This window comes from Chlamydotis macqueenii, chromosome 4 (genome assembly GCF_036417535.1).
Source record: "Chlamydotis macqueenii isolate bChlMac1 chromosome 4, bChlMac1.mat, whole genome shotgun sequence".
In the NCBI taxonomy this organism is placed as follows: domain Eukaryota; kingdom Metazoa; phylum Chordata; class Aves; order Otidiformes; family Otididae; genus Chlamydotis; species Chlamydotis macqueenii.
The window spans coordinates 18650809-18777219 of record NC_141559.1 but is presented as its reverse complement, the minus strand read 5'-3'; the positions used below and the strand labels follow the sequence as shown (position 1 = coordinate 18777219).

The following is a 126411-nucleotide window of genomic DNA, read 5'->3' as shown; positions in this document are numbered from 1 at the left end:
GAACCAAATCAATTCTTTTCCAAATTAGCATAAAGCAAAGCCTGAGATATAGAGCTGTAACTCAGATCTTAGAATTGCTAACAGTACTTAAGGCTGTTTTGTTGTACTGTTGAACTCTGAGAACAGAAAGAATTTTCCTACATACATTTTCCATTATCTTTCTGGCTCCTTTTCCAGGAGCTTGAAGGCTCCTAGGAATTTGATACAGGATTCCCTCTTTCCACAGAAACTTTTCTGACATAGAGTTTCAGTGTAGCAATCAAATGTAAAAAAAAAAAATTGTTCAGCTAGCAGGTGATTAGAGCAATTGAGCTGCATGAATTGGCTCTCATAAAAAAATCATCTGATACATTTCAGTGTAGAAGTGAGTAAATTATTTCCTTGATTTGTTCAGAAAATTATAGGAATTCTTTGACTTGATGATTTTTACCTTATCAGTGATGTGTTCATTTTAAATTTTTTTAGATTAATTTTGTATATTTGACTGACATTATTTAATACTGCATTCACAATCTGATGGGGTTACTCAGGAAGGTGTGCAGAAGCCTTTTCTCATATTAAGTCTTTCAAGAATTAGTTGTACTTGAAGGAAATGTAAAGAAACAATGAATCATATAGACCTGCTCAAAGTTGGGCTGTTGTGGTGTTTTACTGGCTACAGAATTACAGTGATGTTTTGTTTTTCTTATCCTATTAACAAAGAATTTATATATGAAGTTCCTGTTGCAAAGGGCCCAGTCCAGTAGTTAGCCTGTCTAGATTGGTAAACACAGCCTCCTCGCATTTCCATGAGTGCATGGGCCCACACAAAATGTGCAAGTTACATCATTTAATTTCTTGCTGCTTTTCTTTTTTCATGTAATCCCTCTGAGACCGCAGTTTTTAAGGGTTCCTTAAATGGCTTTTTATCAGCTTCTAGGCAGGGGATTGTGAGGTTCTGTCATGCAGGTTGGTGCTGTATTACTGCTTTAGTGATATGGCTTTGTCCTGGTGTTCAAAAGTGCAAGTTTCCCCCACCTTCAGCTGGGTTTGTGGACTGGCCCAGCCTTGCCAACCTGTCCCTGGGTTGCTGGCCACACGGGGCAGCCTCACACAGCTTGGTGCTGCACCAGCAATGCCTTTATGACATCAGGGTTCCGGTACATGGGAATGTAGCACCAGTTCCTTCAGGCACAGCTAGAAGGTATGTATGGCAGTATGTCTCTGATCAGGTCTTTTCTCTACTTTTTTTTTTTTAAGCATTCCTTATCTGGAAAGCCTATTTGTGCATCAGAGAATAGGGACTCCAAGGAAAGTGTCTGCTTATATGAAAGGGTGGGGGGGAAGGGCAGATGCTTGAGTCTTCTCTCCCTTCCATCGATGTAGACCGACAGGGACCCAGAAGATAGCTGTGCAGCCAGGCAGCACCTGCAAGTTCAAAGTCAGGTGCTATATCATGGACAATCTGGTATGAACCTTCAGAAAAGACCATCCACAGCTGTCCATTAGCATTACCATTGGCTTGAATTATCAGAGGGTTAATTGCTGTGGGCAGCATAGTGGATATGACACCAAAGCATACATCAGCAGCTGCTGCAGCCTGCAGGGTTGAAAGCTAGCAAGGCTAGCGAAGGAACTTGGATTTCTTGGTTTCCGTTCTTGTAGGGAATACAGAAAAGGAAGAAATTTTATGTCATAAGAAGTGGAAAGGATCAGGTGAGTGAGGAATACAAGGGCTTGAAAAGGCTTAATTACCTTATTGTGCTGTGTGAAGCACTGCTTTATCAGTACCCCCCTTAAAAGTCATGCCATTATCCACCTGCCTGTCAGAATAGTGCAGCTCACTTGAAAATTAAGAGCGCAAAACCAGTCACAAATGCTGAGTTTGGTGTATTTGCCTACTTAAATTTTGTGTTGTGTTTCTTAGAAATATAGTTAAATTGTGACCTCTCCCCAGAACAGTTCAGCATTAAGTTCTGGAAGATTTCAGAAGCTGTAAACATAACATCCACAAGTTCAGCTCTATCCATCCTCTTGAATATTCCTTTTACAGGCGGCTTGGGAAATGCTCATAGGCTTAGCTTTGCAGTAGCATCCCTTAGTTGCCATTCACAGAAAACCTAGACAGTATCTTTGACCTGGATCTCTGTGCATACAATAGAGAGGATAAGAGACACTAAACCTGGTGACTCCTTGCTGTTCTTCTGGCAGTCTTGGATTTCTCTTATTTCCTTTTTAGGAGAGAAAATTGCTACTGCAGCTTTAACTCCGGATTCTTACTGCTTTGGTCTGCAAACTGGATGCTGTTAATTGTTTTCTCTGTAAGAAGTCATCTCACCATGCAAACTGCGGGTAAGGCCATTTTTACAAATTTTTTTAAAATTATTATTATTATTTAACAGCCTGCAGTGCATCAAATTAATTTCAAGTGGAGAGGGTAAGGTTCCAGGAAAGCTTGCTGCTGATTCAGCTTTAACCATTTCTCTTTGAGGAGTAGGATAGCTGTGTAATCCCTCTTGTTTAAGTGCTCTGTAGTGATCATTTTGTGCTGTAATCCTAGGTCTCTGTCATGCAGTGAGTAGCCTGGCCAAGCACAAATCCTGTGTCACCTGCATGATATTTCTCTGTTAGGGCGAGTGTAGGCAAAAAAAGATTTCCAGAAGTGTGACTTTTGGCAGCAGGAACACCATAAAACTGCCCCTTTAATTTGGATTGCCAGCTTGGAAGCATCTTTCCCTGTAGAGTTGTCTGGGTAGTGTGAGCAAGGTCAGCCAAATTCAACGCCCAGCAGAGCAGAAGTGTATAAAAGCAGAGACCAAGGGCTAGCGCATGGTTAGGAAGCAGTGCTACCACTGGGGCAGTTGTAGATTCTAAAAATAGGTTTTTGAGGATTTCTTGAAGCTTTTTCTGAATTAGCTGCCCTTAGCAAGCAATTAAAACAAGATCAAACAGAGGATTGGCATGAGCTGATGCAGCAGTTGCAATGTAACAGGCATACAGATATTGCGCACGCCATTTACCACGTTTCTGTAAAACTCTTAGAAACAGAAGTAATTTCAAAGTCTTACAATGTGGAGAGCATCTGTCCTTTTCTCCTTCTTACTTCAAGCCTGAGAGTTAGGACAATTGAAATGTATTCCCAAAATTATGTGCCTGTCTAACAGTCCTGTCTGCTGACACTTCAAATTTGAACTTCAAATGAAGAAAGGAGTCTTATACAATCAATATTTAAATAAAGCTGGAAAAAGCAGCTTTGAGACACTGACCAGCATTAAATTCACATTTTAACTCCAATGAGTCTGAATTTAGACTTACAATGCCCTAGGATACACAGATGTTACTAAATGAATTCCTTATTTTCCTGCTCTTCCATACATTCTGAACTAATAGCTGCCACTAAAATAGTTGCTGTTGCTGGGAAATAATTTCTGCTAGAGAAATATTTCTCTACCGAAAAGAAGGTTGTTTTAGGTGCTGTCTTCCTAACTGTAAGACCTCATGATGGTGTTTTGCTGTTGTATTTCCTGAAAGTTGCTATTTACTTGTAATTACTTGACTGTAGGAGCCAAGTGCCTAGGCACTGGTCAATGCCTTCATCTTGTGTTTTCCAGCCTGAGGTAGGTTTACTGCAGGCTCTGTGATGAAATAAATTTCACATACTGTTTAGTTACTGGCTTGACCTGTTCAGTAAATCAAGAGGGCCTACAGGAAGCTGTGAGTGTTGTGGAAGTGGTTTCTCTGGTGAGGTTTCTCTCCTGCGTGCAGGAAGTGTGTACCTCCGAAGATCAATCTGCAGGATCTGTCACAGCTTTTATGAACATCTCTCAGCCTGCTTGTGTGTGTGTTGAGGGAGATCTCTTGTAGTCTAGTATGAGTCATGTGGTAAAAATGTTTCTTTGCTTGTTAAGAAAAAAAGGAAGACGGCAAGAGAATATTTATGGCCAAGAGGCTTCTCTGTCAGTCTGATCTCCCGGTGAGTCTCTGTATTGCTACTGTTTTGCTTCCTACGCTAATGAACTCCTTAGGAACGCACAACGTATTTGAAGATAAGATCCTGTTTGCTCCAGATGTTTGCTTCTGGAGTTTGAACAGAAATTAAAAACAAGTACTTACAAGTCTTGCACACATACTTGTGTGATGATAGGAAAGCACATATTTGATAAAGTAACTTCATTGCATCTTACTTGGTGTATGAAAATTTACTAGCTAATTGGAAAGAGCTCATTTAGGTAAGGTTGGCACGCCTCAACCTTTAATTGGTTGAGGTCCTTGAGGCAGAGGAGGATCCAGCAGCTCTTGCACCCCACAGCAGCCCCTGTTGCCTTGACCCTACAGTGACATGAAAAAGCAATAATGCCTAGGGGCTTTTTATTTCCCTCCCTCCAAGTACACCTCTCTTCCCAGGGAGGACAGCGTGTTCTCCCCTTCCCTCTTGGCTTATTTCTTAGCTAGGTAACATGTTTCTGAGCTATATTTTTTCTTTCATAGCCCATTAATAGTGTAGTAAAGGCAGACGATACTTACAGCGCAAAGCACACTTGCTTCTGGTCTTTGCGCAGCCAAAAGGTCACACTGCTGAAAAAGAGATGGTTGAGAGAAGATGATTGATCGGATCTGTGAAAAGAGCAACTCTTTGAACTCTCTTCTGTGATGAGACCTACAGCAGCTCCTCTTTGCTTTTACTAAGCAATGAATGCTCTTAAGCAGGAATCATCAACTTCAGTGGGCTGGAAACTGATGAGGAGTCCTGGTAAAGTGCAGAGCTCCCTGTGAGTTGAGTGAAACTGGCAATGCCTGAGAGTTCAGCCTGCAAAGGTGCTATGTGAGATACTGTGGGTTGCATTGCTCTAGGATAGAAAAATCAGCCTGCACCCTTTTCCCTTCAGAAAATAAACATATTTAGAAAATAAACATGCAATCCCAGGCACAAATACAAGCTGGGCAAAGAATGGATTGAGAGCACGCCAGAGGGAAAGAACTTGGGGGTGCTGGTTGAGGAGAAGCTCAACGTGAGCCGGCAGTGTGTGCTTGCAGCTCAGAAGACCAACTCTATCCTGGGCTGCATCAAAAGAAGCATGGCCAGCAGGTTGACGGAGGTGATTCTGCCCCTCTACTCTGCCCTGGTGAGACCCCACCTGGAGTACTGTGTCCGGTTCTGGAGCCCCCAACAGAAGGACATGGACCAGTTGGAGAGGATCCAGAGGAGGGCCACAAAAATGATCAGAGGGCTGGAGCACCTCTGCTATGAGGACAGACTGACGGAGCTGGGGCCGCTCAGCCTGGGGAGGAGACGGCTCCGGGGAGACCTTATAGTGGCCTTCCAATACTTAAAGGGGGCCTACAGGAAAGATGGAGAGAAACATTTTTAGCAGGGCCTGTTGTGATAGGACAAAGGGTAATGGCTTTAAACTAAAAAATGGTAGACTTAGACTAGATATAAGGAAGAAATTTTTTACAATAAGAGTGGTAAAACACTGGAACAGGTTGCCCAGAGAGGTGGTGGATGCCCCATCCCTGGAAACATTCAAGGCCAGGTTGGATGAGGCTCTGAGCAACCTGATCTAGTTGGGGATGTCCCTGCTCCTTGCAGGGGTGTTGGACTAGATGACCTTTGAAGGTCCTTTCCAACCCTAACCATTCTATGATTCTATGAATTTATTTTTGTGTTAACTTTTTAAATTAATGCAATTTTGCACTGATTTGTCAAATCAGAAACATTGATTCATGGTGTGAAGGAAAAAGTAAGGTTATTAGTTCTGGCAGAAGCGAGGTTTCCTGCTATTGGGCTGCTCTTGCCTTTTTCTGGAGCAGCAAGTCTTTTCGATTCATCCAGACGTCACAAAGCGCAACCCGGGGGGGAGGTAAGGCAGACCCAAAGCGCTCGCTCTGGTGCCAGACGCGCGCCGACTGCCGCCGCGTTCGGTTGCTTCCGGAACCCTCCGAGCGCGTCCGGAACCCCTCGGCGGGGCGGGGCGGCTCGGCGTCTCTCACCTTGCAACCTTGCAGCCTTCGCGACGACAGGGGGCGCCCCCGCGCAACAGGTGGCTGAGGCGGAGCGGCCGTGGCGACAGCGACAGGGACGGGAGTACGGACCGGGACGGCTCCCGCGGAACCCGTTCGGCAGCGGTGCGGCGGAGGTGAGCTGAGCTGAGGCGGACCGGGAGGCGGTGGCGGCTGCCGCGACCAGGGGCTCCCCGCAGAGCAGGAGCGGCCGGAGGCGGTGGCGGCTGCCGCGACCAGGGGCTCCCCGCAGAACAGGAGCGGCCGGAGGCGGTGGCGGCTGCCGCGACCAGGGGCTCCCCGCAGAGCAGGAGCGGCCGGGGGCGGTGGCGGTGGGGCGCCCCGGTGAGCTGCAATCGGTGCCCCCCGCCGCCGTTTGTGGCTGGGGCCGCGGGGCGGGCGGGGTCTGGGCGCGGGAGTTCGGAGCTGTTTCCAACCGCCAGCGCGAGCGCCTGCGGCGGCGGCGGCGTCGCGAGCGTTGCAGTGGCAGGGCGCAGCGTGCGGCTGCGGAAAGTTGCAGCGACGCGGAAAGACAGCGAGGCCGGGCGCTGGCCGACGGGGTGACAACCCGAAGCCCGGCTTGTTTGGCAGGAGGGTGTTTTATTTGTAGCCGAGCTGCCCGGCAGTTTTCCTTGTCTTCCTGCACGGCCTTTTCCATCCGTTCGCTCCCCCGCTGCATAAGTGGGATCCGAAGAGCTTGGGATCTGCTCGGGCAAGTAGCTTATCCTGGGTATTTTTACTCAGGTGAGTAATACCGCTGTTCTCGCTCGGGCGTGGGTATCGGTCGGTCTGATAGTTGAGCTGTAGGGCTCTGTGGCTCTGGAGGAAATGGCAAAGCCATGGCAAGGGCCACTTGGGTGCCTGCTTTCATCTTCATGCTGTGGCTGTCTGTGACAGTAGCTTTGTAAAAATGAGAAACAGTGATACTGAAGAGTTTAGGTTCCTTACCACCAACTAACCTTGCACTTATTTTGGGGGTAAATGTGAAGTAGAAATGGAGAATTGGCAGCAATAGGAAACTGACAGCTACAAATAGCCTAAGTGCAGGTAAAGCCAGTGAAACAAATGACTCCTACTACCCCTCACAACAGTGCTTGTTGCCATTCCTGGGATACAGTCAGAGCTTTTCAGACTCAACTCTAGCAGTTTTTGTTGTTCGTGGGTACTAATTGCAGTGTTCAAATCTATTTTAGGTGATAAGGCAGGTACATGAGCAGCTCACCTGGCTTTTCATTGTTAGTACATTTTAAGCCATGGTGCTATATGTATATAGTTTTATATGCTTCCAGACAGTTTGATGAGAAATATAAAGTATCATTAAATCTGGATGCATTTTCTGGTAGATTGGTAGAAAATTACTTGTTGGTGGCAAACTTAATCCAATATTCAGCTAAGAGGTCCATCTGCATCCAAAAGCTTTGCAATGCATTCATAAATTTTGCAGCTTGCAGAACTAGGTTGCCTTCCTTTCATAAAAGTCTGAGCTCCTGTAGAGTCAGTTTATAGCATTTCTGTCACCTCTCAATACATAAAATTACCTTCCACAGCTAAATCCTTGAATCCATGTCTTTCTTACCTGTTGAAGATGCACCAGGTAGTCTCCCTGCTGGATTGTGTCTTTAACTGAGGCAGCCCATACTGACGTGTTTTTTGTTAAAAAAGTGGGGTTTAGTGCTGATGATCTAGCCAGTCACAAAGCAGTTTTACATCTTGGTCAGGTTATGAAGAGGAATCTAGAAGCTTCTGAATATCTTATTTTTTCATGTGTTCTGGAGAGTCTTTGGAACAGAAACAGCTTGGTCTTGGGTTTCTGATGGCTATTTTGCTGTGGTATGCAGCTCAGGTGTTGGCTTTTGAGTAATTTTGAGGGCCCCCAATTGCCCTCAGCCCCATGGCTTAGGAGGCAGAGGGGCAAATGTGCACAGTTTCTTCCCCCAGCAGCTCTCCACTTCCTCAGCTTTAGCTAATGTCTTGATTAACTGATACCCAAATGTGTAAAACTGCTTGGTGCACTGTGGTGCAGCGCAGGTGGATTATGAGCTGCACCTCATGGTCAGGAGGCAGCGCCCTGTCTTCTCGTACAATGTGGCCGCAGAGGCAGGGTTATTTTGTTTCATCCTTCAGGTGCCATCAGGGATTTATTTATAGTATTTTTGCATATGCTGTATAATGCTAATTTTTCTCTTTCCTCTTTCTCACTTAAGAGTTACAATGTATACTTAGTAGTATTAGAATTGATGTTTCTAAGACTTCAGTAAAGCAAACAGTGAAAATGTGACCTTTTCCCATACAGCAAACTCAGTCTGTCTCCTTTTGCATTGTCTCAGTTTTGGAGGACAAGTTAGCAGCTTATATAAATGCTCACAGGCACTAATTTCTGTTTTCAATCTGAGATTCTTGATGAATGAAACAAACAAAAACCATTAAAGAAACAAGCTTTACAAAAATGTAAAGAAACAAGCTTTACATTTTTCATACTGAAAAAGCGGTTTCTAGTTGAAGGTATCCCTGCTCCTTGCGGGGGTTTGGACTAGATGACCTTTAAAGGTCCCTTCCAACCCAAACCATTCTATGATTCTATGATTTCTACCAGTCTTTTGCAAGGGTGCTTCCTGACTGACTCGAAAAGGAAACCTTGGCATCTTAGATTCCCTGAAGCATCAGGAAGATGTGTGGGGGGCTGCAGGGCAAGAATCAACACATATAACTGAAAATTAGTGAAGGAAGAAACTATTCTAAGCTTTTTGAGCAAAAAGCACTGTTAATAACGGAAGAGTTTATTTTAGAATAGGAAAAGGCATCCTAACTAAATTAGACAGCTAGGCTAATTGACAGAGGAAACTTGTGTTTATAAACATAGCTTCATTGCAGAAAATAAAAGCATTTGTAACTTGTTGAAATATGTCAGATTAATAGTATCCATGCTGTATAAGTATGGTTGAAAACCTGGCCCTGTCAAAAGCATTTGCAAAACTTGTAGATTGTTTAGTGAAATCTAGATTTTACTGCTGGATGCTCACATGCTTTATAGCTGTGCTAAGGATAAGTTGGCAACAGAGCTGGCTTCTCCACCACCCTGGTTAGTCAAATGTGTGTATGCATCTCTGTCTGCCCATGTTATTACAATGTGAGGTGCATGCATTGGCTGGGGAAACTCCTCTGAACATTTGAAGACAGAAATGTAGAATTAAATAAACAAAAGTTGAAAGAAAGTTGGAATGACTTCTTCCAGTACATGCTTCCTACTTCTCCCACCTTTGTTTATTTTAAAATTCAAGTGGGCACCTTGTTCTTTTAAGGCTGTTTATTTACCAGCAAAGGTTATGGTTTTCATGTTTCTTAGGAGGGAACAAATATTAAGGGTTTGTTTGCTTTCAGATCTGTACTCTAAGCTTAGCACATGTGTCTCTTACTTAGCCTTCCTAGGTGCAGGTTGAGGTGGGCATCTGACAGAATTCCCATCTTTAGCGGCCTGTGTCTTTCTGTGGCTTGCAGAATGGTTATCTAATGGTATCTTACCTGGGATTAAAACCATGACCTAAAGGTCAGCTGCTTCATCTAATCATCCAAGCATCTGTGCTGCTGTTTAATATCAGTTGCTCTAAGTGGGTTCACAGGGCTTCACATAATGCTACTGTAGCCTGCTCACCAACCATAAATCATTTTGCTCTCTGAGGAGTGTGGGATGCTGCAAATGAATGTCACAAGTTGAAATGTAAACATTTTCAGTCATTTCTTCTGGTTGGAGATCTTTTGCTTCTGCTGAGTTGATCTTGCACTTTAATTAATCTAGGCTTGCTTGCTCTGTCTTTGTGTTTCTTCAAGTCCTTGTAGACTACATGTTAGCTCCACAGGGCACCCATGCAGCAGGCATCATGAAAACTATTTTGATGCACATGCTTTGCTTTGTCTGCACTGCTGTGAACTGAAAACAAGTTTGGGGCAGACAGGGGATGGTGAGAAATAGATGTAGGACATAGAGTGAGCTTTGTGTGAGAGTACGCTCCGAGTTCATCTCTCTTGTGTGGACGTAAGCAAGGGGAATTTTTTTTTAATTTATTTTTTTTCAGTGTTCAGCCAAAATGGTGCTAGTTACATAGTGGCTGAAACTTAGCTGTCTCTGAGGGGCCTGCTAGGTGGATCTGCTGTTACAGTAACATAAGGGGCTCTCTCTCTTGCAGCAATTGCTGCAACATCCTTCCCCTTCTGTTTCCTCCTTGCTTCCTGAATGCTGCTGCTCTGAATTTTTATCCAGTGTTACCTTTTAATCTATAGCTGTATTTTTAAAGCTTATTGTTTCTGTTCTTTCCTTACCCTTTACACAAATGTTTCCACTCATCAGAGGGCTATTTGGTTGTCTGGAGGGAGTGCCCTAATGGCATATTTGTTCTTAAAATTGAAACAAGTATCCTGGAGCCTGTAGCACTAGCTTGTTTTGTCATGCTCTTTGCCAAACCTGTAGTTCTCTTTATGAGCCGACCTGAAATGCAGCGTCACTGCTGGGGGAAGAGGAAAATTAATGTCTTAGTTCTCCCATTCTTACCTACATATGATCCGTGTGTTTGGATTTTATGTTTAGGAGCACTGCAATGAGTGCAAGTGGGACATCCCAGGATCTGTGCATAGCATGTCCCTGGAGATTTCAACCCAGTTTCCCTGCTTTAGGCAGGGGCTCATCCAGCTGCAGTTTAGCTCCCTGTTTTGAATGATGAAGAGCTCAGCAGAGATTGGCACAGATGCTGGCTTAGGTAGATGCTAGTCTGTTGGAAAAAGCTGCCATGAGAGCCAGTGTCACATGGCAGCTCCTGCTGCCTTGCTGTTCCAGACAGATGATTACTAAATGGATTTTGTTGTTCCTAGACAGTTAAGGCCAATTTCTGGAAACGCTCATTAGGATATAGTAATGAGTATTTGTGGCTCTAACAGGTCTCTGAAACCAACAGAAGTGTTTACAGAAGTATTTACAAGTTTTTCCAGAACTCAGTTTATTCTTCAGCCTATCAGTATTGAGGATTGTGGAGAAAGCTGTCAACCTAGCAAACAGCAAAAATTAAAATTATTTGCTGCCTTGGGTAAGCAATCTATTCTTTAGGTTACATCTCACCTTCCTGTTGTGTAGTATTGCACACCATCATCCTGAATGTAACTGAAAGAATATTTAGACTGTTAGAAAGAATTGAGGGATTCACACAACTCTGAAAATGTCCATGGGAGAGTATTGGGAGTGAGTATTGTGTATCTTTTAATTTTGCAGTGCCAAATGATGTTGGAGAGTTAATTTAAAATGGAGATTTCAGATGTAATGCACATACAAACCTAAATGCAGAGTGCACACATAGACAAAGGAAATAAACATTTAGAGATTATTTTTTTTTGTTTGCTGTAACAAACATTCTACGCATCACTATACTGTAATGACTTGCTACTTTGGAAACTGAGGATTTTTCGTGTTTGCTTGTTTGGCTTTCCCTCTTTTCCCCTCTGCTGACTCTGAGGAAGGATGTTCCTGGATTGGTCTTTGTGACTGTTGAAGCAAAGATTGGGTGGCATCTACTGAGTACAATGTGCAGTTCTTTTGTAAAAGAGGTGTCGAATGAGAAATTTTATGAGATTTTTTTTCTCTTTCAGATGAGTTAACTGAAATGGAAATATAATGGAACCTGGAGACCACCAGAGCATCGACAATGGGTAGGAATTAATTTGATGTAATCCTGGCTTCCCAGGTGCTGTCATGAATTTTGAGATGGTTTTAAAAAAATAATCCCTCTCTCAATGCAAGAATTGTAATGACTAAGTGGGAGACATGAAGTTTCAAATCTGAGATGCTGTCTTCTACGAAAGAATTTATGCCATTTGTAACTTGAATCTGTTGTGAAATGAACAGTGTTTGACACTGGATCTCAATGGGCCCTCACATAGACATGGTGCTTAGAGACATGAATTAGTGGTGGACTTGGTAGTGTTAGGTTAATGGTGGAACTTCAGGATCTTAAGGGTCTTTTCCAACTTAAATGACTCTCAGTGATGAGAGTGGTCCCGTGTCCCACAGAAACTCTACTCACATAGAGTTGAGATGTTTGCTTACGGCATGTCATGCCTTGAGGTGTAGTGCTCTAGCACTATTACTTCATATCCTGTCCTGTTTGAAGCCTCAGTGTAGTGGGGGCAACAACGCCATCCCAGTGATCTGCATGAGGCAACTCAGCCCTTAAAACAAGCATTTTTGCACTGTTAATGCATTTGAATTGAGAAAGGCAATCCTGACCTGACTCAGGGGTTGGAGTCTTGCAGGTGCACATCTTTGGAAGTTTGCACAATGAGGGGTTTACACTTAGACACCTAACTTGCAAATTTGATTTCTTCCCTCCCCTACCCCCGGAGGTGGTTGTTTTTCTGCAGTTCCCATTTCTTTTTCATTTAGCTCTTTACAACTGCCAGTGTGCTTTATCCTTGTACCACAGGTCAGTGTTCCTTTTCCCTGTTATACGTGCCATCGTGAAGCATGAAAGGACAGTGGTCACTGCACAGTCACGTTAAGGAGGGAGGCGTGGGTGGTATCTCTATACTGCAAAGACATCCAAACTCTCTACTGCACCTCCTCTTCTGTCACTCTCCAAAGTACATCTAACTTCATAATTTTTTTTTTTGGCAGTACATCTGCAAGGAATGGACCTTAAAAAAAAAAAAAAAAAAAAAAAAACCAAAACAAAAAAAAAAAACCAAAAAACCTGTTTTCTGGATGGCTTCTGGTTGGAATACCATGTATAGCAGCCTGATCAAAAAGCAAACCAAAATCACAGGCACTTACTTGCTCAGTGTCCTACATACCTCTCTGCCTCATCTAGGGATTGGATATCACCACAAAATGAATCTGACAGCTGTAGTGAATCTGAAGGGTACATTGTGTTCTGTACATAGATGTTATCTTGATTCAATTGGAATATAAATCAGGATATTTAACAGTCTTCACAGCATGGTTTCTGACAGCTCCAGTGCCAAAGCCAACAAGGACTATAAAAGTCTTTCTGTTGTTTTTAACTGTTTGTGAAAATTCATACTGGTTACAGAACATTTTACAGCATTCAGGGTGATAAGTGAGTAATGCCAAGGAAGATGATGGAAATTGCTCCTGATGGCTGCCAAAAGCTAGTAGGGTGCAGTCGCTAGTGCAGTCTGGTTCCTGGGAGAAGGTGGTTTCTTTTTTAATTGTTTCCTTCAATTTAATATTGAAGGACGAAGGGTTGTTTTCCTCTCCTTTCTCAGAAATATTTGATTCCTAACATCTGTAGAGCAATTTCTTTCATAACAGGCTGCATCCAACTTAGTCTTCTGTTGTTAAAGTCAAAGTAGTCGTCTTGGTTATATTCTTCCCTGCCCTTTTTTTTTTTTTTTTCCCAGTGTTGTACTCAGCTCAGTTTCTTTCCTTTGCCCTGCTGCTCCTCTAGCCTCACTGTAGCTATGCTGTGTGGGTTAGAACCAGTGAAATCCAAGTGCTTTTCATTATTTGCCCAGCAAGGATGTGCTGCTGGCAGTCAGCTTTGCTTCTGGAATGTGCTAAGTTTAAGATGGTGCTATAAAGCAAGCCTATGGAGAAGTGCTTTGCTGAATCATGGTCAACAGTGTTTTGCTGCCTCAGCCTTCTTCAAACTTGCCATTGCTTACAGCGCACAGCTTCATTTACCTTGTTAAACTGGTTTTTGTGTATGCTTACATGTCTGGGTTTCTGAATTTCGCTTGCTTTCCAGCTGTACTTTGGAGGTAGGAGTTTGGGGATATGATTAGAGATCTCCTTTCTTCCAAATATGCGGAACCCTTGAAATTCTATGTTTTATGGTTGCTGCCTGTCCTTTACAGTAGGAATGTATGTATTTATTGTGTGCCTAGTTCCTCAATTACTGGTGGAGAGAGACCCAAGAGTATCAAGACCTTGACAGGTTTGTGTAGGGTTTGGGATTGCCAGAACATAAGCAACTCTTTAAGGATTAACTTCTCTGCAGGCGTGTGGCCTCTGGTTTTCTGTAGAGATAGCAAGGACGTGCAAGGAAGAAGGGTGCTGACAGCCAGGGAGGCTTGTGGGGCTGAGAGGTTAGGAATTGTCCTGCTCATCTGGGGAAGCAGAGACTTTATGGAGTACCATCCTTGCCTTCTGACCTGGTGCAGAAGTCCCCTTTGCAAATGAAAAGGCTACCCATGGCTGCTTCAGGCCAGGAATCACAGTATCCATTTGACCCTTTTCACCTCCAAATGCGAAGGACTCATCAGTGGCAATAAATGGCAGTGGTAAGATGGATTTCTTGTCAACAGAGCTGGGAGAACACATTTTAATTAAAGGACAGCAGTGACTCTTGAAGACTGCAAGGGTGTGTGTCTGTTTAAAAAACCTGATGCGGTACAGTGCAATGAGATGTTTTGAAAAGCTTGGTAAGGGCATAAATTTGACCTATTTTCTCGGTATAAACAAATACATGTTTTACTTTACAGCAAGTATGTTTCAGGAAAGCTTACTGGCCGTGTATTTAATCTAATGATTTTAAAACAGCTTGGTATCTATTCCTTCTTCACTGGTACTCTGTGCTTAATTAATTGTTTCACAATATTGTAAGCTTCTGGGGTTTGTCCCACAAATTTAATGGATTATTATACACTTATTAGTATAAAGTCATATTGCATTTTTTCCTGAGTTAAGGGATGTTGTATTCCCCTTTGAACAGTCCCTGATTCAGATTTGTTGGAATCTTGCAACAAATGCTAGGTACCAATTGCTGCTGTTAACCAACAACAACAACAAAAAAAGTTATTTTATTTAACACTTCTTGAAAACAAAGATGTGCAAAGATTTCTTTAGTAACACCACACAGGAGCACCCAACCCCGTGAATAGCATTATAACAGCAAAGGCCCAGGAGCAACTAAATTTCATAGCAGGTGAAAAACTGCTAACTTAAAGAACAGCTTTCTCAAGCTCTGTGGAGATGTGGAAGACTTTCAGATGCTTCAGGAGTAACAGATGAACAAAGCTGGAGATTAAAAAAAAAAAAAAGTGATTACTTTGAAAAATCCATGAGTGTGTGAACTGAGTAGTACTGAACCAACACTCAGGTATGGCAGGCGTTGTTAGCAGTGAGCAAAGAGATATCAATCTTCCTTCTGTAGGAGTGACAGACCCTATTGCAGATGCTGTAGGTAGTTTTTGGCAATGTATCAGCATCTGCACCTTGTCTGAAAATGTTGTAACTTTATGCTTGAAACTTCTGAGTCTTTTTTTCCTTGTAAATCTCAGCTTCCTTTTGGTGTGTCCAGATATGTGTAGCTGTATGGCCAGACGAGATGGTGCTGTGTACATAAAATGCACATAGTGTACCCATATCTTGTGCTTTACCACTGATCTCTGAGGTCAGTAGTCTGGCATTTTCAGGAATTCAAAATTAAGAAACAATGGCATCCAGGTTGCCTGCACACCTTCGTTTGTTTTGGTTTTTATTTTTTAATTGGATTTACATTTCTATGCAGTGTTTAAATCACAAGCTTCATCTCTTGGCAACTCCATTCTCATTCAACACGTAGGTAGATAAGAATGGATCTTCTAAAATTAAAATGCTCATAAATAGCTTAAATACATTTGGAATTATGATCACCTGTAGGCAGCTTTTCTGTGAGGTTTTTAGGAAGTGTTACTTTGGTAATCCTCTTCACCTCAGGAGTGTGTTTCTGAGCTTATGATGCGCTGAAGAGCATGAAAAGCTTATTTTATTGATTCATTTTGTTTGCATTTTACTTATCAAGAGACAGTTTCCTTAACTTGCATTACATCTTTCAGAGACAAGGATCTGAAAAATGGGAAACTTGTATCCTTGATTGGTGAATAAAAAAAAAACAGGTGGGAAAAGCTGCAGCCTGCCAATCTTGAAAACAGATGTAGGAGAGGAGTCTACAGCTGACAGGATATATTCTGACAGAAAGCTTTCTTTGGGGAAACACTGATTTGGACTTGAAATGTTCCACAAGAACTTATCCATTTTCATTAAATCTTCCAACAAAAATGGTATAATTTTGTTTTTAGGGCAGCTGGTGAGCCAGAAAGTAAGGAATGTGAGGCTTCTCAGCCATTCCCTTGGTTGCGTGTCTGAAACTTTTTAAAAAAGCACCAGAATGGCATTTGCTTCACGTGAAACATTTGTGGTATAGGATTTCTGAGGCTTTATTCTGAGTGGGATGTTCAATGCTCTGCCTTGCCTCTCCTTCCTTAAAAATGGAAAGTGGCTGCCAGCACAGCTCAGGAATTATTTATCTCTGTTAGGAGAAAGCAGGCATTTACCTACCTTGGCTCTTTGGAAAACCCCAGTAAGTAACTAGGATTGTTGGGATGTTTTACAAAATCTGGAAGTAATACAGTGTTGTTGTTCAGTTCGTTGTCTTTCTTGTTAAAGTTTTGACAGAGAGAATGATCAGTTTTATTTTATTTTAAAATTCCTTTATAACTTCAGCAAACTTGAGATGCTGTTTTTCACACATGACACTTCCAGTGTTCTTTGCCTTTTCTTTTCCTGAAGGTATCTTGCTAGGAAAAGAGAACAAAAACAGCCCTGCAATTCAGCAGTAATATGTTTTGGGGTGTTTTTTTTTTTTTTTTATTACTGTGAGTGGTACTAGGGGAAGTTTACTCCAGGCATCCTCGTCTCCCAGTCCTTTCCTGCTTCGATTCCTGATGCTGTCTTTCCTCTCTTCCAGTAGTTGGCAGGATCTTGATATTCTCCACTAGTGCTGTGTGAGTTTTTGGTTGTTGTTGTTTTTGTTTTTGTTTTTTGTTAAGGTTTCAAACAATTTGAGTATTGATTTTACTTATAAGCTCTTTTCAAGGGGATACTTGTAGCATATCGTGGTGACTTTGTTCACCTTTTTTAACAGTTGATATAAATCCACTTTTTATTCGAATTCACTGTTAAACCAAACTCAGCATGACACAAATTTCGGGAAAAAGAGATCATTAGATAAATAATAACTTATGTCAAGATTTAAATGATTTCAGTAAGGTTCAGGTAACAATTCAGTGACAAAGGTAGGATTTCCCAGGGTACTTGCTTTTACGCATCCCTTGGTTTCTCTACCAGCTTTGCCACCAAATGCTGCTCTGTAAATACAGCAGGGTCCATAGAAGTCAAGAGTTCACACACAGATTTGGAGATGAGCAGAAGGTAATGACTTCTGCTGTATTCGTTGCTCGGATACTGCCTTATGAAATTGCCTTTCTGGCAGGTACAGCCCCAGATATCAGCGTCACCGCTGCATGGGCCACTCGGACCAGCACTGTGCTTTTCATGGCACTGACCCTCTGGGAAGGCTGTGTCTAAGACCCACTGGGATAGCAGTGGTACTGCTGCAAGAGTAGAGGCTTGAAGAATAAGGCCCAAAGAGCTTGTTATGACCATAACTCCCTTTCTTCTGTAAGCAGGTGTTTCACTCCCAGGATAGGTTTGTGCTGAGGACTAAGAGTGGTTTATAGGTGATTCATGGTCATGCCTTAAAAGACTGTATCATCATTAACATTTCTTGATTTTTGAGTGCTTGCCTTTGCAGAAGTAATAGCATCCTTTTCATTGCACTGTATCGTTGTTTAAGGAGTATATTGAAAAAAAAAAAAAAAAGCCAGCAGCTACTTCTGTGCTGCAGTTTTGTTTGGTCATCCTTTAGATTTACCTGCAGGTTTGCAATCTATTCAGAGCCTTAGCAGAGGTCTCTGCTGTGTGCTTTGAAGAAATTCATGGTAGGCAGTCCTCACCTGGCAGTGCGAAGCGGGGTTAGATTTTCTTTTACTGTCTCAGAGGGTTTCATAGGCATTTGTGAGATAATCACTGAAATACAGAAGTTGAATAATGACATGGAGGTTTGTCTTCTTTTGCCTCATTTCCTCACAGTCCTTGTTCTCTTGGAAAGCCTCTGTCCTTCCAGTGCGAGTGCCTCGTCTTGGCACAGGATGTATACTCTGGGTCAACACAGAAGGCCTTGCCATAAAGCCAACACTCTGTAAACATCAATCCCTTTTCACAATACTGGAATCACAAAGCACTTGAACAAGTGCTTTTCAAGGAGGGAGAGTGGAAAACTGCTAGAAACTTTTGATGCAGATAAAGGGTCAAAAGTCACAGAAATAGCTGCTGGCTTTTTTTTTTTTTTTTTTTTACATACCCCTTAAACACAGATACACTGTGATGAAAAGGATGCTACTATTTTTGCAAAAGCAAGCACTCAAAAATTAAGAAGTGTTAAGTTCTTGACATTTTTTTTTCCTGGAGAAAGCTTGACTGTTGTGGCGAGTCTATATATATATATATTTTTTTTTTTTTTTTTTACTTTGTCTATTGTTCTGCCCAAAAGAGCTGAGATTAATTTTATTTAATCTTCAGTGAGATAGCTCAGATTGAAGATTTCCATACAGGTTATCTGGATTAAGAAAACTTATATAATCAGCTGGAGAGGGTTTTAAAACAGGAAGCAGCTCAGCCTGTTGCTTGTTTATCCATTTTCCGTGGCCTTTTTTGACAGCAGATGAGAACAATATCAACGTGTTAGAATCATAGAATAGTTAGAGTTGGAAGGGACCTTCAAAGGTCATCTAGTCCAACCCCCCTGCAAGGAGCAGGGACATCCCCAACTAGATCAGGTTGCTCAGAGCCTCATCCGGCCTGGCCTTGTTAGTGTTAGTACATATGGAGACAAGTGGAGTTACACTTGTAGCTGGTGTCATCTTAGGCACTACTGGACTATAATATATAACAGAAATCAAGCTAGCGATAGGTCAGATTAATTATTTAAGAAAAGAAAAATGCATTTTGTTGTCAGAAGTGACTGAATACCTTAAAGTGATGGAAGAGATGGGAGGACATAAGGAAGGGAAGTAAGTGGTGTTTTCTGATCTTGTCTCACCTTTGTTTCCACCTTGCAAATTCTTTTCAACAGTGAAAATGACCTAGAGAACCTTCTCCTGCCCAATTTAAGGACTCCTAAAACAGAATAAAACCTACATAGGTTGCATAAGTATATCCACATATGTTAGAGGTTTCTTGATATGTTCTCCCCTTCTCACATCCTAGGGAAGAGGTAGGAGTGATCTCTTACTGCTTATTGATCCTGAAACTATCAAATAAAAATTTAATTGCATTCAGTATCATATTCAAAATGCTGGCTTCTCCTGTGACTGTATGATTGTGTAAGCAGTGAATTATCTTCTTAAAGCTTTGAGTCTTTACGAGAATGTGTGTTTAAACCTCAGAGCACATAGCAAATGGAAGACAGCTCCATACATCAAGTCTGTAGATGTATATAAAGGTGGCTTATTGTGTTTCACTGCATAAACTTTTAAATGCCCTGTTATTAGATGGTGTATGTATGTCCACATCTAGCAATGGAACCTGCTACCAGCCAGAAGATGACAAGTCACGTTCCTTAAAATTTCTGCAGTGTACAGACAAAAGCTTTGTTTACTGTTGGAGATAAGGTAGAAGTCTAGAAGTGTATATAGTATATAATTTTTAAAGCTTTTTCAAATAGAGAAAACTGGTTAAGTGCAGACAAAGGGCTGAAGATATCCCATACTGCTCTGTTAGTCTCTTCGTACTGGGCTGAAGCATCCAGGCTTGTCTTCAGAAAGTTTGAAACTGATCTCATAGAAAGGAAACCCAACTCTTATTCATTATTTTTCCAGATGTGTAGCATCTGGAAATGTAATCTGGATTGCAAGCCCTGATCCAAATTAATTTCTAGTCAAGCAGAGGATTTGACATGTGGTCAAAGTCTTGATATTTACCTAAGTGCTTTGAGAGTCTAGAGTACTTAGCATTCCCTTCACCCATGGAGGTGGGGTTAAACTAGTTGGAGTGTAGGTCTTGGAGAGAGAAATGCTGAATATCATCTGTCACAGGATTTCTGCAGGGTAGACATGAAGTAATTTGCCTGCTTTCTGCATACACTTACCCATTTGAACAATAGGCATATTTTGCCATGTTTAGCAATATTTTGTGGCAGCTCTGTTTCAAGTGCAAAATCTCTTTTAACAGGTAGAAAATAGTTACAGCCTCCTGTGTGTTTGAGTAGCTGTGGAAAACACAAGTCAGTAGTTCTCGGGAGATGTGGATTCCACAGGTCTTAGCAAGATGGAGGAACTGTGGGGTAGCCAAAAGTGTTATTCCCCATGTTGATATCCTGCATTTGCAGCACTGGATGTGCACAGTGTTCAGCTTAGTATAGTAATACATATTTATTTCTTTGCTTAAACAGCAGAATGGCATGTTGGAAGAACCTTAAATTCGCTAGCTTGGTAGAGCTTTCTTCCTATCAGTAGCTTCCAAATCTTCAAAAGTACTGTAATGATCTAGCTAGGTAGAGGGGAAAAAAACAACCCCAAACTTGATAATGAAATTTTGAGATAGAGGCATAGATTTCAACTCGTTTCCTTTCTTTGTACAGTATCCCTCCTTTCAAAAAGGAGACTTTTATTATTGCTTGCATGAAAGATATACATTAAGAAGATTCAATGAATTCTTAATTACTTTACTAAAAAAAAAAGTAGATAGTCTTAAATAATTAAATGCCTCCCTTTCCTTTTTCCCTGTTTTCTAATCTCTTCAGCTGGAGTTGCAGAAGATAATTACATATACAGCTCTCCAGGGCAAATAGGATCTTTGATTTTGTTTAGAAAACCCCTCCGAAATGTTGGCTGGATATGCAGTTTTAGTCCTGGTATTAGTATGTTTAATTATCAGTGCTTTTGGTTATACTTAGTAAGAACTTTCTAGCAGCAGTTAAATATATTCTCTTCTCTGAAGCTGTCGGACTCTCAGCATTATTTTCCACGGCTTTTCATAGGGAGAAGAATCAAGTTATTTGGAGTGACGCGTGAGCTTGAGACAGGATGTCTCTCATGACATGAGTCATGATTTAAAATGCTATCATTAGGCCCTAAGAAGAAAAAAAGCACACATTTTGAAAGCTGCACTTACTCTTGTTTTCTTTTTGGTAACATACATTGCACTAAATCCCAGACTGCTATGTGAGGCAGATTGGGTGTCCCGGTGGACAAGATGAACAGGGATCATCAGTGCGCCTTGTAACAAACCATTGCCTGGCTGTGTTAACAGAAGAGTGGCTGGCAGGACAAGGGAAGGGATACCTCTCCTCTGTCCCATGCTGGGGAGAGGAAAGACACTGAGATGCTACAGGAAATGCAGTGCAGAGCTACTGGGACAACCGGGCTGGAGTGCACAAAGTGCAGGAGAGGCTGAGAGCTCTGGATTAGTTTTCCTGGGCAAGAGAAGGACAAGAGGGTGTTTATTCCTGTCTGTTGGTATCTCGTGGGGGTAGAGAGCGGGCAGGAGCAGACTTCTCTCAGACATGAACAGTGAAAGGATGAGAGGCAGCAGATAGTAAGAGCAGAGACCCAGAGAAGGTTGTAGGATCTCCAGCCTCAGTACAGCTAGTTGTGCTTTGAGGGCAGAAGTTGGATTAACTGATGTCTGGATATTCCAGGCACCTAAATTATTCTAATAATTATAAATTATTATTAAAATTCCTAAATTATTATTAAAAATGGAAAAAAACCTGAACCAACAAACTTTTAAAGATCTGTTGTCAATTATGTTTTGTTTAAATTAAACCTTTCAAAATATTTATTTAAGAAACTTTAGTTTCCTTTACCCCTCGATGACAGGCTGGCTATCCTCAATCTCTTCCTTCCCTTATCGCTATCTGATAACTTGTCAAAATGTGACAGCTGATTAGGAGAGACCAGCAATGGTCCAAGGACTGGAGTACTCATCTGGGATCGAAATTTTTTTTTTTTTTTTTTAAGGCTGGGGAGGAGGGAGATATTTCACCTGAGAAGAGTTAGTCACTTGTGAATCCCACTCCAGCAGTGATAGTCCCCACAGCAGTGTTTTTTTTTTCTGCCTGTAAAGTGCTGAAACACTTAAGCTGCTCTCCTAGTGACAAAGGCTTGCACGTCGTGTATCTGCATAGCATTCCTGCCTCGCTATTGCTTGCTTTGTTCATTTGGCCCTTTCCTGGCAGAAAAGGGGCTTGAGGGTAGGGTGTGTTTTCTTGGGGTTGTGTCTTATCTGAAAATTGTAAATATCCTCTGATTAGAAAATCAATGAGTTCAGCTTCAACAAAATAAAAACACTTAAAAGAAGCAAAAAGCCCCCTGCAGGTTATGACATAGTTGAAAGCAACAGTGAGGGGATATATACAGGGATTTTCTAGCTTGTTTTTCTGTAGTGCCTTGCAGAAGAGTTTTAATTTATACAACACAGTGAATGGCAGAATGGTGAACTCTAGACCTGGAGCTGAGATGATTGGAGCCTTTCTTCGGATAAAGCCAAGGGGGGAAAACAAAAAAAAAAAACAAAACTGTGCTTTCTACTGTGTTCAGTAAACTACATATTACAAACCTGACTGAAAGGTCTTGTGGTCATGGATATCAAGTTATCAGAGTTAAGAGCCTGAATTAGGCTTCTAGGGAAAGGATAGATGCTCTGTTTCCTTCTTCATGGAGCTCTAATATTTCTAAAGTGCTTTGAATTTATAAAATGCGGCAAAATAAGAAGTGTTATCTATACTGGAATACTGGTAGTTATCTTGCCTCTTTGAAGACCCTCACTGCAGAGATGCTTGTCTTCACTTCCAGGCTTTGCTGTTGGCTACCTGGGTGATGCTGGGCAAGTCATGGCACTCATCTTCCGTACCCTGCTCGTAACCTGATGAGATGGGTCTCTTTGGAGATGCCCTTATTAAAAAGCGTTGTGTGAGGTTTCACGTTAATCTCGTTACCTGCACACCACAGGGTATACACAGCAATCATCTCTTGCTGCCTTCTGTACTAACTCATTTACATACCAAATTTGCACTAAGTAGCTACTTCTGCAAGCTTAGTTTTAAGTTAAAAACTGAGTATGCAAGTGAGTGTTTGTGTGAAATGTATACTTTGATGGGAGTCCGGGGTTTTGTGTTACAGTTACTGTTTCCAGTGATGAGTGTCTTCTGCTTGGATAACTTGTTATTTTATGATGTTGTCCAGCTCTCCTGGTTTTCTTCAGAGACGATAGTTGTTTTACCGGCACTTTTAGGACTTCAGTTTCAGAAAATGCTGTGTGTGTGTGTGTGTGTGTTCGGATTATTTTTTGAGTGTGTTTTGGGAGAGTTCATAATAGATCACCATTACCAAGGTGACACCTCAAATCCCCGGTCACTTATGAGCAGTTGAGTCTGTGATTAGCTGATATAACAATGGTATTATCTGCTTACTTTATAATCAGAGTCACTTGTTCTTTTTTGGTTTTTCTATTTACAATCTTTCCTTTTTGGATAAAGACAAGGAATGGGGAAAAAAACCCCAAACATTTTCTGATCGTTTTCATATTTTTAAACTATGTACTTGAAACTGCATGCTTTCAGAAGCTTTATATAAATGGCTTTTAAAAATGATAATTTATTATTTGCTGGGAATGGGTATAAACTCTTCTGGTATCTGCTGAGTACTTTGACATGAGTTGTGCTTTAAAACAGAAAATAAGGTGGACTATAATGTTGCAATGTTGGTAGAAATCTTAGCTATGTGTAGTCTGCTGAGAAAAGTTGAAGGGATCTTGGATAAATGTTTTTGCCTGCTGAATGTTTGGTTAATTACTGGCTGAAAGGCGTTGCAGGAGTAGTTTGTTTTTATAATTGTGCCAAGGAATGCCCAGAGCGAAGGACAGGTACTGCTGCTTTCTGAATGAGTCTACAAACCACCATCTCTACAGCCCGGAAGAAACGGCATCACAATTTTTTTTTTTCTTTTCAGTTTCTTAGGCTGCAATTGCAAGCATGGGCACCTGCAAGTGTAGTTGTATACTCAGGTTTTCATTCGCTGCATCTGTGCGGCCGGATGGGATTAACGTTCACATCTGCGTTCTGTATTTGCTTGGAAAATTTTGAAAGCGGAGAGCGCCAATTCCCCCCAGCCCAGGGATACGGCAGGGCGCTGGTACCGGGGGGTGTCCTCCGCAGCCAGCGCACCTCCCGGTTTCTCGGCCGCGCTCCGTGTCTCCCCTGCCGTTCCCGCCCCTCACTCCCGGGGCCCCGGCAGACAGGGGCAGCCGCCTGGGCGGGCCGGGGCACGCGCCCGCGGGCGGGGCGGGGCACACCCCGCCGCTCCCCCATAGGCTGCGGCGGCAGCGCCCGTCCGCCTCTCGCCCAATCCCTCAGTTTTCCTGCGTTGGCAGAACAACATCTCCTTTTAAGGAGGTTGGGTCGTACCACGAAAACCTGGCTAAAAAGGGGTCTCTTTGCACGGGGCGGGCACCGGGGTTGAGCGAGCTGCCGAAGGCCCGCTGGCCAAAAAGCAGCCGAGGAATAAAAAGAGCAGGGGGCCCCGGGGGCGTGCGGCGCTGACGCTCGCAAGGTGCCAGCCAGCCCTTGGCTTTTCAGCGGAGTCGCGTGGTTTACTACACACACATACACACCCCCTTTCCCCGCTTCCCCCCGCCCCCCCCCAGCTGAAAGTGAGAGGGCCCCGTCGCCCTCCCCTCGGGCCGGGAATGCGTCGAGCCGGGGGAGGGCCCGGGTGCCCGGATGTCGATCAACATGAGCGTAGTCCAGCCCTGCGCCAGCCGGGCCGGGCTCGGGGAGCTGTGGCGCAGGGAGCCCGGGGCTCGGTGACGCTTTAGAGGGGCACATCCACGGGAACCGGGCAGAAGGGCAGCCGGCAAATGGAAGAGAAGATTTTGGCAGGGGGGTAGAGCCTGGACAGCTGGGGAAGGAGCTCATGGAGAGAGGACGCTTGGCGGTGTAAACTTCGCGATGGCTGCCCAGTCGAGGTACGGCACGAAACAACTTCTGCCGCTGCTGGCGGATCTCACCAAGGGCTTTTCGTGGCCCGGCGGTGCTAATGATGCCCCCACTCCTTTTCAGGCACAGTTTGCTCGTGATTCTTACACCGAAATGTGTCTGGAGACGCGTCCGGGATAGGGCTTGTTCATGGATTTTATTCACCGAAGTGCCCACCGCCTCCTCTCAGCGTAAACTTTTAACAGGAAAACTGGTCTTAATTGCTCCCTGTCAAATCCCTCCCTGTCCGACAAGTTAATAGCTCTTTGAAACTGATTTTCTCCTTCCTTGTGGACTTGTCTATTATTGTTTAGTTTTTTTTTTTTCTCTGTAACCAGCCTAGTATAAACAGGTTTCTGTGAGTGCTTTCAGCAATATTTTAAAAGGTAAATGGTTTATGTTTGGTTGGATTGGAGAGCTGTCTGTATAAAACGGAAGCAGGTTGTGTCTGCTTGTGTGCCAATCTGCTGGATAGGTGGGAGGGTGGAAAATGGTTGTAGAGAAGAGTATGAAAAAGAATGATCCAGTGCAGTTGTTGTCAGGGAGCAAAATTCAAGCAAATATACCAATCTTGGTTAGATACTTTGCAACTAACTTTGTTTTTAAAGAAACAACTTCTTGGCTGCTCTCGAGGCGGGGGCATCCTGTCTAAAGTAAATTTCACACTCCGCATGGGGGAGGCAGATTTTCTTAAGTCCTAGTAATTGATGAAGCAGTGCCATTTAAGGTACCTGTTAAATGCCTTTTACCTTTTACGATGCTTTAATGGGCTTTTCAGAAGTGCCGAAAGGAGAAAAGCCCTTTTTGCTCTTTAGTCCCCTACCAAATAGCCACCCTGCTCCTCTATCCTCTAGGTGGGGGCGGGGGGAATAAAAAAAAAAAGGTAGCATATCCTCCACAGAAGTTTGGCACTTGCAGTGTATTTTCACAGTGGTGCCTTTCTGCGGATTTGAAGCCAAGAGCTGGCTTTAAATTACAAACTGCAAAATGACAGAGCCCTGAGGTTTGGGGAGGAAGGACGGGAAGATTGATTGCTTCGTTAACAGCTGAACTCTTCTCTGGCTCCAACTGCCTCCCCTGCGTGTGAGGGGACTGGGAGTACTTAACAAAGAGGCAAAGGTTTAATTTTTCAGCATCTTTTTCCCTTTTGCATGATCACTTACTCGCATGATTTATTGGCCTGCATTATCAGCACGTTGCTTTAATAAGCCCACATGCTAAGAGAAGATACAGCATAAATCTTAGTGCTGCTGGCTGGCCTTGAAGCTTGGCTTGACTCCAAGGCCGGGGACACACTTAGTGTCTCAGAGGTTGCACAGCCATTTTCTTGGGTGGCAGGAGTGTACATGGGAGCTGGGTCCCAGCAGTAGCCTCCAGTGTCAGCAAACTGGTTGAGAAAGGGCAAGGCTAGCTCTGGGGTCAGCAAACCACATCACAGACCTGTAAGCTGGATGGCACAGAGAATGAAGTTTTAGACGTTGAGTGGTTCCAACTGAAAGTAAAGAAAATGGACCAAGGACTGTGTCCGTGGGGCTGAGTACTGCGGGGTGGGTGAAAGGACTGTGCCCCACACCTACCATTTGAGACAGGCATGGAGACGAGATGTGCACCTGCCATTCGGTACCCTTTCTTTTCCGTCATGTGCATTGGCTTTTGCTTTTTCAGGATGCTGTGAGATGCTCAAACTGTAAAACCGTGTCAGAGCATTTCAGCATAGTGAGTAAGATGGTAACTTCTGTATGCTTCAATATCAGTGTTAAAGTCTCTGATTATTGCTTATTTTAAGACACTTAAGAGAGTAGGAGTGAAATCAAGTAGCAGAAATGAATCTGTTGCAGGAGAGAGGTTACATTTGCCAGAAAGTCTGGTGCTTGTGGTATTTCTGTTTCGATGGCACAGATAGGCAGGGGTATCCATCTCAGTCCAAGAGATCTGTACTTTGTGGATGCGTGGAAGCTTTTATTCAACAGTGAAGGATGAATTCATATTCACAATAAATAATTTGAGTTATACTGCCTGGGGCTGAGAGGCCACATGTCTCCAGAATTCATTTCCCAAAACGTGTCAGAGGGTTTACTCTGCTAGGTAGCTGACAAACAATGTGGATGAGCTTTTTGTGTTAATTTCTCCTTTATAAAAAATACAAACAATTTCTGCAAGCTCAGTAAATTACTAATGAGGTTGTATGATACAGAGCACCATAGCATTTTGGGTATCATTCTGTATGAGGCCTTCAGGCCCTCCTCCGTCTGCTTGGGTTTGCTGTTTCTCACATGCTGTGTATTTGAGGTAGTGAAATGGATGTGACATTGGGAATGATGCTTGTTTCGGAACAAGAAAGTCTTGCATCCTTTCTTTAGCTTCAGTGCTGTGATCCTGGGCAGCTCACCTAGCATTTAGGTTTCATTGTTTTGAAGGGTGGAAGGGTAAGGAAAACAAGGTGTTAAAACATGCCTGTTACCACTCTTCAGCATTTTAAAAACTGTAGTGGTGATGACTGAGAAACTGATGTGCTAACAGAAGCTGTAACATTTTCTAAAATAGTAAATCTTAAGGAATGATTACGTGGTGAGTTGGGTATGTTTTTGTTTCAGCTGTTTGAGAAAAATCAGCTTCTGCCAATAACTGCTGTAAATAGCTTCTATCTAGAGCCATTAGGTGGAGAAACTATCCTCTGTTTAGCATTGTTTGTGTATAATGTAGATTTATTTTTTTTTTAAGTTGCTAACTGAGCCATAGGTTTGCAGCTCTAGCTTTCTGTTCACTCGCTTCTGGAACGTGCGGATGATCTGATGCCTGTAGTGTCCCTGGGCAACAGGGCTTGTGTCAGTTTTTTATGGTATATTCAGGAACGTGTGAGCAGAAGCAGAATCAATCTGAATGAGGACAACTTTCTTGTTAAATGTCGTGTGATAGTCTTCACGTGCCGTTCAGCTGCTCTGGGATATGGCAGGACCCCTAGGAGGTGCGTAGGACAGACTGGCACCTGCACTCACTACCAGCTACTGCCAGCGATCAGTGAAGCATGATAGTATGGCCCCTTAACGGAGTGATGGAGCCCATCTCTCTTCTGCTTACTTCGTCATTAAAATGTGTGCTCCACTGCAGCAATCGCAAGCTGAGGATCTGAAGATGAATAGCTGCTTTTGTGAAGATTTAGGCTTCTTTTCTCAGACTGGTTGGGATCATTTTAAATTATCTGCTGACCCTGTTGGTTACACTTATTTAAAATTGGTGGGTAAGTAAATACTGTGTTGTTATGGATGCTAAGAATTTCCAGTTGTCACATAACTTGCCTTTCAAAGTGCTCATGATTAGTATGATTGCAGGTATGCAGAATAAATACAATTTCCTAACCTTTGTACATAGGTGAATACGGTAGCACAGTCAGAGCAACATGAAATCCGAGTGTTGTGCTGTCATCCCTGGTGGGCTCACCTTGCTCTTTCTCCTGAGTCAGCCCTCCAGGGAAGCGTAATGATGGACAGCAGTCTCTGCTTCCACCTGCTAAAGCCAAGTTGTATCAGCAAAACCCAGACGAGTCTTGAAATGAGGCTGTACCACTAATTTCAATAGAAAAGGTGATGCTGCGCAGAAATAAAATGTGGCTATATCTGCATTTAAAACGTGGTAAATGCAGAAAAACAGTTTCTTCTGAAGGGAACGACACTGAGGCTTTTCCCAGAGAAGCTACGTTGAATGATGCAGCTTGATTTTGTTCCATGTCGTTTCACAGCTTTCCAGGCCAGATCTAAAGACATGTTTCATAACTTGTTTGTTTCGTGGGTCCTGTTGATACAGGCAAATGCCAGTATTGGTGATGCTGCATTCCAGTCAGCTGACATAGGTGAAGAACGGCTGAAATGATGTCTTGTTGGAGTTTACCTGTCTGTTGAAAGCTAAAACATCCTGTGAACCAGTTGATTTCGCTTGTACACTGCTACTAGCCCTAGCAGTAGAAATACAATCCTATTTTCTCCAGAACAAAATGCCTACCTGATCCACAGCATGTTTTGTGGGCTGCTGGGGATTTTTAGTTCACAGTTCCTTATTGCCTGGAGTCAATTGCTTTGGGGCAGGCCTGCAGCTGAAGCTCCCTCGTAGAGAAGAGATGCTCACAGTGGTGTGGATTTTTCAAGTATATTTGTTGGATTTTGGTTTTGTTTTTGTGTGGGGTTGGTTTGTTTTTTAGGGTTTTTTTGTTTGTTTCCACCCCTCCCACACACACACACACCCCCCCACCTCCCCCCACCCCGCCAGTGGAGGTTACAAATGTAATAGGCCCTTGAAAACTTTGAAAGACTTTGTCATGGTATACCTGAGCTGGTATAGAAGGGAATGTTTCCTTAGATCACATAATTTTCCCGAGTCTGAACCTGTATTGCAAAGAGAGGCATCTTCTCACTGCTTTTTATGAGAAAATAATTTGCGAGTTCAACTGCAAGATGCAGCACTAATACCAGGAAACAAATTTTTGATGAGCTGCATAAATTCTCAGCGCTTTCCTTCTGAACATAGTCATAGTGAATGACAGCATGAAGCTTTTAGATGCCTTTAAAATATAATAGAAAAGCTATCTCGGTAAAATACATATGAATGCTACGAGGACGTTGTTCTTCGTGAGGTGGACTGCAGTGGAGCGAGGAAGAGTTCTTCACCGAGCATGGAGTGTCTTCCTAAGACCTGCCTCAGTTGTAGGGTGGTTGGGAGCGCAGAAACAGGTTTGCTGCCTCACTTGCTTGCAACATGATGAAAGAGTTCCTTTAATATAGAGATGCCTGAGCCTGAAAAACATGAGAAAATACTCATCCTGTTCAGGCTTGAACACAGCATGGAGAGTTTCTTCCTGTGGTATGTTATAGTGAAAAGGTGATGGCTATGTTATGTTTTACAGTTTTGGCTGCTGCAGTTCATCTGTGTCCATGATAAAAACTAGAAGGCACACGTAGTGCTGGCTGGGGTGGAGGAACTGACTGGGGCAGATACTGTTCCAAAATGCAGTGCTATCATAGGTGGATTAATGCAGGGCTGCGTTGCTCTGGCAGAGTGCTTTTATGGGGAACAGACAAGATCTACTGCGTGTGCTATAAGCAGATTTGCCACGGTTGCATATTCACAGCCAATTCAGGGAAGAGAAGTTGCATTCTAGATCTGTACAGAATCCAGCGACTGTGGAAAGCGGTGAGAGGCAGAATCCTTCCCGGCAGTCTTTCCTCTCGGCTGTGATGGCTGCTTTGTGCAGAGCTAGCCCCCAGCTCTATCGTACACTACTGAGGTGCAAAAATTGTTGTTCATCTTATTTTACTGCACTGGTTTTAAAAAGTGCATTTTTTTCACTACCTTATTCTTGTAGGGGAATGGAGAGGTGGCAGGGAGAAAAAGCAGGTGTTTGGGCATGAAACTGTATTTGAGGAGGTGCTTTGCGAATTTTAATACTGTTTTCAGCATTGTCAAACTGAGGTGTCTAGGCAGGTTTGAATAGGCAACCTTCATCACAGCTGTCATATGTGTATCTTCTGGATTAGTTTAGGCTTAGATATTGTTTAGTGTGTAGTTGTCATTTTGAGTTGTACTGAATGTTTATTGTACCAGTGCCTTAAAGTTTTCATTTAGTGTTGTTTCTGCAATGCTACCTGTCAGATTAAGAGAAAATATGACCCTGCTTTAATTTTTAGAGAAAGTTCAACAAGCAAATTGTTAATCTTTAATCTCAGAGACAACAGTAAAACTCACTCTCAGAACGGTAAAAAAATGTAGGCTTCATTTTCATACTTGTTAAAAAAGAAAAAAAAAAGCAATAAAGAACAAGAAACAACAAAAATGCCCGTATCCCAATTCACCAAAATCTAAGCAAGAAGAGCACAGCAGAAGCCCTTGTTAAAAAGGAACAAAAGAGAAAACTCACAAGTCTATGGTAGTATTTTTATTCTCCAAAGTTTTTACTTAGAGTACCATATACTGTGTAATCTATAAGCAGCAAATGATGTATTCATCGATGCATGAGCAGCTCCTTCACGGCACAGTAGTGTTTAGCAGCTGATGTGAGTATGTGAGGTACGCAAGAGAGCATGAGTGCATGTGCCTCTTCCCTGAGCTGAGTTACAGGCGTTACAGTTTGAAATATGGGTATCTGCTAGCATCTGAAATTGAAAGGAATTTTTAAAATGTATAGCAGTAAAGGAATATTTACACCTTTTGGAAAGCTGTAAAGATATGATAAGAAATAGCTGTCAGTATTCTTGTGCTTCTGCTGTTTGTTAGATTGTGCTTAAAAAGATATTATCAAGATAATTCATCTTTGCAAGCACAGCTTAGAACCTCTCCTTCATAAGTGGTCTGCAGCTATTTCTCAAAAATCCTCTCCTCCCAGTAGACTGTTTTGGAAAAATCATTCACATTTGAAGACAGGGAATATGCTGGCAGTTTAGAAGTGCTTTGGTGAAATACTTCTCTCTTTTCCCTGTTCCCACAGCCCTCGGCAGAACAAGCTGTTCTAGTAAAAGTTGTTTTCCTGGTGCCAGTAAGCTTGTGGTTCTGCTGAGAACAGGCTGTCAACCTCTGGACCTATTTCTTCATACCTTTGCTAGAATAACCTTGCTAACAGAAAGATAGCATGGGCTAGCCGTGCTGTGGAGCAGGGAGGTTTGCTTGTTTTTTGCTTGTTTTTTCAAAGACACTCTTAACATTGCCATTACCTAGAAGCCTCCGTCCCCAATGGCTGCCATGTCTCTCTGTCTCTCTGTCACTGCAACTTTGAGGCCTTGTTTACTGTGAAAAGTTTTGCTGCCATAGCTGAAAGTACATGCAACAAACAGACTGCAGAGATGAGGTAACTGTTGGCCAAAGCTTAGTGCAAACTCCATGAACAAGGCTGCTTTTTCTGGCATATGGCTTCTGGGCAGATGGGTATGGGATGGTGGCTGTAAGCTGTGTTGGTTAAAGAGCTCTTCTGGACCACTGTGTCTCCCTTCTTTGCTGAGATCCTGCAGACCACTTGTAGCAGGATTGTCTGCTTTGTCCAACACTTAGCTCTTAACTGGTGAAAGAAAACACCCATATCTGTCTAGTGGGACCAGGATATTTCCTGTAGTCCAGCCTGAAAGTCTCTTCAATTTTACTGAAATGTTACACTCACCTTTTAATGTTTTTAAAGTTATTTCTATAATTGTCTATCTATATAAATTGAAAAAAAATCACTAAACCCTCTGTGGTTTATATAGATAGGAAAATGAAGATGCCTCATGCATAAATCACTGAGTTCATAGTACGTGCCTCTTCTGGAGAAATTAGTTTTTTCCATTAGTAGTGCAGTGTAGTCTGGCATGAGGAATGCAGTTACTTCTCTGTTCCTGCTGGGTGCCCTTTGGCAAAAATAATTTGTACAGCTGCTCTTCCTTTTTTTAAGCCATTATGTTGTGTCTTTAGTGTGTCTCTATGTGAGGTGGTTGTGTTTGGTTCTGGTACTTGTTTTGGAGGAAAGTGGGGAAAATGGAAAGCAGTCACTAGAAATAAGGTGATGATACTTGAAATTTTGTACCATGTTGTCTCTTGTGATTCTTGTGCTAAACTGTGATTGCCGCCTGAGTTAGCACATGAGAATAAAACTCATTGCCCCTCTCGGAGAAGGCTGTGCTGGGGTCTGCCAGTGCGATACCTGGTTGTGGTTGGTCTGTTTGCCATTTTCTGACTTGTGCCTCTCCTTAGCATTTGCTACCGGAAAGCAAAGCCCGCTTGCAAACTCTGCAGTTGCAGCCTGGCTTGCAGTTAATTCTGTGCTACATGGTGGTCTTGGCTGATGGATGATTTTCAACTTGTTTAGATGTTCTGTGTCTCAGAAATGTTTCAATATGTGAAGTTTTGAGTTTGATTTTTGGGTTTCTGATTTAACACATGATATTCTATAAATTTCATTCTGGAAACAAGATGAATAAGTCTCTGAATATTTAAAGGGAATGTGATCACTTTACTGATGTTTTGGGACAGTGCTAACAATCTTTATCCGTTTACAAATCCCTGTCCATATTACATGGATTGGCTTCAGCAAACTGATTATAAGCTTTCTTTGCTTAGCTGCTGTTTGTGACCCTCCTAAGAGGAAGTGTTTGGTTCTGTGTAATGAACTACAGGAGTAAAAATCTACTAGTCTGGGGGTTAAGAACATTCTGTGTAACTGCCAAAATCAGAGAGAGACAGAAAATAGGTAGAATTGTGTTCTGTTCTTTGAGAAAGTCTAATCTGCTTTTAGAAACACTGTAATAATGAGATGTGGTATTCAGAGACATGGGGGGATTTTTCCCATTGCATTCTGCATGAAAAGCAGCTGACTCATACACAGAGGCATTAAAAATAATAGGCCAAAAAAACTTCCCAAATTGACTAACTTGGAAAAATTCAGTAACTCAGTGTTTCACCTCTGAAAAAAGACTTTTGGTCATTTAGTGAATGAAGTGCCACAAAGCTTTCCCCTGCAGTTCTCTATTTGTAACAAAAATGGCACCAGCACTCCGCGCCTTTTCTGTTAAAAGCATAAGCTGATAAAGGAATACTTGTATGGCTTTTGTTCCTATAGATGTAGGGAATTTTTTAATGTCATGAAGCTATCATGATAAAAATAATTTGATATATGAAGGAGCTGACAGGAATTCTTCCCTGCTGGGAAAACCCAGAATTTGTAAGTTAGATGATTCACTGTAATCAAGAAATAGCAAGTAAGCTGTAAGAGAACATGGATAACAATAATAATGCTGCAAATATGTGCCATCTAGTTGTAACAGATTAGCATCTGTTACCTATGGAAAAAACCCTTATTTTTAGCATATCATACAGCAAGTTTCATTTGAGGGGGAAAAAAGCTTTACTTTCTTAGCAGGATACTACTGTTTGTATTGAGCAGTTTTGTAGCTTACTAGGGAACTATTAATAACAACAACTGAAGAGAAAATTAGTAGCTTAAATTCATCTCTCACAAAAATTAGTATCTCTGAGTACAAAGATGTGCTTAAGGTTTGGTTGTGAATAGCTATACATTTTATCTACAGACTGCAACCTTTTGTGCAAGAATAAACCACACTGGAAACTTTTTTATCAAAGACTTTCTGTGCAGATACATGGAATTGTACCTGCAAGGCAGCCTAGCTGGTTTGGGATGAAGACTTTAAGTTGGGAAAGGAGAAGAAAAAACGTTAACAGCTTTTTTTTTTTTTTTTCCCCACAAAGCCTAGATTTTCCCTCTGAAGGTGCCCTTAACTTTTTGTTGATGTTGTTCCCTCCTCCTTCCAGACCAGCTTCAAACTCTTGGTGAGTAAGTGGGATGACTTCAACCTTGGTTCTGAGTGAGCCAAAATGAGACAGCCCCAACTGGAATTTCTGTACCTACCTTAGGGTGTCAGTGAGCATAGCATGGTACTGTTACTCAGTGGTGCAGTGCATGAACGATACAACTCTGTGTGAGTAGGACCACAGCAGTTTAAAGTGGATGGATGAAATTGTCAGTCTGCAGAAATGATAACATTAAAACTTGGCTCCCAAGCTGGTTCTTCCGTTACTTAAATATGTGAATAAGTCTGGTTCATAATGATTTGGAAAGTGTGTTTTCTTTCCAAGTCAGTTAAGTAAACTGAATGAACTGACCTACAGTAGATAGGTTTCTCTCATTGCACATCTCTTTTTTTTCATACGTTTTTGGAGGGACGGAATGAATTTACATGCCGGGAGCCTGTTGCTGTTCCTTTCTCTTACAATGTAGACAGCTGATGTAGTCTAGCACTGCATTTCACAGCCAGAACCTTCTTTCTGTAATTCTTAAATAAATGAAAGCAGTTTGTAATTACAATATAATCTGATAATTGCAACCAAAAGCTTCTCAGGCTCTGTTTTGACAGCTGTATTGATGTGTGTTGATGTTGTTTTGCTATTTGAACAACTTGTGAGATAATTTGTCATGAAAACTTAGGAACTGTGCTATTTAAGAACAAAACAAAGCACCCCAAAACAAAGAAAGAGAGAACCACACACAGCTCTCCCCCCCCCGCCCCCCCATCCTATAATGCTTACAAAGTCATATGTGATCTCAGTTAATTTTAGAATCTAATGAACATTTGGTTGACGTTCCATCCTTTGGGCTGAACCTTATGTTGTTTTGTGGCCAAATACAGTTGTTTCAGTCCTTACCCTAAGAACTGACTTGGTATCTGTGCTGTACTTAGATAGAGAGATGTGCGTGGAGGATGTGGTATCTCCATCAAGGATCTTGCATTCAGTACTGTTTCCACTCAACTCCCTTGAGAGTGCTTATTCCTCTAGCTTTCTGATTTGGCATTAATCATTGGTGCTAGCCAAAACAATGGGGAGAGGGAGAAAATGTCCTTTTTTTCAGCTGTACTAAAAAGCTGACTTTTTGAGCAAAACTCAGAAGTCATGTTTAAAAATGTTCCCTTTTTTGAAAGTCTGGTAGAAATGCCATATAAAAGAAAGTATTGTGAGAAAACTATTTTCTTTTCGTGTCCAACCCCATCTCTTGCTTTTCTTTTGATGGATTTCTGTATTACTGGTACTTTCTTTTTTTTTTCCTGCAGTCCATTGCTTTCTATCTGTTAATTTGGTGGGCAAGGGTTGTCATGCATGGGGCAGATGAAAAGTGTGCAACTTATGGACAGGGGAAATACTGCGAAAATTACTTCTTTATTTCCCTGTTCCTTTATACATTGATTAAATATCAAGTTAATAGTTTCCTTTTAAAAAAATTGCTTCCTTAATAATGGACCATCCTCCTCCCTCTCAGGCTAATGACGGAAATGTGCAGATGATATTGATATAAGCTATGTTTACTTGAGTGTAACAACTTTAAAGACCGTTTATGTACAGTAATCTGCCAAGCAAATAATGATTTGGTTTTGTTTGTTCAATATTTCTTTCCTTTCCCCTAGAGAAGTCCCTGAACACACAAGAACCAAAGTGTGAGGGCTGAAAAACCAGTAGCAGTCACTGGGGTTAATATAATGTGTTTAAAAGGTCTTTAATTAAAGTCATGCAGTTTTCTTAGAAAGTCCTTGAACTGTTCTTTAACCTCTTCCTCTTCTCTTTCCCTTTGGTGAGTAAGTGCAAATAAGATGGAGTACAGATGAGGTGCAGGCACTGATGCGCAGCGAAGTCTCGATGGAAAGTTGGAAACCAGAAGAGGGTTGAAATGGTTTGTGTAAGTTTGGCCTGCCAAGGGTGTGCTGGAAACAGAGGTGGTGGCAAGAAGCAACGTGTCAGGACTCAGCAGGGTGTACGTGCAAGGTGTTGTTGCAGCTGCTGCTCTGAATTTCATGGGTTTCTCCGGGTTTTTCTACGTTGGTCTCATTTGGGGACAAATTGTAGCCCTCAGCATTATGTTTGGTTCCAGCTGATCTGTTCCATCCACATCTTTTCAGAAGCTTAGACTGTGTATTGTAAGGCAGTTAACTACTTCAGTGAAAGGAGGAATTTAGACAAGTATCTGATTTTCTAGTTTCCTTTGGCTTTAAGCTTTCAAGTCTGATTCAGGAAAACATTCCTGTTAGAGCCATGCTTGAGCTTGTGCTAAAAATGAATTATTGACCTGGAGCTTTTACACGGTGGATGGTTTTTTTGCATGTGTATGAGCAGGCGGTCAAATGGGTTCCTGATTCACAGCTTGAAACTGAGGAATGACTTCTACATGTGTACATGACAGAGAGAGATGTGGGAGAGGGGGAGGGATAGTAACCTCTCTGTTTCCTTTGTTGTTTCTCTGTTGTGTGTCTTGCTACAAGCATTGTATTTCTAAGCAGGGCTGTGTTAAGTGAAAAAATGTGGGGCTAAGGCACGATATACTGGCCAGGACGGATTTGAAGAGTTGTTCTGAGGATGGATAAAAGGAAAGTTTCAGGTGGAATAGGAAAATGCAGAAATAGTGACTCTCTCTGTTCTTTCCTTCCTCCCATTTTTCTAGTGGCTTCCAAAAATACTTATGCATAACAAGTTTGTTGTATAAAATGTCTACTCTTTTGTGGTTGCGTGTTTAGTAACACTGACAGCTAAGCAATTGAGTAAAATGGAGAACATACAGAATGTATTAGAAAGTATGTGCTGAGATTTTAGGGAGACTTAATTATCCTGTGGGTTAAAAAAAAAGTTATTCAAAATCCCTATGATCAGCTTGTGTTTTCTTGAAAATATCTAGCTTTCTACAGATGACTTGACTGGATGTTACTTGAGTTATTTGGGGTGTTAGCTGGTGTTGGATTTGTTATTCATCATGTTTGTGGACGCTTCATTAATGAATCTCTAAGGCAGCGAGAGACTGCAGAGAGATGAAGCAATCCAGAGGAAGTGCATCCCTGTGATGACGCAGGAAGCTGTCTGGTTGGATGCAGGTTGTTCAAGAGGCTTATCATGCTTGACACTGGCTGTAGCTTTAGACAGAGTCAGGGGGTGAGGGAAAATGCAGCAGCCTAAACAGAGGAGTTTAAAACCTTTTTAGAAGTTTGATGCAATGGTTACTGTAGGCCATCTGCCTGATCCCTTGGAGAGCAAAGCACAGGTCTCCTGCCTTGTGCTCTGGGTGATGAATAAGTGTCACTGGGGACATGTGTGGGCGGGCAGGGGAGGAGGAATGCCAGGGAGAGGCAGTGCTGATTCATTCTCCTCCCAAACTGTCTGTTGCCACCATGGCATTGAGGACAAGGACTCAAAGAGGCCATTGGCTTTTACCATTAAAATATTTGTAAGGCCAGAGTCTCTGATGGATTTTATCAGAGAAGGTAGTGTGTCCCTGGAAGACATCCTGAGTCATCGCTGAGTGGACAAAATGCTGCATATGCCTTGGTGAAACTTCTCCTGTGTATTCCTGCAGCACTTTGATGTAATTTTCCAGCTTTGGTCGCAAGCTTGGCACGAAATCACCACCATTATTGCTTGGGCGGATGTGATTGACTTTGAGAGTGGTGGTTTCCCCAGACAAAAGAGCAGCTGGTTAAGAACAGTCTTGGAAAGATACCAATCCCTTAGAAGGTTAAAACTGGAAACAAAATGATAGAGTCTGGAAACCAATGAGATAGAAGAGCTATAATGCGATTAACAAGTAGTTTGACTAGTTGCCTTTTACCAGTTGACTGTCAGCTTTTTGCTTCTTGAAGAAGGAAAGAAAAGTTGCACTGATGTGGCTGTATGTTCTAATAGCTGAGACAGGCGTATTTTTAATATGACTAAAGTTGAGCTTCCTCTCTAATTTCCATTTGAAGGAGTTTCATCTGATGTTTGTTCACACCATGTGCTTCCTGCCAAGGTCCGAGGAAGAGCATCTTCCTCATTTGTGACAGCCTTTTTACTTTGCAAGGGTTTCACTGGTACTGACCGTTTGCAGGGGCTGAAGCTTCGCACACGTGATGAAGAGAGGAGCTTTCACCAGTAACCTCCGGTTCTCATTGGCTTCATATGGGTCAGGCAGAAGACAAGGACTTGGGAAAGAACAGCAGAGCTATGCTGCAGAAAAAAAAGGCAGGGGAAAAACACCCCGGATCAAAGAACAAACTGTAAAATGGAGGATGACGGAAACCACCCACAGAAACATAAAACGTGTTTCATTGTCCAGTGTTTTTGATGGTAAACATATTGACTGAGGTGGCACTAACACTGGAAATGTTTGAAATACTTGAATCCCTGGGCCCTGAATGGATACTGAAACATAAGGGACAGGAGTGGTCACTTTTTACAGAAGTAACACTTTCTTGACATTTTTACTCTGCTCTTAGAGGCACAAGCAACAATGCTGTGTTCACTGAGGAACTCGTGCCACATATAGGTGTCTAGCCAGTGACTCTTCCCCAGTTTCACCCAAACTCCTGGCAGGCAGTCAGCTCCTCTGTTGCTGACTCCACATTGGCCCACCTGTAGTCGTGCTACCTGCCCTCTCCCTGGTTTTGGGACCCTGCATGAGAGGAGGATGTCTCTGTCGACCCGTGAGCGCTGCCTGCCCTCCTGGGCTGCTTCACAGGGGCTCTGCCTGACAGTCATCTTCTCGTGAGACTCCTGTGGTTGTGTTTGGTTTGTTACTCAATTGGTTAACAAAGTGCTTTTAATGGAAATGTAAAACCAGATAGAAATACAAAGCCTAATGGAATAATCTCTTAATTGCAGTGCTGTAAATGACTGTCAGCACATGATTACGGTACTTGCAAGGGGGACAGTGGGGAGGGAAGAAAATTGAATGAAAGACACTAAACACTTTAGCTGCTAAGAACGATGATTTATTGCCAATCTGAGCATTAAGCTAAGCAAGGCAAATAAATTGACAATAGTAAGTGCTTTTGGAGGTAGAAATTGCCTCATTCAGGGTATTCATTGTATGTGACACGTAAATTCTACCAGGATAAATGGACAAAGAGTGATTAATTAATAGTGGCGCGATACTCATGCATGCACTGTCCTTAGGCAACCCAGAAAAAGTATTAATCAGCACATTGCCCAATTATTGGCAGATAACTCCTGGCATGTAGTAGTCTGCCATTTCAGCTAGAAAATGCATTGTCCCTCTGCCTCCCTGTAAAAATCATGGCTTTTGATGTGTTTATGTGGTTCACAAAAAATACCTCATGTTTTTAAGCGGTAAAGGAGATGTGCTCAAAGGCACATTATCATTTTTTGGTACTGCTGCAAGCCTTTCAAGACACATTAGTCCTTACAGAAGCTGTGTCTGCCTTTCAGGTATCTCACCTGAGTTAGGCAGCAGCAGATGAAAAAAAAGATTAGCTTGGTATTGAGCTGTCAGTTTGTTTGTTGTACAGCTGTGTGCTCTCCAGAACAGAGTGTGGTTATCAGGGAATACATGCTCCAAGAGCACATGCTGCTCAGAGAGGCAAGGTAAATGTTTTGGAAGTGGCCTTGCTGGTTTCCACCAGCAGTCCCTTTTCCCACAGCTTACTGTGTAGTTTCCCCATGCTGCTTAAGAACAAGGACACCTGACTTTACCTGCTTGCAGAAGCCCCTCTGTGGCTCAAGCCTTTCTTTGCATGTTTGGGACACCCCACGTACCCGTTGGACTCTCTCAGACACAGACCAAGCACCATGCCTGCACCAAGCAAGTTGGAGAGATTTCCAGTGTTTGGAGTGGGTCTTGGCACTGCCAAACCCACACTGCTGTCCCGTGGGAACAGGAGCTAGCTGTTACTTTTGATCTGAGCCAGTGTGATGTTCCCACTGCTTGCATGCAAGTGTTGCTAACAATGGTAACGCTGAGCAGTTTGCTGTTTCTCATCTGGCTTCCAATATCGAGAGAAAGATAGGAGCTTTTCAAATAGAGGTTCAGATGATGTGAGGAAAATGATGGTGTTTTCTTCTTCTTCTTTTTTTTTTTTTTTTTAAATTGGAAGGTTAGAAAGATGTTGAATAAATGTGTTCAGAATTGAAAGAAAAAGTATTTGTAGCTTTTTAAATTATTATTTTCTTAAAGGATGTTGTAGTTCAGCCCCGATCGGGACCGGCCTATGCAGGAGTAGTTTTTTTATAGTTGCTAAATGTAATAGCTTGTGTAAAATGAACTGCATGTAAATATTTTTAAAAAGCAGGATAAGGAAAGATAAGATACTTCAGAGTGTACTTTGGAGCGGCATATGCTTTGCAACGTGCATTAGGCATGCATCGGTACCTGCCTAATGCACCCTGTCATGGATTATTGCTCTTGCATAGTTTGAACATTTTCCAAGTCCTTTTGAATGACAATGAGATGCTTTGTTATATAGACATCAGGCTAATGATTCGAATGCGGTTTGAGACTCCAGCATAGAGACGTACTCAGATAAGGAGCATGTGCGCCTCTTAATAAAATTGAACAACAGTTACAAACCATAGGAAAGTTAGCAGGCATTTGTGTGTGTAGAAGAAAAAAAATTACAAAATACTTCTGGAGTAATTGTAGTCTGGCAGAGACTGCAGGAAATATTTTTAAATAGGCTTTTCAGCATATAAACAGATCTTTTCTACAAACATTGCTAATCTCTTTCTGTTCCTACTTAGTCCTTGCTATGCAGATAAGACTTGTAGAACCTGTTACTCGGTACATGCTGTTTGTTATGTAAGTGGAAAACTCAAAAGAATAGGAAGTCTTTTCCTTTCTGCATGATCTCTTTGCTGCTAATTCCTATGAATTAGGAATTTTTAAAAAATACTTATTTATTTCTTAATCTCAAATTAGTTACAGTACTGTCCTGTTCCTATTCTTAGTACTTAGTCAATTGTTTGGGGAGGATTTTACACAGACACTATGTTTCACAAAAAATATTATAGATTTGCTTATGTGCTTAATAGGTTGCAGAGGGCTAAACATTCAGGATGCAGAATTTAACGTATCCAAGTTTCTAAGACAGTTTCAAATGCTCCTATTTGTAGGTTTTGCTTTTGTTATGCTTCATAGCAAATGAAAACACTGATAGGATTTGATGTGTAGTTTGTTCTTTAAACAACTTCAGGTTTGCAGTCACAGGAGCAAATGCGAAGTCTGATGTTACATTCCTTTTTACTTTGGGCATTATTTGCGTTAAGCTGTAGGACTTCAGGAGGACACCTTAGCCCACAGCTGGGATGGCAGCAGAGGGTAGGAAGGAGGACCCTTCCAACTGCGCAAGAAATAGGAGTGAAAGGCTCTTAGGCTCTGCAGCAGTCTCCCTGCCAGCTTTGGAAACTATCTGACAACATTTAGGAAAAGCTGGGTGAAATCACGTCTTTGAAAAACATAAGGGTTTTTGGGAAGTGTTTAAAGGAGCAGGCTTACATGCTTTACAGTGGTACTGATGGCTCTATTGCCTCGAGAGGAGAATTGACGAAAGATAAGTTGTGATGTATGCATGTGTGTTTGTCTCATGGAAAGCAAGACGAAGTAATGCTGAAACTGGTGCGCCACTCACATGGCATGGTGTGAGGAGTGTGCAGGGGCTCTTTGTGGAGAAATGGTGCTGAAGTTGAGCCGCGTGTGAAATTAGGGTGTGTATGCATGATGTGGCACCTGTGGACCGCATAGCAGTGCGGCTAAGGGACTTATGGGCTGCTTGGTGGAGCATGGACAAGGTCAGCTGACAGCAGACTCCTGTGAAAAAACAGGGACGTATTCACTCGGCTAGATATACAGGGTTGTTAGCTGTGTGAGGAGTATTATGTGAGAAGAGATATAAAATGCACATGAAGCAGCTGCTCACTAAACATTTCAGTTTCTTTTTTACTTACTATGTATCTTGTTAAAATTCTTCTTTGGTGTAGTGGAGAGCAATAATGTGGGGTTGTTTTTGTTTGTTTTTTTTTTTTTTAATAGTATTTAGGAAGCCCGTTCCGTAAAATCAGTGAACAAAAGGCATGTCTGCTTGAATAATTTTAATGTAGTCTTAAAGTAGAAAATTTATTGCATTTGACTTCTTACACCTGCAGTAAGCATTTGTGTATACTCAAAGAACTGAGGACTGAGGTAGAGAAATAAATTGTAAGACTTGAATCCTTGATTTAACTAGCAAAATGATTTCATGTGGAAAATTAAACGGTGGGGTTTTTATTATGAGTTACATGTAGATAATCAAGAGGGAGAAACATTGTGGGAGGGGATAATGCTGCAGGGCAGTCGGTTCCTGAGTGGAGAGAGTCATTCTGGGTGCTGTAATCCTGGTGGAGAGCAGAAGGTGTCGAGCTGGATCTCTAATGGGTATATTCTTAATTTTTCTTACTGCCCTCACACTGTCTGAATGTGGCCGTATCCAAACAAACTGTCACTGTGCTGCTCTAACGGGGCCAAGTTTGAGTTCATGGATACATTCTAAATTCATGGCACTTGCGAAGTGCTCTATGTCTGTTTTCATCAAGGGAAAAGAAAAAAAACCAACACCTTGCAGTGAGCTCCAGGTGATGAGAGGCAGTTTAAGTACTACTGAAACAGTTACTTAAGCAGCAGCTGAAGCACAGTAGCTTGTAACCCTGCTGCCAGCATGCCTGCACTTGCCCCATGGCAAGTTAGGAATAATACAAGTTTGCCCTTTGTTGATGGGAGACTGTATGACTGCCTTTGACTTTTAAATAAAAAAAAAAAAAGGGAAAAAGTCACCTCTGAGAAGAAGTAGATCTTGATCTTGTGTTCAGGATGCATATACATGTGAAACAGCTTTTTTAAAAGCTGAACACTGGCTACAGGAAGATTTATCTTAACTGCAGTAAGTTTTTTAACAAAATCAGACTCTAGGTAGCACACTCAAGTAGAAGACTGGTTACTTTTCCAGAAGGCTATATACTATGACAACAGTTCTTTTGCAACCCTGGGTTACTATGGTACATCTGTGGTTACTTAAACATGCACTTTCCCTAGTGAGACTTGATCCTAGGTCACTTCCTTTTCAAGTTACTTTGCATCTGTGTAGTATTGTAATGTTTAGACTGGATGGAGCAAGATCAGCCCTAATCAGCCCTGGAAAGTGACAGCACCTTATGTGAATGTGTTTTTTAGTCTTCCTCCTCCTTGTCTGAGGAAATCAAAATGAGAGTATGTCAGCAGAGATAATTTCTTCCTTGCCCATGACACTTTTTTCTTTTTTAATGGATTTCTCAATGTCTGGCATTTTGCTGGAAGAAGAAACCTGGAGAAAATTCTGTGACTGATGTCTCCCTGTCTTTTTTCTCTCGTGTTTCCTTATTATTTCCTCATATCATTTTTGTATTAGTTCTATAGAGGCAGTGTGACACTTGGTGAGGCCTTTGTGACAATTTTTTTTTCATGTGTAATATTCAGTAGAAGTCTGGGCTTTGATCTGGAAATGTGTCACAGTTCTTGCTTGGGGAGCTCTGCTGGCTTTAGGAAGGCAGGTAAAAATATGTTCATCTTCCTGGGTACAGGTGCTAGTAAGGTTGCTATCCTAGTGTATGTGGCACTTGGTAGGTAAAAACATGAAAAAGGAATAGCTGTTTTTTTTCTGTTGTAAAGGTGACTCATAGCCTTTTAGGGATCTCTTTCCACAGCTATTGATAATCTGTTGTTTGTAACTGGAGAAAGCTTGGTGCTGAGGCGTAGCTTTATGTGAGATGTCATCATCTGTGGAAATTAAGTGTTTGATTAGAAATTACCCTCTATAGACAGTATTTTAAATGCAAAATTGACTGCACCTTCTGTACAAAGTCCTTTTTCTGCACTCATTTTTCATAGAACTCTCTTGAAGGAAAAAAAAAAAATAAATTCTTGTGTTGATTGTCGTACTGTGCTCTACTGAAAAAAGATATTGCTTTGTTTTGTGTTTGTTATCTTAGAATAATAGATGCATGTTACAGTTTCTGTAAAAAAAAAAGACAATGTCAACTCAGGAAACATCCTTTTCAGGATAGGAGAAGGGAAAGGAGAAGAATAGAAGGATATAAAGTGATCCACTAATTATATGTTCCTCTGTAAACTAAACAAACCTGTTTAGCGATGTCTTTTACCTACTTGTCCATTTAATGTCAGGATCTGCCTGTTTCTGGCTGTTTCTTAGGCAATATAGATTAATTTCTAAGCAACATAGTATATGCAAAGAGTGGTAAGTTACTACAGTAAGTCTGTGCGTAGCAATTTCCAAGATGTTTACAGCCATCAGGTATGTCAGTGAAAAATTCTGTTCTGCTTGTGTGAAGAGTTCTGTGGCCTTGAACCAACAATGTTTCCTAACTCAGCTGCCCTTAGCTTGATTCAACCAGGCAGCTCATATCTTTTGGTCATTTGGTGGACCTGCTGGGGCTCAGAAAGAAGATGAAATGTTCCTAATGCTTGCTCTGTCATGTAGAGGCACTCGAGGCGGTCGTATGAAGGCAGATGCTCTGGGCCGTGTTATGCAACATGGCCGTTCTCCTTGGAAAATAAGCTAGCACAGAAGGAGTTTGCCTCCGCACAGACGAACCATCAGCAAGATAACATCCAAGGCTTGTCAGAATGGGGCCTAAGCTAATGCAAGATGTTGCTGAGAAAAATTCAAAAGGAAGACAAATGATAGATGAAAACTTGAATGTGATCTTACAGTCGCTGTGGTGATAGATCGTGCGTAATGAAGGCTACTCTAGGAGTCTTCTAAGAAGTCCTTTGTAAATAGCTTATGAACTTGCATGCTGAAGCAGGTTGGGGCAGAGGGGCAGGAAGTGCTTAGAAATTGTTTGAGTGTGGGACCACTTGAAAGAAGACAAGTAGAACAGGGTGGGATAAGAATGTGAATTAGCTGTATGACTGCAGTGAGGGCAGCAAGAGGAACAGAGTGACTGGCCTTTGAAATCTATTTTTCCTGTGCTTTGACGATAGATGTTTTCTCTCTGAGCTAAACTTCCAAGCAGACCCAAAGTTTACATTCTGGTAGAAAGGCTACACCCCATATGTTTGTTGATAGTGCCAAGGCCTTGTATTTACTTCCAACAGCCTTTGATCTAGGAAGGCATGATGTAAGTACCTTTGAAGGGTAGATGTCTTTTCTGTTTGTGTGATCATTTCCTCAGGCCTTTTTGCAGACAGGTTTTGGGGTGATCATGGGTGACTCAAGAGTCCACTCCCTGTTAGAGAAGGATCTGCTCAGCAGGGAATGCTGTTTCTCCAAACAGACAGATTCTCAAACAAAACCAGGATGTAACACGCTGTCAGAGGAACCTGGGTGTGCATTTCTCAAAGTACCAGCTGAGCCTAGCCAGATTGGTCTTGAGTCTGAGAGCGTGTTGTGGGAGCACCTCTGGAGGCACTTGGGTCTATGTGGAAATGTTTGCTCAGCTGTGCAACAGACAAGCATAACTGTTTTAGTGTCAGACTCAAGTCTCCCATTTTGATACAGAGAGTAAGGTTTAGAGTAACTCATTCTTTACTGTCACCACTGCAAAATAATCCCAGTCATTTGGGCATGTGTCTATGTCCTGACCAGGCTGTCTTTTTGATCCTTGTTGATTAAGTGAGGAGGGACATGAATGGGCTCCTCTTGCCTGAAGAAGCTGCTCATATATAAGCTCAGTCTTGTGGCAGTTTGGTCATCACAACCAAAGCTGTTGGTGTGCAGCTGTGAGGGAGCTCTCAGAGCCTGGGCAGTAGTCCTGCACTCAGGTCCCATCCTAGGCTGCACATCTAGAGCTGTTCCATCAGTGCTGCAGCCAAGGCATCGGTAACTTTGAATCTTCCTGTGCATGCTCCATTACTGAAATGGCACTCAAGTTGCAGATTCTTACCTGCCCAAAAAGACATACGTGCCTTCCAGGCTCAAAGGCAGTCAGGTCATGTACTTGACTTGGGGAAATCCTGAGATGTGTGCCTGATGATTTAGGCTGCTGTATACAAAACATCTTGTCTCTAGGAGGTGAAGTGGTCAGGATTTTTCATGGCACGTACCTGGTGATTTAAATTTTTCACATTTCCTCCTTTGCCTGCCACATCCAGGTCAAACAAAGCCTTAAATTCATCATTGTTCCAACACCTTGTCTGCTCTTCTTGTAATTACAGTTCACACATCCACACCTTCTTAGAAGCCCTCCTAGTCTTATTTGCATTTAGATGGAGAATGACAACTTTCATGTTCCCTGTGTAACTTATAATTAACACCTTTTCTGACAGCATTCTATTAACATCAGCATACTTTTGGTGAGGTTGAAAGTCTAGGTTTCTTCAGAGACTTCATTTCTGCAGCATCAGGAGTGGAGAGAGCGCCTCTTGGTTTGTTCAAGTGTTTCAACTATGGCAACATAGTTAAGTGCTGTTATTGAAGACGACTAAGTGAAGATTGTATCAAATGAAGTAATTGTAACGTTTTTCCAGGTTTCTTAAGTTGCTGCTGTATGCGGCTGTTAAGTGAGGCTGGCCCTCAGCGTGAGCTCCTGCTTTTTGTTGGGAGCATCGTTCTGCTAAGAGGTTCTGAATGTTTGCATGCTGTATTCTGGCCTTTCGGAGGGTTCACCAGTTTGGGAGAGGGTTGTTTATTTGCGTTATGTATTCATCGTGAGGCTTTCTGGCCTCTTGAGAAGTGGTTGACTTGGGTGTGAGAGCTCCTGTCACTGTGGACTGGAGGTGGAATAGGATGCCCTGCTGCGTAGGGGAGCACCACAGCTTGGAGCACTCGTATTGGAAGCATTTTCAGCTGGAGAGTGCCATGCTGTTTTTGAAAGTATACAAGGCCTGTCTAGTGTAACATTGCTATAACGGCTTTCATTTACAACAAAATACAAGTTAGATTTTAAACATTTGAGTGCATGAGGGAAAATCCAAATCATAAACCTTTAATTTGTTTGCCTTTTTTTTTTTTGTTACTGACAATTATTTGCATCTTTTCACGAATCTTCTTTTTCCTCTTCTGAGCCTTCAGTGGTTTGTAAACTGAGAAATACTGCTCTCAATTCTGGGGTATGTTTTTCAGCGCATAGCCTTTTGAGGATTTGGGCATTTTAGGCTCAGTTACGTGAAGATTTTGTCGTGTTTGAAGAACATCTGAGAGTTCCCAATTCCTGCCAAAGTCACTGGGCGCTACAGGGGCTCAGCTCTTCTCAGGAAATGTTCAGGCTTACTCCTGGGAACTGCTTGACGAAGAAAGGCCTATTGATGCCGAAAGGAAGCAAAAACCTTTTAATGGCTGAGTAATGAATATATTTTTAAACTTGGCAACAGCAATAGAAAACAAATAAGTAAGAATTTGAACTCAGAGATTACTGTGGAAGAAGCAGAGTGAAAAGATGGTTAATGTTGTATAGGTAGAACTGATTGGGTTTTTTTTCTGGCAAAAGCCAACTTAGCTTCTACTTAAGCAACTTGCAATTCCCTGCTGCCTATTGTACTACCCCAGCCATTCTCCCCTTCAATTTTTGGTGTAATCTAGAGGGCTGTGTATTTAAAACATAGGAAGAAGTCTATTTAGCATCATTTTTCCATATGGTTTGAAGGAAAGCTCGCAGCAGTAATGAATTTTTTTGAACATTATTTTTGTTCAAAACTATTTGCCAGGAGGTTTCTTACAGCCATCGTGGAAGCACGGATGGGCTGTGAGACCTTGATCAGCAGTCTAATGCTGCTGTCGTACAGTCAGTAAACAGGGCTGGATAGATATGTTGAGTTGAAGGAGCCAGAGGATGCAAAAACTTGAAAAACAAGTTTCAACTCACATTTCTCCAGTGCAAAGATATGTATTTTTGGAAAGCATGTACTGAAGCTGGTTGATGATGATGCAGAAAATAATTGACTAACTGTACCATCTGTTGTGCTTCTGCCATATGTTTTCCTCTTATAATTTGTTTCTGTTCAAACTGTGTATGTTCTGTGAAATAGTGTTTGATGTGAAACATAACTTAAAAATATCCAGCAAGTCACAACTTGACAATGTTTCCATAAAGAAAAGGAAGTAAAAGTTGGGACGAGGCATTTTTGATGCTGTTTGGTATTAACTTTATTGTTGTCTTTTCATCTACTTGTCTTAGAGTCACTGTCAGGCAAGCTGCTTAGGTGATACAGTGTGAGAGCTGAGCACATCCGTGATGCTTGGGAACTTTCTGTGTCATATGTTTATCCATGTTTCTTTTCAAGCTGATGAATGAAACTTCATATTTAATCTTTGTAGTTCTGATCCTGGTTGTATAAATCAGTGGCGATTCTTCTACAAAGACTTTTAGAGCAGCCGAGCCAGAGTTCTGCAGTGAGACTGTTACAGTGCATCCTTGTGATTTTGCTTTAATCTTTTTTGGGCATGATGTGTCTTGCCTTGTAATTAAACAAGAATATGTCTCTCAATCTTGAGAAATGTTGATCAGCAGCTTCTCATGATAAATAAGAGTCCATTTTAATGACAAAACAGCTTCAATAAATTTGTGATTTCCTGCAGTTGTAGTAAAAGGAAATGTTCTCTCTTAATGTTTCGGAGGAAGAGGTTCTGCACATTCAGACGGAAGTGAGCGTCATTTGTGTGTTTGCTTTTTAGCCTTTCTCCACCCCCTTTCCTGCTACTGGAATAATTCCTTTTGGGAGCCAGCGACAGATCTTATTACAATTAAAGCTAAAGCAGATTTTTATTTTCATTTCATTTTCATTTGGAGAACACGCAGTACAGGAGGAGAGGCTGAATTTCTTCCTGCACCTATCTTGTCTTTTGAAAATATTGTCGTGATCTGGATTTTCACGTATCAGCATTTAAAGCTCTGTAGTAAACATTGTCATGTCGCTGAGAGTGGCTTCTGAGCATGTTGTTATTTTCATGGTTTCTGCTACAAACCCAAGCTTAGATGATGTTGTGGGTCCGGGTGTATGCTTTGCTGAATGTTCTGAAGCAAATCTCTCATTACTGGAGCCAGTGGACTACCTTCTCCAGCATGGGCTGCTTTGAACCTCATAGTAGTTTACTGTTTCAGTGTGTAGCATAAGCATGATTTGGGTTTTTTGTGGGGTGAGGTGGGGGGAATTTGTGCATATGTGAACTTGTGGAGCATGTTTGAAGATCATCAAGACTGAACTAATGTTTCAGGGCAGACATTCAGTCTGATCTGCCTGCTTGAACATATGGGATATTTGGGTTTTTCTGGTGATATGTCAAGTGTAGCCCAGCTGCAGGGTGCAACACTATTTTTAACTCTCAAATTTTGGACTGTTTCTCCTCTGGAGATGGACAGAGTGGGAATGGGGAGTCCCCTAGCTCCCATGTGCTTTGGCTTGCTGGTGCTAAGCCTAGAGGTCCAGTTTCCCAAAGCATTTCCACAAATCAGTAAGGAAGAGCTTGAGGGTGGTTTTGAGGTTTTTTGAGTTCCCATTCTAGGAAAATCTAAATATCACAGCTGTTAATCTGGAGATGTTCCTGAAGAAGAGGAGCTGGGGCTTGCCTTGCACCTTTGGCAATAGCGAAACTAGGACTCTGTCCATGCGTGTGTGAGGGACGGCTTGCTGGAGCCCGGCAGGCAACTTCGCTCCATGAGTTTCCTCTGATGGCGCCTGGCAGGCCGTGGAGACCTCCTCTCCTCTTGGCACAGGTCCATGCAGGGCCTGAGCTGACTGTGGTCTCTGATGTTTTCTGTCTGGCTTCCTAACGCTGACTTTAGGGAAACTGTGCAGTGATACAAGTTGCAGCATAGCCCAGGTTTTCAAAAGCTTTAGAGTGTGTGGACATATATATCCTAAATGGTCAGGTTAATGGTGGACAGAAACAGTGTCTCCACTGATGTTGGTACTAGGATAACTACAGGCTTATGTTTTAAAAGTGGACGTTTCAGTAGACAGCAAATGCTGCTGCTCGGAATTAGGAATGCCACCTACTGCAGTACAACTTAATTGTTTGTTAAACACTCCTCAGTACACGATGAGGCAGCGTGTGGGGAAACTTGACACCTCCATGATAAAATATACTAATTACAGTGAGTTTGAGCTGTTATCTTCAGGTAGTTTAAGGGTTTGTAACTTAGGGAAGGGAGGGCTGGTACTCTCAACTGCATGACCAATTAAGTAGCTACTCAGTGTTTTTTTTTTTTTTTTTTTCCTTTATCTTCTGCTTTTGAAACTGTAGCCCCTTCTGTGCACTGAGGTTGGAGGAAAACTCTGGATGAAAATAGATTTGATCCGTTTCAGAACGAGAGGCAGAGGGTCGATGGCCATCCTGAACAGCAAAACAGGGGAATGACCCCTTGCCTGGCTGAATGGGTGGGCAGCTGTGCTCGGCCAGCAGCCTGGCCCACTAGTCACTGTGACAGCACGGAGAGGTCTGCAGTAGTAACAACGCGTGACTAACCTCACTGAGCAGTGCCCGGTATTCTTGTACGTGTGAGAGATCCCGTGTCCGCAGGGCTGCCTGGAGCAGGCACGTTCGTCGTCTTTTGAACCTGCAGGAACTGGCATTATGGCAAAAAAAGCGGAGTCCCTTCCCCTCCCCTCTGCCCCTCCTCTCTTTTTCTTCACACACTCTTTAAAAAGAATTTATTGCTGGGAAGAGAGCTTGGGGTCAAGGAAGGTTCAGGGAAAGAAAAGGCTTTTGGAGGTATTACAGCTGCTGTTTTTGCAGCAAGCGGCATCTAAGATGTTTTCTGTTCACTGTTGGGATACATATAGCAAGGATAGCTACTTCTCATTGTAAATATTATTGTTCCAATGGACACAAGTTACAGTTCTTTAGGATTTTCCTTTTGTTTGAATGTAATCAGAACCTCTGAGCAAAAGGGCTTGATTACTCTGAATTTGGATGCTTGCCAGCCTAGAAAAAGAAGGATATCCGTAATCCACATGAATGTAGCACAGTGTTTCAGTAGAAAACAATTTACAGCGTCTTAGTATGTGTCTTGGGAATTTTGTTTTTAATTTTAAAATATATAACTTTTTATTGGTACTGTTAGTTTTTAAACTACTTGCAAGTTATTAAATTCTCTTGTTCTAAGTTGAAATCTAGTGAGATATTTACAGCAAGGCACATGTAGAACAAGAACCCTGATCGGCTAGCACTGACAGCGGATTTTATCTTGGGAGAGCAAATTAAAATAGTCCATGAGGTTTTCCCCAGTTCTTCCAACATGTCAGACTGATGTTCTGCTTGCCTCCTGTCCAGTAAATTTTTGCTTCTGCATGTATGTGCACATAATGTGTTCTGTTTTATCTTAATAATTAAGGCTTGATGTTATTGTTAAGAGAGTTTGTGGTGAAGAGGATGAAATATCTGAGGAGTAACATTGTGCTAATGCATTGGTTTGTGATTAACGTTTATGAACTCAAATAAACTTTTTATATTTGAGGGGAGGAGGGTGTGTTTGGTTTGGTTTGTTTTTTTTGAAAGGTGCAGAAGCTGAACCTTGTGAGCTGATGTATAGTGTCCAAATGATGGCTTCCCTTCATTTTGCTGGAGGTTTGCTCATGTGTGCCCAAGGTCAGGCCTGTTTTGCATGACTGAAGAATGTGCTCTCATTGCCCAACACAAAGTCCGTTGAAACCAGTAAGAATTTTTTTTTGCCTGTTTCAGTGGGCTTTGGCTCACTCTCCTGCTCTGCAAGTTAAAACAACTGAACAAACCACAAAACCTCTCGGTCAGAATTTCCACTTGTTCGTTTTGCAGCAGTCTCACTGTGGAATGATTCAGCCTTTCAGTGCTCTTCCAGCCAGGATGAATCGTGCGTGGTTATGCTGATATCTCTGGATCATCACTATTGCTTTTCAATCTTGGTTTACTGCTGATAGGGGCATGCTGTTTTCTGTTTTCCTGCAAGAATAGTAGTCTGAGTAGTTCATGGCTCCTGCCCTTTTTACCAAGCAACTATAGGAAAAAAACCTGTTAATACCGGATCATGTTCTGTATAGGTTTATCATACAAAGGGAGAACATGGGTGAACATGTGGATCCCCACTGACTTCCCACGTCAGCTGTCTGGCATGTGGAAATTATATCCAGCTTGTTAACGGGATCCATCTAAAGTATTACTTGTATTTTTTTTGTTTGTTTAAGAAAGTTGATCTACATTATCTCCTTGCTAATAAATCTTGTGTGAAGAAGTTGATCAGGGGAGACAATTTTAGATTACTGTTGAAAGCTAGACAAGCAAGACAATGGAGTCATTACAAAATAGGATGCTTGACTCTGGTAGTGTGTGGAGGCTGTTACTCAAAGTGCTTAGTGCATTATAGGAATGGCCGCTACTACAGTAGTGCACCTTGGAAGATCTCAAGACACATGCAGTAGTATTTGAATACTTACCAAATAATAATGCAAACTATACAGTGATGTCCTATGCTCTAGTAGTGACATTAGAGTTTTTGAAAGGTAGCTGGGGTTGTTAGGGAATTTGGGAATGGGTCCATTAGAAGAGAAGTTACTCTTTTAGTCTTGACACTGTTCCCCAAGAGTCTTGGGAAGTCAGCATCATGGCTGTTATGTTGTTCTCTGTCCCCTCTGAAAGAGGCAAACAATCTCTTACTGGGAAGATAAAATGAGATTGGCTTATTTTAAAGGAATCTGTTTTAAAAAGAGATGGACTGGCTGTGGCTTTTGTCCTTATGTATGGTTTAGATAAGCATTTAAAACCGTTTTCACTTCTTACCATCTTGGGTGTCAGCAGAGAGCTATGCCAGCTCAACAGTTTCTCTCTGGGAGGCCTGGATCTCAAGTGTGCCACAACAATCTGTGAATTGCAGTAGCAAAATCTATTTTGGGGAGAACTAGTACAATATCTGTGTGTGCTCTGTACTCCAGCCAACACCATGAGTAATTTAATAAGTACTAGGGAGAAAACAAACAAAAACAAGTATGTGTATTTAATGTTGCAGTTGTATTAGAAAGCACTGTGTAGGTCTGAGTGCTTGGCATTCATCGTGTGGATCAAGACCGAAATAGTAACAGTGCGGGTTGAGATGTCAGCAGCGTTGTGCAGACCAAATGTGTACATGTATCAAAAGACACAAAACAGGAGAAGGAGCTTTGATTTCTTTAACACAGTTGTCACACTTGTAAAAAATAGATCCCCTTTGTGTCTTTTAATTTCCTGTATCTCCCTCTGTCAAATGATGAAAACTATGGCTGAAGAACTGACAGGAGAAAACATGACTGGGAAAACAGCTGATGCTCAAGGAAGAAGAGTTAAAACTAACTTAAAATTGTCCTTTTGCACCTTCAGCATTGCACTGAATGCTGTCATTAGGCTCAAAAACATACTTGGTTGTAACTTCAAAAGGAAAAAGTCAAGGTGAGTGGGGGAGAGCTGCAGCTGAGCACCTAGGTGCAGTAGGAGTCTTGAGTAGCCCGAACACATCAGAAGAGCTCCTTGCAAGACAGTTGTATCATTTCTTAAGGGAAAATACTGACTGCAAGGCAAAGAGCCTGTGAAATGGCAAGAAGCAAGGACTGCCACCAAGAGCAGCGGTTTTGTTCCTTTGGCCTCCTCACTGTGTTGGCTTTGGTTGCTTGTGCAGCCGCAGGAGAAATGGACTCGGGCCTGGTGGGGGATGAGGAGCTGATTGATCCAGGTTAAATAGTGCCCATCAAAAAAAAAAAAAAAATGTTCTACAATTGGTATCAGTGTTGCTGACGCTGGACCGTGGTGTCACAGATCAGTGAAGAGGAGATTTTGGAGACTGTCTTCGTACTAAACACTAGCTTTTAGCTCTTAAAACCACCTTTTATGGTTTTTTCAGTCTTTCTATTAAGGGAATTTGTTTGAAGTTTATATAAAGGATATTTACAGAATCATTTTTTACTTCCTGGAATGTTTGGAAAATAGTGTTTCATTCAGTAAAAATTTTCCAGATAACTTGAACAGATATGTTTAAAAAATGCTGTCAACTTAAAATGTACTCACTTAAAAGATCATTCGCACACATACAGTTTCAAGTAGTAGATGTAGCCAGCATTGCTTCTGGTTTGCCTTATAATTCCTCCTAATTTTTTGTCTTCTGCAGTTGGTATCTCCCATATCTGGCTGCACAAAGCTTTCCCGCCACACACAGGGCAACTGACCAATGGGCTGATTATAGATATGAAATTGCTCACATGCAAAATGATATCAGATGCACAGAGGAAATGCTTCTGTTATATATTGTTTGTAACAGAAGGATTGTTTATATTTACTGAATCTGTGATCTGTAATTCCCTTTTTTTTTTTTTTATTTATTTATTAAAATTGTTTGTATCATTTGCAGAAGTGGGGTACATAGGAAATTTCTATTTTGTTATGTTTGGAAACAATTCAGCACTAACAAAAAATAGTTGGAAACTATTTTAAATGTGAACAGTCTAACCCCTGAATGTGTTTTTCTGTCTTAGCAGCACAAGTACGTCCTTGCTGCAGTTCCATATATGGAAATTTGCCATCAGACAGCATCGTTTTCCAGAGCTCACATTGAGTCAGGAAACTGCCTCTGCAGTATTCAGACTTTTTGGTTAACTGTTACAGCAAAGCAAATCCTTTACTTCTCCTTTAGGGATGATTAAACTTTCAGTAGATTATTATTGGCGTGGTATTTGAGAAAATGTCACTGATGGGGAGGATAAGGCTTTTTCCTTCCAAAATGGTGCTCTTGAGAGGTTGAGTGTACTAAGAAGAATATAGGAATTGTATGTATGCAGTAGAATCTGCAGTAGAGTAGAAATAGAAGTGCCTGAATCCACATACTATGCCTGCATGCTTTTTCTTCCCAAATGTCCATAAATATTAGAGCAATAGATTCCCTTATTTGCAGTAGTGTTTCACAGAGGAGGTGTAGTTTAAAGGATCTGCTTTTCCGTGAAGTCATCCTGCTGTGCATGTGACACAGCTTTATTGCCATTTTGATGTGGGGCTGGTGGAATTGAGTGCACCAGTATGTGATTTGAGGAGGAACAGGGGGATTCGACCTGATGTTTGTGAAATTTCTGAGACCTTGCTTTGAATGCAACTACATAATTTGCCAGGTAAGCAGCTTTCCAAATGCCTATTTAAAGTAGAAAGTATGTTTTCAAGCCTGTTCATACAGTAGGCAAAGTTCGATCTCTGAAAGTGGCAACACCTCCAAAATAGTGAATTCTTTTTTACTCTCAGGTGAAGAGTTGAAGCAGAGGTCTGGAGAAGAATGGTAGTTTTCGCATTGATCATTACAACTGGATTTACTAGCTCATGCTCTTGCCACTCACACTGACTTCTCAATTTATGTTTCACAATTAAGTGGATGGGTAGTTTTTCCCTTCCCATCCTTCATGATGTATAGTATCAGGAACAGAAATCACTGTGAAGGTTGTATGCTGTACCTTGTATGTTACGTTACTATGTGGTACGGCAAATACTTGACGTAACCGATTTGCCAGCTATAACTGCCCTTTGGATTTCAAAATTACTTTCACGTTGGACTTATACCATTGTCTGAAAACCATGGTTTCTGCATAAAGTTGTTCTCTCTTTTTTAAAGCTTGTACAATGAGGACAGAAACTTGCTGCGTATTCGAGAGAAAGAAAGGCGGAATCAGGAGGCTCTACAGGAGAAAGACAGGTTCCTTCAGAAGACTCCCCTCTTTGCAGAACCGTACAAGGTAATGGCAGGGGGCATGTGGTGGAGGGAAAGGAGGAGAGAGGGTTGGGGTAGAAGAGGAGAGCTCTGTGGCCTCTGCATATGGTGTAGTAGACTTGAGCATGATATGTGCAAACACAGTATCTTCCCATCTGCTTAACTCAAATTCATCAGAATATGTGCTTAAAGCTCTGTAGATGGTGCAAGCGCAGTACAAACTTTGGATTAGGCAGATTCATTTGGGCACTTCCTGTATTCTATGAGTTTGAGAGAGTGTGCACGAGAGCACCTTGGCTGCCTGTCTGTTTGTAGCTGTGGTTGAAACAAACTGGTCTGATGTTAGTATTCCTGAAGACTGCAGGCACACCTGCAATCTTGACTCAGAAGAACTAATGCTGACTAGAGCAATCCCACTTGCTTTAGAGAAACTGCATGCAGGATCAAGATGAGCTTGCATAACTTCACTCATGGTGATTAAAATAAGATCCTGAAGAATGTCTCTTCTTGAGCTGCATCTTTTGGGGTAGAGGGTCTGTGCTTTTTAATTTTCACCCCCTCTCTGTTCTTCTGTTGCAGACTAATAAAGAAGATGAGTTGTCAAGCCGAATTCAGAACATGCTGGGCAATTATGAGGAGGTTAAGGAGTTCATGAGCAACAAGTCTCAAAAGAGTTTCATAGGAATTCCAAAAAATGTTGCTCCTCTGATCCAACACAGAAAGCCTCATCACCCATACTTCCCTGAAAAGACTAGCCATACGTTACCATCTTCATTCCACCACACAACCCACCATCCATCCATGGGACCTATGGTTGTAGCTCCTCACCCTCCAAGCCACTCCATTCACTACCAAAAGGCACAATCAAGAACAGAACCAGTTTCAGGTTTGCACACCAAGAGTCATAGCTTATCCAACAGTCGGAGCCAAGGTCAAGAACACAATCGTGGTGGCCAGGAGAGTCACGCAGGTTTTCACCACAAGAGAAATGACAGACATGCAGTTGGTGAAGGTCGTGCTAATGAACTGCAGACCTCCCTTTTGGCGCTTTCTCCATTACTACCATCTTTGTCTTCTCCAGTGGCACCCCTGTCACCTCTACATTCCAGCCAGCATATCAATTCCAGGTCACAGAACAGCAGCAAAAGTCATGGGCTGACCTACAGTCAAACAAGATCATCTCAGGACCTCGTGACAGGATCACAGGAGAAGGAGAGTCAGGACAGCTCAGCTATTAACCTGACCAGCACCACTCAGCCTTCCTCTCAGACTTTTCCCCCGCCTTTGCCATCAAAAACCAGTGCAATGCAGCAGAAACCAACTGCCTATGTCAGACCAATGGATGGCCAAGATCAGGTACCAGTTCAATCACCAAAGCTCAAACCTCTCCTGGAGGAATACTGTGGAGAACCCTATGAAAAAATCTCAGATGTGAAGGCAAATGCCAAAGCCAAACTATCCAAACTGGAAATCCCTTCTGAGCCCACAGAGGTCAGTGCAATTGTTGGGGGAGCTCTGTTGCTGGCAGAGTAAGTTTAACTATAGGAGAAAAGATCAGTGAAGGGCAGAGATTACTGGAAGCAGTGATGACTGTCCACTCATTAGGATGTTTAGAAGGTGCATGTTGAGGTTGGCTTTTGCTGATCTGCGTGAGGTATCTGTTTGGATGGTGAAAATGCAGTGCTTGCTGTGACTTCTGAGCAAGAAAGGTTTTACAGCAGGTTTTGTGGTTAGAGAGACTACTTTTCTTGCTATGATTTTTGTTTTGCCTGTAAAGATTGTTGAAAAGGAGAAGAGGGAAATTATATGCTGAGAAGGTCAAGTGGTGATGCACCTGCAGTTAGTACATGCAGAGTGTCAGTACTCAGTCTGAGTGCTGATGGGTGCCCCAAATTCTCACTGAATATTGGGACAGCTGACTGGACAGTGAGTTCTGTGGTCACCTGGTAGGTTGGAAGCTTTAAGGGTTTGTGGTAAGTGACTGCGAACACTGTAGGTTTCTCCTAAGTAAACTTGTAAGAGCTCACTGTAGATCCTCCGGAAAGTATTAATGTGAACAAAAAACATCTTGTAGATTTCTACTAGATGGATTTAGCCTGGCTTCCTCTAGAAGCAGGACACCGTTCTGTCTCCAGTTTCATCAAAAGTCTTTTGAGCAAATTCTGTAGGTTTAAGTAGATTTAGTACAGAGGTGGAATTCTCAATTTTAAGCAAGATCCTAAAAGTTCTGTAAAATTTTGTGTTTGAACAAAGAAGATAAACTTTTTCTTGTCCCAAGGATGAGCAAAATGAGCAGAACTCTGCTATGTGTGTGTTCTTGTTAGCAGAAGGCAGCCTGGGCAGCAAACTCGAGCATGCCTTCATTCTGCTAGTCACTACGTGTGCCCTTTATCTGCCAAGGACTCAGAGGGGTGTTGCAGAATGTGGGATGGGAAGCTCCCGTTGTTGCAGTGAAGAGGTGGCAGTTGGGCCAAAGACCAAAACGTGTTGCGTGTAAACCTTTGGTTATTCCTCATCTGAGAACAACTTCTTCCTGATATGTGTTATTTTCTTGAGAGTGAAACACTAGCTTCTTCATTTGTGCCCCCCCCCCATTTAAAAATGAATAATGTTTGATGGCTTAGATTTCAGTCTTCAGTTAGAATCTGTGGTTTCAATCTGCAATTAGATTTCTATCTTCAGATGCTCTTTAGTCTTTCATTCTGCTCTTTTGGTCATTTTCATGGATTGCTCTTTTCCAGTTCGAGACATTTCAGCTGGTTGCAGCGAGGTTGAGTGCAGGGTATGGCAGATTAACAGGTGCAATTCAGAACATAACACTGTTGCTCTTGTTTAGGAGATTGTTAGGACACTTTAGGGGAAGAGGATGGCTGGAATTACAATTGTTTCTTAACTAGGCAGTTACAGAGTGTAATTATTTTGATACAGCAAGATTTCTTGCTTTACTCCATCTGTTTTTGCTGACCAGTAGGCCACCTATCTGATGAAGGCAGAAGCCTTGGATTTCTTAGACATACACTGTAGATTAAAGTAACTTGAACCTCACACGGGTAGAGCAGTGGGAGAGGAGGAGCAATGTTGTATGTGTATTGTTCAGCAAATGCATGCTCTTTTTCATTACGCCCTTCAAAGCTCACTATTTCAGCTTTGCTAAGGGACCAGCACACTGATTCAGCCTGCCTTGTGGCTCAGCCTCCCATGAGCTCAAAGGTGCTTAGGTATGCTTGGCAGTTTTACCATGCTCATCCTTCAGCACAGTAAATATTGCTATGCCCTATGGGATGTAGGATCCCACAGTGCTGACCTAAAGCAGCTGGGTGAGGAGAGCTATGGAGATAGTTTTCAAATTGTACTTTGCCTTTGTAATGTGGGTGTATGTGTAAAATGGGTGCAGTCTGCTTTTATGGGAAAGGGTGTTGATCAGCTGCAAATTTCTCTAGGCTGTTTCTTGTGGAAAATGAGAGGAAACGGGCAAAATGACATTGTTGAGAAGTTCTGAAAATACTTTTGTGCTGAGACTTCTTTTGCTTCAAAGTAGGTCTTGCATTGCACATCATACCTCAAAATAGGCAGTGCACTATGGTCTGCATTTCATTATTTGCTTGACCAGATATTTTACTTCTGGGGGAGAAGTAGTGCAGGGCCTTACTTTCTGCTCTACCTGTTCTTCATTATCCGTTGCCAAAAATAAAAAGGGCATTTCTGGATTTAAAACTGCAATTTCTTTTTTCTTTTTTTTTCTTTCTTTCTTTTTTTTTTTGAGAAGGCATACTTATTTTTCAGAAATGAGACTTCCCTGTTCTCTCCCGACTCTCCTAGTCCTACTTCTATTTTCATCTTATCTCTTTTCCTATCTCTGCACTTTTTATGTCATCTCGTGTATCTCTGATTTAATATGATTTTAGATATGACAGCCTTATCTATGGTGCTGTATGCTAAATGAAACTTCTTTCTCAATTTCCATTGAGCACATGACTCTGAATCCAAATGCCCATAAAAATCCTACAGCTGCCAGAGCGCGAGTAGCGTTACCCATGCTGGTGCAGGAGATCTGTGACAGAGTAAGAACATAATAAAAAGGGGATTGAAGATGATTAAATAAATTATTGTGCCCAAACCAAAACCCTGGTTTTAATTACATGCTTAGTCCATTTTGAAGCTGATCGATGAAACCTTTTGTGAATATGCTGAATGATCCTCATTTGAGGTAGGTATCTTTAGGTGTTGACCCCTGACTGCTTTCTATGCATAGGTGTTTTGGATAATAACTCTGTAAGCTCTAGTGAAAAAATCCGTTACTTCATTTTCTACTTGTTTCAGACTTGTCATTATCTTATTTACTTACTTCTGTTTGGTTTCAATGATTAACATATATTCGATGATACACTCTTTCAGTGCTAAAGGTTGGAGAGTGAAGAGGAAGAAACAGTGTGGTTGCACACATGAATATATTCCCTGTGTGCTGCATGTACAGTACACGAGAGGTGATTGGGGAACAGGGCTGGGCTGGTTGCTTTTAGGAAACATCCAGTGAGGTATGTTGCATGCAGGTGAAAGATTCATCCAAAGAAAGGACCTTGGAAAAGCTAATCAGGGGGTCCTTCAGCTGAAAGGTGACCCTCCCTCTTTCTTTTTTTTTTGTGAAACAGGAGCTGTGGGGAGGCTCCTGCCCTCTCATGACCCTGATGGTGATTAGGTCTAGACTAGCAGAAGCTCTGCTGTTTTTCCCTCTTCCTCCCGGCAACTAGGAGCATGGTTTTACAAATTTCATTTAAACTGTTCATCTCCGGTTATACTGAACAGCCATGTGCCAAACACAGTTTTTCCCATGATCTCCCTTGACATCATTTAGGAAAGCCATTTTTTTCTAACACATGGTTTTTGGCTAATTGAATTTCTAAGGCGTGTGTCACCTGCAGCTGTGAATTCATTATTGACAGCTTCTGTTCATGGCAACACTGACAAGTTAAGCCTTCCAGTCTGAATAGACAAGCAGATTCACTGTAGAGTGAATTAATCCACAGTGGATAACTGTGCAGTGACTCACTTTGCATTCACATAAAGAAACTGAACAGCTCTTTCCCCTCTTCCCCAAATAAAAATCTTCGCTTTCAAACATCATCCCTGTCTTTTTGAGGCATCTTTCCAAATTTATTGTGAGAAGACTTAAAAATATAGCATACATGAAGCTTAGCTGCATCCCTTCTCTTAATGTGCCAGGTTTTACCTCTTCCCTCATCATCTAAACAATGATGTTTTTAAAGCCATTCTCCCTTTTCAAGTCTTTAGGAGAGCTGCAGCACCAACAGAGACCCTTGTATTACCACTGCTGACAAAGTGTCACGTCCTAAAAGGAATTGGCTTGACAGGGAATGGGCTTGACGGCAAGGCTGAGAAGCAGTGAGGCTGGTTTGAGAGAGTGTATTTACAAATCCTCAAGCATTATTAAGGCGATAATGTCTAGAGGAATGTATAGCACTTGATGCTCACTGAAGATTTGGCTTTGTTTTCCTGTCGGTTTCGTAAACGTTAAGGTGTATCTCCTTTTATGTCATGTAATGACACCTCATCCGACTCTCCTCTTTCACCTACAAACTGGGAAGCAATCAATTTTAAAAAATAATGACAACAAATAGTGAAGGAGCCTAGATGTGTTAAGTCTTTTTGGTAACACTGTATTATTCTTGAAGCACAGGGTACATGCAAAGATCTCTGTTCGAAGTGAGAATGCTGTCATCGAGCTCTCTTCACCTCAGGAAAAAATTATGTATGGTAACCAGTTAGAATGTGGTCATCGCATAGTATATACAAATGATTAAATACCTAGAAAGAAGTTTGGATGACAAAAATAAGTCATCTTTTCTAGATAAATAATTTTTCACTGACTTCTTTCCATGGCGACTGAGCTTTTCTACTGGCAGGAGTGATCGGACAGGTGAACCCTGTAAACTAGAAATAAATATATTACTTTAAACCTGCATCCTTTAAAAATGAGAATATTTAAAAATATATATAGTGCTGTCATTTGGTCTTACCTAATGAATAGAGAGTATTTAGCATTAAGCTACTATTGTTGTATTTCTACCAACCATTTATTTATTTATATTAGAAGGGAGATTGGGCTTTTTTTTCCCCTCTCTCCCCTTAGTGTTCCTTTTTTAATTCCTTTTTTTCAATTGCTTTGCACCAAGAGAGGTAACAAGGTTTTACTTCTGTGTCTCCTCTACTGCTCTCTTTATAGTCAGAAGTGCCTTGTGTGACTGGAAGAGAGTTTCCTTGCTTCACCACAAGCATTGTGTACATTTGTCTTTTTGTTGGTGTGTAACTGCTAAAGAAGCAGATGAAACATGAATGACAGTTGTTACTACTAGATTTTTAATGTTTGCTTACAGTCTCTGGAACAAAGAGTGCTCTGGAAGGGCAGGAAAGTGAGGGCATGTGGAGCAAAGAGCAGGTGGTTGATTCAAAAGTTAAAAGGCTATCTTGTATTGTTACTTCAGTTTAACCAGACTGATGTTGAAAGTTTGTGTGTCAGACTGCAGAAGTCATAAATTAGAAGTAGTCTTGTTCATCTTTGCTTAGAGAAGGCGTACTTGGGTCCAATGTTCAACTACCAACTCTCAGCTGCAGGGCTTTTCGAGTTTGAGATCCTTGCTTATTCTCTTGACTTTTATGCAGAATACCAAATAACAGGGGAATTGTTCGAGGGGCATAGTGCTGCATTCAGCCAGCAGGCCACCAGAAATGGATAGTGTTTGTTCTTGCTGCTTGGAAGCCCAACTAGGGAACATCAGTGTGAAGAAAGGATCAGGGATCCTGCATGTGGTAAGGAAGGGAAGGAGGAGATGCTGAGAAACAGAACAGTGTTTCTGAGAGAGCAGTTGAGTCCTTGCCAGCTTCTCCCATCAGGTATGGATGGATTTAGCTCTTTGGCTTAGAGCAAACCTGGCTTCTCTCCATAGAGTCTCTGGGTACCGTTGCGGAACACTTGTCCGAATTTGGTTGCTAAATCACTTTGCAAAGCAATGGGAGACTGAGAAAGAGTAGTTAGATGGGGTTTTGCGATAGATAAGGTCAGGCAAGAATTTCTGTGAATTGCGTTGCATCTTTCCAGATGACTCAGAAGTCAGTGTCTTGTCCAGGCTGCTGTGAGAGACTCAGGCTTAAATGAGCTGCCGTAGCATGTTAATCACTGGAAAGATTTTTGGTTGAGATTTTTTAGATTGTTGTTCTTCCTATGAAGGGCTTGTAATCAGCCATCTTTACTGGGAGTAGTTATGATTCCAGCACAGCATTTAGGTCATTGTCTTTCTCATTGGTAACTGTAGAGTACTGTATTTCAAAAGGAGGGATGAAAAAACCCAACCTACGATGAAAGAAAACCTGTGGTCCTATGCAGTTTGCAAAATCAGGAGCCAACAAGCTGAATTTGAGATCTTAAGAGCACTTCAGTTGTTAGTTACGATGGCTGTGTAGAACAAAATCAGCGCTTGTTAAATGTTATGTATGTAAATGACTACTTTTTTCTGTAGTAACCCAATTTGTATCAGTGGTTGTATGTTAATGAGTAAAATGAATGTCCTGCAATTGTAGGTATGAGTAATTTTCCAAACCTGCATCTGTACAATAGGGGTTAACACACAGAAGTTTGATGAAGATAAGTGAATAAACGTGTGTAGAAGCATTCAGATGCAGTAATACTGAGAAGGTATCAAAATGAAATTGATGACCTTGTCTTCAAAGCGTGGTGTTAGTAGTGAGCTCTGGTAAGTCAAGCGAGAAGGAATAGTTTGGAAGGGAGGGGAAAACTGGCAAGTACTGTAAGCTGTTCTGTAAAGCTTCATCTAACACAGCAAATGTAGGAACGTCTGTATGACACAACTTCTCTCGTTTTTCCTGAGCGCTTGACGTTTGTCAGGTTAATATTCTTGAAATGCAGGGCAGCAGGAATGAGCGGCTGGCTTGTGAGCAAGTATGGAAAATGTCAGTGAGAGTTTTTCTAGATCTCTCAGGTTTCCTAACTTTTACAAGCCATGTTTGTCTAGTGCCAGCTGTGTGAGTCTGTACACGCTAGAGAGAGTGAGGGGAGGGTAGCGTGTGCCCCTGGGGCTGCAGTTACATTAGGGCAGCTGCTGTTTCAGGGACAGCATGTGGTTCGTGGCTTTGGTGCTGCTCATGAGTCCTGGGGAAGGAAGGAAGGAAGCATCTTCTGAAGGCAGCTGAAAAGAGATTATTTAAGTCTGCTCTGTCTTGCAGGAGTTTCATATGAGGATGCTTTCCTTGTGCTATGATTGCTAAACAAAACCCAAACTTCTAGATCTTGTCTGCAAGCTGTGCTTAGTTTGATGTTTGTGGTTTCTATTTTAGTCCTCCAGAAAAGCTTGTGCACCTGAACACCTGACTTCTTTTTTTCTACTAAAGCACTTTATCAATAAGTAGTAGTATCTCTTTCTGGGAAGCTGGAATCACGTGTCTTGAGAAATATCGTTGCTTCAGCTTCACTGATTGTAATGGTTATTGACAGAACCCAAAAGAGGACTAAAAGCGTAATGCTGTGAGTTGCCTGCTGGGTATTTTCCTTCCTCTAATTTTTTTTTTTTTTAATTTTCTGGGGTCTCTTCCAGAAGACTCCTGTCTTCTACTTTGAAGACTTAGCCATTGCTGTCATTACTTAAGCCTGTGCTGCCCCCCCGCCCTCAGCGATGATGGTAAAGCCCTTTGCCAGAGCTGCATAGTGAAAGTTAAATTTCTGCAGAAGGACCCAACCTGGAGACCAGCATGAGTTATCTGACCCTGAACAGTACTCTGAATTTGAAGCCAAGCATCAAACTGCACCTCGCAGGTGGTTGCATTATAGCCAGCTTTACTTAATTCTGAACAGCCAGGATTCTAATTTTAGTTGGGTGAATGACAATATTACTGCTTCTCCAGAACTAGCTTAGAAGAATTGGGAACTATTATTTCTAACTTTTTTTAACTAATAAAGTTTTCTGCACAAATTTTTAAATGCAGAGGCAACCTGTGCTTTTGCAGACAAAGCTTAGCTGCTTTGATAGCAACTTAAGGCAAGCAAAATTCAGTGAAGGGAACAGACTGCAGAACAATATTTTGAAAAGGAAAAAAGAAAAAAAAAAGTAATTTGGGAATGAAAGCAGCATTCCCTGACAGGTGTGCACTGCAGTTGCATCAGTGTTATTGGTCTGTGAAGCCACTCGTTTGGGATAATATGCTTGCAAGGGAGGAAATGAACTACCAGCTGCTGGAGTAGCATATCAGGGAGGGATTGGTTGGTTGGTTTTAACTGTTTAGTTAAGCTGAAGCAGTTGTTTTCAAACCTTGTGTGGATAGTAGGAGTTTGTAGTAATTGCCTGATGTTCCTGCTAAAAATCTGTGTGGAAAAAAGAAAATTTTGTGTCAGCCTTATCTTTGATTATTGTTCATATGGATCTCCAGTGGTAGCGGCTGGTAAGTGAAACTGTTTTCTGAGCAGACACGTTCAGACAATGTATACTCATGTGGTGTCATCTCAAAGAGGAATTGTGGGGAAGAAACAGCAAGTGAAAATAAAACCTGGGTTCCTGGCTTGTGGGTGCACATCGTGAACAAAATTAAAGGAAGTTGTGATTAACAGCAGAAATGTTACAGGAGGCATTTCATACTGCCCAATATTATGACTAATAAACAAAGAGAGTGATCTGGAAAGCCTGAGGAGAATGCTAAGAACAGATGACAGCCAAACCTTCCAACAAGGCAACTTCAAAGCAAGCACTGAAGGCAGGGAGAGGTGGCAGGCGACATGCATGTTAATGAGCTCAAAGCAAAACACAGCTACTGACAGGTTATCGGTGCCAGTTTCAAAAGTAAAGCCAGACATTTGTCTCAGAGGAGGAGGAGGTGACTCTTGTGGCATCAATTGTTTCTCTGCCTGGCCTTCAGACTCCATCATCCTGCAGTTGTAAAGTCTTTGTAAAAGGTATGGAAAGTTTTTGGGTTTGATTTTATTTTTTAATTTTTTTTTTAATATATAATTCTGGGAAAAATAAAACAATACCCCAAACCCACAGTGTTCTGAAAATCTGTGTTGCCCTTGAGGTTAGGCAGCACTGACAGACAATTTTCTTTTAGCCTGGGATGAGATCTTGATAATATGAAAAGCTGAGGAGTAGCTTTATTTCCCACCTGGTATTTGTTTAAATGGGAGATAAGTGTAAGGTTTCTTTAAAAATGATTTATGATTTATTTAAGAATTCCTTTCAAGTTTGAAGTAGAAAATTTTTCAGTCCTGGACATGTCTCACTTAATCTGTCAGTCTTCTGCAACCCAGACTGCATTGGTGGCATGTTTTGGAAACCTTTACGGAAAACTGCGTGCTTCAATGGAGCCCTGAAGCTGCAGTATCTTACCCTCTGTTAAAGTGAAATGAAACAGGCAAAAAAAGGATAAACAGCTCGTTTATCAATCGCAATTCCTTCATCTCTTTCCCTCCTCTGCTCCTCCATTATGTTGCATTGGGTTTTCCCAGTGTTTTCTCTCCTACCTGCTTTCCTTCTGTGCCAAGCCAGGGGACAGTGGGAAGGGTGCACTGTGCAAGGTGAGGGGAGTTGAACATGGTGGCAGCTCCTGAGGTTATTTTTCTGTAGATTAAAGTATACATCAGCTTTTCACATTATATGGTTAGCTAGCCATTCATCAGCCTTCCCATTGTAAGCATCTCTTAATAACCAAGATGGAGTTTGTCCCTGGGGTTTTTATTGTGGTATAAAATGCCTAGATCTGGCATAGCACTCACTCTTAAATATGACACAAGTTATTTGCTTAGAAGAAACTGAACTTCGATTCCACCACTGTCCTCTTACTGGGCATAATGCTTGTCACCTTGGAAGGCATTAGAGGTGTTTGCCCACATCTTCCTAAGAGGATGGATTGTATGTGTTTCTGGGAAGATTGAGGGTTTTAATTACTCTTTAAAATCACTTGACAAAACTGTTTATAGTTTCTTCACATGTCTTTGTAATGACACTTTAATACTTAGGCTTGTTGTAATAGCACTTAGTCTGATTAAATCCATTTTATTTTTCTGACTCTGTTTTGTATAAGAATTTAAAAAAAACCAAAACCCTCAACTACACTATAAGGACTGAAACCAAGCTACATCATTCCCAGTAAATATCCCTAATAACTTGCGTGTAAATATCTGAAGCTGTGTGGTCCAAGGCCTTTCTCATAACCCTTGGGCGTTGTGGTAAGTGTGAGCTGGAATGATTTGCAGCCAGAGAAAGGTTAACTACAGGCTTCTCTGCTGCTTGTTGTAGCACCAAGTGCCCAAAGATGAATCCTGTTACTCAAGCCTTCTCCATGGCCCTTTTTGGCTCTCAGAAGTGAAAACAGTTGGTACCTTTTATGGTTTTAAATTCATTTCATTTCCTTTTCCCCTCATTTGCTGTAGTAGCTGTATTGCAGGTACATCTAGAGGCACTGACCCTGTTCACTGCTCCTCAGGGTGATTTCATAGGCATAAGTATTTTGCGAGTTTGACAGAATGCTACTGGTTATGAGATCAGGATTGCTTGCAGCTTTTGCATTTTTAAATACGTAAATAAATTTTGGATTCACTTGTTTTCTCTTAGTTGATGTGTATGCATTATCTTAGCAGAAATCAAAGTCAATCCCAGCGGACTGAGGAGAATTATATGGCAGTGCTGTGTTTTGTTGTGTTTTGGTTTTTGGGTTGTTTTGGTTTTTTTTTCTTTCTAAACCAAGCCATAGCATGCAGGTGTAATTATGTAAACAGAAAAACGACTTCTTGTATTTGATTTAATAGGTGAGTCCCACTGGATGTGAAAGACTTTTTTCCCTTGTGTGCCTCTCCTTTGGAAGAAGCCACACATTTTATCCAGACTGGAAATAAACCAGTAATAAAATGCCAAAGCAGCTCTAGCTCACGCGAAACGTCCTCCACCAACCTGTTTGTAGATTTTTTTTTTAAAGTCTCCACACCATTTCTTGCACAAGTGGAAAATGCCAAGGGGACAGACGTTGCCAATTTGAACCGTACGGGGGGAAGGCAAATATTGCTAAGCAACCGTGTGCTTGAGAGAGCGTTTTTCGGAGAGGAGCCAAGGGAGTTGTGCCTGGGAGCGCTCACAGCTTCTCATGGCTCAGTGCGAGGGAAGAGATTAAAAGTTCTTTCCTGTCAGGACTGACGCCACCAGCATAAAAGACACCATAACCTATTGACACTGATTAGGGCTGACAAGGGAATGTATGAAAACAGGAAATCTCCCCTGCCATGTAGGAAGGCAGTAAGACATGTTCACGGAGGTAAGTGCACCACACAGACGTGGCTCGGCACTAAACCGCCTCTGCCAGGACAATGTCAGGCATTGGCTTCAGCGGGAGGAGGTGAAACCCAGGCAGGCGGCTGAGACCTGTGAAGTCTGGGGGGCCTTGCCTGGGTCCGGCTTTCGCGTCTGGCTGGGAGCAGGTTGATGAAGGATGGGCTGGTGGGGAGAGGGGGCTATTTTCAGCGAATCTTGTAATTGCAGGCTGCCTCATGTAAATCGAGTTAACTTCTCTAGTTACTGGAGGATGAAAGAGCTTAGAAAACAAGGCAAGTCTTTAAAACACCTGTGTATAGTTACTCTTCTCCCTGGCCAAGCAGCACTTCATAGCGAAGTGCATAGCCAGGCTGGGGGTCGTTCTTTTGGTGGTCCTGAATGCCACTGTAGATGCTTCTTTAGAGTGAATTTGCCCGTTTCAAGCCTCTGAATTATTTTGGCAATACACCTCCGGTGTCTTGTCCAAGAGATGTGTTTTCAGGAATAAAACACAAATAAAACTTCCTACAATGAGGATCACATTAATACTCTCCTAATGCTATTTTGAGCACCTTTTGGTCTTTGATCTAATTCTTTGCATTGTTTGAGTGAAGGGAAATGGTTAGCACACACTGTGCATTTTATTTCTTACTTCATGGGATTTTTACTGGGTACCAGTGAACCATAGTGGAAGTGGCATTTTGCAGCTTAAGAGTGCTCTGTAGGCATCTTCAGCATCAGCACAGTGAGGCACGTTATGATGACTCTGGTGGTACTGCCCTTGCTTCCTGGACTCTGTTGTGATTGCAGTGCTCTTGCCCCATGCAGTGCTACAGCAAGAAGTTGCTACACTGAAGTATTGGTCAGCGCTCTTGTTTTCAGTGAGCATGAATATTAAGGGAAGAAAAGTTTTCCTGCTGTTTTGATGATGATTAACTTGAGAGGGCAGCTGGTATAGCAGAAGTGATTCCCGGTGTTACCTTGGTAGGGCATGAGATTGCCAGAGCTCACCGAAGAAGGCAGCGTGTAACCACTGCTGCCTTAGGGGCAGTGATATAGGCTAGAGCACAGCTTTAGCATTCTTGGCAGGGATGGGCTCAGAGAGGGAGGGTCCAGCTCTCTGCAAGCAGCTCTGTGTGCGGGGACCTGACCTCTGCAGTCTCCAGCACTGGCAGCTTCTGAAGCTGATGGCTGGTGCTAAATCAGTGTTGCACCGATCCTGGATTTCAACATCTCTGGCTGACGTGCTGTGCCATTTCCAAAGCTTGACTGTACCAATATGTTAATTTTTGAAATGACATTTAGAAAGTAGTGGTGTTCTTGCCCTGACATACCACTCAGTGTAGTCTGTTTTCTATCAGTTATGCTTTTGTTATTTGTTTCCTTGTGTGGTTATTCTGTACTTCGAAGTTTCAGGTCTCATTTTTCATTTTCACTGGTGTCTAATGTTGTCACTGTCTGAATTATCTTCAGTATCCCCCTCCCTCTCAAGCTTTAGCTGCCAGTTTTCATCATCAGAATGGTGAGCGTTTATTACTTAGACAATAAATTAGTAGCACTTAATTGTTTTAAGCAACAGAATATTTTAATTCCCAATTGGAAAAGGTAATATTCCTACCTTTTTGATCTGCTTTTCAACACACTGGTTTCTCTTTCTAAACTGCATTAGCAGTGTTACATTTTCTTCCAAATTATTTGATTGGTCAAACGATTCATAAATGTCATTAGATATTGAGGTGCTCTTTTTGCATGCAGTCAGGTGTAGCAAATAGCGTGAGACATGATCTTGGCAGTCCATCCTGCTCCGAGCAAAAGGTCTGGGTGCATTTCCCAGAGAAGCTCTGCTGTCAGCCCAGCTGCCTTTGCGTATACCCAGCCACATGGAAAACAATCTGCAGCTGCCTATGGACATGACTTAGCGTTTGTTTCAGACCCGGCAAGGGCTTGATGCTGGAAAGTGTCCTCTGCCCCCTCCCTTCCCCACAGCCATCTTCATCTTATAAAAGGCATTACTGCTTTCTATGAGTCCTTCTTCTTCAGGATACTGAATTTAATCACTTTGGCCTTTCTGCCTATCCTTAACTAAGATGGAGCTTTTATTGAATCAAAGGAGGAGGGAACAAGTGTGATGTTTGCCTTGGCTGCTAAGGAAATAGAGTTCAATAGTACTGGACTCGTGAACTAATTTTTAACCAGTTATTCACGTTCAATATTAGGAAAAAAATAAGACTTCACCTAAACTCCCATTACTTACACAAACTCCAGTTTGTGTAACTTGTCCAGATGTGCGCTTTCCTTTTGAAATAAATAGTAACTGTTGCTGTTCAGTACATTGCTGACAGCTTAGATTATGCCACAGTCAGAAATGTTATCTTGGCTGCCTTATCAAGCGTCATTAAGTCAAGAGAGAAATGGGTCCATCAAAAAAAACCAAAGTTTTCAGATCTCTTTTCCTCTTTCATTGCTTGAATTTAGAGAGAACAGCGAGAACATAGCAGTACTTACTTTTTCCTTTTCTTGAAAGATGTAGAGAAAATTAAGTTTCTGTATTAGCAGAATTTTGAGAGAACTTGTTCTTCTCTGATCAGACCCTGAATTAAGTGTTTATTTTAATGCACTATTGAATTCAATAAACAAAGCATGCCCAAAAGGAGACATTCCTAAAGTTTAGGGATTAAACCCACAGAAATGCAGAAAATTTTGAGTGAGCACTTCCCCATGATTTTTAAGGCTAACTGCTGTATATATTTACAATTATTTTTCTGTGTCTCTAGAATGAACATGCTGGCAGGGTGACTGCGCATTTTAAAAGTCTATTGTAAAATAAACAATGTGTGGAACGATTCCTTACTAGTGCTGTGATATATATTTCTTCTAAAGCTTGTCATATATTTTTTTTTTAACATGGCATAAGAACACTAGCTTTTTAAAATATGCCTTATGAACATTGCATTTTGAATAGCAGTGGCTTGTGAAGAATGCTACAGGTTTTGGAAGATGGAGGGTGAAGTCATGTAACAGGAGATAAAGTCATGTCAGATTTGGATCAAACCCACTCCTCCTTATACAAGGAATATTTTGGTTTCTTTCATCAGCCTGTCAGCTCATTGCTGTTCAGACTGAGTTGTAATTCAGACTTGGTTGGATGCCATCTGTTTGCTAAAGGTGAAAGGTGCAGTATTTTAAGCCTGAATGTTTTCATTCGAAGCAAACGTTTTACTAAAGGTGCTCTTGCCTGTCATGTTGCTTGTCTATTTGCAGTTTTGCTGTGTTAATCCTTGGCTGGATGTGCTGAAAGAATACCATCTGTGCTTTACTGAGGCAAGTACAGCAAACCTTCTTGGTTTGCTGTACTTGCCGAGCAGGATTAGCCCCATTTCTTCCCCTCTCTGCTAATGCAGCATTCATCTTAGCACAGTAATACTACGCGTGTTTCCATAATGAAAGCAAGAAGAGAAGCAGAGTGGTATTTATTTTTCTGTTTGCTATGGTAGCAGTAACCCCTTGGGTATGTCCTACCCTTTCCTTAGACATTTCCTCAGAGTCCTATAGCCCACAGGCTTCTGAGGTGCACATGTAGGGACACACTGGTTGTCCAGCTTGCAGGAAGTGGTTCAGGATAGTTTCACGTACAGTAGCCAATGTAGAGACTTTCCCTGAGAGGACATAAAGAACAAATTGCAGTGCACAAAGGTGTTGAGCCTAATCCATCGTATGACTGCAAATTATTAACCTGCCTGCTCACATCCCTGAAGTGTTTCACATAGCTTGGGTAAGTTGCCACTGGTTCAGGGGAACTTTTCACACAAATATTGCCATCATATGAGCAATTATATGTATGAAGGAAAGTATAGGTAGTGAAACAGTAATACAGAAAATCTGGAAATGAGCACAGTGGATGAGAGCCACAAGTAATTATGTCTTCTCCAGTTTGCTGTCCCCAAAAGCTGCTTCAGGGCAAGATGCAGAAAGTTTTCCCTTAGGCAGGGATTGACTGGTTCTTGGTAATTCTTGTAACTATCTCCCCTTGGTTGGATTTTAATTATAAGCCATTCAGATGGAATGTTAAGTAAGCAAAAAAGCCACTTCTTCCCTCCAGATTAGACAGACAAGGAAAGAAACAGTGAACTGACCCTCTCCTGTCCTCTCAGCATCGTTTTGTTTTCTGAAGCTATGTGAGCCTAGGAGGCTGATGGCCCATAGCCTTCCTAATACACCTGACTTAAAGGGATCACTTCTCAAATGCCAGCCAGGTACGTAAGCTCAGCACCTCCCGCTTCACTTAGCTGTGGATAAAAATTGTATGTGACAGCTCTGCAGTGCATAAGCCTGGCTGTAAAGAATTTCTGGAACTTGGGGAATGCTATCTGCAGTCTTTAATGCAGAGTTTAGGGGATGATAAAAATGTCTTTTAAGGAAGCTTATATGTTGAATCATAAGAGGCAAGTATCTTCTACATACGGATTTTAAATATTAATTGTAGACTGGTTGTTCTAGGCACAGCACAACCAGTGCAGGTCCTGGAAGGCTGTGTCCAGCCCTGGCCTCTGTACCCACCTGACAAGCAAGCTGGCTTTACACTGCAGGCTTTACACTGAGTGCTCAAAGCTGTTTGCTGAGGAGAGGATGGAGGTGTGTGTGTGCGTATTCAGTCAAGTAATAACAATCATCTCCTAGGAGCAAGCCTTGTCAACCTTCAACACTGCTTTTACAGCTTAAAGTTTAAGTTAATCTACTTCAACAGATAGTTTTGTATACTGGAAATGGTGACCGGGTAACTGGTGGACAGGACTTGCTGTGGCTTCTAGTCTTCCATGGCAAGATAGAGGAGCTTTCTGAGAGACTTCTCCAATGCTCATCTTGGGGAGGATAGTTTTCATCTACGTATGCATGACAATAATATCAATAATAATAACACACTTTGCTGTCCCTACTCCAAAACATCAAATCTAGAAATATTCTATTTGTATTTAGGTCAGTTGTAAAACAATGGCGAAAGTTGCCTTTACAAGTAAAAGGATATCCTGCTATTTTTTTTTCCCACAGGTTAAGTTCCTTGGTCTGGAAGCATTTAAAAATATTTCTTAAATTTCCATTAAGGTTTAAAAATAGCAGCTAGGCTCTTTCTCAGTTAAGAACTTTACTTTCTTAAGGAGAGAGATAAAACTCCTGTCTTCTCTACACACGTTTTCTTTTTTTTTCCTTTGGGAATACTATCCTTGGACCCACTAACAAACATCCCTTTATTCACTTCCCTACTGCTTGCCTTCTCTCTTGATGCATCAGTGCTGGTGGCTGATGTCTTCGAGCTCCCCTCCAAGTTGTGTGGTCTGTCCCAGGCAACAGCACAGAGCTGTGCCGGGTGCTGACCTGGGACTGATGATGCTGCTCCTGGCTCCAGTCTGCCTCTTCAATTCCTTTGTTTTCCAGATCTTTATTTGCAATGATGGCAACGCAGAGAGATGACATGAGGTACTGCTCTTAAAAACAGACAGACAAATAAAAGGTCTTGGTTCAGAAAAGTAGTTCTGTTAAGTACTAAAACAGCGCAAGAGCCTGCATCTCCAACTCTTGTTTACTGAGTCATTAAGGGGAAGTGCAAGAAGTGTCACTGCTGCCATCATAAATCTAACTTGGCTGGTTTTCCAAGGGGAAGGTGGTGTTTGGAAAGGGAAAAAACTTCTGAGAGATAGCCGAAGTTAATTACCTGAGGTGATCCCCAGAACCACAGGACACTTCTCGCCACTAAAAGCCCCAATTTCCTCGATGGCCTTAACAAATGTGGTTACTGTTCTTTTAATTGAACTCAAATGAAGATCAGGATTTACCATCGAATAATTTCTCATTCACATTAGAGGATTTGGAAATGAAGTATACTAGCTGTAATAAAATAATGCTTACTACATTATTGATTCCATGGAAGGGAAACCATGCCAAAGTTATGGTTGATATCAGAAGTCAGCCTGCTTGAAGACTGTTGTTCCTGTGTGATTTGAAGTTACTTCCAGTATGAATACTCAGGGTTTTGTGATGATGGTGCCGAGCGTCCATAAGATACACAGTAGTGGTCAAGAATGGGATGGGAAAGAGTGGAAGTTTGGGAAGCATGTGTATGTTTTAAAGTGTTGCTAGATTTTTTTGGTTAAAGCAGTTAACTTGAGAACCGAAGTTCATCCTTTATACTCACTCATACTGTTAACAAGTATCTTAAGGCACAGATTTTTTAATTTTTTTTTTAAGAAGGAAAGAACCAAAAAGTAGCTATGCTCAACTCAGGTCTAAGTGAATAGAATTTATTTACAAAATGTCATTTGTTTTTAAGAGCCTATTTTCCTGCTGACCTCTAGCACAACGTGGACCCTTAAATAGTTAAATCAATTTAGGAAGTAAAGTTAGCGCTGAGAAACTTGAAACCTTTGAAATATATACCCCGGCATTTGAATTTCCTAACTTGTGCTGCATATTTATTTAATTATGGCACTTTGTGGTTTTTTAATAGCTTTGCTCTAATTGATGTATCACTTACATATACATATATGAGCCTTGATAGAACATTTCTACTAATGATTATGAATTAAATTTTGCATGTAACATTGATGCACCCTATTGCATGATTTCATGCTATTTTTCTTCAGAAAAACGTTAAAAATCATGGTCTTTCAACTAGATCTGAGCTGTTTTCCCCTCCAGCTCCCAGAATAATAATACCAAAGCTGTGATTTCTCCTCCTACCCTGCTCCTTTCCTGTGACGATTTTATATTAGCAAAAATTCATATGTAAATTTAGTTAGGTCAACAGAGTACAGATTTATATTATTTATTCTTCTGACAGATATTATCAACAAAAATCTCCTGTGACATGAGTTCTTTTTAGTTCTGCTACTTGTACAGTTTTATCTGTATCAGCTTCAGTGATCAATTTTTTTCTGGAGTAGGCTAGGAGTCAGGCTACTCAAAATACTGGAAAAAATATATCTAATAGTGTAAATTGCGATGAGATGGTATTGGAAAAGCGAAAATATCTGAAATCATGGCTTGTTGCTCTTACTCAAATGCTTTTCGTATGTTCAGCACTTACATTGAAAGACACTGTTTGTTCTGAAGGGAACAAAAGGACAAAGACTCAGCCTGTTATGCACACAATACTTACAGATTTGTGTTAAGCAGTATTAAAATTATTTACTGGAGAGACTTTAAGGGGACAGTAGGTAAGGAAGTTTTGCAGGATCAAGGGGTCAAAATTAGATTATTGAGAGGTCCTATAAAGATGGTAGTTACGAGGAGGTGCTTTCGTGCAAAAGTTCTTTGTGTAGAGCAATTTACTAGTGAAATAATCAGTCTTGCTCATCTGTGTGGCTGTATGCAGGTGATGCTGCACTTAATTTTTGTATTTAGTTTGGTTCGGTTTCAATTATGCTGTTATTAGATGAAGGCTGACAAGGGATGCATTAATTGCTTTCAGCAACTCAAGATTTTTAAAGAATCCTTTCCTAAAACATATCAACAGTCGGTTCCCCCAGAACACAAAGCCCTTTGCTCCTTCAGACAAAGGAAGACAAAGTAGTGGTGTTTTTTTTTTTTTTTCTCTTATACTGTTTGAACACAAGAAGGAGGCCCATGCATTTATTTTTAGATTGAGCGAAATAATCCATCTCAGAGTTAGAAAAGCGTGTAAAATCTTTAAAGAATGTTTTATTTCCTCCAGGCGCCCACGCAGGAACACGACAGTGCAACCATTGTTTACTGAGCATTTTGATGTAAAATGCTTAAATTGCCAGGATCATTCAGTGTCAGCTGAAAAAAGCAAGAGTAGAAGTTCATGGAAATGGTTTGATTTGTTTTCAAACCTGCGATGAGGGCAGTGGCAGGCTGGAGCTGCTGCCTTCTCTTGTGCGTTGGGCTGCCGGGTTGACATTGGGGCAGAAGCAGGAGAGTGCCTGGTGGTGTGGCATTGTTTCGATGGAATAACTTTGGCGTTGCCTTGGAAAGGAGAGGAGTGGACTCAAATGGGTTAAGTGCGCATGTAAAACCATCCACAGGGGATTTGGCTACATGCAAACTGCTGGTTAGATGCTGGTGCCCACAGAGGACCTGAAATAGCACCCAGAGAAATTATTTTAAGAAGGCTCCCGTGGAGTTTGAGACTGGTGGGTTGGATTTGCAGTCTATGATGAAGTCTTGTGTGTCAAAAACAAGCAACCAGCATAAACACAAATGTGAAAACAAATGCATTTATAATGTAATTTTGAAGATTTTGTCTAACTGGATGAGGCAGAGCCCTTCTGTATGCATTCTCTGATGCCTTAGTGTTGTTTTTGTGTGCATAAAGCAAAAAGTATAACATGGTTTTTGTTTTTAATGAAATATAGAAGTGAAACTTAATGCTGCAAGCAGTGGCAAGCAGATCTACTTTAGCTTTGCTTTGATTTGCTGGAATTATGCCAGTCTTGCTCTGTTATGTTCAATACTTAAGTTGGTGAGGGGGAGATACAGAATGCATTGCTTGTTTCTGCTCATCCTGTGTCGTTAAACCCACCCAGGTGGCTGCCTGAAGCTGGAATAAAACTCTAACAAGTGCATCCCCACACACGCGTTTTTTTACAGCTGCTGTGGTGTGCGGTGCCTTATTAGTACTGCACTACAAGTTTCTTCTCTTTCCACAAAGATACTCTGATAACAAGGTTTTTATAAAATTGGGGTTTTTTTATTTCAGGTTTTTTTTGTGTGTGTGTGTTTCATTTCCTCTTTTTGTCCCTCTGTCTTTTGCCTTCCTGTGTCTTTTTTTTTGTGGTTGTCATGTTTTTGTGGAAATGAGGTGAGCTTTCTTCTTCTATGCTAAAAATGATGTGTCTTGCGGTAATATTTAACCTCCTGTGAAAATTAATTCTAGTTTTAGGCAACCTGCTGAGAAAATTGCCTTCCCTTCTCACGGGTTTGTCCTTCTCTGACAGCAGTTTCCTGAATTTCCTAGAGCAGCTCAAGCTGCTCATACAGGCACTCTGCTGCCAAATGTTATCTGTACATTGTTTTACAGTAATAATGAAACCTCAGGCAATATTCTGCATAACAAAATGGCGTTTAAAATCTGAAACTATAATTTATGAAGCCTGTCATTAAGGACATATTTAGGTCTATACAATTTGAGATTTCAAACATATTATATCAAAAAAGATTTTGTTACTGGATGATAAAAGTCCCTTTTTATTTTAAGTTTCTGAAATAGACATTTTTGAGCTTAATACAAAAAGAGCACCAAGGAAAACAGAAATGTATGCAAGTATTCCCACACTGAAGTCAGAGAGGGAATCGTCTCATCCTTAAACTAGAGCTTATTTCGAGGTTCTTTGCAGACTCTTTTGCCTGATTTGTAAGTGACTTCATCCAAAGCTCATAGGCAACAGTGCAAAGACTTTTAGCTCAAATTCCAAACTTTCCCCTTTAGCAATCCTAATACTTTTTTTTTGTATGAACTTTAAAAAAGAAACAAGCAAAAAAACCAAACCCTACAGTTCTTGAACCCAAAAGAAATCAGAAGAAAATCTTGTATTAACAAACTGTCTGCACCTCTCTTATGTGCTGCTTTTGTTTGTTTTTCATCAGTGTTGCTGTTTCCCCTGTGTAGTCATTTATCCTGTGGTTTGTAGGGGTGGTCTTTACTGCAGCAGCTGTGATAGTGGTGTTTTTCCTTTTCTTGCAAAAAGACACATGTTTAAAAATGCAGCTGGCGTATCTGAATCATTTTGTCTTTTTGCGTGTTTTGGGTTAACCATGTGCCCTTTGAGTCAGCTTCTCCGGCTGCTCCCGCATCCCCGCAGAATCTATGCAGCATTGCAGAAGGTGCAGGAACTCCTCTGCCGTGCTGAGCGCTGGCTGTGCCGTCCCTGCAGACCGCTTTCCGCCCTCTCGGCAGAGCTGCTTGCTGTGGAGCCGGGATGCTGGTGCTCTGAGCTGCGGTTAGTGCAGCCCTGCAGAGCGCTTGGGGCTTGTTTTGTACCCTTCCCACTGCTGTGGGCTCTGCAGCCCTGCAGCACTGTGAAGAGGAGCCAGTTGGCTTAAAAATCTCTACTCCTTCTGTGTGTGCTCTGTACTGATCTCCATCCTCCAGCACTGATGTTGGTACAAGATTTGCTCTTGATTTCATTTTGCCCTCGCAAGCTGAGGAACCCACCTGCGAGCAGGGAAGGTTAGCGTGGTAGCAAATGATACCTGTTTGCTTTCTTCCCTCAGTAGGTGAAATCAGGTTCACCTGGGTGGTTGGTGGTGCCGAATCTGACCAAGTTGCGTTACGTTAGAAGGGGTGGGTGCTGATAAAACCTGTGGGTTGGAAATGAAAATGTGGTTTTATGCCCCAGAGAGCTGTTGAGGTTACTAAGTTTCACCACCATGTCTTGGACTTCAAAACCAAATTATCACTTTCTTCTGTTTCCAGTCTGTTTAGCTGCAAGCAATTAAAACAGCCCTGGTTCAGAGTACTGAGACAAAAACAGTGCCTTGGACTAGGTTAGTGCATGTGAGAAAATGGAGCATCATGACACCTATTTGCGTGCTTTCTGGGAAAAGGAAATTTGCTGGTAGCAAATCATACATTGATTGCATGGGAGGTTTTCTTTGTGCCTTTTTGAAAAAATCTAAAATAATCAGTTCCTAAAATTTTAAAAATTATTATTGTTGATTTATACCAGTATCAGATGCAATGTAAGAGACACTTCAGATTTGTAAAATGCTAAGAATTGTAACACTTTTTCCACTGCAGTCTGTGGGAGTTTAACCACTGTAGGAGCAGGGTTAAGCTGTGAACTGTGTGCTTCTGAAGATAATTTTGACCGTAGGTGACTGGCTCTGGCTCCAAAGGGTTTACCAAACATTGGAAGCTGAGTAAAACTAAGACCTTTGCTCCCTCCAGGTGTGCTGAGCATTTGTGGGCATGCACTCTCCTTCCCCCTCAGCTGCACCACTTCTGGCGTTCATCTGGCACTGTGGCCAGGTGATCAGAGGAGCTGAATTGACAGAAAGGGAACGACTGTCCAGGGTTGAGTCCTGGACTGTCCCAGTCCAGGCTCAGGCCAGTGCCAGGGGAAGGGAAGTGCGGCAGAGGGGTGGGTGCACGTGGCCAGGGACCTCACAGTCACTTGCCCTGGCAAGTGCCAAGGGCTGCTTTGCTGACCCTGAGCCATCAAACCTCATTCTTGAGCCTCGGAGCTGTTTCTGCTTCAAAATTATTTTGCTTCGTCTTCCCTTCTCCTCTCTGCCTCCCACTCGAGGCAAAAAGCTCAAAAACAGAGTCCTGCTTTCAGTGACTGCTGGCGGCTGACTTGCTCCCCTGCCCCAAAGACTCACAAGGCTGGTATTTTGCCTCAAGGCTACTATTTTAGGTGGGATTACTTTGTAGCACTTCCTTTTCTGTCTTCTATCTGAAATTCATTACTGCTAAACACATATTGTTTACTGAAAGGTTAATGTTTAATGCTGGCTGAGATCATACAAGAGGAATCAAAATGTAAAGCTCACAGGCATGATAATGTTGTTAGCATTGCTGTCTAATTAGTCTTGCGTTTCTGTTCCCCCCCACCACTTGCCTCCACTTTTTTCCTCCCTAGCATATCTTAACAATTGTTGTTCATGGTAACAAAATTTTGTCGAATTGAATGGATACTGTTTGAAGGATTGTTAGGAACCTGTCTATCTGCAAAATAAACCTTTAGCTGGTTGAGTTAGAAAAACTTTTTGTTTGCCCTTTTAAGAAAGGGTTCCCCACACATCAGACACTTTTGAGAATCAGTGAGTGAGTGAAAGAAAGTTGTGTTGAACAAGTGCACTGTGTCTGCAGCAAAATATAAACGTCTTTTAAAAACATGCTAAGTGACCACCCTGCTGTTAGTTTGCTCACAGGATGGTGCCTGTCTTGCTAGAAATTGTTCACAAATGTGTTCACACAGTCTTCATATTTGTTCTGATAAATGCTCTGCTGAATAGATAATTAGGAATTGTTGCTTCAGCTTTCCCTGAAAGCAGCTTTTTTCACTACATCCTCTTACAAAGGTGGATGGAGTAAGCCAGGTTTCAGGTCATTGGACCTATCTTTGTATCATACATGTATTTCAGTCTTTTTTTTTGTGATACAGAACATTTAAACATCCTTGATAGAGAATCTGCTTGGTGTCTGGTGTTCCTCAAGACAGCATGCAAAAACTGCTATGAATTTGGGTGTTTATGCACTTGTTTGATCGACAAGGTAATTCAAGCTTCAAGTTTTGGCAGCCTTTTTCAATACATGGCGGAACAGTATTTCAGTCATAATGAAGATTAGTGGAGGCCTGCTTAAAATACTTACTGACTCTTTTGTTGGCTGGGTTATTTTGGAAACGTGCTGGGTGTGTGTGTACATCTCTGATCTATCTATAGCACAAAGAGGGTGGATTTTTAACTACACAAAAATGCGAGTGGAAGGTTGCTTTGAAGAGTAAATTAGCATGCTGTCCCTAGTGTGTCTTGTGTGCGAGTAGGAGAGTCCATGTAATATGCAAGATCTCCTGCTCTGAATTGGTTAAGCATGTATGAGTGAAGTGAGAACAGAAGGGTCTGTTTGGTCTGATTTTGTCCTGCGTGTTTTCAAACTAGCCCTTCATGCATATGAAGTTTTGTGGTCTTCATTGCATTCAAGTGGCAAAAACCTATGCAGTTGACATGAAAAAATAAATTGAAAGCTAAGTATTTATATTAAAATATAGTATTAAATGGGAAGCAGCTGTAAATGTGAATTTTTTTTTTTTTTTTTTTTTTAGCGTGAACAGGTGACCTTCTGTGGTGATAGTTGCAGTGGCAAAGCTTTCATTAGGAAACAAAGAAAACCGACAACACAATGAAGGGCACGGAACTCATAATTGGCTTTTCTCTTCCTTGCTGCACTGCTCGCTTGGGTTTTCTCAGCGCTGATAATTTAGCCTGAAATCAGGGGAAGACAATAGCTGGCATACTTGAGCTACACACACACATTGTAAATCTGTTTCGATTAGGAGGAGGTAACAGGCAGCATATGAAACGCACATACTGTAGCTGTTCTTCATCTATGTTGCCTGGGTATCTACAGGCACCAGTTTCACCTGAGATGAAGGAGACTGAGAAGCAGGGGGCTTGTTTGTGTGCGGGCTGTCACAGAGGCAGCCCTAAATAGGCTGTGACAGCAGAGGCATGCAAATAAGCAGAAATAAGCAGTCGGGTGGAAATTACTGAGATGAGAAGGAACAGAAAGGTCTGCAACACCTTAATGCTTGCCTGAAAGGCAACCCATATCCGTTCCAGTTAATATCTGCTTCCAGATCTCCTGTCCTCATCTTTGCACAATCTATATGCTGTTACTGCCGCCAGCCTTGTTTGAGCCCACGCATCTCAGCGGTGCTGCTCGGTGACTTCTGAAATAATGCATTGCCAACTCTCTTTTGGAGACGATTTTTTTGACAGCTTGTTTGAAACTATTCTGCCGGAGCCTCCTGATGAGGCAGGCTATTTGAAAAAACTAAGGAGGAGGCTTCAGTCCCCCACTTCCATGCAGGAGAGACGTATGGTCCTTCAGCTCCATTTGGCACATGTGGCAGAGTGGGATAAAAATGTGTGCTATAATTTTTAATGGAATATCTTAAAAGATTTTTTTTTAAAAAAAGAAGCAATTTTAGAAGCTCTTCAACCCCGTCTTCATTGCCAAAAAAAAAGGACTGCTTATTTCTTGTACTATCTATGACAAAATCTTATTTTTAAAAAGGTGCAGAATTTTTTAGTTTCCCAGCTTTGGCCAGTCTTGACTGCATTATGCTAGAGAGGAGAACGCCGGGCTTTTGCAAGTATCCTTTCAACGTCTCTCTCATTCTCCCCTTCGCCCTCTAACTGTGATGCTGAGACCGAGGAGCAGGCTGCTGGTCCCTCCCGCTGTGACAGTCCAGCGGGTGTAGCTGTGTCAGCGGGAGAGGAACGCAGCGCCGGGAGGGCTGGTGCCGTCCCTTTCTTAAGTCCCTGGTTGGGGCACTGCACCGCTTCTGGTTGCCAGTTGGGTGTCTGGCCCACACATCTCATTTGTGTACCAGCTGGTTTTTCAAGCAGTTTAGTCTGTTTTGGGGTGATTCTTACTATCCCGATTTCCTCGTTCATCTCTCTTTAGCATGTCCAACAGAGCTGTGCAAGGCTCAGGGCATGAGCAGAGCTCTGTGCTCATGAAAGTGCATGATTTTTTTGAATTGCTTATGAAGAGAGGACTTTATTTCTGAGAGCTTCGTCACACAGTTGCTATGCAGCTTGAATTGGGTGCCTGTGCAGATTTTAAATTGTTTGCTAAATTAAGAGCTCCATCTCTTCTTTTGTGGGTATGTGCACCTGTGCATTTTTGCAAGCCTGTTGTAGTAAGGCAGACTAGTTCCTCATTATAACTTCTAGGGCTTCTTATGTTTGTGTAAATGCTTGAAATTATATTGGCCCCAGTCCTGAAGTCCTTTTCAGCTCAGAATCAAAGTAATACTGAATCCCTCCGTGGTTGACTCAGTAGTCAAATCATCAGATTGTGTGCTACCCTAGTACGTATGAGAAGGGGATCACACAACATCTTTCACAGCCAAATTTCTAACAGATGCCTTAACTGTTAATTCTGCTTCTTTTCGCCTCCTTTAGCATAAGGAAAGCTACTTTTCATGTGATTGAATGCATTATGGTACAGGAGACAAACATTTAACTTCCTCAGGGGAAGCACGATGCTATAGAGCAAAGCAAAACACGCTTTATCTGGTTACCTGCAGTAGGTTATCATGTAGGTGGTAACTCTTGCAAATCTCTAGCCTTTGAGTTGTCTATGCTCTGATAAAGTGAAAGCATTAATGCCTTTATTACTCTGGTAAAGAAAATGCATAAAAATTATCACGGAGGCATGTAGTATTTATGTACATTTTTGCTTTCTGTAACCATACATTGGCTTTCTGGATACAGTATTATGTTGTGCTGTGGGCATGTGAGTGAACAGAAAGGGAGTTGCTGGAATCTGTAGGATTTAATTAATCTCTGTGAAGTAACTTCCTCAACTGCATTTTCCCACAAGGAGAACAAGTATAGCAGTGCTGTCTGGAATGCCTCTGAATTGTATGTCCTTCCCCACATCATTATCTGGGCATCTATCGGAGATTTCCAAAGTGTTGTACCTACAGTAAATGCTAAATGAAAGTGCACAACTTCTCTGTCAAAAAAAAACCTGAATCAAAACAAAACACTTCCCCTGCAAAAACCCTGAAAATACATGATACCTCATTTTTAAATTTTATTTCAACTTCAATGGGTATCCACATATGTTTTTTTTTTGTTGGCTGTGGTCATTAGAGAGGAAAAAGGAAGTGGATGATTTTGTGCAGCCTCCAAGGGGAGAAAGTGAATGTGGGATTTAGGTCATGCTGGTCTGAGCTATTATATTGAAGTTATGTTGAACCAAATGGTTTGAGTGAAGTCCTTTTCAGACAACTTCAGCTGTACTTAACAGTGCTTCAGGTATATTGCTTTGTAGCACTGTATTGTGTTAACCTTGGGTGATACATCTTTACAAAACATTACTTGGCCTTCATCAGCCAGTGGTGCAGGTTGGTGAATTGGAAAAATGTATATATTGCAAAAATTATAACAAGGAGAGAAGGAGGCAGTGTCCCACCATTTTGATAGCATGTTGCTTGTTTTTTGGTAACCGAGAGAGGCTTAAAAGTCTCATTAATGGTAGTCTCTGCATTTTTCTGTAGTCAAAATTTATTTAATGGCTTTAGCTTTATTTTGTTCCAAAAACCTTAAAACCAAACTTGTCTTTGACATTGTGAAATGTCTGTTATGCCCATTAAGTCTGTGAATCCTCATCAAAGAGATACTTTATTTTGTCTTAATTACCTTTTTAAACCTTTGTCTTGCTTTTTAAGCTTTCAAGTAAGGGAGTCATCTATTAAATTAGCTTTCGAAAACTTATTATGGAAATTTGTCAGTCCAGATTCTGCTTCTGTCATATGTTATCATATGAGTATAATTTTAAATTTATCCCTTAAATTATCAGTCACATAATGGACATGAACCATGTTACACAGTCTGTGTCTGGCTGTTCCTTGGGATTTTGTGGATAAGCACTGTAAATTACAGAGGTGGCAGTTTCTTCTCCCTGCTGTCTTAAAGTAATTTTCTGTCTCTCTGAAAAAGATTTCCTTCCAAGTTACACCCTTTTATTTAACCTCTACAGAATCTGTGGGCCTGCAGTGGTAGAGGAACTGGGTTAGAGTCTTGGGTCAGATGTGAGTACCTGCTTGTGGCTGGATGTGCGTGTCTGGCTCTGGCCATGCCTTCTGCTGGGGAAAATGGTAACTGGAGAAGCAGAGCTTTTTTGAGACTGCGAGATCACTGGGAGTGGGGCCTTCACTTGAGCAAAACCAGACTTTTTGGAACATAAATTAGTATTATTGCTGAGGGGGGTGGCTGTTGTTGAAGTGTAGTGTCAGTTTGGATGGGAACGTTGGCAATTAAAAAGCAAAACAGAAAAAAAAACCAAAACCTCCAGCAACGCAACAGTTCTGGATGTCCTGTGAATTGTGTTCGACCTTGGCCATCAAAATGTTTTGTGAGTGGCACACTCAGGGGCATCTGTGTTGTTCCCAAACTGACAGTGAGTATCAATGTGGCATGAGGGAATCCTAGCTAGAGATTGTGCAGATGTCAGTGTTGGCCAGCAAATACATGCAGGGCTTAAATGGAGTTGTCTGTGGGGAGTAGGTTACAGTGTTCCCTGTAAAGGCTGTAAAACTGCTAGCGGGGATAGTCAGGCAACATGTAGTATTGTCTTCTACACCCACAGTCCGCAGCAGAGCTGATCTCATTTCAGTGATTTCTTTGGCTTTGTGGTTTTTAAACTCTTCTTCAAGCAACACTGTGTTTCTCCTTTTCCCTAAACTCTTCCCTTAAAACTGGCAAGGACAGCCCATGCTGCTGGGTGGTAGTTGTGGTTTAATGGTAGTTTACAAGCTGAACACAGCAGAGATGGGACTTGAAGGGGAAAAGGAAAAAAAAGGGCAAAAAGTTACTCAGCATGCAGAGGAGCCCAGCTTCTTCAGGCATTGGATGCATAGCTTTTTAAAACATGAGGAGTCCTCGGCCACTGCGGCTGGGATGGAGTGAAAGGGGGTGTGCCCGCACTCTCCAGGGTCAGCGGGTTTGGGGCACAGGGACTGTGACGGGCTGCAGACTTGTGGTAAGGGCAGTCGCAGTCCTACCTGAGAGACAGGAGAGTTCCCTGGTGTAGTCAAATGGCCCTGACCAGTTTTGTTATGGTTTTGGCGCTGAAAGCAAATTTTCTGTACATATCCTGAACAGTCTGTGACTTCAATCTCCAAAACAAACCTTTTATTGTGTATTTGATATAGGTGTTGCAGGTCCATTTGTTGGCAGCAGTTTTATTTGTCTGTTGCACATTGTACTGCTGGTCAAAGTGTCGTACGGTTTTTCAGTCTTAGGGTGCAGCAGGATAGCAGAACAGCAGTTAAAGATGCCTGAAAACGCATGGTCTTCAGTGAGAGTCTCCTGCAGGGACATGGGCTTCCTAGTGTGTCCTGACTTAGTGGCTCTGGGAGTAAACTGCTGGCTAAAGACAAAAGCAATTCTGAGCATCTCTGATACCTTACGTTCTGTATCTCCAGAGCTGCACATATTTTGGGGACATACACTTAAACCTTATGTCGTAAAAAAAGCAAAAATAGAGGTCCTTGTGCTGCCAGTGCAGGCTTCTGCAGTACTTATTCAGTGTCATGTCTTTGCTTTCCTTTAAATTTTGTGCCACAAAGAAGAAAGTGTTTTCTGTTAAACCACCGGACTTATGAAGAACAGCAGTCACTAAACAGTGCCCTTCGGGGTTACAATAAATCCTCCTGACAATTGCACTATAAATACTCATTATATGTAAACCTATATCAATTTCAAAGCCTCTTCAAGCTTATCTGAAAGAACTTCAGGCAGGGGTGTGAGCTGTTTGGCAAGGATAAGAGAGGTCCAAACTGGCTGTTGTAGATATTCTCTGATTCCCAGGTTAACTGAATTCCACGTTTGTCATCACTTACTACCTCATAAAACTTAAGTTTCTGGAAGGGGAGAAGCAAACTGATTTTGATTTGTTGCAATCGATTCATTGTAGAGAGAGATTTTGAACACTTCATTCAGGTGGGATCTGTTTTGTGGGAAGGGTTTTTACTATGGTGCTCTTATGGGGGATATCTCAGGAGCCTTCTGAAGCAATCTACTAGTTGAACACTGTTTTTCTGTGCAGCAAGATGCAAGTTTCTGTGTCTGCTGTTCACCACTTATTAAATTAAGTAACTTAGGTGGTTGAGCTACCAGCTTCAGCTTGTTGGGAAGGAGGAGGGATCCCTTTTTGGCACTGTGACTTATGAAGCATCCCGATCTCTTGCCACATGGTAGAAGCTCCATGCTGTTTGCTCTCCCTCTCCCCTCCTCCTGCCTGCTGTGGGGCTCTTCTGCAAGCCTTGCTAGATCCCAGCCCTTGCTTTTATTCGTATGAGTCATCTGGCTGTGCCGCAGCTTCTGTTTGCTCAGGGTGAGTAAAGTCAGAAGCAGCTATCCGTGCATGATTTTCTGAAGAAAAGTCAAATCTTTGTCAAATGAGCGCTGCCTTGATGAGAGCTTTATGTAGATGCAGACAAATGAGGTTGCAGGGAAGAGATTCCTCATCTCCTCTTCTGCCTCCAGTGTAAATAATGCAGCATATGGGAAACAGATGAGTGACCTTTCTGTGAGAATGCTAAGGATGACGCTTTTTGACTTTATAAAAGTGTTTGCTTGCTTTTCTGTTTACCTTGTTCTGGGGAAGATCCTTCTTATGGGCAGTATAGCTCACTGCCTCCTTTAACACAAGGAATGTCTTCCTGGCCTTTCCCTTTCAGCAGTTACACTGATCACTGTGCATTTGCATTGAATCTCTTGTTTATAGGCAAGAAGCCGGTCTTGGATGCACTTTGCTCATTATAACTATTCAGCTCTGTTGTTTTTGTTTGTTTGTTTGTTTTAATTTCAATTTTCTGTAATTATAGCAGTTAGGAGAGGATGTGTGAATGACAGGTACTTTCAAAACACATGCCTTAGTAGTAGATGAGAAGCGGATCTGTTGAAGTGAAGTGATATTCCTCATGGCTGGGTAGTGGGTCAGTGTGTAGAAACTGCACCTAGTGCTGCTGGTGGCGCCGGAAGGAGGAGGACACTGCTGCCACATCCTCCCTCTCCTGCCGCACAGAGCTGGGGCATGGGGCAGGTGGGTGCTCTCAGGGGACGCTGTCACTTGCCCTGGCTGTGCAGTTACCCTTGTCTTCACACGCCTGGGGAGCAGGAGAAGTTTGCTGTGCTTGTCCCAGCCCCTGCCTTGCCCAGCAGCACCTAGGCTGCCAATGCGTGGTGTCACATGTGCAGAGGGGTGTCCTGCCAGGAGCCGCTAAGTGGTTTTGCTGATACATTAAAAGCAGATTTATGTGTTTGCACAAGCTGCAGTGTCTGCTGTTCGTTATATAACTGGCAATTATTTGCATTACTTTTGCTTTGTATTCCTCCTGAGAGCTTTGTCATGCCTCAGCTCATGAGCCTGGTTGAAGGCAGCTGCAGGCACTGCCGTGGCTGTTTGCTGATCCCCTTCAGGTGGCATTGGTGAAGTGCCAGGGCATCACCAGGGACCTGGCCTCCCTTTAGAGGTCCTCACCACTCTTGAGTTGGGGAGCCCTGGCCCCAGCCAGGCAGGTGTGTGGTGGTCAGTGCCTGGGCTCCAGCAAAACAAATGGGGAAGGTACAGGTGCAGTCCCTCGATCCAGAGCCAGGTCACCTGCAGGCTTTTCCAGAAATCACCATGTTGCTCCTGCCTGGTGGTACGTTCAAGATTTTATTCTGAGCTCCGCAAGTTAAATTCCTTTTCTATTTTTTGACGGCAGTTGATGTTCTCATGAGTCCAAGAGCTGGCATGCAAGGGCCTGGTGCCTGATTCCTCCACTTAAAACCACCTCTGCTTTGACTTCTTGAAGCTTAGGGCTTTGTACTGGCTTCTTTTTCTGCTGAGTGCATATGGATGCATAGAAGAATGCAAGTCCTGAAACAAGGGGAATCCTGTCAGCTGAATGAGCATCATTGTCTAATAAGCTCTGTTTCACTTTCCTTGTCTTTCATCATTCTTAGAATGTATCTTCTACTAAAGACTTTAAAACAACAGTCTTTGTAGAAGTGCAGTATTAACTGCTCTTCTGATGGGACTTTTAATTCTTACTAGCATTTTATTGTTAATGGATTCCTGTGAAATTTATAGAACCATTGGTAAGCAGATGTTTGAGTGCATCTGTTTGTCGCATGTCAGTTGGTAAAATCAAAACAAACTCATGACTCTTCTCTTTTTTTCCTTTTTTTTTTTTTTTTTCTTTTTTTTTCTGTAGCAAACCTTCTCCAGTGATGTCCACTCCATTGAAGAAATTTTGAGGGTAAGTGCTTTTAAATAATCTCTGTTTGCTTATGTTTTGCACACATTAAAGTAGTGTGTTGGGGAAAAAAATACTGCTCTGGTTCTGTTCTGTCAGTGGATGTTGCAATCACTAAAAGTGTTTCAGAGTACACTCTGGAGAAGTAAAGATAAAAGTTAGCCTTGGATACAGCTGGAGCTGTAAGACCAGTCTTTCTGTCAGTATTTAAGTGTAATACAGTCTGGTGCAGTCCAAGAGCAAGACTGACAAGTCATCCGAAACAGCCAGAGCTGCTCCTTTGTCAAGTCAGGTATTGCCATTACTGAGCACGCTTCCTCCGAAGGTGCTGCACATGTTGCCTCCTGTCCATGCTACCAGTCCCAGCAGCGTGGTCCTGAATGGGAGCACGCAGCTGCATCCTTCCCACCTGCCTGTGTGCAGCACTGCTGCTGGGCTGCTTCTTCACTGTAACTTGAGTCCATTCGTGCAAAGCTAAGCCAACTGTGATGCAAAACTGTCTCTGTAGCCTTCTGTCAGAGCTGGCTCTGTGACCCGTGCACAGGCTCCCAGTAGCTGTTTCTGAGTATGTGTCACCCATTCACTATGCATGGCGTGGAAACGCACTGTGATCTGCAAGCCGGTCATGCTGATACAGCAAAGGCAGTTCCTTGATGTCAAATACTATTCTGAGACACCGAAGTCCTAACGGAGATGTTTGGTTTCTGTGATTCACTTCCCTCACTGCTGTTTCAGTTTGCAAAATCCTGGTGCTTTTATTGCTCTCAAGAAGCTGTTGTTGGGTCTGTGTTTTATCTGAAAGGTGGTTGTATACGTGTGCTCCCTAGCTGCTGTGTGCTGGTTGGTTTTGCAGCACGAGTACTCTGCCTAGAAGTACTGCACCCTTCCGTGTTTCACGAGACATCCTGTTTTCTTGCCTGTTAGTAATGTGTAACCCTATTTTTATAGCAACCACGGGGAAACAAATAGATGAAGAGGTGTAGTGCAATATATTGAGTATTTTATCGTCTATGAAAGATTGCACAGCTAGTGATTGAAGTGAGCAATGAACTGAACAGTGGGAGGGGAGAAAGGAGAAGGCAGGGTGGTAACAATGCGATCAAATAGTTAGCCAGGTTAGTTGTAGGCTACTTCTAGTTCTTGCACAGAAACCACTGTAGATGGCTCTGATTCCTGTTTATAGAGCCAAAGTCGCACTGAGGTTTCGTTCCCTGTAAATATTTGCATTTCATGTTATTCCTAATAGATAAGGAAACTAGTGATACTTGTGAACTTTCATTTTTGTGCCTTGGTGAAAAAAAATGGCACTTTTAATTTACAAAACAGCAGCAATTTTCACACTTCAGTCTGGTGCCAAAAGTATAAAAATGTGCTTTGCACTGACATGTTCCTCATTAATATTTTTTTTTAAGCCCTTGAGCAAACTTCATGTGGTGCATGCTCATTGTGAGATGCATTCAGCATGAACATCATTCCTGACTTCCTGAGCTGAGCAAAGTGCCAGTATTGTGTTACTCTCCATGCTGCTTTCTTCGGGAAGCTGGCAGGGAATGGTTGTGATGACAGCCAGTCTGGATGTGGATGGTGTGTGCACACCTTGAGTACAGAGGAGATGTTGGGTGGGGGACAAATCCTGAGATAACTGTTTTTAGAAAGACAGTGACAGTGACAGGCCATATGAATTCACTTACTACTTAGAGTGACTGTTACACTCTTCAGGATTTAAAACTTGAGAATCAGGAGCCAAGAAAATTCTGTCTTGTGTGATTTCAACAAGGTGGTTCTGACTTCAAGCCTCAGCTTCCCCAAAGGCCTCATATAGAATAACTTCCATTGAAGTATTTTAGCGTATGTTCAAGACATACTTCAAGACATTCTTGTCTGTGCTAGGCTTTTCATGTGTGTTCGTTGCAGTTCAAGCCAAAGCTGTAGCACGCTCGTCTGGGCCCCGCTGTGGTGTCAGAGGAGGCAGGTTGGAGGCTGATCTTGCCTGCTTAGCCCTATCCCGTGGCTGTGGTGTTTCTGCTCTGCTTTCATCTGGGCCATGAGCCCAAGAGGCCAGTACTTGGTAGTGATGGTGAGTGAGAGTAAGGGCAGGGGAACAGGGGAAAAGATTCCTAAAGATATAGCACATTGAGTGGTCTCTTTCTTTGGTTTGAAACCACGTCCTGGAGCTCTGCGTCAAAGACGTCTTGGTCGGTCAGAGCAAAAACCAGTGTTTCAGGCAGAATAGCATGGGGAACAGCTGGCAGTCAGAGCTCTCTGGCTGACCTGAAGTTATGAAAAGCCTTTAGGAGTGTTGGTGCTTTAAGGGGTTGTAAGAACTTCCGTAATAGGAAAGTGCTGCGCTTTGAAAAACCCCAGAACTACTTATATACAGGTTTTATTTACTTTTCCCTTTATTAACTGTGATAGCTGAGGCCTAATCCTGCAAACACAGTAAGTACTTAACTCTCCACTGAGATTGCTGTTACTTGGGCAATGCAAGTATGCTTACAGGAAAGGAGCAAGTCCTCACCATGGTCTGACTGCCACGCTCAAAGGAGGGCTTCTTGCTGCGATACCATCTCTTGAGTTTACAATCAGGTCAGCTAGGACTCTTTTGGTAGATCTGTATGAATCTCTTAAGCATAAAACTTCACCTGTGTGTATCAGCAAAAATACTGTACACTGCTTCTATCAATCTCTTTCCAGGAAATGACCCACTCATGGCCACCTCCCTTGACAGCTATTCATACACCTAGTACAGCTGAGCCTTCAAAATTTCCATTCCCAACAAAGGTAAAACGTTCTCTTCTTGCCAGGGCTTTAGATAAATTAGAGCTTTCTGGCTCTTGTATATGTTTTCATCTGGTTTTGTCCCCCTTTCATAGATAAAGGCTATTAGGAGAGATTATCTTTAGAAGAAGTCAGACAAATTAAAGCATCATTTTACTGAGAATTAGATCAGATTGTGCTTCTGAGTAATTGTTTTTTGAGTGGGCTATATGGTAGCATAATTATCTTTTATCTTTTTTTTTTTTTTTTTAAGCAAGCTTTGTCTTTTTAGAGTTGTAAGAAGTTTGAGCCGGAAGGGTGATGGATGAATAATGTTTCAATAACTTACACATTTGTTATAATCATAGGCTTCAAATGTGACTGCTTTTCAGAGACATTTTAGGCATCTCAGCTCTGCTGCATCGTAAAAAAAAAAAATTATCTTTATTTTCCACAAAAATATTTGCTGCCTGCTTTATGCAGAAGTGTTTGGTAGATCTTATAATTTTTTATATTTCTCCAAAAATGCACATACCACTAATGTGCTAGTAACAAATTTTTGGTGGCGGTAGCGCATCTCATTTCTGTCAATGCTAAGCTATGTCACGCCAACTTTGACTTTTGGGTACTTCAAAGTCATACTTTGACAAGTTAGTCAAAGTGTTTATTATAGTAAGTAATCCATGGGAAACAAATCATTGATACGCTACTATTAAGAGAGAGATGATTTATTTTGTTCTCAATTTGCACTTTGTCCTTTCTCTCTAGGAATCACAGCATGTTGGATCTGTAGAACAGAATCAGAGTAAGTAGAAGTCCAAAGAAAACACACAGTTATGTGTGTGTTGACATAGTTTTGTGGGTTATGTGTTACATATTGAGGAGAACATCAAATGTTTACATTGATTAAGGAGCACGATTTCCTGTGCTTTGTTGAACAATGATGAATTTAGAAATGCTTAAGAGATTGGATACATTCATTACCTAGAAATTAAGGCAGCAGATCAGCAGAGAACAAACAGTATTACGTTAGGAAACCCCATTTGGAGTGATGAATTATCTCAATGGCAAACAATTACGTCCTGGAAGAAAGTGACTTTCTAATCTGATGCTTAGAGACCATAGGGTAAAATACGCTACAAGTGAGGCAAGTAAAACCAACTGATTCATTTTTGATTTACAGAACAGTATGATGCACCTTCAAAAACGTTGCCTATTTCTCAGCCAAGAACATCGTAAGTAACCAGGTTCAGTTCCCCTCTGTACTGTGCAGTTACTTAAAAGAAGCTGGAATGAATTAAGATTTGTTTTACTTGATGATTCTGAAGATTTATCAGTCTGATTTTTTTTTTTTTTTTTTTTTCAGAAAATTTCAATGCAGGGAATTTTCACCAGCAGAAACATTACTGTTTCATTATTATAATGACTCTTAAAAACAAAACAAAACTGAAGAAAAAACAAAAAACCTCCAACTATTAATATATCAGATTGAAGGTTTTTTTTTCTCTTTGTGACTATGTAATATCTTGTCACAGTTAGTGCTATTCAAACTACTAATAATGTAATCAACTGACATAAATTATAAGGGATACAAACTGAATCTGATCTATTCTCCATATTGTTTTGAAGCCTGTGAGGGCTAGTAAAGCTACACCTATGAAAACTGTGAAAACTAAGGGTGAAACTTTAAAGCAATTGTATGGTATAACTTTCTGCAATTGCCCAAGGGAAAGTTTTCTAAGAAGTGTTATCTTAATTTTATTGTTATTTAAATGAACAAACAAACAAAACTTTCTTGTGGACTTTCTAAAAATCTTAGCTAGTTCTAAAGTGGAGTGAAGATGAAAGTTCTATAGCTTTTAAAATAGTATTTATATATTTATACCTTTCTTCATATATTTGTTCTTTTGCCTATCACGTTATGTTTTCTCTCAGAAGAAGGCCTCTTAAAATTTGAGTCTCAGTGTAAGCGTTTATGTGTAATCGCTACAAAAGTTTTACAAGGCTAGAAAGGAGTGCCAACTAATAAATGAATTGCTCCAATAGAGAATTTTAAGTTAATGGATAAAATAATTTGGTACTGTCCTTGTAGGTGAAAGTGGTTATCTATTAAGTAGGTTAATTACAGAAATTGCTTGAAAGTAATTTTGTGTGGGCTGATGTTAGTGTTTCAGGATTAACCTGGGCAGATGGCAGCATTGATAGGTTCTGAGCCCCGAGTAACAAATAGAAATCTTTCTATGTCTGAAAGGCTGAGGGGTTCATGTGATGTATAAACATCTCATGTTACTCCATGATATGTTGTTCCATGGAAGGCTGCAAACTACAGACTACAAAGCTTACTCCACTTGTTTTCCTTTTCCTTATCACGAACAACTTAATTAAAATTATAAAAAAAAAAAACCAAAACAAAAACAAACCCAAAAAAACCTCAACCAACCATCCAAAGCTAGACTAGTCGCAAGGAAGAGGAAGCATTTCTCCATCTTGGTTGACATTGTAGAATTTTGCACTCAAGCTCTGCAAGATCTGTAAAAATAACATTTTTCATGCTGTTCCAGCATCATGCAGAGGAGCCCTCGCTGGCTAGGAGTGTGGAATAGTGTCTTGCTGAGCAGTCAGCTACTCTGTTAATCCATTCTTTATTTTGTTCCTCCTTCTTCCACCACAGCTTGCTGCTCCTGAACAATTTCTGGAAATTTTCAATGCACTATTAAAAATACTGGTTTCAACTGGTCCAGGCTCTGCCTTCCTCCTCAGCTACCCTACAACCATCATCTTTATTTCAACTCTTCTCAGCTGCTTATAAAAATCCCTCTGTGGCTTTAGTAAATTTTCCAGGCAGCAGAGAGAAGATGCTTTTATTGTAGACAAGAATCTGAAAATACTCTTTTCTTAGCCCAAAGGTCCAGAATTGTAAATTTGGCATGGTACGTAGCTCTGTCCTTTGCCAACATCCCCTGTCTGCTCAGCGTCCTTGCAGGCACTTCAAAGGCAGTGCGCATCTGCTAGGAACATGTGGACGCGCAGTCGATGAAGGCAGTTGAAGCAGAAGGAAGAGGGTGGCTTAGGTGTATGTCCAAAGCGGAGTCAAGCAAGATTTGCCCAGGACTACTTCTACATCTTTCCCTTGAACTAATGCATCCCTGCTTTTTTGTTTTCATTTGCACAACAGGGCTTGCTTTCTTTGCCATTCAAAGTGCACGTGACTGTCTGAAAATTCAGCTGCCTAGAGTGGCTCGCGTTACAAAGTGTAGCTGGCAGAAAACAAACAGCGTTTGTGCTGGTTAATTAGAAGTTGAAATCCCAGCGCATCTGTGTGCCGAAATTAAGCATTCAGCTTTACAGAGCATGCAAGGGTTTCCCAGATGGCTTTCTTGAATACAGCCCCAAAGTTAGCACCTGGCTGCGCTGGAATGGAAGTAGCCCTTCTTTTAAAAGGGGAGATGCCAAGCTCATTCTTGGTGATGCATCTTTAAGCCGGCTGGCAGAGAGGGACCAGCCTGTGCTTTCAGTGGGATTGTTTGGCAAGTGATATTAATTTTAGTTGTGCTTCTCTCACTAAAAGAGCTCTTTTTAAATAGATTTACAGGAAGATTGATAGTGTGTGTATATAAGGAGCAAATGAACAAACAGGTCCTGCAAATGAAAGCTTGACAGCTATTAACTCCTGAGCTAATGAAAGCATTAAAATTATTAAAGCAGATTTATTTTCTTTAGCTAGGCTGTTTAACAATTTGTTGAAACCTTGTTTTGGGGAAACTGGCTTTGTCTATCTTTGCAGAAGTATAGTTCAATTAAAGTTTTAGTGTTCCTTCTTGATCCTAGATTGAACTTAAATAGTTGCAATATTCTTTTATGCTGATGCATTTTATTTACGAGCATCTCAGGTGAAAATGGCAGTCCTTTCTATAACAAACAGTTATATCAGATTTAAAAGATCTAGGTAGTCTTTCCTTGTGTTATCCTCTTACCTCTAAAGGAAATGCATCTGTAGTCCACAACTCTAAAAGCAAAACAAAAAAAAAAATGAAAACACTTTCAGAACTTCTTAGCATCCCTGAAGTTTTTTTTCACTATCACCTTTGAACGACTACTTCCCCTAACGGATTGGGAAAAAAAAAAAATAATTCATCGAGATGCCAGTAGACATTTGGCCAAACTGCCCAGAAGTGTGGAGAGTGGCTGTATTGTTGCTATTCTTCTCTTTTCCTTTTTATGTCTCAGTGGACTGGCAGTGAGCTTTGGCTCTAGCCCACATGCAAAGTTGACACATATAGGATTGCTGCAGACTGCGTGCTGTTTGCCTTTTTTTAGGAAATTCAGGGGCCTTGTTTTCCAAGGTGATGTCTCTTAGTGCTTCCCTTCAGTGTTTACTCTAAAAGAAGAGGCGAGAGGTGATTTCCACCGAGGTGATATGTGAGGAAATGAAGCAGTGGAAGCTGGGAGATAGAGGAAGATAGTCACAGGGGAATGCCTAAACAAAGAAGGCATGAAGGTCTTTGCAAGTGTGATCAGACAGAGCCCTTGTGGCACTGAGACCCTATTCTGCATCAGTGAGGGAGACTGTGGGGTCAGTAGCTTTGCAGGAGGCATCACCTGTGCAGAAGGGGTTGGCTCTGTACTAGTAGACACAGGAGATCTTTGGGATTTCTTCGTGCTGTCCTGCTCTGTGGACAGGAGCAGATTTGTCACTTCTCGTTTGTGGAATTGTTGTTCATTGTGAGACTGTGGCCAGCTTCAGCAGTAAACATAGTCCTGTTTCAATGAAAGTATCTCCATGCATGTCAGCTGCTCTGGTGTGAGTGTAAAATAATTTGTCTAGTTAGTGGGGATAGTGTTTAAGTAAGGGAATCACTTTTAAATTAAACGTTTTTACTCCTCTGTTGTCATGGAATCATAAATGCAGACTGCTCAGGGTCATTAGAGGTGACCTACAGATTTACACCGTAGATCTTTTTCACTTAGTTTATAATTTGACATGAAGACTTGAAAGAGTGTGAAAGTTTGTGTAGTTTTCCTTTTCCTAACAAGCATCAGGAACGCTAACTCTCTCCCCATTTTTCCAAGCTGATGTGGTTCACTGGGGATCTTCCGTATTTGTTTTCTTGCTATAAAATGTGTTGTTGTGAGGCGTTGAAAGCTTATTTTTCTTATTTGGGCATAAGAAAAAATTCTCACAGAGAGCCCTTAGTTTGGAATGAGGTTGAAATAAACAGAGTTTTGACCTGATTGATTAAAATCCCTTTCTCAGTTCCTAAGCTTTTTATCCCATTTTTGGAATGACGTTTGTGAAATTCTCTGGGTAGAGGAGTTGGTCGCTGGCTAGTTTTAAGTTTGGAATCACTATAGTTTTCAATAGCAGGAGTTTTTCCTGTCTGTTTTCCAACTCCTTTTGGGATGCCTGCGTGATTACCAAAGAGAGGCATTACAATTTGGGAGAACTTTGGATCCCTCCCCACAAATCCTTTCCTTCTAGTCTTTTTGAGGACCTTGGTGATACATTGAAATTGCAAGCAGTAGTTACCACCTGCAGGCAGAGGACTAAATTATACTTCTGGAAACATTGGCAGGCAGCCTGCTCTCTACTCTAGTAATAGTAAAACAGAGTTCATGCCTCCTCACTTGTAAACTGCTTTGAGTATCTGATCTGCTCGATGGGGTTACCACTGAGATGTGTGGGAGCATGAAGTTCATTGTGTAGAGAAGGAATGGGAGATAGGCTTGACCTTGGCATTTACTTACGTATGTGTGATAGGAGACTTCAGCAGCAAAAAGAGAACCCCTGTGACAGAAGAAATATTTGTAGCCACTGAGAGCGGAGAGCGTGAACATGCACAGCTTCTGGTGCAAAGATGATGCTTTCTGTCCCTTGGGGAGCTAGGGCAAGCTAATAACTTGCTGGTCTCTTGCTGTACAAAGATCAGACTTCTTCCACCCCACTCTGCTGCTGTTAGTGAGCTGGATAACCTTTGTTGGCTGGGCCAGTTAACCTCTGTTGAGGAGCATTCCCTCACAGAACTTCTGTCTTTGTTGTCCATAGATGGCAGCCAGTGATACTGACCTCCATTGCAAAATGTCTTGAGATCAGTTGGAAAGCATAGGAAAATGCCTAGGTTGTGTGTTACTATTTTATAATTAATTCAGTTTATGACAGGGTTTAGTAGATTGACCATACCCAATGTTCAAAAAGGATGTGAGAGGTTGGTTTGTTTTGGCAAGCGCAAAGCAAGTCTTTATCAGTGTCTGCTGCTTGAAAATGTATCTACCTTGGCTGATATTTATCTTCTGGTTGTCTTTCAGAATGCTCCAGGACGACCTGCAGCTCAGTGATAGTGAAGAGAGTGGTGACGACCAAGTCAGTTTTAGATGTTTTATATACTAGGCACACAGACATCCCTTTAAATCATCATGACTTGTTGCGTTGTTCTGAGTTCCTTAAGCTAACCTTTCCTCCCTCTCCTCTTTGTTTTTGTGAACAAAACCAGGTTGTCGAAAAGCCACCTTCTTCACTTGCTCCTCCAAGGTACAGGTTTGTTCCCAAACTACTAGCTAAACCAAATAAGGAGGAAAAGTAAAACTACTTTTTATATATGGGGTAGATGGGCATGGGTTCCTGGTTTCTCTTATAGATCCAGGCTTTGGTTTCTAGCTGCCTGAAGTTACAGTTGAAAATTGGCTTTAGTTGTGTGAGGTTTTACAGAAAGCTCCAATTATAAAAGAATAATCCAGGCATGCTGGATTTTGCCTGCAAATCAGAGTTGTATTTCCCCAGCTGTTCCCTTCTTTTCTCTTCTTCCCCTCCACCAGTGTATATGTAGATCACACTGGAGCTAGTAGGTTTTTCAGTTGTAGTCATGGTGAGTGCGATGCGAGTCCAGTTTTAGTTCAGAAGGAAGCCCAAAACAGCCAAGCAAGTGAAGAATAGAAAAAGGTTAGGTAGGTTAACTCATTCAGACTGTGTCAGCTCCTCCTGAGAAGCAGCTGATTGTAAGCAGTTCCTGACATGTATTTTTAGTCAGAAGCAATATTCGGGGTAGACTGAACAGCTGCATGCCAGCATTAGAGGAAGAAAGATGGAGAAGCCCAGAATTTTTCCTATAGACAGCACTGACGTACATTTTTTACTTGATGTCTATATTCTTCAAGCACAGGAAAATGACCTACAAAGTCAGACTTGCAGAAGGGCACGCCAGTTCTTGGCATGATCTGCATCTCTGCAAGCTCTTGAAATAGAATGTTCTTACTATATCAGTCTAGATCAGCAAGGAGCTTGCCTCCAAATCATACAAATGTGTTGATACTAATGTGGGAAACAGTTTTCAAAGGAAAAAAAAATTTCAACATTTTGATTTTGTAAGCCTATTTCGGAACAGAATGAAGCTATGCATGAAAGTCATGGCTCTCCCTCAATTCCGTCCACTCCCGTTGTCAGTGCTGGAGGAAAACACTTTTGAGTAGGAGAGGATGTTGCAAGAAGTGCTGCTACTTGACATGGCTGTTAATGAAATGGTTACAGCACCTTGACCAAGTAACACAGATGAAGAAGTGAAAACTTAACGGGGAGAATACAAAAAAGAGAAACCATCCTGGAATGTCTATTTTTGTCTAGTTAGCCTTTATTGGAATTTCCTTCTTTTGAAGGTTGGGGCTTTCAGAAAAGCACTTGTCAGTTTCAGTTGTTTTTTAACTTTGGTTCGCAGCTTCATATTGTAGCAGTGACACCCTGCTTATGTGTTTGTCTGACTGGGTTGGAGTTGAAGGTTTTATTATTTCCAGAGGTTTTTTATTCTGGTGCTTTATCTTTTTGAGTATGGCAATGTATTCCTTTGGCCTTCTCCTGTCTCTTCTCAGTGCCAAAACAGAGGGTTTCAGTTTTATTTTTGAATCCTGCCATATATAATAAGTAAGTAACCTTCACCCATGCTGCTTTCTAATTTCATCTCATGGTGGCCTTGCAGTGCCCTACAGTCCCAGCCCAAGAGTGTGGCATCAGCACATTCCAACAGCCCGGAGTCAGGGAGCACCAGTGACTCAGACAGCTCTTCAGACTCAGAGACGGAGAGCAACTCGAGTGACAGTGAAGCAAAGGACCCTCCAAGAGCATCAGTGCCTGAGGTGAATGCAAATAAATTGTAGAGGCTGCTTAATACAGCCTCTCATCTTAGACACTCTGCTGCCTGAATGCAATCAGGGCAGGAGACCTGAAATACTGCCATCATTCAGGTGTCCCCTTGACGTCTTTGCTGCATCATCAGACTTTTCTTGCCCTTTGCTTCCTTTCTAGAGTTTGTCAATTCAATAATCCTTAGTAACAGCGTAATTAGACTTTTATGTGCCTAACCTTGAAGTGTTCCCCTTCTCGTTTGGCATAATTGTCTAGCACTCCTGGAGGAATTAGTGCCTTTGCTGGTGAGAGACAAGCAGGGTGGAGATGAGAAGTATGGCTTTTCTGGGGTGTTTGGGGTAGTTTTCTGGGTGCTGAAGCTATGGGTTGCTTCAGGGTGAGACCAGTTTCCTGATGAGTTAAGAGGAGCTGCTGCCTCCTTGCAGCTCCTGTGCTTGAGTGACAGATTCAGCTTCTCGCAGATTGCAACTGAAGTGATCAGATATGCAGGAAGGGCTGGAATGTGCTTAGACTTGCTTCTGTTGAATTTGGCTCAGATAGTGCTACAGTGGCATTTCTGAGGCTTTTATTGGGAAAAGCAGACAAAGAGAACTTGGTGCCTTAAAGTTTTATAATTGAGACCATGCGTTTTTAAAAAATACACTTCAGAAGTGCTCATGTCCCATGATTTCAAACAGTTCCTTCAACTTGCATTGTGTTCTCAGGCTAGTGGGAAGTGCATGTTTGTATCCTATGGACCACAGCTGATGTAAACCAGTCCGCTGACAGTTTTGAGGTACTCTCACAAAGCCCAGAAACCTTGTAATTTATTTCTCTACCCCTCACCTGGCTCTAGCTTTCCTTTCTTTTACCTTAGAAGCACATGAACAGGGAGAATTTTATGTGCGGAAAACAAGATTTGAGAATGTGTATCTTTTCATCTCACATCTGATACACTTTACCCTCCAGCAGTTCAGTTACAGACTTTGCCCTCTGCAATGTGGGTGTCTTTGGAAGGAAACAGATGTTAATACTTCTCCTCTTCTTTTACCAAATCCTGCCTGATTTGTCCAGAAAATACTAGATTGTAAGATCCTCCTCACTCTAACGAAGTCCTAGCTATTTGCCATTGACCATCTTATCCTTTTTTATTCAGCAAACTGTTCAGCTGTGGTGCTCAAGAAGCAAGTTAGTGCCCACACACTATCCGTCGTGTTTGGAAAACCTAATGAAAACCTTTATGATGGTGTAGATGACAAACAAGATAACCAGTGGTAGAAGAGCTAGAAAAGGATCAGAGTATGCCATTGTCTGATAGTTACCTACATTATAAACCAAAGTTTACTAAGTTTTTTGGCCATGTTTTTATAGTGTTTGACCAAAAAAAAAAATGCTGCTAGGTGGCTAATAATTTAAAATTCTAATGAAAATGAAGCGAATTTGTGTTATCTGAAAAGTGTAATGGAATTCATAGAATCATAGAATAGTTTGGGTTGGAAGGGACCTTTAAAGATCATCTAGTCCAACCTCTCTGCAAGGAGCAGGGACATCTTCAGATTCTGAGCAACCTGATCTAGTTGCTGTTTAATTCTACTTATAAACCCATGGTAGAACCAAACTGTTTTTTAAACCAAGTTTCTAGATTGACTCACTCAGACACAGTTGAACATGTCTTGTTTATCCATATGTTCTACATCAAGTTGACTGGATAGAGAAGCAAGTCAAGGCAGAAGGGAAACCTTTCAGTGCTAGGCTTTCTCTTTTCAGGGAAGAGCTGTTGCTCTTCTCAGGAGAAAGAATTGTGACTGGGGAGAATCGGTGAGGATGGGAGTGTAGCTGTCTGTCTGTGCTCTGGTGCCCAGATAATAAGCTATGCATTTGAGTGGTGCTGACACACATACATGGTATTTTCAGAACGGGCCCCAGAGAATCATGCCCCTGATTCGCAGCTTCTGTTGTTTGTTTTAGGGTTAGTTGAATTTGCTTTTTGTAATTTGTCAAACTACTGTTACATTAGCTAGGGCTTGTAGCAACCGTATTATGTTACCTGACTGACTCCAAAGGCCTTCACATCTCAGTCGTTGCTCATGCCTTGCATGACCTGGAGGGAAATAAGTGTTGGGTTGTGAAGGCAGAGGATTTGGAAGAGGCTGAGCTTGACATGCTATCCATACAATTTCTTTTGGTAAATGGTTTTCTTTTAGTTAAACCACAGGGGCCTGACAACCGACCTGTCAGACTTCAATGAGCAATGAGCTCCTCATCCATTTTGAAAGCAGTGCTCTGTGCAAATGACTTTCCAGAAATGTTGCAAGGACATCACCTAATCTGTTTTTACAATTGCTGCTTTTTAATATGTTCTCTGATTCTGCAACAATGTTGGTGAGTGGTAAACCAAGATGAAACTTTTATATAGACTGGTCTCTTACTGAGTGACAGGTAGAGCTAGTAGAGATCCAGCAGCGTAACACATTTGACTGATCTGTGCAAAAATGAGGTCTGTATTTCTGAAGTAAGTGTTGATGTGCACATGCTAGAGCATCCCCACTGTCTCATGGCCTTTCACTTTCAAGCTCTTTTAACAGTAAGGGGAAATTTTACTGGGTTCTGGCAAGCTGTGCTAGAATGGAAATGGCCCATAAAGGCATCAGTCTTGCATCCTTCCTTTCTCTTCTTGTCTGCAGCCTGACCCACCAACTTCTAATAAGTGGCAGCTTGACAACTGGCTAACCAAGGTGAACCCACCAGCAGTGTCAACAGAGAGTCTCAGTGAAATCACTAATGAGGATGGATGTGAGGAGGGCAAGGAGCAGGGGCAGGATGTCAGCAGCAATTCCTCCCACCAGCACGCCAAACTGACGGAGCCTCATCACAAGAGCTCCAGCCGAGTGTCCAAGGCTCCTCAGGACACTCATCTTCTGACCAAACACAACTGCCAGAAGTCTCCTGTGCTTGCCGAGGAGCCCTCACCCAGGCAGACTGTGGGCATCAAAAAGCCTAGCAAGGCCCTGGTGCACGAGGGGCCCAAGGGAGGCCTGAAAGTGGAGAGTGAGCCTGGTCCTTTTGAGGTCAGAGACCAGTCTTCCAGAGACAAGCCAAAAGTCAAGACAAAAGGGAAGCAAAAATCCAGTGACAGAAAAGACCTTAAGTCAACACTGCAAGAGGCCCCTGAGAAGAGAAAGCACAAGAGCTCCCACCAGGCCAACACCAAACCCTCCTTGGACCCCAAGCTCATAAGAGATGTTTTGTTTGGCAGTGACCAGGAGCGTGTCGCTCTTAGTCCCCTTCCTCAAGGCCAGGGCACAACCCCCACAAGGACTAGCAGGCACAAGCCTGCTGACATGACCAGAGAGAATTTTCACAAGGAGAAACTTCCCTTGCCTGTCAGGGAGAAGTTGCCCTCACCAGTGAGGGACTCCGCTGCTCCTCAGTCCCTCATGGTAAAAATAGATCTCCCTCTCCTGTCAAGAGTCCCCCAGCCCCCTGGGAAAGGCAGTCACCAGAAGAGAGCAGAGGCCAAGGAACTCCCTGGTGCAAGGAAGGAGGACTTGGAGAAGAAAACCACAGATGCTCCTGAGAAGTCCCTTCAAAAGAGGAAGGTGAGAAGTGGAGGTGGGCTTGTACAAGGACCAAGGTGATGTTTGAAAAACCCATGCAGAGAGTTCATTTCTGCTTCATAGGATGGGAGTGGGACCCATTATGCACCTCCTGTAAAGGCGTTATCAAATTTCTAAAGGGGATGTGTATCAAAACTGTCCACAGATGTTTCTTGTTGGTCACAAGTCCCCTGCTGAGCAAATGAAAAGCCCTATAATCTGTCCAACAAATGCTTTGGTATTTTAAAACATTTTTTGATGTGATTTTTGAAGTACTAGTTTTCTCAGACAACAAAACCCTAGCCCTCCTATGTCGGAGGAGCTTTCAGCAGCAGGCTGTGTCAGCATGTGGCTGGCCAGCCCCCTGGTGTAGTATTTGTGGGTTTCTCTGGCTTTCAGCCCAAGCAGAGCTCTGTAGGGCTGCGGTGCCTCCTCCCTCTGCAACCCCTTTAAAAGCAGCATGCTATCCAAAGCACCTCCCAGACTGTGCAGTCATTTGTGCTATCCATTTAATGTCTGTTGTGGGAGGGGACCTTGCCTGCAGTTTGTGGGGGTGCCCAGAGGGAGAACTGACCCCGGCCACCCCAATCTGTGGCTTTCTGTTTTGTCCACGTATGTGCCTTCTGCTGCCTTTAGCCATGCAACCTCAGTCTGAGTAGTGTAGTCTTTTCCTGTATGGAGTCATTTATTTCAGTGAAACAGTTGTGATTGCTTGCTTATGCAAAGAGGGATAAATTCTGCAGGTGTGAACTGTGTTTATTACTAGGGGTGATGGCAGCAGCCCTGTGCCTTTTGCTTTTCTATAGATGCAGACTTTTAACTGAACCAGGTTCACTGACAGTAACAACCATCACTAAACTCTGCTTTGGATCTCAGCATTTGGATAGATACGTAGAAAACTTGTTTGGTTTTCGCTGGAGCTGCTGTGGCGCTAGCAGCGATACTAATGCTTAAAGATGTGTCCAGTAAGGGGCTTCCCAGAGACCCCCTTGCAGAGTCCTTCAGCTATATTAGTTGCTTTCCCTTGCATTACAGGATAGCCCTTTCTGCCACTGAGGTAGCAGTTGCTCGCACAGGTTTTTGGGAAAGCTAACTCCCAAAGGGGACAGTGAATATGCTTCCAGCCAGCTGGTTCAGCTGCACAAAATGTTGGCTGCAGGCCTTATAGTAAGCAGGTGTTCACTGTGGGTATTTTAGTGCCTGTACACCTTTTTGGTCCTCCTCACAGAGCGGGTGGCTTAGCATGTGTGGCTGAATAACCTTTCCCGCATGGGTTTCATTTAGTCTTGTCATTTTCTGAACTTCCCATAGTTGTTAGGGAGAATTGAGAAGAGCAGGGTAATGATGAAGAAACTTGAGAGACCCTGACAGTCCCCCTCTTGCAGAGTAGTGGGAGAAAGGTAAACAGGCATTAAATCTGTCATTTCTCCTGTTGTCTCAAAGACCCAAAAGAGGAGCTGTTTAGTGTTGAGACATGTCCTCTCTTGCAATCTGAGTGTCTGATTGCAGGAAAGCCCACCTCGGAGCCTTGCCGTCTGTATTATGTCGCCGTGTATCAATGTCCTTGGAGGCTCAGGCTTCATTGAAGCCAGCTAGGTCAGGTACAGCTGTCAGATATCTTTTGTGGCAGTGTGGAGCTCAATCTGAGTAGTTTAAGGACATGATCTAGATGCTGGAGCGTTGCCCTGAGCACACTGCCAGAGGTAGACTCTGTGCCGACCACAACCCACTGAGCTCCATCACAGTGACGTAAACCTGGATGTACTCTTGGGAGAGGCAAAGTTCTGCAATGTTTTTGGCTATTACCAAGCGCTATGGGTAGCGCTGACTGATAAGTGCAGTTTTTTTCACATTTTTTGTCTTGTAGCAAATTATTCTGAAGGTTTTCATTCAGATGAGCTGATGATTTGCACACTTTGTATTTTAAGATCTATGGAGTGCAATTAAAAGGTACTATTTATTACCTCTCTGCCTTAACGGTTTCTGTTCTTCTGGAAGACAACGGCCAGCAATTTAAACTGACTGTTTAAATCTTCACCTATATCAGATTGTGGTTAATAAAACCAAAACCTCCCGCACATCTCGGGAACGTGAGTGATCTAACTCTCCTGTGAATACAGTTTTTTCCTTCCCTTTGATAAAGCATATCACAAAACACAATTGCTTGTTGTTCATGACTCTGCCAGGAGGAATCTGAATATATTTCTGTACAATTCATACAGAGTCAGAGAAAAAAAGCCCATCCAGAACAGATGAAAAGCTTATTTTCAGCAATGGAAGTGCCTTGTTTTTGATTACTATTAGTGACAAGAGGTTTAACAGTTCCATCCTTGCCACTACAGAATAATTAATCTATCCAAGCAAAAGTAGATAAAATGTCATTTTAGGATACTTGTCAGTGAGCCTGAAATCTGTCCACTGTGCTCTGGGTTTCCACTTTGTTGTTTCCAATATCGTTTTTTTTCTGGCTGGAATCAATCAAACTTAGCTGTGTTGGTCTGTACTTTACAAGAACCTTGAAAACCTGAGTGATTTTTTTTTTTTTCCCCTTCCTATTAGAGGGAAGAAGAGAAGGAGATTGATAGGAAGAAAATGAAAACAGAAAAAGAAACAAAACCATTGCAATCTTCAGCTAGTAAAGAGTCCAATAAGTTGAAGTAAGTATACAGTGGTGGGACAGCAAAAGGATGCATAAAACCGTGTCTTAAAAAGGTTAATGCAGGGAACTATATTTCCTCTGCTTATACTTGTGAGTTTGCTTATAATGTGCCTTCTGAAACTTAATCTGGTACAGATTTGTCTTTGCACTCTGGAACCAACCACGTGGCTATGGGAATGTAATTTATTTGGCTTTTTATTTGTTGCAGATGTGAAGTGATACTTGGGTGTCATCTGTCTTCTTCTCCATTCTTAATGCTGAGGATTATGGTTCTAATAATTCAAGCATAAGCTGATGTTTCAGTGGCTGGTTGTTCTCCCATACTTGGTTTATACTGCTGCAAGAGTGTTGGATGTTGTGGCATTTGTCCTAATTTTTAACCCCAGTTTAATCCCAATTGAGATGGGAATGAAGACTTGATTATTTTAAATATGAACTTGTCCATCCTGCAGCTTATGTTGCTGCATGCTCTGATCTTTATATTACACATAGCTCAAAAAAATCTGTTCATGCTGCAAGAAATGTAATTGCCAGTTGTGCCTGTACTACTTTTCCTTCTAAGCTGGTAGGCAACCATTTGTATTGCTGTCTTTCAGACCAGATGCAGGAAACCAATTTGTGCAAAAAAAAAAATTAGATGTTGTTTCAGTTGCAAACAGTGTGGTAGACTGCTTACCTGCTGCAATGCAGGAATCATTTCCCCTTCTCCAAACTACAGTGGTGGTAATCTGCCAGTGGATGGTTGCCCTAGATGATCTGGGAGGTGGCAGCTGTTCTGTGGGGGTAGTGTATGCTTGTTCTCCATGATAGTTTAGGGGTTTCATGGGACGGCAAGAGACCTTACCATCTAGTTGAAGATGTCCCTGCAGGGGGGTCAGGCTAGATGACCTTTAAAGGTCTCTTCCAACCCAAAATATTTTATTATTCAATTCTATGATTCTAGGTGAGTAAGACTTGAGAGTTCAAGTATCAATTATTTCTGCTTTCATGAGAAATGGAACTAGGCTTAAAATGCTTTTAAAAATGGGGTTGGACTAGATGATCTTTAAAGGTCTTTTTCAACCCAAACCATTGTATGATTCTATGAACTTCTTTTTCTTTGCCCATGTCTTCCACATTCTGGGTTCCGCTGTCATACTACTTTTGGAGAAGTTTGTGTTCTCACTGCATGGAAAGCAGCAGAAAGCTTTTTATGAATCATGATACTCACATGCATTTAAAGTTCTTAGTCTTTGTAAGGTAGGAAGATGATGTGAACACATTTTGCACATGAAGAAACTGAGGTGCAGACAAATTGAGTTACTTGCTCAGACTCCCACTGCAAACAGGTGAAGTAGCTGAAAGTGTGGCCCGGAAGTTGTGACTCTCATTCCCGTGACTGAGCAGTCATGTCCACAGCAGAGAGTTCTGGTAGCCTCTTGGGAAAGGATATTGTGCTAAGTGTAACTGTATGTCCTTAAATTTTGACTTGGTGATCATTGCTGTTTTCTTAATTGGACAGGTCCTGATGAAAGGGAAAAGTCAGATGGTAACGCTGATACTCTCTACACCTGGATATGCAGCTCCCCCTTTCTCTAACCAAACCAAGATGCCTCAGTGCCAATAAGCTTTTCACTGTGACTAGCCCAGATTTGTATAGAGGTGAAATATGCAAAGCCAAGTCCATAAAACAGATTTGTATGTATTAGTGGGTAGGGAGCATTTCACTTCTCCACTAAAATAAACTTTTTGTCTTTGTCTTTTTTGTATGCGACTGGACAGATGCCCAACGAGCGTACCTTTTGAATCATGACTCTCTGGAATTTCAGGTGGCCTTTATGGCCAGGAATTTCTCATTTATTCCAGCATAGCACTTGAAATGCTTCTGGTAGATCTGCTGAAACTTAGCCCATAATTTGCATACCAGAGTACTGTCAGCATTTTGGCTAGCTCTTTGCTAGAGCGAGTGCTTCCAAGAGATGTCTTCAAATGGGCAGTGTTCTTGGGAGGGGATACTGCATTCAATTCCTGCTTGCTTGTAGCTTGGATTTGAGATATTGACTTGGATTGGTATGTAGCATTGAGGTTTGTGTCCTGACAATGTGAGTAAACTGCTTTTCTGCAGAGAAAACATTGGCATACTCTTAAAGCACTGAGACGTTGGGGCTAACGTTTAGTTGGGGGAAGGGATATTTCAACTGTGGTAATAATAGAAGGGCTTTAATTCTGGGGTTAATTCCTCCCTTTTTCTTGGTGAAAATGAGTGCCCCTTTTAGCCATGTTGTGGCTTTTGGAGTGGGAAGGTTAGGATGCACTTCTGGAGAGAGAGGGCTCAGGATCAGGTCAGGGGATGTGCTGTGCTCTGTGTTAAAATAGTCCTCTCTGGAGCGTCAGCTGTACTAAGGTAGTGACGGTGGGGAGCATGTGTGCAGTGAATTGGGACTGACTGTACTGTGGGAAAAGTGGGTTGTGGAAGAGGGGAGAGGACTGTCCCACACACAGCAGAATGAAGCAAAATGTGCAGTTTCACACTTCAGTTGTCTTACTGGATTTAACTTAATTTCCTCCTTTTCTGATGTAGTCCGTGAGTTGGAATTCACTGCTCAGTGTTTTCTGGGGAACTTTGAGAAGCTGAATAAAAATTATGTAAATGAACAGTAGTGAAAAAAGGTTTAGAGCTATTTGGTGCTGCTTAGAGCTGCCAGAGTTCCCTGGTAATCCTAACTTCAGATGATCAGAAATCTGATATGCCACCATATTATTAAATGTCTCTGCCATTTATAAGCACAGCATTTTAAATCTCTCCCTTGAATCCTCTCAACTTTATAAGTGTTGTCTAGTTGAGCTGGCAAGTCTTAAAGGAACAACTCAGTTTAATTCTGTCAAAGCACGTACAGGATCAAGTGTCAGGATGAGTATCTCTGACCATAGAAGATATATTCTACCATAATGGGGAGAGAGAAGCAGTGCTGCAGTTCCTTTGCCTTGTTGGGTCATTAGTCCCAGGGATTTTACTTGCTGTGATTACCTCTCTCCCTCTTTCAGTGAAAAGGGGCTGTGTTGGAGGGATGCTTTTTTTTTCAACATCCTCATAATCTGTTGCAAGTCTTTACTCCAGGGACAAGTCCTGAGGCTTATTCCTACTTGAAAAGCAACTTCCTTGTATGTTGTTGGCAGCTGAAGATGTGGTATCTAATGCATGATTAAGCCTCTGAAGTTTCATTTTGCTTTTGTTGGATTCTTTAGTCATCTCACACTTCCAGAGCAATTTAAACAGAATTGATACATAATGTAACTAAGTTTTTAAAAAAATCCTTATGTTACATATACATCATATTCATCTCAATTACGAAGTCGCTTCTCATCTCCAGAGTGTCAAAAGCTTCGTCTGAAACCCGGAAGAAAGATCTGCTACCCCCACCACTGCCACCCATGTCGCCTGCACATGCTGCACCAAAGTCAACCAAGGTGGCCCAAAAGGGACCTAGAACTGAGAGCAACGAGTTGCCTGCCATGGATAACACTGCCAGGAACAAGAGCAACCACAAGGATCCCTTGGTTTCCAAGCACAAGAAAGCGGAGAGAAATCACACTGAACTGTCAAAGGGCGTCAAAGTAGGTATCCGTTATAACAGGTGGAATGTTTCCTGCAATTCATGGGTGCTGTGTGATTCTCTTTAGAAACACGCTTTGAGGATATGAAAAAGGAAGCAAAGATAAACTGGCCACCAGAGAAAGCTCTTTGAAGCATTTTTGCCCCTTTAAAGGCTATCTGTGACTGTGTGTTGCTAGCCTGAAAGTCTGCTTTGTAACTTCTCTGTGGACTTTGCAACATCTGTTTTCATGTCACCAGTGAAACACAGTGAGAAGGGGTAAAAACCAAAAGCTAGAGAATCATGTTTATGGTAGTAATCAATTCTGACTGTAGGCAACTGCAAGTGCAGTATGGGTATAAAAATGTATTTACAAAAAGAAGTGTATTGCTTAAAAATAAGAAACAAGCAACCTGTGTTTTTGACTGCAACCTGAGTATAAGGTTTTATAGCTTGCTTACAAAATTGTTAATGATCCTTGCAGCTGGATCTGTGCATTTTGGGGTTATAAAATTCAATTATATTGCTGTTTACTGTTGGCTGGATGTGTGTGTTCTAGGGTGTTGTCATATGTGTATCTAAACTAGATATAAGGAAGAAAGTTTTTACAATGAGGGTGGTGAAACACGGGAACAGGTTTCCCAGAGAGGTGGTAGATGCCCCATCCTTGGAAACGTTCAAGGCCAGGTTGGATGAGGCTCTCAGCAACCTGATCTGGTTGGAGATGCTCCTGCTCCTTGCAGGGGGGTTGGACTAGATGACCTTTAAAGTCCCTTCCAACCCAAACTATTCTATGATTCTCTCTGTGTATTAAGCTAGACTGTACACACTGTATTAGCTGGCTTGTAACTGCTTACTTTTTCCTGATAATTTAGTTAGTATGGAGAATCAGCAATTGTATGTTGTTAAACTGGAAATAAGTGTGAGTGGATATTACCTGTTCCTGCCTTGGCTAGTGGCCATGAAAAATATGCTGCTTGCAGCCTTACTGCTATCTTAGCCATTGTGCAAGGAAATCTGCTATTTAATTTCTCCAAGCTTGGGAAAAGTCTAAGTGGTATTAAGCCTTACTAGCAGTTAGGTAAGAAGCCAAGTTTCCATGTCCATTATTGGAGTGGGTGCTGGGGGAGAAGGTAAGAAGAAAAGGAAGGCCTGGAAAATAGACTATGCTTGTGACAAACAAACATCTTCTCTTGAGATTTAGGAAAGGCAGGCTTTGGAATTGCTTTAGACATCTCTAACGAGCTTTATCTCCACTCTGTGGTTTTTCAGGGATCTGCAGGGGATGCCACAAATTCTTTCCCAGTGCCTTCTTTGCCAAATGGTACCTCCAAGCCAAGGAGACCTCAACTCAAGTTTGAAGAGTAAGTTTTTGTTTTACACCTCTTGTCTGTACATTCTGAAGACACTAGGCAAGGCTGACCCTGCAGCCACCCTGGCTTATGCTTCTTAATGAGCACTTATTTTGGGAGAAAAGAGGGAGGGAGGGAGGGACATCTAAGACTTGCCCTGTACTGCCTTCTTGTGTCTGACACTTACCCCACCCCCCACAAAGGAAAGGTCTCACTACCACAGTTCTTGGTTTGAGGGAAGCTACTTTAGACATTAGGTGCTTTTTAAGTCTTGAGAGATGACATTTCTTGTGCCTGCCTACAAGTGATGGGGTTTGATTTGTCTGGTTCTTGACAAGTAACACTCCTCTGTGACAAGGTACTGGGCAGGCTGGCTTTTTGTGAGAGGGCATGGCTCTTTACTTGCTCATTTTGTAGTGCACAGGTGTCTGTGTGCCATTTGCACACTGAATAGATTATCCCAGTGCACAGAAATGTCTGTGGTGCAACTTTAGCATCACTGATGTGTTGACTGAGACCAAGACCAGTAGAAGCCTTGGTGACCGTATCGTTTGTAAGCAGAAAACCTGAATGCAAACTCTCTTGGCCTGAGATGAGTGTGTGGTACTGAAAAGCTTACTGTATGTTTCAATCAAAATGTATTTGTGGTATTGTACTTGAGGAATGGTGGGAGATCAGATAACCATTGTCTTTCCATGGGAGCAAAGTAGTAAATTTGGCCTCATAGTAGCCTAATCTTCGGAGAGTTTTATTTTGAAATATAAGTATTCAGTGTTACTCTAACAGACATTTAAGAAATCAATTCATTTTATCTGTGCATTCCGCTGCTGTGTGTTTCCAAACGTGCAGACAACATTCATTTAGTGACTGTCATAATTGTAACATGCGTTTGATAAGGCTGTAACGGGCTTACCAAAACAAGATATTTGGACTCATAGCGTCCTCTAGATATGAAAGTAAAATTGGTAATTATCTTACTCTTTTTCTGTTTTCTGTTTTTCTTCTCTCTGTCCCAAAATTCAGGCAGCATCCAATAGAATACTACATGGAAGAGGCCAAGAAGCTGAAGCACAAAGCTGATGCAATGGTAAGTCTTGGTCCAGTGCTAGAAATGTTAACCAGCTCTTGCATTCAGACCTGATAACCTGTGTGCAAGTGAATAAGATTTCGCTGACTAACGTTCCTTCCATACTCCATACTTGGAGTATGTTCAGGTCACATGTGGGGAGGCTGTCTTTATTTGCCAGATGTTCAGACATTTCCCTTTGTTATAAACACATCTAGAGAATATGTCTAGAGAAGAGGATTCAGACCTGATGTTGTTTGAGGTTAGCAGCCTTGTTTGCTTGCAGAGCTATCACAGAGTTCTTGGAAGATAGATGGAACAGTTAGTTTCAAGACAGTTCACTCTGAAAGGTCAAGATCCTGATGGCAATCGTGTTGCTGGTGAACAAGACTTGGAAGTGCCCTTTGCAGATGTAACTGGCTCTCTCCACTATGTGCAGTTAAACAGCTTGCATGAGTGAACGTGTTTTTTTGCTAATTGTGGCTCAGTCAGATGATGTACATTTGTTACTTGCCATTTACTTGTGAAAATGAAGTGAGGGAACACTGCAGTGGGAAAGCCCCATCTGCCTCTCACAAAGCAGGCCTCCAAGACCACCAGACAATCATTTAAAAAAAAAAAAAGTGAACATAATAAATTACTCAAGGAAAGCGTTAGGCAAAAGGAAGAGATACAAATACCCAGAGCGTACAAAGCTGATTTCTGGGAACATATTAGGGATTCTGCTGAGAACCCTTTAATTATCATCCAGAAACCTGACTTGCATCTTTTTCTTTCTTCAAGTCCTGGCTAAGAGGAGAAAAAAGGAATTTAGGTACGCTTGAGAGAAGTAGTTTTTGTCTTAGTCTAAAAATGAGAATTTTCTTCCCAATAGACCGACAAGACTGGAAAGGCCTTTCAGTACCTAGATGCTGCCCTTTCCTTCATTGAATATGGCATTGCCTTGGAATCGGATACACAAGCACCAAAATCAGCTTACAGCATCTTCAGTGACACCATAGATCTCATCAAGTAAGCAATTTTTAAAGCGTGATTGTTAGGCAGCGTGTTTGAAGGGGAAGGGTTAGTTGCATTGCTTGTTTGCAACTGTGGCAGCTCTGGATTTCCACCATGGAGCAGAGTTCAAGTTGCTGTACAAGCACGAGACAGACCGACCATCCAGAGGCACAAGAGACAAATCCTTTGAAATGTTTCAGCATTGCTTATCAGAAGAAGGAGGCACCATGTCCTCCTCAGCATTTGAGCCTTGCACCTGAGGTACACCAGGAGACACTGATTATGACAATGGGGGACATGGAGGAGTTTTTACTTTAGCCAGATCTGAAGTTGCTTTTGCATGTGAGCTCAGTAGTAATTCAGTTTAAAAAAAGCGAAGGAACAGTGTAGGGTTTTGAAGAACAGTTTGTGCCACAAAGATCTTGCAGCTTGATTGAAGGCAGATTTTTCTGGTTTCTCCCGTGTGTCTTTCTACCACTACACTTTATTGGAGTTCCTTTTAGCAACCTTCCCTGTTTAGTTTCACAGCCATGGTAGATGTATGTAGATGGTAGATAGTATGACATATATAGGCAGCGTGACCCAAGGAACCGTGTATTGGGTAGGAGAGAGACACAGGTATCAGTTTATTCATATTGAAATTACAGGTCATGCGAGTGTTTTCAAGAGCTGATTTGACTTCTTGCCTTAAAGCTGAAATTGCTCTCAGGTATTTTTTTGCGGTAGACTTCAGATTTTTTAAATTACATTGTTTGCTTTCTGGCCTTGATGGGCTGTATTTCCAAGATGCTGTTGTTGCACATGTGTTCCCGCTGAGTGGAAAACAAGGCATTTTGAGACGCAGTCCTCTGCTCAGGATGATACAAAGCATTCAGTGCCAGGCCTAAGAACTCAGGGCATGTTTCCTGACTTTTGGACTGGTGTTTGAGATAACAGCATGCACTGTTTTTTTCATAAACAGTGGGATTTTGGGGACTGATGGCTGGTAAAACTCTGTTTATTTTATTTCTTTAGATTCGTCATGACATTGAAATCCTTTACAGACTCCTCAGCATCTTCACATGAAAAAATCTTTGCTGTGTTATGGTACGTAACTGTTTTTGTGTGCCTTCATATTCTATTTTTAGACTTTATAGAGTGAAAGGCCCATTACTATTGGGGTGGAGGAATGAGTTAAATAAGAATCAAAAGTTCTGCAAGGAAAAAAACCCCACAATTTAAAAACTAGAATGAACTGGAAGATCTCTAAAGTGAGCCTGGGATATCACAAGGGACCACACGTGAAGGGCACAGGCTCTAGAATTTGATCTGCTGGTAACTTGAGTGTGCATAAGGGCTTTCACCTAAGGTGAAAGAATGTGATTTGGCTGCCCATTTGAGCAGTGTAACTGAAGCTGTAGCTGAACATAGCTGAGGCACTTCTGAACAGGGGCTTACTCAACCCATGGCACCTATAAGAGGCTGGGCACCTGTTATAAAAGACCAGACATGTCCCTTCCTCCTTTGTTTTATTTTTCCCTTGTGGTTTTTTTTTCAGAGTCGTCTTTTTTTTTTTTTTTTTAAGATGAACAGAAGGAGGAGAATTACGAGCTTTCTTGACTTTGCAGTACAGCTAATATGTGCCTGCCTCTGTCCCACAAGGCTGACGGCTGCTGAGCAGGCAGCAGCGAGCACAAACACTGACCCTTGGTTGTATTTTTCTGTTCACAGCATGCGCTGCCAGTCCATTCTGCACATGGCAATGTTTCGTTACAAAAAAGACACTGCAATAAAGTATTCCAGGATCCTGAATGACCACTTCAAGGTAGGGCATGCGTATTACTAAGCTGCCGGCCTGATGGCTGTGACAGTTACTAATATTGGCTGAATAGCCCTAACAAAAGTTCTGTTCCTTGCTGCAGAATTCTTCCAGAGTAACACAAGCACCTTCTCCAAGTGTTGCAAGGTAAGATTTAAAGATATATACATTGCAATGTGTCTATAAGGGTGTGAGTGAACACAGTAGTGAGAGTATTTGAGTTGCAAGCTGCATTTGAGAGTACCTCACCACTCGCTCTTTCTCGCCACCTGAAATCATACTGTTAGGGGGCATGCTCTCTCTTTCCTTTCTTTTCTTGTTGGAAAGGGGCTTTTTTTGTTATAAGGTCCAAAGTTACTGCATATCAAGCAGAGCAGTTCTCCACCAGAGAAGCAGGTCAGAGGAGCAAGGAAGGTATCGTCACTTTGCTGTTTCAGAGCTCCTGTTGCTGTCATCTTTTTTTTGTCAGAGATCCCTTGAGACTTAATGGGATAACATCCCCATCTCCCTGGCCACTGTCCAGTAGGGATTATGCCTTCACCCTGTGGTAGCATAACTTTGAGGTGATACTTGAATATCTTCCTCTTCAGCTCAGTCACTAATTAAGAAAAATAAATTAATTTTCTGATTTGTGACTTATTGAGCATTTTGGCCTTTCTGTGTATCTGCAGCAGTGTTGCTGTGTATGTGGCAGCAAAAGGCAAGCTGTCACGTACCAGAATTTGGCCAGATGCCCAGCAAACTGTGTTTTAATGACGATGAGTAAGAAAGAATTTGTATGTGTGCTGTGGTAATTGCAATTGGCAGATAGCTACCCAGCTCCACATCTGTTCCCTGCAGTTGAGAGGGTTGTCTGGTCTTTAATAGTGATGCTGAAATTCACGTTATTTTTCTGCCACCTTGCACAGGATAGTTCATTGGGAAGTAAATGGTGTCCCAACAGCAGTGGTGGAAGCCCTCTGATACCAGAGACTAAAATTAGATTGGTTGAACTGGTGGGGGTGAAGTGATGTGATGAAGCCTATGTCTGGAAGGCAGGGAGCTGACCTCAGTTAGCTTCCCTAGGTCTATAAATAAGTGTGTGTAGGCTGACCTGGCTGCTTTGACTAGCTGTCAGAAAGCTCCAGCCTCCGTAGGTGGGGAGCTTCAGCAAGCCTGAAATGGAAGTTATTAGGAAAAAACCACTTAGATAATCTGGTGCAGCTTTCCACAAGCAGGTGTAGATTTTGGAAAGTGGATAGGTGGCCCATTCTGATGTCTCGTCCTGCCTTTTCTTTTGCCAAGTAGTCCTGAGAGTTGCAAATCACTTCAAACACTTTGGTGTTGCATTCAAAGGACAATTATTTGTTACGTAGCTGAACACATCTCAGTTTTCAGCACTCCACTGCATACTGCAAGCCTGGATGATACTGGATAGCTCCTGGCAGAATGTAGTCTTGTGGCAAGACTTTGAAGTTAAATGTTCACGATGGTGTTTCTTTCTCCTGCAGAAGCACAGGCACGCCTTCTCCTCTTTCTCCAATGCCCTCTCCTGCTGGTTCTGTGAGTTCTCAACTGGGATCAAATGCTAGCAACTGCAGTGGCAACAGCATTGGCTCTTCAGTCACTGTCCCCTGTAATATCCCAAGCGTCACCTCCTCCTACATCAACATCACTTCCTATATCCTCTATGCATATGATATTTGGGAACGGGCTGATGCACTGGCCAGGAAGAATCGGGGTAAGGTTTTTTGCCCTCTGACCTTTCTGTCTTGTGTTTTTGTGTTCTTTTCTGTGTTGTGATTACGTGTATGTACTTGCTTAAATCCTAACACTCAGTGTATCAAACTCCATGCCTACAGATCACAGCATTAAATATGTTGAAATAGACAGCTATGGCATATTGGCAGGTTATTGGCAGAGATACTTGATGGTGATATATTGATGAGTGTTCCAGTTAAAAGGTTGTCTTGACATCCTCAAATGTCTAAGAGCTAAGGGATGAGGGTATCAAGTGCAGGAGACCAGCCAACTCGCTTCATGGTAATGCAAGAAGCATAAGGGGTTTTTTGCTGTTTGTTTTTCCCTTTGGGGCACTTAACTTTTCTGAGTTGGTTCACTTTCTTTAAAGACAGCTTTTTGGCTTGTAGCCTTCTGTTTTAGTTTGTCAAAGTTCCAGGTATTTTTGTCTTGAAAATGGTGAAGCTGGTTACTCTGTAACAGAGAAGCTGAGCAGCACTTGAATTGGAGTCCTTGCTGGGCACATGACCATTATTGGCCAGTAGCATTTGCTACAATTGCTACTACTTTTTTTTTTTAATTTTACAATTCTGTTGTTAAAAATGTTGTATTGTCCTGTGGTGCAAGCAGTGGTGAATAAGCAAAAGCCCTAGAGAGGGTGCAGTTCAGTCTGTAACCTGCCATCCCACGTGGCATTTGCAGTGTCATTTTTCATAAAACACAAATTTTTGTGAGCTCCTGTGGGTGAAGGGATGTATTGCCATGCTCTCTTGGAAAACTTGCAGAAGAAAATAAACACAATGTGCCTGGCTGAATTGTTAGAAGGCTGTGAAAATACTCACGCTAATGAGGCAGTTGCTGAAATTCAAGACTGTGGAAGTCACCTTTGAATAAAGTAACTCTGGTTGTTGGCTGTCCTCTGAGCAGATCTGTGCTCACAGCAGCAATTCATGGGTAGTAGTTTGGATGATATCCTCAAAAAGAGTGATAAAAGACTGTCATGTAGATGGATCGGTGGATGCTGCTGGTAAGCCAGAGGAATGACCTGTGAGGGCAGCCTGAGCACAGTCTTGCGTCAGTCAAAACTAAATTCAAAACCTCCTCTGTGTTGCCATTTTAATGTAGGGAAATGATGACTGGAGTAGTAAATACTCCCAAGGGAGTGGATCTGTGCAGGAGAAGAGTAAATACTCATGTAGGCTTGGCAGTTGTCACTGTTCAGGACCATAGTGGTGTTTCAGAACTGGAACTTGTTGATATTCAGTGTAATGTACAGATGCTAAGAGGTACAGAAAGTGAGTACATAAAACTAAAAAAAAGGCCACATCCTTGATTCTTTTGTGCAATTTGTAGGGCATAAGAAGAAGAGGAAAGAGCAGTGGCCTTCAGCTATCAAGTTCCCTTAAACAGGGGAGTCATAAGCTAGTGCAAAGCAGTTGCAACTGATGTCTGAGTCAGTTGTGCAGAGCTGACGTACTTTCTGGGAGATCCACAACCAAGTGCTTCCAGCACAGGACCCAGCTCCTCACCGTAATTCAGACCAGCACCGTGGATCATGAGGCTGTAACAGATTGTCTTCTGGCCTCTGATCTCCTACAATGAGGACAAGCTGAGGTTGCATGCATGCATGTGAAGTCACTTTCCTTTTACACAATGCTGTGGTCACAGATCAGATTATCTTCGGTTTGCTCAGGCAGGGGGTTTGGACTCCTTGTCTCTGCGTATGGCTCTTCTGTACCCCACGGAGGGAATGGATACCCATTTTGTAAGCAAAAGCGAGAAAATAAGGTGAAATGTGTTCTCTACTTCTGAAGAGTTCCTTGCGCAACCAAGCAGAAATTTTCAGCCTTCAGGTTCAATCTTTGTATTCATAAAAGGAGAACTGAGAATGATCAGTTTCTGAAAAGATACCTGGCTGGAGGGACTGAGGGATGGGGACGAGCCTATGTCACTGGAAGGCAGGTCATGTAGGAATGTCTTGGAAAGGTGACTGGAAAGGAATAGGTGTGATAATTTTCCATAACACACTGTCATCTGCACAGATTGCCAGCATAGAGCAGGGCATGCAACCTGCTAGAACCTCGGCAGAGTTCAGATATGCTGCAAGAGCAGCCCGTGCAGGAGGACTGCGGTGCCTGAAGGTGGTGGCAGAATAGGAAGGCTCTGTTAAATCTGCCTAATGTGCCCAGCTGTAAGCAAACCAGATCACAGCTGCATAGCTTGGCAAGCTATACAAATGTTTAAACCTGTTCAGTTGAGAAATCATGATGTCTTCAAGGTTTGAGGATGGATGAAGGAAAGGGACTAGTCTGATGGCAGCTCTGTGTGCTTCCAGGCATTACTCAGAAAGACACTCAAATTTGACCTCTTTAAAATCTAGGGAAGGCTTGCAGCAGGGATTGAGGTGTGAACACCCAAACTTTTGCCCACCTACCACAGAGTCTCAATGTCATTTTAAAGCCAGCACCTGGGGAGGTTGTTCAGTGTGTGTGTGCGTGTGTGAGTGCGTTTTCCTCTCACATGCCCTGGCTCCTGTGCTTGTTACGCTTCCGAGCCTTCTCATATTGCTGAGCTCTCTGCATTAACAATGTGTTTAACAGGACTTGCCAACTGGCAGCGTGCTGCTGTTGTCGCCCCTCGCTGCACCCTCTCCTATGAGACGTGCCTGTTGTGTGAAGCCAACCAAATGTTTTCTCTCTCCCTGTCCTTTTTTTCCAGAGTTTTTTGCTGAAGTCAGCACAGCGACCTGCACTCTGGCAGTGAACAGTAGCATGACTGAACTGGTACACTACACTAGACAGGGTTTACAGTGGCTGAGACTGGAAACAAATACACCTTAACTGGTGCTGAAAATGGTTAAGTACCTTGAACTTTTTTGCACTTTTGAAGCCTCAGAAACAGTCTGAATTTTTGAATTGTTGGATACAAAGCACGTGCAAGGGAAAATAAAACAATTTGGAAGGGATCTGGTTACACTGGAAAAACTTTGAACTGTGTTTTAGGGTAGCGTTTTGCTGCCTTGAAGAATAAGAGACAGAGGAAAGCCTCAGTGTTGATGGCACCTTCCTTTAAAACGACGAAGTGCAATGAATTGTCTGAATGGCTCAATGTATTGATGGTCTATAAACATTTCTATTACGAATAACCAGCAGGACAATAATCACACATGAAGAAGTGCCGACAAGAAGAAAATCTGCCTCCAGAAGTTATTATGCAACATCCCACAGCCTGCAACAGTTGTGTGCCCAGAAGACGTGTCAGAGAAGTGTTTTTGCAAGCACAGATGCAATCTTTGGTGTCTTTGTTCCTCAGAGGAGAAGTAGCAACCTCATCAGCACCGAACAGCATTATGTTACAGTAACAACTGCAAAGTGATCTGCCTTCCCTGCTTTCCAGCCTCACCCTCCTGCATTTGTCAGGCAGCTGCTGTCCTGAGAATCGAGGAGAGCCACTGTTTCCAGTGCTGCAAGTTCACTTTTTAAGTCATCACTGCTTTGGTCCTCTTCCTTGCCGTACACTCACGCATACACATGCCCTTAGCACTTGAACTATGTTACTTAGGGTCTTGTTTGGTTTAAGCTTTGTAAACCAAACACAGTTGGGCAGAAAAATGACCAAGTGTGGTTGGAAACAGCTCTGACTTTCTTCTGTGGTGGCGGAACATTACTCACACCAAGGACTCATTGTCCGGTTGCTTTTTGTCATTTTGATGGGTGGCGGTGGACAGCTGTACTGGGTCACTGTGATTGCTTGGACATTGTTCTGACTCTGAGCATACCTGGGGAGGAATCACTTCTGTTTAAGGAGGGACTAAGTGGCTGAATGTGGAACATAAGACAAATTTTGCCTTTGGATATTTACCTGCAACCATTGCTGGTCTTGGTGAATATCTAAGAGCAGGATTTGGTACCAAATAGGGCATCCTTCATGTGGGAGATAACTCGTGCTCTTTCTCAACCAAACTACAGGGTGTGCCCAGTGACTTAGAAATCTGTCAAGGGAACAGAAAAAGGAATAATTAGCTCTTTGCAAGCATTTTTTTCCTTGTCAGGAGCTGCATTTTTTAAATTGCTATTTTGCAGGTGACAGTGACAGTGAAGGCGGCATCTGTGACATTCATGTATTCAGTGAGATGACACCCTTCTCTACCCAAAGATTTCCTGTTGTGTGACAGCAGCATTCTGCTGTCCTCTTATCTAATAGTGTGCCTTAGCCCTCTGGTCCCCTCTCACATCCCTCACCCTGTCTCTGACAGACCTGTGGGAGTGGCAAAGAGAAGGATGGTATCCCAAAATAATCATGCTTACAGGAAAGAATTCGCTTACTTTTCCACATAATTTCAGGATGAAGGAACAGGTCTGCACATGTGCAGCGGCACCCCCTTTAAAAATACCTGCTTGTGGTTTTGAGGCTCGTGAAAATGGACAGTAAATAAATATCAGCAAAAGGTCTGCATTTCCAAAAGCAGTTTCTGCAGAAATAGCCCTTGCCATGGAGAAGCCTGGAGTCACCTTACCTCTGGGAGGAGCTGGCAGGAGCGTGCTGTGGCTCTGCCCTGGTCCCAGGCACAAGGGAGCTCTCCTCTCGCCTCCCCTGGCAGTGCAGGGCTGCTGGGATCCTGACTAGGTCTTCCCGCACTTTCAAGGGACTGTCCTCTTATGTTCACTTTACTAAAAGCCTTGGTGCATTTCAGGGATAAGCTCTCCTAACCGGTGGAAGGAAGGTCCATGTTTTACCTATCAGACTTCACTTGTGGTCCTCCTTGCTGGAGGAGCAACTGCTCTGAATAAGCCAGGGACAGAGAGGCTCAGCATTAACTGTTTTGTTCTCAGGAAGCATGGGGATGGCCAGCCAGTCTGAAGATTTGACGTGCACTTTGAAGCTCGATTCCAGACTAGGGGGTCGATGCCTTCTTCTGACTTTGTCTTCAAACAAAGCTATTTTTAGGATCACCAGCTGAGGAGGAGGAAGGAAGAAAGCTTTATTGAACCTGAAAACCACTGTGGGAGTCTGTAAGAACTGTGTAGCAGGGTGTAAGGGGTAAGCGTAAGGTGAAGCAGGGATGCAGGTCCCCCCTGGTACTTTCACTTTGTGTACACTTATCTCCCTCCCTGCTGCCAGGCCAGGTTCCTGTGGGACAGCCGCTTGCTCACAGCTTGCCCGCCCCAGGGAGGGGGGATCGCCTGCCGCAACCTGTGAGACAGGGCGTGCGGCTGCCCCTGTCCTGCGTCCAGCTCGCTGCAGCCCACGCGTGCACCAGGTCCTGTCTTCGCCTGCCCCTTTGTGTGCTTTGCTGCCCAGATAGTGATATCTGTACCCTGCTCCTAGGAAAGCTCATGCAAAGGTGTTGGGTGAACAAAGCTGGTAAGAAGATGCCCAGTGAAGGCAGATGAACTGCTGACATTTGCTTCTTCACAGTTGGGAAAATGCAGCACGTGCTCTGCTACTGCGCAGAGGTGGTTGTGCAAGGGCTGTGCCCACTCCCAGAGCAGGCTCCCCTGGAAGCTATGTTTTGTTTCAGGTCACGGAGAAGACTGTTTAAATAATAGGTAATTTTTAAAAAGCCATCGTATTTCAACCTCGAGCCAGGTCAGAGGCCTGCAAAGGATTAGGAAAGATATTCATCGTTTTCACTTGGGCCTGTTCAAGCCTTTAAAAAAACAAAACAAAACAAACAAAAACTCAAACCAAAACATAACAGTGGAGGAAATAGCATTTGCCATTAGGAAACAAAACCATTAATCCAAGGGAAAACAGAGGGTGATGGTTGAGTCCTAGTCCCAGAAGGAGAGGAGGCAGCTATGGTGGCAAAGCAGCATCATTTCCATGCAATATTTATTTAGAAGAAATAATACATGTGTTGAAATTGTCAAATGTTCTATTTTTAAGATGCCATTTATTTAAAAGTTGAAAACCCCACTTACATGGAGATAGAGATCTCTTCTGTAACTGAAAGTCAAATTCTGACTGCAATGTCCTTGTTTTTGGTTTTGTCCTCTCCCCTCCCTCTTGGTTCCCATTAAAAATCTGTACATCTTAAACTTATTTTGGCGATGTGTGTCCTCTCTTGTAAATAACTTTTCCTGCCCTGTGTGTGATGGAGTTTCCAAGATGGTTGATTCATTCATATGGGGAAATAAACAATAAATGAAGTAGCCTATTTGTTATGAGTTGTCGCAAGAGTCCTCATCTTCTCAGCTTCTCATAGAGAAATTGTGATTTGCCTTTTCTCTCTGAATGGTCTTAGTGTTTCCCTTCTGAATAAGTTTAAGTATGAATTTCTGTACAAGAAGTCTGTTTCAATTGCTCCCCTGTTTATCGCCCCTTGCCCTTTCCTTTAGGAACAAGAATGGGTGTAAATCCAGATGCTCAGTGGCAGGAGGGTCACAACCCAAGACATCTGCCTCCTATCCTCCCAAAATGGATTCAGGGAAAATTCTGCTGGGGTCAGCCCCTGAGGGCCAGCAGAGGCTGGCTCTGAGTGCTTGCTGACAGGAAAATCCCACAGGTTGGTTTCATGCATCGAACAAGTTAAATAAGAAAACAAGGAGACGAGGCACAAAAATGGCGGCTGAAGCGTAATGCTCAGTGTTTGCCACAAAGGTGTGTGGCAGGGCTCAGTCCTGGGAGGGGAGGGTCTGCTCAGGTCTGGTTCATGGATACATTTCTGAAGTGCTGCAAGGAGGCTTTCCCTCAGGGAATCCTGTGGGATTTCATGCACTGCAATAGCTATATTTCTCCTGGATTGTGCAAGATGATCTCTTCGCAATGGCCTTACGCTTCCTGTTTGGGGCTTTTCCCACTTCTTGTTTTATATCAGGCAATGTAACTTGGAAGAATGATCTTTGCATCTTTCTATGCACTATTGTGATATAATTTGTGTCTATAATTCAGGTCCTTTCTGCAACAGGCATTGCGCCTAAGATATTTGCTAGTAATGGATGTGGTTTTCTAATGTAATATGTAGAATCATAGACTAGTTTGGGTTGAAAGGGACCTTTAAAGGCCATCTAGTCCAACCCCCCTGCAAGGACCAGGGACATCTCCAACCAGATCAGGTTGCTCAGAGCCCCATTCAACCTGGCCTTGAATGTTTAAGGGATGGGGCATCCACCACCTCTCTGGACAACCTGTGCCAGTGGTCCAGCACCCTCATAGTAAAGCAATTCTTCCTTATATCTGGTTGGAATCTACCTGCCTCTACTTTAAAACCGTTACCCCTTTTCCTATTGCAGCAGACCCTGCTAAAAAGTCTCTCCCCATCTTTTTTAGAAGCTGCTATAAGGTCTTCCCTCTCAGTCTTCTCTTCTCCAGGCTGAGCAGCCCCAACTCTCAGCCTGTCCTCATAGGAGAGGTGCTCCAGCCCTCTGATCATCTTCGTGGCCCTCCTCTGGACTCGCTCCAACAGGTCCACATCCTTCTTATCTTGGAGGTTTCAGAGCTGGACACAGTACTCCAGGTGGGGTCTCAGGAGAGCGGAGTAGAGGGGCAGAATCACCTCCCTCGACCTGCTGGCCATGCTTCTTTTGATGCAGCTCAGGATGCTGTTGGCTTTCTGGGCTGCACACGTGTTGTTGGCTCATGTTGAGCTTCTCGTCCACCAGCACACCCATGTCCCTCTCCTCAGGGCTGCTCTCAATCCATTCTCCACCCAGCCTGCAGTTGTGCTTGGAATTGCCCTGACCCACGTGCAGGACCTTGCACTTGGCCTGGTTGAACTTCCTGAGGTTTGCATGGGCTCACCTCTCCAGCCTGTCAAGGTCCCTCTGGATGGCATCTCATTTCTCCAGCATGTCAACTGCACCACACAGCTTGGTGTCATCGGCAAACTTGCTGAGGGTGCACTCTATCCCACTGTCCATGTCACCAACAAAGATGTTAAACAGTGCCGGTTCTAATACTGACCCCTGAGGAATGCCACTTGTCACTTCTCTCCACTTGGACACTGAGCTGTTGACCATCAGTCTCTTGAGTGCAGCCATTCAGCCAATTCCTATCCACTGAGTGGTCCGTCTGTCAAATCCACGTCTCTCTAGTTTAGAGACAAGGATGTCATGCAGGTCAGTGTTAAATGATTTGCACGAGTCCAGGTAGATGACTTCTGTTGCTCGTCCCTTGTCCACCGATGCTGTAACCCCATCATAGAAGGCCACCAAATGGGTCAGGCACCCTGAAGGGCAGAATCTGCCCTTTGTGAAGCCATGTTGGCTGTCACCAGTCATCTTCTTATTTTCCATGTACTTTAGCATGGTTTCCAGGAGAATTTTCTCCATGATCTTGGCAGGCACAGAGGTGAGACTGACCAGCCTGTAATTCCCTGGGTCTTCCTTGTTCCCCTTTTTAAAAATGGGGGTTATATTACCCCTTTTCCAGTTGTCAGGAACCTCACCAGTCTGCCACGACTTCTCAAATACAATGGCCAGCGGCCTGGCCACTTCATCCACCAGTTCCCTCAGGACCTGTGGATGCATCTCATCAGGTCCCATGGACTTGTGCACCTTCAGGTTCCTTGGATGGTCTCAAACCTGCTCTGCTCCTACAGTGAGCAGCTCTTCATTCTCCCAGTCCCTGTTTTGCCTTCTGCGACTTGGGTGGTGCGGCTAGAGCCGTCTCTGTCAAAGACTGACGCAAAAAAGTCCTTGAGCACCTCAGCCTTCTCCATGTCCCAGGTAACCAGGTCTCCCATTTCCTTCCAAACGGCCCACATTCTCCCTGGTCTTCGTTTTATCCCCAACGTACCTAAAGAAGCTTTTCTTCTTGTCTTTGATGTCCCTGACCAGATTTAATTCCATCAGGGCTTTAGCTTTCCTTACCTGATCCCTGGCTGGTCGGACAACCTCTCTGTAATCTTCCCAGGCTACCTGTCCTTGCTTCCAACCTGTGTAGGCTTCCTTTTTGTTTTTTTAATTGGTGCAGGAGCTCTTCCTGGTCAGGTGGTCAGACTCGAGGGTAGCAGGGCCCCACTGTAATGTCACCTGTCCCTGACCTTCCTTTAATCCTGAACCATCAGCTCTGTCAGTTCCTACTCCATCCCCAGGTGAAGCTCCATGCACTCCAGCTGGTTGCTGACATAGACAGTGACACCCCCTCCTTGTCTCCCCTGCTTGCCCTTCCTAAAGAGCCGCTATCCCTCTGTTCCAACACTGCAGTCATAGGAGCCGTCCCACCCCATCTCCGTGATGCCAACAAGATCGTAGCCCTGCATGTGTGCACACGTCTCTAGCTCTTTCTGTTTGTGCCCTATGGTACGTGCGTGGGCATAGAGACACTTCAGCTGGGCCCCCGACAAAGCCGACTTGCTGGCTGGAGCAGCAGGAGTTCCTCTGGGCTGCACTTCAGGTGCCCTCCTGCGATCCTTCCCCAGGTTCTGGGCACTTGGTGCTGGCACTGGCGCCATACTGACAGTAGTGGGATGGATTGTGGGATAGAACGTAGATTGTAAAGGATACTGAAACTTGTTTCGATACCCACTAGACATGCTGCTGTTACAGATATTTGTAGAAATGCACACTTTTTTTAGGTCAATGAACTTTTTCACTGCACACTTAAAATCCCAATGGCAAAATATGTATTGAAGTAAGAAGAAAAGAAATAAAATCTAGTTAGTAAAAAAAAATTGAAATGTGAAATGTCCCCAGATGAGCATCTGGTAGGATTTTTAGGTACAGACTAGACAGGAGGAGCTTGGTGGTGCGTTTGCTCAGGTGAGGTGGGGCTGAGACTCACTTAACTGCCATGAACTCATGTTAAGATGCCTGGAGGGTAAGAGAAGATCATGGGAAGATAGGTTGTGGTTGTGGCCATACATCTGTGGGTGAAATGTCTTGTGAATTTTGTTCTGGTTTCGGTGGGGTGCAAGGGGTAGTTGGACAGGGGTTGTCCTGTTTGCTTGATGGGGTGGAGCTGGTTTTCCTGAGGCACTTGTCATCTGTTCCACCATTTCCTTCCCCCTCACATCCCAGAAGGTGTATTTCCCACACTGCTTGCCTGGGGCAAAAGCAAGCAGAGTTAGTTTTGGAGGTGGGCTGGAAATGGAAAGCGGAAGGAGGGGTGCAGAGGAAGGAGGTGTGGTGTGCCAGCAGGAAGGTCATCCAAAAGCCAGGGAGGGAGAAGGGCGAGCAGGAGGCTGTGGGTCTGCAGCAGGCGTCAACCGCCCTGCTCAGCTGTGGGCCCTGGGTCAGCTGCGGCCCGTGTCAGCGGCCGCCCTGGGTTAA

General features: G+C 42.4%; 1 protein-coding gene across 4 annotated transcripts; it reads left to right on the top strand.

Moving 5' to 3' along the window:
* The first annotated feature begins 11605 nt into the window (after positions 1-11605).
* Positions 11606-121406, top strand: AFF1 (ALF transcription elongation factor 1). Of its 4 annotated transcripts, none has more exons than XM_086746435.1 (21): positions 11606-11667; positions 55659-55779; positions 56334-57245; positions 88534-88578; positions 91270-91356; positions 92101-92137; positions 92516-92567; positions 97636-97690; positions 97821-97858; positions 99294-99450; positions 102124-103038; positions 105595-105692; positions 109045-109288; positions 110539-110630; positions 111642-111705; positions 112559-112695; positions 113695-113766; positions 114391-114484; positions 114582-114625; positions 115969-116198; positions 118916-121406. In XM_086746435.1, the coding sequence occupies exons 1-21, from the start codon at positions 11633-11635 to the stop codon at positions 119035-119037; spliced, it is 3651 nt and encodes a 1216-aa protein (XP_086602561.1). In that variant the 5' UTR covers positions 11606-11632; the 3' UTR covers positions 119038-121406. The 4 variants fall into 4 exon arrangements, with proteins under 4 accessions (XP_086602561.1, XP_086602560.1, XP_086602563.1 ...); XM_086746434.1 differs by having other exon boundaries at positions 97821-97864; XM_086746436.1 differs by lacking the exon at positions 11606-11667 and adding an exon at positions 24587-24823 and having other exon boundaries at positions 97821-97864.
* The last annotated feature ends 5005 nt before the right edge of the window (positions 121407-126411 follow it).

Bases quoted from the DNA above. Each gene is read 5' to 3' on its own strand.
- AFF1 (XM_086746434.1), top strand. From the start codon at position 11,633: ATGGAACCTGGAGACCACCAGAGCATCGACAATGG. The intron at 97,691-97,820 runs GTCAGTTTTAGA...GAACAAAACCAG, and splicing joins AAGAGAGTGGTGACGACCAA to GTTGTCGAAAAGCCACCTTC. The intron at 97,865-99,293 runs GTTTGTTCCCAA...GTGGCCTTGCAG, and splicing joins CTTGCTCCTCCAAGGTACAG to TGCCCTACAGTCCCAGCCCA.